The sequence below is a fragment of the Aulonocara sp. 'chitande type north' Nkhata Bay genome, linkage group LG17, assembly GCF_057382095.1.
Source record: "Aulonocara sp. 'chitande type north' Nkhata Bay isolate Kocher_YH1m ecotype deep benthic linkage group LG17, A_spYH_male_GT1.1, whole genome shotgun sequence".
Classification (NCBI taxonomy): Eukaryota; Metazoa; Chordata; class Actinopteri; order Cichliformes; family Cichlidae; genus Aulonocara; species Aulonocara sp. 'chitande type north' Nkhata Bay.
In genome coordinates this window covers 34,890,513-35,001,265 of record NC_141360.1, presented here as the reverse complement: position 1 = coordinate 35,001,265, position 110,753 = coordinate 34,890,513, and the positions used below count along the sequence as shown (strand labels likewise).

The following is a 110,753-nucleotide window of genomic DNA, read 5'->3' as shown; positions in this document are numbered from 1 at the left end:
TAAGTGGCTTAGTAATAAAAACCCCCCACATAACTATTCATCTGAAAAAAGGCCTTTTAGATTCCTTTATGAAAGATTTTCAGAAAGCCTGGAGAACTATTTGTCAAAATCAATTAAAAAAAAAATAGAATAACGTCTGGCTCCTTGGAACTAAATATAAAGAAATGAGTGTTGACTCAAGGCTTTTGCACAGTATTGTATAACAGAAACTATATAATATATATAATATACCTAAGGATTTAAAATTGTAAGCCAGCAATTAAGTTAAATATATAAATAGCTAAACACAATCGATAATAGTAGCTGGCTAAAACTGGATAAAAAGTTAATAAACCTGAACTGATAAATATAATTAGAAGTTGAAATAGTGGGCTAGAAGGGTTAACAGTTTCAATGTCTGGATAAAAAAAAAATAAGGGTAAAAAATGTAAACTGTGCACTTAAAATATTGGATAAACAGCTGAAAATGCTAACTAAAGAAGCAAATGACTGATAAACAAATAGGCTGTTTATAAGAAGAAGGGTTGTCAGAACAGCTTGCGAACCATAAGCAATTAATGTTAAGTTCAACATAATCACTAACTGAGTCAGCCATAAGCTGAAAGTAGTCAAGATCCAAATTACTTGGAGTTCAGATAACCACGCTGGAACATGAGAGCTGGTGTTGATGAAGAGGTTCTTGAGTCCATGTGACAGTTCTTCAGGGGGACGTCAGAGTTATAAATGAATGCTGATATGAGACATTGCTTTTAATGTCACCTTTCATCTTTCCAAGATCTTCCCCAACCTTCCTCTATGCCTAATACCACCCTTCAGCCATGAGTCAGGCCACAGCCCTGATCTCTGGGACCACCAAAATACCCAGCAGCGCCTTGAACACGTTCAGCTGGGCACTGGGACTAACTGAGGTGAAAGCTCAGAGAAAATCCCTCAGAGATAGTATGTCATGGATTGTTTCATTTCTCTCCAGCTAATAATGTTAATATTTGCCAGGCAATACTAGAATTTCCAGAGTGCAGGGTCTCTATTTACTCTGTCTGTTAAGCCAGCTACGTTAAATAAAACTGTCTGATATCAGCATGTCTAACTCTCGCCTTCCTCTTCTCATCTATTATTTCCCCCCCTTCTGTTTGAATTTCATCAAACTGATCCTCTCTCTATACATCTCAGCCCTTTCAAACTCCTCAACATCATCAGACAGCATTCTTTTATCAGTTTATTATTCAAGTTTACTGCAACTCCGACATTATCTGACATGAGAGGCGCAATAATGCAACTCAACCTCATCAGAAACAAGGCAGGCAGCATGCCACGCACTTCAGGAATGTGTGAGACAGAAAGGTACAAATCAGCATGTAAAGAATGGTCACAATGGCTTTTGGAGTTCAGTGCAGAAATGCATAGCAATGACAGTTTCTTCATGCTTTGGCGCCTTATGAAGCACTGCTTCACAGCATGGCTAACACAAATGGCTAGAAAACTTGAATGGGTTTGTATAGAGCAAATGACTTCTTCAATTTCCATTGATCTGTGTAAACAAACAGGATGAGGACAGGGCCATTGTGTGGCGATAATATGCTGTCTCACAGCCAATGCATATTCCTTTGTTCAGTGCAGAGATAGCTGCACATTTGAATACTTCAATAATAATCAGGAAAGAATCCCACAACAAGAGTGGCAGCTTGGCATCGTGGTTAGACCTCTCTACATTATAACCAACGGTGTCACCAAGTTCAGCCTCGCAATGGCTTTTTTGCCGTCCATCCTGCCAGGTAAAAGGCTTTAGAAAGAGAGCTCCATCAGTTCACAGAGTTTATGTAAAAGGAAGGCGAGGATCCACATCAGAGCCTGTATATAAAAGATGGACTTTGCTTCTTTATCTAGATGGTGACGACAAAAGGGAAGAGCACATCATGACTCTTCTGTTTTTGGTTTTTTTTTAATGGTATCTCATAAAAATCTATGAGAAAATAGCCCTTCCTTGTTCCATGACCTCAGTAAACACTTTCTTGCTGAGCTCCCATTTCTTGGTCTAAATCACCAGAAACTCAACAGAAGTGTAGGCTTCACATCCAGATGTCAGTAACCACTATGTGTTTATGTCCATCTTTTATAAGCAGTCTACAGCCTATTTAGTGTAGATAACATAAAAAAATAAGACTCAATATTATAAATGATTCGAAATTTATCTTTAAGGCACTTTATCATACATAAAATGGCCCACCGTAACAAAAGAAAAATGTGAAAACCCTTCCAAACCATATTCAAAGTTTTTGTATGCAATTAATAACAGAGACAATAAAATAAGATAACAATTAAAATAAGCATAAAGTAAGAAAAGTGCCAAGTAAGATGAGAGTTTTCTGTTCTTAGACCTCGTCCTAATTAATTAAACCACAATCATACCTCAGTACTCTTTATTTCAATTTAATTTACTGGGATTGTTAAGTTTAATATTCTTTTGGGCTCAGAAATCCAATATTGACTTTTTGTGATGTACTTGGCACAATATCTTGAATCACTGCAAATAAACATTTTTCAAAAATAAATGTAAGGAATCTGGTGCTGACTGAAGGCCAACCTTTATATCATTTATAGTATTTTAGACTAAAATAAAATATGATTGTATAGATATTATAACTGGTATGCAGCACAAGTTTTTTTTTTATTTTTATACAAACATCTTATACCCAGCTGCTACATCCTGATTCAAAATTGAACTGGTTAATTCATGAAAGGCCCAACTCGACAATTCCAAATTTCAAGTCCAAAACTAGAAACTAAATTTGCATCATACTTTGGGATTTGTAAAGCAAGAACTGGCAAAAAGAATATAAATGCTCCCCTGTAACAAGACAAAAAAGTTTCTTGGAGTTGGACTCTTTATGAATTTACTGATTCAGCTATCTGACAACTTCCCCTTTTATCTATGAGTGCACCAGTTTAATGCCTTGCCCAGTGTCCAAAACAGCTGGTGGGAACCAGGCTAGTTTACACCTCCTGAAGCAGCGCAGACATGTGCTACATAACCAAAACAGGTGAAGGCCACAGCACCAGTTGGACAGGTGCACCATGGGGTATGTAGCCTTAGGAAAGTGGGTCTTCCAGTGCTTGGCTACATCACTTCCAGTGGGAAGATGGAGTGTGTAGTCGCTCCAGCGTTTGGACACACTGTAAACAGCTCTCACGGTCCGCCCTTTTTCAGACCACTGGGTGTCGCTGGCTGGGTTGCAGTTGAACTCCACCCACTCAGAAGTGAATTCCCCGAGCAAGGGGATATCTCCAGCCTCGGGGTCCACCATGGTGGCTGACAGCTCAGCCCCCTGCACGGCTACATAAATGCCCTCCACCCTGCGCACTTCCTTGACCCAAGGGAGGGAGTATTCGGTGTCCAGGACCACAATGAGACGGGAACAGTGGCCGGCGTTCTTCTCCTTCCACAGCTCCAGCAACTGGGCCAGATGGAAACTCTCACCTCCTACAGTTACAGGAGATTAGATAGTAAGAAGGAGAAAGAAAGAACAGCGCGTACTGGGAATCTATCCTATGACTAGTTTGATTTACCAAACTCTCTGAGAGAGAAACAGTGAAGGTCAGCGAGCTGCTATTCACTTAGTTCCATGTTCAAGGACAATTCATTGGGACATATGGCCATAGATGGACATGGCAGCTTGGCAGGGATCGAATCTGTCAACTATTACTCAAGGGACTGTCTTTAAAATCCCCTGTCATCCCGGCAACAGACACAACGACAAAAACAACCTTAATAGACTGTATATTTATATTTAGTATATTTTGGCAGAGAACAAACATTGAAGGTCTGTTGCCAAATTATTTCTGTTATTCCTAACATCAGTGCTAGGTAAGTAAATAAATAAATAAATAAATAAATGAGGCTGAGAAAAATAAAATGAAATCCATTTATGGATACAAAGCAGCTTTGCCACATACTGCTTTATATTTAGAAGGGAAAATGGGCTTTTATTCACATATCTAAAACATCAAGCATGAGCCAATTTGGAGAATCTGCTGCACAGCTAAATTTGTATATATGCATCCAGTGTCATCAACAGAGAACTTCCAGACTATTTTGAGGAATCCCAGTGTGGACAACACTGCATCAGTGGGTCGTAATAACCAGAGGGATCCTTTATTTGATTTGAATTTCAGTCGAAGCAACCCCACTTTTTCAAAAATGTCTCCAGTTATCCCCTGAGCATGCCACTGAAAACGACCCTTCAGGATTGTGACTAAGGGGAAGTGATTATGCTTTCGGTGGGGATTTTTTTTTCTTTTTTTACTATTTGCAGCAGCACGCAGAGATAATACGTCAAGTAATCTCTGAAGAGCTGGAGCTGACACTGTGTTGACCTGCTGTGATTCTCATTTCTGCTGAGGGAACGCTCATGTCACAGTAGACTCTCTGTAACTTTCACAGAATCGTCTCTACTGGAGCCAAACTTCTGTGCCGAGTCCTTCATAGCAATTTCAACTCTTTACGCTTGCTTGTCTGATTCCTTGCAAATCAGTCTGATTGACTGAGAGAATGGGAAAATGAAAGGAATGGAAATTAGACTGTAATGCAAATGAGACTGCAGTCAGAATACAATATCTACCTAATGCTATCTGAAACAACAGCTCTGTAGTCACTTCTACTTCTGTGTTGATTTTTTTTCCTGTATTTTAACTGATTTACATCTTCGTCAATTATGTGTGCTTAGATGTTAAAACTGCCCGACAGCTTTGAAGAGAGAAAGCTGATATGCAACTTATGATGCACCTAAAATTTGATTTGTGAGGACTGAATGTGTCAAGTTTAATCTTCTTTCAGTTTCCAAAAAAGGAAATAAGCAGCAGAGATGTCTGAGAAGGCCAAAACAAGCGATTCTTTTGTTCTACAAAAAGCTTCAAGTTAATGTACAAACCATTTGATCTCATCTAATTTAATGAATTAATAGAGTCTGAACATGTAATGTTTAATAATAAATCAGAATATCTACAAAGAAAGGATCGTTCTCTCTTGAAATGTTGACCTAGGAATTCTCCTATATAACATGGTGGATCCCAATGTTTTTCTTAATTCACATTAGTCTCTTCTGGATCACACTTATGCCATGCTTGCTTGGTAACTAATCAGTAAATCTTCTGTAACAACTCCCAAAGGCTCATCTTCTCATGCTCCTATATCTTGTGGGGTTCCCCATGGGTCTGTTTTGGGTCCCCTTTATATATCATTAGCACAGTAGTCCTTGAGGAAAAACACTGAGCTAGTTTTCACTGCTACCTGCCACTTGAGGTCTTGTCTGACTGAAGCTAGGAACTGGATGTCCAAAAACTTTCTAAATGATTTACTGAACGACTATAAAACTGAAATAATTATAACTTCCCCCACCTCCCCCACCTAGCACTAGCAACACCATTGGACTTTCATTTAGTCTGAGACATCAGAAAAAGATGTCTTCAGAGAAGCTTGCAACCTAGGGGTAAACGCAGACTCCATGTTCTTTTGATAGATATCAAGCTGCCTAACTCTCTCCAGTTTCTTTATCAGTTTTTAAATGTTCATTTATCAGTAATTATGAATTCCGATACCAATATATCTGAAAATAGCCAAATATATCAGTGCTCCGATGCATTGGGACTCTGGATATATTGGTTAGGCTCTATTAATTATGTATTCTCTTTGCTGAATGGTGTTTAAATATCCCCTGGATTTATATACTGAAATATCTGTAGTTGTAGCTGGTGAAGTTGAAGCTGTATACTTACGTGGATGCATTCTTTTTATTTGCCTCACTAGTACATTTAGGAATTAAATGAATGTGAATGGACTATGAAGTATGACCACTTTCCAAGACTTAAAAACATTGAAAAATAAAGCAATAACAACATGGATCTGTGGCCTTCACCTGACAGAGCCCAGGAGCCGGAGCCTTTGTGCGTGTGCCCACTGTAGAATATCAAATAGGTGTCATGTCGTGGTCCGTCTGCCGTACGAAGCTCCAGAAAGTTGCGCAACTTTGTAAGTACAGCCTCCAGGGTGACACCGCTAGTAGAGTAGTCACAGCCGAATGTCTGAATCATGTGGTGGGAGAAGAGGCGCTGGATGTTGTTCAGCATGCCTGTGGAGCGCAGATTCAATAGCTCCACCTGCTCAGGTGGTAAGAGAGTGGGCTGGCCACCAGCGCTGGGTGAAAGAGAAAGATGAAAGGCTGTGAGAAAAGACTTGTTGATGTTTATCTTTTTTTATCTACTCAGAGGGAGGCTCAAGTTAGGTGGCTTGTCAGCAGAAGGGGAGGGTGGTGGGGGGTGGTGTGTACTTATTTATTTATCTACTTTCTGAGTGAGAAGTTGATAGATTGACATACCAGGGTGGAGTAGCTGTCTCCCTTGTTGGGGAGAGAGGAGACAGAGAAGAGAGGATAAGAGGAGATGGGGGAATAGGAGATGCAAAAAGTACCAGCGAGGGATCGCTACTGGAGGAAATGACATTAGCCTCAAGGATGAGAAGGAAATAAAGAATGAAAGCAAATAAAAAAGTAGCAAAAAATGAGATGGTACAAAGGAGAACAGAGTAGGATGACAAAAACAGGTTAAATATATACTCATACTCAATTTATAAAAGCACCATTCTTACTCTTAAGGGCGATTTTCCAAACACAATTTCATAACACGTTATTAACTAGGGATTAAATCAATATCAAATAAGTCATATCACTCCCTCTGCCATGTGATTACTAATTCGCTCCTGCCAAGCATGTTTTCACTGAATCATGAAAGAGCTCTGAACAGGTTCCCCCACGAATATGACTTACCAGAGTAATTATAAATAAAGTGACCAAAGTTGCTTCCCTAAATGAAGGAGTTTGTTCACACGTAGGGGGAGATTGAAGGGGCAGATTGGCACAGATGCAGTGCCGTTCTGTTGTTGTGAAGTGAGAGCGAAACTAACAATTTACTGGAGTATCTACTTTCCTACCCTCACTTACAACCATAAGGTCTGGGTAGTGAAACAAAGAGATTGTGGATGTAAGAGGTGGAAATGAGCTTCCTCCATACCTCAAGGGGGCCACAGGGAAGAAGCAGGATACATGGATCATTTCTTGGCTTGCTTGGGAATACGTCTGTGTTGTCTCAGAAGACGTATAGGATGTGGCTGCAGGTGGGGTCTCTGCCCCAGATAATTGGCAGAAAATGGGTGGATAGATGGACCAGAATACCATACTGGTAGACGGATATCTTGCAGTGTAATTTCATAGGATCTCTCTATTGTATATCAATATTGTGGGCAGCTTATTGCACTACTTTTGTTACTAGCACTGTTAAATGCAGTACAACATACATTATTTTTACTTCCATTGGAGAAAATAATTTTTTCATAACAAATTTATTTGGAAAATCATTGTGTCTTTTTGGAGGATTCCATGTGTATACCTACGGACGAGGTGATTTTATAAAAGTGAGAGTGGATACAGGTTACAGAAAGTAAGCTGTGAAACACAGAGAAAGAATCCATATACCTATGAAACAGCTTTCTACAGTGTCTGCGGGCTCGAAGTTATTCAAAAAGTCATAAGTCATTCTTGCAAACACCTGCATACATCAGCCATCATATTATGCCGCGTGCCCACGCTTTCCCCTTTAACCTGCCAAGGGGAAGTTTATCGAATAAACGCCTGAAGAGTGATGCTTTTGTTTTTACAGCTATGAGACAAATAAATGGATGTTATCGGTTGACAGCGAGGCAGTACTCCTGTCCTCAAAGGAAGTTCGATGAACAATTACCTTAATGATGATAACAATTGAGGCTAGCTATAAAAACACACTACACCTGATCAGAAAATGCAGAAAATGCAACCTGAGCATGACTTTGTGAGCTCATCATTTCCCCCAAACCCATCTAATCTTTTTAGATCTCATGACGCCCAGGAGAGTAAGGGCCTGTGGTTTGAGATTCCAACCACATCTTCCCCTGTGACACTCTCTCTTTCATCCTTAAAAAAAATCCAATCCTTTCCTCCGTAGCCCTTTCACAGCTTCACCTCTCCCTCCCCTTTCTTTGCTATCTCTGTCCATTTTTTTCCCTTTTAACCACCACCTTCTATCAAAGTTAACAACATCACCCCTCCTCTTTTGTTTATCTTCCTGTTGTTTCACCATTGCTGTTGTTGCATGTGTGCCTCGGCTTTTCACCCATATCTCGGTAATCTCCCAGAGGGAATCTTGTCATTGTGAAAACATGATCTGCAGCCATCAAACAGTCGATTATACTCTGCTGCATTCTCATCATGCTCCAAGTCCTCCCTATGGATCCTGCACATGCGGCCTTGCATACAGAGCATCTAAGACTCCAATACGACATGGGCCAGCATTCAAAATCTCCTAGACCGTTAGACTCTACTAAGATTGATATCCCATTTAACCGAAAAAGCTAACTTTTAACTAAAAGGTTCAATAATTCAATAATTACATAAGAAAAAAAAAAACCCAAACAGGATGGCTGAAGAGCTCTTGAATGTGGAAATATTTATAACTGATGGCTAGCTTTTGGTGTTTAAGATGATGAGGCATGGCGGCATCTTCAAAAATAAAGTGATTAAGAAAAAAATGCATGGTCAACAGAGTGGGCTGTGGTGGAAACATCAGATGCGGCTAACAGCAAACGGGTGCATCTGAATAACTTGGTATGCTGAGGAGGGATCGGTGGAATGATCCCTCAAGGGCCCAAGCATTAGCGCTATGTTTATGCAGTTATTGGCCTATTTATCCCATTGGTTTTTTGTTAAGTGAGGAGAACGTTCGGAAGAATGATCATGTTTACCACTCCTGGTGAGAGTGGTAAAGGCTTTGACATCGGCTGAGTGCGTCTGAATGTGGGAATGCTCCATCGCTGCATTTTGCTCGGGTTTACTATACATGCAGTACGTGGAGATTAGTCGAGTATGCTGAGCATAGCTTTGCTTACCTGGCAGTTAAGGAGAAGCTGTATGTTCTCAGTGTGTGATGTCATTTGAAACCCAAAGTTCACACAAGTCTTTATGCTGTCATGTAGAAAACAGCTTGTAAAACACCATTTAGCAGTAATAACTTGAACTAATGTTTTTCTGTACGATTTTACCACTCTCTCATATCGTTGTGGAGGACGTTTAGTGCTGTGCTTGGTATCACTGTCCTGTTGCGTGATCCAATATATGCCAAGCTTTAATTGTTGGACACATTTGCTCACATTTGTCTCCAGCATGCTCTGATAATACACAGGACTTCAAAGTGACTGTACAGCAATTATTATTTGATCAGCAACAATCATATTTTTTTATAGGAAAAACAAGCAGATCAGTCCAAGTTTCTAGTTGACGATTCTCATTTGTAACAGTTTGATTGTATTTTTTAAACTTTCAGCTGAAATTGAAAAAATAAATAAATGAATGAATATATATATATATATATATATATATATATATATATAGGTGTTATTGCCAGCTTTTTGTTCCCATATGTAAAACCAATGTGAATGTCCTGAAACACTGATTTTCACGTGTTGATGGGAATAAAAGGGACATTTACAGATTCCTTTCTGGGCTTTAAAAACGTGATTTGGGCATTCTGTTTACATTTTGTTGTTTTTCTCAAGTAACAAATAAATTTTTTAGCCCCCAAACCAAACCATCCACAACAGAGGATATTCCCAATCAAAACAGTTTAACTGAAGGGTGTACCTGCAGTAAGTGGTAGGTACAACCAGGGCGTAGCCAGCACAAGTTCCTCCCAGGCAGCCGCCCAGCTCGTGGAACAAACCATGCGCCAGAGACTCGAGAGGCAGCACCACCAGCAAAGCACTGAGAAAGAGACCGTTGGAGGGCTGCAAAAAGCCAAAGAATCAGAGTCACTTTCATTCAACATTTACAGCTTGTACCGGCGGTAATCAGACTCACTTAATTGGTGTTGACACTCGGCAAGACAGTTACACAACATGGTACTGACACTGTGCTATTATCGCAGGACAAAACATGAAAGGACCTAACTAAATGGATACACAGTGTTGTGAAAGACACTAGAATAAACATACTTCACAAATGTCAATCCAAAGCAGAATAATTACTGCAGCATTTGAGCTTGTATTTTAGGGTAGCCTCTTCCAGAGCCTAAAATAGCAGCATTAAAACCACAGAAATCACAATACAGTACGAAAGCCGTCTTTGCTATCATCATTCTCGGCTGATGATCAATTTGCCCAAAGCTGTGGAAGTGGTGGGTTTCTTATGAGAGCTTGGCACTAAGTTATGCATTCAAAAGCTGCCTTCTGAATAGGGAAATCACTCTTATACAGTTTCACAAAAGCAATATTCTGCTTTTCATTCATTCCACACTTTGAAATGCATTACCACACTGACTTTGATAAAAGGAAATTATAATACATGCAATGTACACACACACACACACACACACACACACACACACACACACACACACACACACACACACACACACACAAGTAGGCAAAATCTTTTTTTGGGTGGATCTCACATGTAAGCTCTTCAGAAAGTACTGAATCCAACGTAATGCTCACCAACTATAGCTGTAAACATAAATATTCGATTGGCTTTCTTAATATTCGTTGTTTCACAAAGGCTTGCTGATTCTACAACAGACTGCATTAATCTTCCAGTTATGTTTTCTGTGTGCAATACAAAATTTCACAGCCGTAAAACATCAAAACACACAAAAGCTAAACACTAGCTTTCTTCCACCTTCTCAGGCAAATTTGAAACTGACATCAACAATGTGCACATCCCAAATTAGAACTTGGGCCCATGAGAATCTTACAAGGTAAATGTCTAATAGGGCTAAATAAGTTATTGCTGCTCTTTATGCAAGCAGATAAGGATATTAAAGTATAATTAAATTGGTTTCGCATGAGAGCAGAAGTCCCTGAGTTTGGGGAGCAACTATTAACTACACACTGCCACTAGAATGCTTCCACACAGTATCCAACATGGGTATTATATGTTTATAGAGGCCTTTTCACGACTACCAAAGTGCAAATGATTAAAAAGAGTGCCTAAGACTAACATAACCTTGGACCTCAGCAATATAACAAGAGTAGGATAATGCTTTCTATGCTATGGCAGTTTTCATAGAAAATCAAACAGAACAATCCAACCCTGCTTTGCAGATTTAAACATTTTTGTCTTATCTACTTTTCATTCATTGGTCTTACCTGCCAGGACACAGCCCCGAGTATCACTGTTGACAACAAACTAAAGAACACCAGTCGCTCTGAGATGAGGCAGAAATGTCGGATGCCTCGGGAGGCCATGACCTGGTCCAGACTCCGGCTACTCAACCGCTGGGCGCGCCAAGCCTTCTGACAGTCACTCAGCTTAGTGTGAAAGCCCCATATTGTGATCAGCAAAATGATGTGGCAGATGGACCAGAAAAGACCAAACAGACAGAAACCTGGGATGACCAGATACCACAGGTCCAAGTAACCAAGCTATGAAAGACAAAACAAAAGTTTAAATAAAAAAATAATGAAAATAAACCCTCAATATTTGTAATATAGCTATAAGTGTACCTTTAAAGCAGCAAGGACAAAGAAGGCTATCTCAGTCAGACTCAGAGGAAACAAGGACAGCTTCCTCCACACCTTCCCCATGGAGAGCACAGGCATCCAGCGCTCCGTGGGGCCTAACCCACTGAAGTACACATCCAACACAGGCTCACAGAGCAGCCTGCCCAGGTAGCAGCCTAAAGCATAAGGGTTGGCATTAATGCCTAAGGCCTGGAAAAACACAAGAGAAGTAACCAAGGCAAAACTGATCAAATTGGCCAAAGCTAGGAGGGATTTCATCCTCAAGTCCACAATGAGAGCACCGAGGGCCACTACCAAGCCTATTATGGCCACTGACTTGTGAAGAAGCATGGTAGTGCTTGCAATACCAAATCCTAGAAGCTCCAGTAACTCTACTGATGTTAGCAAGGTGGATTTGTAGCAGATGGAGCAGCATATTCGCTCAGTTAGGGCCCATACTGCTTTCATAACTACACTGGCTAGGAGGAGATAGTTTGCGACCAGTTCTTTGACATTTGAATCCAAGGCGGGGCTGTTGAGGAAACACAGAAGTCCAAGGAGAAAGCCGAACCACAAATGGAATAAGCTCTGGCTGGCGTTTTCCATAGCAAAGTAGTAATGGAGGATACTGGCAATTCCCAGGACAAAGAGGCCCAGAATGAAGATAACCAGAATCATGGGTTCCCATGTCACCTCCCAGCGTACGTACATGCCAACACAGACTGCCACAAGGAGATTGAAGCTGGACAGGTAACCCAGACAATGCACTGATTTAAACACGTCCACCTCCTTTGGTGCACTGACTGTCAGCTCCTCTTCCTCCCGAGCCATGGCTGACGTGGATGTTCTTATTTAAAAGCAGTTTAACTATCAAATAATTAATTTCCTCCAGCCACCTTCTTTATACTTCCACAGAGGTTTGCCACATGGAGGATGGTGCCTCTTGATGACTTTCAGCAAAAATCAACCCCTGCGTGGAAATAAAAAAAGAAACAGTGTGAGTGCATTATACGGTACATTCGTCACATAGTCCAAACTTATGTACAAAAGGCAGGCACTTTAGTGTTTCCCCATGCAGAGACTATCTGGGCGGCGCGCCCTGGCATATTAGTTGCGCAAGAAATATTTTAGCGACTAATTTTTGCAAATTTTTAATTACTTTTTTTTTTTTTTTTTACATCAGTGACTTTAACGCCATTCACAATTCCCAGTTGACAATCACTGCTAACCAGCTAACCCAGGCCCCTACATTCCCCAACGGCTTGCTTGTCCCACACTCTGGTGAAATCAGTCCTTCCTCTGCTTTTCCCCTGTGATCCGGAGAGCCGCTCTAACCAGAACCTGCAGCAATGTGGAAGACTTGTAAGGGATGCAAAGTAGGACTAGAACTAATGTCACCAGCTACAGTACATGACAGCGGTCCCTTCACCTGCCCCAAACAGAGTCTGTGGGAAACACTGCACTTTAAATGTATACAAATCTTAATCATTAATCAGGACTATCAGGGAGACAGGCAGGCAGCAAGAATTATCAAACCATTACTGATCTGTGGTCTGATCCATAGCTGTCCAGAATTAAATCTAGAAGACCTATGCAACTTAACTTCAACTTCAATGGTCACAATGACTGCAGAAACATTCTGTATACAATCATTGATAAAATCCCATTAATACTGTTTACTCGTATTATATTTCGATCACTACCTTCGATCTTTGCTGTTGTGAAATTCTCTCACAGATTCTAGATTCTTTGACTTCCATGTGTCTCTCTTATAAATCCTTTGGAGTCATACATAAACGTCTTCAGTAACATCAAGGAACAACAGCGTTAATATCAAATAAACGGAGTCTGTATTGGTTTTGTACAGAAGAATGAGGAAATACTCTTTAGTCACAGCTAATTTGAGTGTAGTTCTCCTTCCATCGGGATCACAATTTTCTATGCTAACACTCTTTAAAATGACAACATTTTGACAGCGGTTGATTACACAGTCGAGGTAAACTAATCAATTCGTATCCGTTTTCTACCCAAACAAACCCTTTAACTAACTAACTGACTAACAAACCAACTATAGCCTTGCTGTCAGTGAGTGACGATGTGGCACTATAGCAGACGGGAAGTTTTAACTTAGCCCTGCCTGCTCCCTCTTTGTAAACAGTAAACTAGTTTGCTAGTGCACGATTTAGTGCAGTGGCTAAAACTGCCAACACAACCACGAGCCTTCAAATATAAAACTGTATGTAATGTCTTTATCGTCAAATATTGCTTACATGTTGATTGTTTGGGTGAAATCATCCGTACTTCCGGGTTCTGTACTACGGCACCTCGCAAGTGTCGAAATGAACGTACCTTCGCTTTTCCCACAGAATTAATTGTGGCGAGGCATTTTTTAAGGTCGCTCTGAGCTTATGCATTAAATTAGTAAACAGACAAAACTAAACGGAACTAAAATTAAACAAATAAAATCTTCGTTAGCCTACTTTTCAAATATGTACGAAAGAACAAGGTCACATAAGGTCACTGATAGTTGTGGCAGCGTCCTTAAGTTGAAAACAAATACAAACACATGTTCTAAGTGTTGTGTAACATGTGCATGTCAATACTAATTACACATACGCATATACTATATGCCCATTTAGCGGGGCTTTATTGTACTGTACAGTAGTTGGCACCATGTTCGTTATATCATGTTTGTTATATTTTTTCTCGGTCTGTTTTCTGATGCAAATATTATACAGGTACATTTGCGACAAGATGGCAGTGATGATGTATGGTTGATGCATGTGAGAGAAAGTGCTGCTTTGATCAGATGTTTACAGAAGGCACAACTGGGAACACACAGTGATTTAGCCCACTTGACTTATGCACACAGCCCTAGTATGATATAATGTATATGGCTGATAACAACCTTTAAATAATGATTTAATGTTCGTTATTTTCTTTAATTTGAAATTTCTTTGACCTGAAAACTAGTGAACTCAAAATTATCATCATCCTAAAATGAAGAATCTGTAATCATTGTTAAATTGACAATCCTATGTCAGCTCTGAGGTTTTACATATCAGCACATGATCAAATCAACCTGATCCTGAGCAAATTCTAAAATTAGGTAAATATAGTCTCAGATGATCTACAAAACATGACATAAAACATGTAATTATTTACTTCACATATACTAAGTCAAATCCAGAAGCAGTGTGTGGAAAAATTAAAAACACTCCATGATCCTTGCTTGTAGAACAACCTTTAGCAGCAATAACTTCCAGTAATCGTTTTCTGTATTCCTTCATCACATTCACATATCACTGTGAAGGAATTTAGGCCAGCTCTCCTTTACAGTGCAGCTCTCCCTTGCTTCACGTTATTGAGGTTCGAATTCACCGATATATGGAGAAGTTCACGGATAAATCAATGACAGCAAGGTGCTCAGGTCCTATAGCTGCAAAACAATCCTAAATCATCAGCCCTCTACCACCGTGCTTATGAGTTATTGTGCAAATATGCCGTGTTTGGTTTTCTTTGAATGTGTTGCTGTGCATTAGGGTCAAAAACCTCCAATTTGGTCTCATCTGTCCAAAGGAGATTGTTCCAGAAGTCTTGTGGTTTGTTTAGATGTAACTTTGATTACCTAAGTCATGCAGTCATGTTCTTTACAGTTAACTAAAACTAAACTAAAAACAAAAACTAGATATGAAACAAAAAAAAAAAGTTTGCTAAAATAAAAATAGAAAATTGAATGTCAAAAAATTAAGAAGAACTAACTGACCACCAAACTAAAATAAAATTTAAAAAAAAATGGAGAGGAAATATTAGTTTTAGTATTAGCTACTTTGGCAAAATTTGGTTTTTCAGCTTACCTGATGAGGCTTTGATGAACATGTTTATTGGGACTTTGAATATCTACAAGACTGTGAGTCAACTGCTTTCAAAGGGTTTTATTCTAACATTTGAACTGATTTCCCTAAATCTTGCCTCAGATCTTGCCCATCCCTACTATAATAATTAAACTAAAACTAAACATTTTCACGCAAACTGAAATGAGCAAATCCACTCCGGAAACCAATGAAAACTAAACTGAATTAAAAACAACTATAGTAACCCAGTTTTAAAGAGAGGTTTTTCTCCCGGCAATCTTTACAAATGATCTATGCTTGGTTGGTTTGTTTCTAATTGTACTTTTATAAACTTTGACATGTAACATGCTAAATGAGGTCTGCAGAATCTCAGATGTCACTCTTGGATTTTTTTTGTACTTTTTCCGAGCATTGCGCAGTTTGACCTTTGGGATGTCCACTCCATGGAAGATTGACAGCTGTCTCTAATGTTTTCCACTTATGTATAAATTCTCTTACTGTGGATGGAGTTCAAATTACATTATTCACAGCAGAGTGTCTTTGTTCTAGTTATGAACCTCCTGGACAACATTACAAAGGGTTGACAGAGGCTTTTCTGTTTACTTGCATTGCTGTGAAAGGGAACAAAAGAAGCTGACTGATGCCAGTGCTTTTTACAACAATGTGGTGCCCTGGCTTTTGATAACCTGGAAATGTAGTATCTCTCTGGCACAAAGGTTGTAACAACCTGCTAGTCTGGTAAAAGCACATCAAAGATTGGAACTTGCACTATTAGTTGTAAAAACTAAAGTTATGTACACGTTCTCTGAGTTGTTCTTCATTCCTCGCAAAGATAAGCCAGCTACCCAAAGAAGTCTTCTGTTGATGACGACCAAGAGGTCATTAGTTCCCCTGCTAATTCAACCAGAAGCCATTTATTTCCGTGTGAAGAACAAGATGGGTAATAAAATGAAGGAATCGCCATATTTATTTAATTCAGAGCCTTGCATTCATTCATATTTAAATAATCTGATGATCAAATCATTTCCCCAAACTGTCATGGGTGTGCCGGCCGGGTATAATGATCCCCTTCTAAAAGGAAAGGCGGATCTGAAAAGCACTTGCTCATGAATAGTGCACCTATGTTATCACCTCTCTGGGGTTAAAGCGCTGCAAAATATTAAAAGAAAAACAAAAAACAGATACACATGCAGACAGTCGGGGCGGTAGAGAAGGTTATATTTAAAATGGGGAGGGTTAAATGTAGGTGGAGACGTGGAACTGAGAGAAAGGCAGAGGAGAGAGGGTAGAAAGGGATATAGGACACTAAAGGAGACAGGTTCTTCTGAATTATGCAAAGGCTACCTTCATTCTTATGTCAGACACACTTCCACCTGCACCAGCCACAGTCATGCAGCGACCCACACATAGACACCAAAGCCAGCCTGAGCCATATAAACATTAATTTACAATGGTAATGACAAGTCAGGATCCAGAAGCTCTTTGCTCCTCCTGCCATATGCCAAGCAACTTGAAAAAATAAAATAAAGAACATTACCACTTGTTCTGAGATGGGATGTGAATTCTCAACTCTGGCATGAAGATTTCAACCTTGGCACACTGCTTTCTGCTGAACACTGGCATTGAAAAAGAAACAGCATGCTGCAGAATCATCATCCAAGTACAAAGACTGCTGGATAAAAACAGTAGCTGTGATGTGAAAAGCATTAAAAGACTTGAGAAGGAAATAAAATAAAAAACTATTTCTACCTTTCCCATCACGCTCTGTAAGCACTGCTGTGCAAATGCCCGAGATGTGAGCATTTAATTACAGATTGCCTCTTTGTGTCCTTTATCTTGACAGTTCAGAATAAATGTTAGAGGAAGTGAGGTAGAACTGATTTTTACATAAATAAGTTAAAATAGGCACTGGCATCACTTCAGTGGGCAGTTATGTGATCGAAGGGTCCTGCTTCATATGCGGTAACGGTGCAAGACGCACGCACGGCCCCCTCCGGCTGCCAGGAGAAGTCTTTTCAATCAGAGTTTCATCTTCACAGAAATCAATGTGATGGAGCGTTGCACCCAAAGTGGATGTTAGGAGAGGCAGACTGCATCAGAAGCCTAAATCAAAAGCCGTTGGTGCTTAGTACATCTATCAAGGCTGAAATGAATTTCGGAAAAAAAAAGGCCAGTGAGTTCAGTGAGGGGGGGAAAGGAATGGTTAGAGAGGTTGATGAGGGAGAGACGGGGAGAATAGAGAAATATGCATCAGCAGGTAAGGTCAGAGGCTTGTTCAGGTTCGTTTCTTCCGGAGATGGAAAAGTCATTTTAAGCTGACCAAAAAAATAAAGACATACTATATAATGAAGTATTATGAAGAGAAAGTAACAAAAAGGGGACCATGCTGGTAAAATCTTAGGTTATTACAGTAATTGTCCTTTCCCTTTAGCAATAATGTGGCTTTTTTTTTTTTTTTTTAACTGAGGTAAGACAGAAGGTGCCCACAGGACTAGACGAACAAAGGATGTAAAAAATAAATCCCCTTCAGCTGATTAATGCTGGAAGGAAGTGAAATTCTCCATTCGCAGTCGCTTCCTGCTCAAAAAGGCAAACCATCTTCACGGGACAAGGACAATACCTTATCTGTCAAGACTTGTCATTTGGCTGGGATCAATTCAAACAGCTATTACGCTGCTTTATCCCCTGTCAGCATTGCAGACACGAGGCCAGCGCTGAAGATGAGGCACACAGAGAAGACGTCCTTCATTCCACAGTTATAGTTGCAGTAGATGAGGAAACTGTTCAGGCGGAACACACTTTCAAATGTGAAAATGTTTCTATAATAAGAGATTTCACAAGAGAATGTTTGTTATGAAAGAAAAAGAGAATAAAGAAGAAGCAGCAGCTCTCTATTGACGTTTCTCTGTGTGATATTAGCCTTTATCTGGAAATACAGAGACTGCTTCTTCATGAACATAAACTGTGACTATAACTACCAGTTGAGGGCAATCATACATTACCAATCTAATTTAGCCCTTTGCCTGAGATCACCAAGTGAAGCGGCAATGACTTTTTAATAACCCGACCTGTTCGGTCCCACTGAGCTGTGACGATGAAAAGTCTGATTCATTAATTGTGCCAAGAGGGGGGGGGGGAATTACGATTCAAATAATGAATCTGTTTGGGCCGTTGTGAGAAACGCTGTACGCTCTCTTAAAGCCGACTGTGCACCTTCACAGAATGGATTTCCATTCTGCGATCGGCTGCTCTGATGGTAATGGCGATGTTCATTAAACACACATGGTTTCACAAATGAGGGATTTGACTTCTATCTCTGTTGCCGAGCTTTAATGTGCCTGTCTTGTAATTGGCCTGGATTAGTCAGCGCTTTTCCAGGTGCAAACACAGTCCAGTTGTGCTCACCATCCCCCGCGACAGATGCATCAGAGACAACAAAATTTGGTCACTTTGTTTCCCTCCACTCTGTTACAGCGTGAAGTGGGTTTGTGGAGGGAAATGTGTCAGGGAATGGGGCAGCGTTCAGGAGTCTTGCTGTGCTTTCTCAGGTTTAACAAATCAGCATCTGTTGGCCACTCTGCCAGCCAAACACCCACTGACTCCAACCTAGAAAACAGAGAGGGAAAGAGGGGGCTGAGAGTCAGGAAACGGAGAGGCATCATCATGATGCCAAAATGTAGGTTGCAGAGAGTAAAACAGGCTTAGGCCTCTATATCACTCATTGTATTATGACCAGAAGAAATCTAAGGAATGATTTACTGACAGCAAAAAATATTTGTTTAACATTATTGTTATGACACGAGAATAATACCACAAATTAATGCTACTGGAAATTTTCTGGCCTTGCACTGTAAAAGTCCAAGTAAACAAAACGTAAGATTTAAGTGTGGTAGTTAATTTAAAAGTAGCTATGTAACACTTACCTTTGCTTTAACAATGAACAATTTCTTGGTCTTTACCTCTAACATGGCGACATTATTTACCCATGCAGATGTAAAATACATGTTAGCTGTCTGCACTTTGAAAGTGCCCATTTCTTTATTTTTCCTCAATGGAAAGATGATCCACATTGTCTTGGCTTGAGAGAGGTGCTTTGTCCTGAAGTACTGCTGACAGTCCACTATTTGTGGTCACAGTGGAGCACTGTTTTGCCGGGCAGGGGACGTGACTGAAAACTGTGGATTGTTTGTTGATTTGTGAGTTATGATGGTATCTCGCCAGTACTAGCGTTAGCGTTACCTTATTGTCCAAATATGTTGATATTAGGGAAAACGAGGCAGGATGGACTCAAGCGCAGACTGAAAAGCACAATTCAGTTTTATTAAAACACTGGGTGCAGGTGAGAGAGGGGAATCCGGAGGGGTGCACAGGGGAGATCCAGAAACAGGGGCTCTTCACACACAGGTGATTCTTCACACAGCTCCACTCATAGAAAACAAACGCTACATACAAGTCACTCTGCTCGACCAGGGCTCCAAACCTATGTACAGGAATGAGAGGTTAATCCAATGAAACACAAAGAGAAAACTAGAAACATGCGACCGAGGGATCTACTCAATAGTCGAGCGGTGAGATGTTCCCAGCCACTGCCTTAAGTAGTGGACGCTGGCGAGGTAATGAACCACAGGTGCGTGGTGAATTACAGGTGCGCGGGCTAGGGGCGGGAGCCCGCAATGAGCTCCGCCCAGGCAACGTGTAGTGAGCGAGAGGGAGAGAGAAATGAAAACAAAAACACACATTAGCCAAACTGGGCCAGCTGGGGAGACATGACAATATTAACCAAGAAACCTGTGGATAGACACACACTGGATAGACACATTGACTACGTTAAGACAGATTTGCAGGTAAAACATATGATACTGAGATTGAAAATCAAAAAGACAGGAAAAGCAAATGGAAGAAGATTTAGTTTGCAGTTTTACTGTTAGCTCATGAAAATGCGCATGGTGCCATTGTAGCTAAATCAAAGTTTTAAGCAACTTAAAAATAAAACAAGAGGCAACTGAAAATAAAGACACAGAAAAAAGGAAAAAACAAAGGAAAATTGAATATAATGACTTATTAAATATATTTCATGTCATTTTCAGTTTCAGCATTTTTTGTTCATTTATGACTAATTGTTTAAACTCACTAGCATTAAGAACATTTAAAAACAGCAAAAAGTCAAACTAAAATATAAGAATTTGACAGCGGCATTTAGCTCAATGATGTGCGTGTCTCTCCCAAACTCTTGCTCAGGTATTACTGAAAAGAAATATGTTATAATGGAGGGTCAACCATTGCAGTAGTTTAGCTCTATCGAGTCCTTGCAGTTTCACCCTCCAGTGTTACACAAACCATCACAGAAAATGCTGTTCATTCTCATCATCTGAAGTGTGAATAACCGAGTAATGAGTCCAGAGACAGAAAACACATGATGATTTATCATGGTGTGAAGAGGGTGGTTTCACGACTGTTGATCAACATCATTGCTGTAGCCTCTGCAGACCACTGAAACACATAATATGTCAACATATTACAAAAAAAGGATATTTAACGCCCAAGACCGAGATACACATTGCTGATCTTTAACATGTTGCAGTAAAATTGTCACCCATATAGTGAGATCATTAGAGCTAGAGCACCTTCTGTGCACTTGCTGATGATTCACTTCTCACAGTGCAGCTTTACAGAAGATACTTGCCATACACAAGTGTCCCTCTGCGTTTTTATATCATTCTCTCACCTTCATCGTACCACTTGTGCTGTTTCTGTGTCCTCTTACTTTCATCATGCGTTTCAAATAATTTGCTCGCTCTCTTTCTCTCTCTCTTTGTCTTTAATGCTGCTCACTAATACGTGCAATGTCAGGGTGAGGGAGTTAATCACTTCTATGCATCATTAGAGCAGCTACAACAGCACACACACAAAGAAATAGATGGCTGATTGGTGTGAAAATGACTCCAAAAAAAACCTCATATGTGTAAATAATTCATGTGTAAGCAAGTAATCCACTTTGAGATGATGAGAAATAGCATATATGTGAGTGGAGGTGTCTGTTTGGACATGTGCAAAAACTAAACATGTCTTTTAACTAGAGCCCCAGCGACGTTTATTCTGTACATGTCAAAATAGAAGTCAAGCGCAATCGAAGCGAAGGATAACATGCGCCGATTTATGTTTGAAGTTATTTTAAACACTGGAAGCACTATTTTAAAGCTCTATGATGTAAATAGAAGAAAGTATATGAGACCAGCGGCACCGTGCCAGTTTGTGTCATCTATCTGAAATGCTCTTTTTGTTGTTGTCACACGGCTACACTGCTTAGTGTGTAAGGTTAGGTTTTTTACACCTTTATTCCTTAATGCAGTTTACATGTAAATATATATGTGTATACAACATATACAGTCAGATGATCAAGATATGGTGGACATGCAGCCTTTCAGGTTTCATTTAAGGGGTTAAACAGTAAGTAACAGTAATCAAATAATTGGATAAGCGAGCAATTTTGAATATAAAGATTGCTTTTAATACTTCAATTGAATCTTTTGCCGTCAGTGAGTGCGTGAAGTCCAGAACATATGGACACCAAATGCTGTGTTTCCTCACTTCAGATGCTCTGCCAGGTATTTACAGCCTTCACCATCCATTTTTTTGGAGTCTACATTCAGTTTTGTATTCAATAACTGAACAGCATGCGTGATTGGATTAAGTTCAGGTGACTCATTTGGCATTTCTTTGCCTTGAGAAATTCTTGGGTTGATTTTGCAATATGATTTGGATTACTATCCATTTGCTCTGTGAAGCGCTGTCTGATCAGTTCTGCAGCATTTGACTGAATCTGAACAGAGGGTATAGGCTTGTACAAGTCACAATTCATCCTGTCACTTCTATCTGCAGTCATCAATAAACACTAGTGACCATGTCCCACTTGGAGGTATTCATGCACATGACGTAACATTACTTCCACAGTATTTGACAGATATTAAGGTGTGCTTTTGGTTTCCATCTCCATACTTTTCTCTTGTCACCATTTTGGTAAGAGTTGATCAGGGTTTCATCTGTCCAAAGTCATTTCAAGTCGAGTGTTCTCAACTTAGTTAGATGTCATCTAGTTGGTTTTCTTAACCATGGAAATAATTCTGTCATCATCCGCTGTGGGTTTTCATGCCTTTTGATGAGGTGTACTGCATTCTTTCTTTTTAAGAACAAAAGATTGTTCATTCGGCCCCTCCTAGTGGTTTTCTTTTTTGGTTTTGTGATCTCTTTTGCATTTTAGGTTTAGTTTGATTTTTAGGGCCACGTCACCTTCACTTGCCTCAACATCTCTATGGACCTCACATTGAGGAACAGCTACTGAAAGCAGTGAACAGGTGACGTGAACAGGTGTCATCTGAAGATGGTATAAAAATGTATAATTACTAAATTACTAAACCTCTGAGTCCAATCACTTCTGGATTTTGGGATTTAAAAAATACATGAATAAATAAAAAGGATGACAAGATAATAGTTAAAAAATATGGCAAATCATCGGTTCTCACTCAACAGCTGCTATGTCCCATCAGCTTTTCCATCAGAATTCCTCTGATGTTGAAGTATTGCAGATAATTAGCTTTTAAAGGACTCAGAATTTCATATGCTTTGCTTCAACCTTGCAGCTGACATGCCAGAAAGCACTTACTTTTAAAAACAAGATTAATGTGAGTTGACTTATATCAAGGGAGTTTAGTCCTCTTTGCTGATTCTAAATATCCCAGCACATGCATATACTGCATAATTTTCCCCTTTTTATGGAAACTCATTTGAAACATCAACACTGAAATGCTTACTGCTCTATGTAGGCTGCTCTTACATCATAATAATTCAGAGGGTATGCTAAATAAGGTAATTAGGCTTGGCAAAGGGCTATACAGAGTGTAATCATTTTATGACAGGATGTTTTAAAATAGCCAAATTAAAACATGATGAGTCTCATATGCCGTCATTTGGAGAAAGACATCACTAGTGTGCAAACAAACACTTTTTCACTGCCTCACATCGCCCCAGTGCTCTGTGTATTAAAATTGCACTCTTGCTTTAATTAAGCTGCCAGTGTCACTGCCATCATCAGTTTTCATTTAGGTCGTATCTATGAGCTCTGTACATTCTTGCAGACACTAATTGCACATTTGAAAGACGGCGGGCCTACATTTCGACCTTTGCACAACTTCCCTCTCCGAAACTTCCCTGAGTCACCAGTGCATCATAAAACGCTTAGATGTGCTGTCAGGGCCATTTAAAGTGACACACAAAATAGTCCTGAGTCATTCTCTTTTTGATGCGTTGAGTGGCATTAGAAAAGGGATGCCAATCACCAAGGAGAAAGAGAGACACCAGAGAGAAAGACAGGCATGCCGAGCTGTCGCCACAGCAACCTTCTCTCGAGAAAACCTTACTGGAACAGCTGTTGTGATCTTGTGTGATTAAGCATGTGTTTTAGTCATGCTGATCTCTCAGCCTAATAACAAGAGGTGGAGGGAATAAAAAAAAAAGGAGGAGGAGGAGGCGGATGATGATCAAGGGAGGACAAAGACTGGAGACTGAGAGAAGAAGAAACATTTTGTGCGTGTGCGTGTCAACTTAGAGATCACATCTCTCAGACTAGATTACAGAGAACAGTGGAAAGAAAACCCAGATTTTGCCAGAGGGCGATAGAGTGAGAGAGAGAGAGTGAGAGAGACGGGGGCGTCTAAAATAAAACATAAAGCAAAGAAATGAAAGAAAAATATATGACAAGCCCTGCAGCCATATGAGGATTTATTACAGAGTCCAACCTTGGTGAGCAAATAAGAAACTGCAGTTAAAATAGAATCCTTGTTGTATTACCTCATATACTCAAAGTACTTTGAATATTACATTCTACTGTATTGCTGAGTCAGAGCATTCAGGAAAAGGCACAAAGCAAATATGTGTCTGCATAAAAACTGCTGTGGAGGCTTTAAGAGAGTGTGTGTGAGCGAGAGAGAGATGGTGTTAACAGCCCATTATGAAAAGTCTTTTCTACAAAGGTTAGATGGTGAAACTGTTAAATCAAGTCTCACCATTACCCAGCATCGTCTCTCTCTGCTTTTATTTCCTTCTTTATCTTTGACTTGCTGTTTCAGCAGAGGTGTTACTGAAATGATTCACCTGCTGCCGGGTTCTCAGATTTTATGGAGAGGTACCATTCAGTGTAATGAACCAGCCATAAGAAGCACAAGAATAAGAATACAAAAGCTTGCAGCCTCCCACCGGCCTGCCACAACTACTAGAAATGGAAGACATGCTTGTTGGCCACTTCATTAGCAGCACCTGTTCAATCACTTGTTGATGCAAATTTCTCATCAGCCAATCGCGTGACAGCAACTTGGTGCATTTAGGCATGTTGACACAGTTAAGACGATCTGCTCAAGGCCAAACTGAACTTCAGAATGGGGAAGAAAGGTGATTTAAGTGACAACAAGGCAGATCTATTGGGATTTTGCCATGTAACCATCTCTAGGGTTTACAGACAATGGTTCAAAAAAGAAAAAAAAAAATCTAGTGAGTGGCAGTCCTCTGGGGGAAAATGCCTTGTTGATGTCAGAGGTCAGAGGAGAATGCCTATACTGATTTGAGCTGGAGGCAACAGTAACTCGAATAACCATGCAGAAGAGCATCTGTAAATGCACAACACATACAGTCTTCAAGCAGGTGGCCTACAGCAGTACACGATCACACCAGATGCCTCTTTTGTAAGCTAGGAATAGGAATCTGAGGCTATAATTTGCACAGGCTCACTAAATTTGGATAATAAAAGATTGGAGAAGCATTGCCTGGTTTGATGGGTCTCAATTTCTGCTGTGACATTTGAATGTCAGAGTCTAGACCTGCACAATTAATCTAAATCAGACTTTGACTTCACACAATTAAATGAACATGTTCAAGTGATAAATGAATGCTCTGACAACAGAGCACAAAGCAAAAGCAAATCAAGCGCTCCCTAAATCGCTGTCTGACTGAATGCCTGCGTGTGCCAATCACAGATGTTCCCTGCATTACACAGCTTGAAGTTTCCTGGACTATCGCTGTATTAAAACCATCATCATCAAGAACAAATCCTACGCAGTGACTGCTGTAGAGCTCTGTCTGCACCACAAAGGACCACAACTGACTTCTTCATTCATCTGAAAACACACCACTAACTGCAGCATAATTAATGCATGAAGGCCAAGAAAAACAATGTAATGTTTGCTAACCTGAATTGTCCACCATCAACTCAGATGTCCGTGAAAGTGAACATGTGCAGCGTGTCTGTTTATCCATCCACCTCACAAAGATGCAATGAAATTAATGAAATGACAAATGTCACTGTCTTTGTCACTAAATTCAATGTATAATCATGACAAATGATCACGATCACAATGTTGTTAAAAAATAATTGTTTGGCCATAATTGTGTAGTTGGGTCAGAAATTGGTAAAAACAACATGAAAGTACAGATCCTTCATCCCTTGTATCAACAGCTCAACCTACTGTTCATGTAATGGCTTGGAGAATATTATGTGGCATATTTTGGGCTCCTCTGTATCAAGCGAGCATCAATTAAATGCCACAGCCTATCTGAGTATTGCCCTTGACCATGTTTATTCCCTTATGACCACAGTATTCCCATCTTCACCATGTCAGAATGATCAAATCATCTCATACTGGTGTCTTAAATATGACAATGAGTTCAATGTACTTTTTTTAATGACTTTTTGTCTGTAACATTTTTTCCTTATTCAGATATCCTAAAAACTAGTTACATTTTTGCAACATTTTGCAACTAGCTAGGTTACCTGTCAACAGGTCAGTAACATGATGAAGCATTTGGTTCAAAAAAATTAAAACATCTGCAAATTGTGAAACAAGTTCAGAATAATATTCATTAGTGTGAAGTTGTAAAAATTTTTGAATATCTCATCAAAAAAATTCTGAGAGTTTGGAGAAATCTCTTTTCTCTTTGGAGAATTCAATCAGTACCGGATGCCCCTGCCTGGGCCTCAGGCAGCACTGCTTAGAAACAGTCATGAGTCTGTCATGGAAATTCCTGCACAAGCTCAGGAACACTTCCAGAAATCACTGTCTGTGAACTCAGTTCGGTGTGTCATCCACAAATGCAGGTTAAAGTAAATGTTAAAAGTTAAAGTGAAATTTGAAATTCTTTTTGAAAAACATGGATGCTGTCTCCTCCAGACTGAAGAGGAGCGGGGCCATCTGCTCAGCTTATCAGTGCTCAGGTTTAAAGTCTGCATCTCTGATGGTAAGGGGACGGTTTGCAAATCATTGCATTTGGTTGTTAGTAACATTTTAGACAGTTGTCCCAGCAAATTTGAAAAAAACAGAAAATAGAAGTCGAGATGATCATGAGATAAATCATATCTCTCCTTTATATATTGCTGCTGAATTAAAACATTGTTTATGGAACTCAAATTCAGTGACTTCCTTTGCTGACCCAACATTTTATCAATCAAGACCAGGTTTAACTGTGTTTTGGGCTGAAAATTTACTGAATTATGGAACTATTTCCCAAATTACGACTAATGCAGTTATCAGAATTATCAGAAGGATAGACTGATCCATCTTATTGTTCAACCATTTAAGAAATTTCTCAATGTAAATGTTAGAATTAATACAGTATGTTGCAAAACTCTTGACTGTACCCGATTTCTTCAGAATTTTGTAGGAAATTGGAAAATAGCTGCAGCTATTTATTGAAACAAATATACATGGAAATAGAGTGTATAAGAGAAAAAAAAATCATCCGTAATCTGTTAAACAAGCTTTCATGTGACTTCTTTAAGTAGCCTTCGGGAATAGTTCTCCAGGCTCCTTGAAGGACATTTAAAGCTCTTTTTTGGATGTTGGCTGCCTTTTGTTCTTTTGTCAAGGTGATCTCACACTGCTTCAATAATGTTGAGGTTGACCTATGGCCAATCCATGACCAATAGTGTTCCTTTATATGTTCTTCTATCCAGATACATTTTTCCTGCGTTGGTAATGGGTTTGGGATCATTGTCATGCTGAAAAGTGAAACCACTGTCATATGCTTTACAGATGGTACTGCATGGTAGATAAAATTCTGATCGCACCCTGATCTGCAATGATAATTCCATTGATTTTGTAAAGGCCGCCAATACTACTTCCTGAAACCCAAATCCATGACAAAACCTTCACCGTGTTTTAGATATGGCTGCAGACAATCTCTGATGACTTTCTCTATAGATATTGAGAATTGTTTGAGCGAAAAAGTTCATATTAGACCACTTATTTTCAGTCTAGTTCTTGTTTAGGTTGATGTACAGTACCTCTAACCTTTCCCTTTTCTCCTTACATAAGAGTGTTTTTTTTTTCTAACTTCTTAAGGACATGATTTTTAGAACCTACTCATCTGCACTAGATAGTGTTTCAGGACTACCACTTCCACTTTTGTTCTCCACTTGTCCAGTGCAGTTTTTTCAAAGCAACACATTGCAGAGCATGCTGAGAACATGCCAAGTTTTCTTTGGGAATCACCTTGTTGGTGAAAATGGTCAAAAAAAGCAGCCAATGTCCTGAGATGACTCTTTCAAAGACCTCAAAACAACCTAAAAAAAAATCACAAAACATACAGCTCCTTGGAGTCAAGAAGTGTAAGTGTTAAACTGGCCTGTAGTCTAGAGCTGTAACTCGGTCACAACAAATGGCAAGTTATGAAAGAAAAAATAGGACAAAAAGTATTTTAAAATTGTATTTATTCAACTACAGTAGTTGATCTCCTGCCTTCCTAAATGTTCATAGAGTGTTGTTAAAAAAGGTAGCAATGAAACAGATGCGGAAACTATCCTTAGTGCATCTTTTTTGAAATGTGTTTGTGGCATCACAATAAGTAAGCATATATTTTTCACAAAACGAACTTATTGTTACTGTTTTACTTACACTTTGCACATCATCCAGAAGTCTTTGGAAATAGTATTAGCACGATCTATTTTTATTTCCCTTTTGTGTTGTTTCTTTCCCTCTGTCCTGATCTGCTCTATCATCCTTCATTGTTTGTACTTCCCCTCCCAGGAAAACCCATCTGTCCATACTCTTCTTTTTCACAGTCAGAAGTCCGGTGTTTGCTAATAACATATCAATCCGTCATACACTCCGGTCATGACTCACCCACAGACAGCTCGGAAAAATACACTTTTTCTCCCCCGCGGTGCTCCAGTTACCCGTAAGAAACTATCCAAGGCTGTCAAACTGTGTGCTTTCTTGTGCCGTGATAGCAAGATTCTAACTCTGTGGAGCCTGGTGCCTAGTTCCTGGCAACTATCGCTCATCATTTCAAATTTGGAGCTTCTGATAGGATTAAATGTTGTGCAAAGAAATCATGCTGCTCTGAATTGGCATTAATTATAACAGAAAGCCTTCCATATGTTGTGGGAATATGATCATTTATGTCTTTTTTCCTTTGTATGGTCTCTGTGTTTGACTTTCTAAATTGCAATAACCATTCAATATTGATATTTTACTATTAGCATGGGTCTATTTTTAAGAACATGGATACACATTTAACTTTACCAGTGAACATTATTAATGTACCCGATAGCAAGACGAAGATGAGGACAGGAAGCCACATGACATGTCTTCTGCATATGCCGAGCAGACAAATGCTAATGGTCGTCTGCTCTCCGCCACTTGTGGTGTAGCTGCTGCATAGATTCACACCAGACTCTTATGGTACTAATAGTATTATAATTACCTCGAAATGCCTCACAATGTTTACTTGCCTGTGGTTGGGCTCACACTACGGGAGTTTAGCAAAATATAGCAAAAAATTTATGCTATCCCCTGGACCCCCCCAAGCCATCAAGCTATCACAGTGCCAGGCTGCTGCTGTTGCCACCGCATTCAAGATTTATATATAGCATGTTTTTCTTTAATAAGTATGCAGACTTAGCTTATATAGTCTCGTTTGTTATGATTAACCACGTCCTATATGTTCTGTGTGTATGCAAACTGTGATAAATAGTTACCCCGAAGCAGAGAGACCAGCTGGCGGTAACAAACAACCCACAGCGCTATACTGCTGTATGTAAGATAGTAAAGTCCCAGCATGTGTAAATTAAATGACCACCTTACACTTGTTTTAGAAATCAGTAATGCCAAATTAACCTATAGTACTGTGCAAAAGTCTTGAGTCACCACTCATTTCTATATATTTTTCTTCCAAGGATCCAGACTTCCTTGTAATTATCTTAAAGTGGCCTCAATCAATAGTTCATTCTGAAGGTTTTTCTATTTTTATGCTTCTTTACCCATTTTCTGTCCAGTCCTTGTACTTGACCATTTTCAGAGGATTTCTTTTATGAAGCTTCTTTACACTGACCTATGACCATATAACGTTCAAGAATAGGAACTATAGGCACTTTGTTACCAGCAGGTTGTCACAAAGAACACATAGAAACAGGGGCGGATCTAGAGAAATTTTCTTGGGGTGGCATGAGGGTGGCAAAGAAATCAAATGCTGTGGCAAAATCAAAGCCTTTTTTTTCCCAAACACATATGCAGGTGGTTACATATGGTTATAATGATTCAAATGCAGTAAGTATACACGTTTTTCATATAAATATAGTCGATAACTTAATTATTGTCTGTAGCCCACATAATTAAACACTTTAGTTACATAAAACACGTGAGTTTTGATTTTATGTACTGTATAGCCTGTATAATAAATAAATATGTAGCCCAACAAGTATAGAATCCAGAAAATTACACAACAACGGGCGGTTCATTTACAAACACAAGTCAAACTTAAGTTTCACACTGTTTTTTGTTAGAAAACAATCACATTGTTACATGCTTAAATTACACAAAATGTCAGAAATCTGCACTGTCATGAACAAAAATTTAAACCTAATTTTTCATGATTTGTTGGATTTACCCTCTGAGGTCCAAAATACAACTGGCCATTTTTCACTCCTTTTGAGTTTACGTTTGTATTTCACCCTCAAATTGTTTCATTTTATTTTTTTCCCCTTTCCTTGTTTGGTATCATTCTTTTCAGCACAACTGAATTTAGTTGTTTTTTTTTTTTGCTGACATACTACATTAGTATTACTGATCTGAAATCACAAAAAGAACTTAAAATCCTAGTAATATTTTTTTTATTGTAAAAAAGCCACAGACATGTTGAGTAAATTTTTATAACTTGAAATGCAAATATAAATTGCACATTTTGTAAACATATACAACTAGTTATCTAAAAATGCAGCCAGTACACCTGCCGTTTTTTTTTTTCATTTTATACAATCATTAAAAAATATTACTAAGACTAAAATGAGAGAACAATCAGGTGTTGCAATAAGATGCCCCACAAATTATGTGTGCCAGTTTAAGTTTTAAGTTTTTCCACCAAAAGACAGAGGAGAACAGCACAGGGATAAACCTGCAGGCCTGACAACAGGAGGTGTATCTCTCCGCTGGTTTTCTACTTAGTGACAGTGTTTACATTACAAATGTGCCTTTGTGACATTCATTAGTGCTCTCACTGACACACAAAACAAAACAACGACTACACAACAGAACAACTACACAAGACAATACAACACACTAACTATACACGCCACACTAAACGTCACAAATCTCCTATATCTATTTTTTTTTTCTTTTTTTTTTTGCCTGTCCCATTTAGCCATCAGAATTGTTGTCTGAAGACCAACAAGGATACCCAATGGATTTACTTTGCCAAATGGATCTTCGTGGCATTGCCGTATTGGTCCATTTGGTCGATCTTTGTTTTTATTATTTATTATATTTTATTTTCAGATGTTACAGACGGGACAGACATGAGTGAGGGATAGGAAAGGGAGAAAGAAAGAGGAAGGAAAGGAAAAACAGAAGGGGAGAGGGACAGTGAGAAAGGGGGGGAGAAAAAAAATAAAAATCTCCTGGATCACCTGTTGAGAGAAGAATAGAAAACAAGCAGAAAAAAAAAAACAAAGCAACATACTAAACACAACACCATCGCATTAATCTAGCTAAGTGTAAACAGCAGTAAATACTAAATATTCAATGTTGTTGTGCAGCACGCAGGACAGATGTGCTTCGAAGTAGCAGCCAAGAAAGGTGTAATTTGGGTCTACGAGCAGTGAACACCCGTGTGCATACCTGTGTGGATCCGCGCGCTTGCATTCCAAAGGTTTCTCCATGTAATGATCTGCTAGGGAGTGTGTGGGGGGGCCACAGCCCCGTCCTCCGGGGTGTGAAGCGGGTATGGAGGAGATCAAAACTCCAGACATCCAGAGGCCCCCAGAACACAAGAGACCATGGAAGACCAACAGAGGGGCAGCCGCGCCACTGTTCCAGTAAGAGCTGAGGAGAGTCCCAGATGAGGGCTCACTCAGCAGCCGCGGAGCAGAAGCCAGGGGGAGTTGCAGTGACGCGCCCATGAGCTCCGCCGGCCCCCAGCTGTGCCTGAGTGACCGAGCCCCAGGCCAAGAGGCTGGGGGCACCCCACCTCCGAAGGGGCCCAAGCGAGCCCTAGGCTCCAGGCCCCGATAAGCGGCCGCCAAGGAGTGAGCCGGTGTGTACCTGGACGCCCACCCCCAGACACAAAGAACCACCAACGCACCGACACCTGAGGGAGTCCGCCACTGGCAGGGGAAGTGGTGGTGGGCGGAGATAGGCCTCCAAACCTTGGAGGGCCCGAGGTGTCCCCAGAGAGGTGGCGTCTGATACCCAACCTGACATATAGACACAGACATACAGGCACACACAGACACAAACATCCATCCCCCCCCCCCCCATGCTCTCATATGCACTCACTCCACACTCAACCAACGTGGAGACAGACATAAAGAGACGCTGTACACACGATCACACTCCCCAAGCGTACTCTACAAACCGGGTCTAGGTACCCTTGCCCCTGGAGGGGGGAACTGCACCCAGACCCAGGTGGTGTTACCCTTTTCCCTGCGGTGGGGAGAGGCAGACCACCCCGACTCCGTAGCAGCAGGGAGGCCCCACACCCCAGACCGCAGTCGGACGGCCAACTCCTCCTAGCCCTCCCGCTCCAGCAGGCCGCAGAGAACGGGGGTGGGAGAAGACTCCAAACCTCACTCCACCCGCTCATTGTAGTGTTGATGCATGTGTGTTCTAAGGTGCATTTAAAACCCAGGAGGGCTTGGAGCTACCTGCCAAGGAGCAGCAGGTAAGCGCATAGTCCCTCCTGCTAGCCCTCAATGTCTAAGTGTATTTAAAATTGAGAGGTGGGCAACGACGCCAGGGGTGAGGTGTACACCCTGATGGTAATTTGGACTCCGTGATTGTGCCCACCCCCAAGATCCTATATGTATGTGTAATGAGAGTGTGAATAATGTGAATGTCTAAGTTGTGGGATAAAATTGAGGCAGAGGCAGCTAGAAGGGGACAGAGGGGGGGGGGGGGGGGGGTAGCCTCCTCTGCACCCTGGTGACATACCCCTACTCCAAGGCCCTGCATGTGTGGGTGGTTGTGGTGGAGCGGGAAGAGGGAGGCAGCTGGAGATGGGGAGGGAAGGAAGGGAGGGGCAGGTAACCCCTCCCTGGGGCCAGCTCCCCCGCTGACCCCAGTAGGCACTCCCATACTCCGCGACCCGCCAGGGAAAGGGGGCCCAGGCCCATCCAGACCGGGGCCCAGTGCAGCAGCGCCCCCCGGCCCCACAGAGCCCGGGACAGTCCACCCAACCCCACCACAGAGAAAACTGCACCCACCCCACCATCCACTCATCTTCCAGACTACATAAGACAGTAAACGCCCAGGCTGAGATCTTCCTCCACCTCTCCTGTATCTCCCCCTCCTGCAGAGAGAGTTCCTGAAGAGAGGAAAGCTCCTGCAAGATGTGACCATCTCCCCCACCAGTTGAAGAGCCCCCCAGGCGGCTCGACGCACCGGCGGCACCCTGCTCCAGGGCTGGGCCCCCATGCACCCACCCGCCCACAACCCCGGCAACACACCAACCAAGACCCAAGCCCCCAAGGCCCGGCCAGGGCCCCAGCCCAGAGACGGAGCACCCCCAGAACCCCACGCCCATCCCGGACCCACCCAGGGCCAGACAGGCTACCAGGTCAGTAACCCACGTCCGTCAGCACAGACCCTCCCCTAGCCCCGCTGCACGCAGCCGCGAGGAAACAGTCACCTGAGAGCCAACAGAGCCCCCAACCGGACATGACCGCTACCCCAGGTTGAGCCCCCCAAGGAAGATGCCTCCGGTGAACCCCCCGACGCCCTAAGCCTGTCCCTACCCCCACACCAATCACAACAGTGAAGGCGGGACCAAACTATGACCCCCCACCCCCACTAGGTGATGGAGCTGATCAAAGGAGCCCAGAGCAATTGATCTGATGTGGTGGCAGAGGCTGTGTCAAGACTAATGTAATCTAATAGATAATTTCTATATTGGTTAGAATTAAGATTATTTTTATTTTTCCAGTTCATGAGGACTGTTTTCTTGGCTATGCATAGGGCAGTGAAAATCATATGGGCTATATTCTTTTCTGAAGTGACATTATCTAAGCTGCCCAGTAAACACACTAAGGGGGAAGTTGGAGTGTTACATTTCAGACACTTTGATAAGTCTTCACATATCTCGCGCCAAAACTTTTGCACTGGTGGACAGAACCAAAGAGCGTGGATGTAATTGTCTGGTGTATTGCCTTGACAGGCTGAGCAGTTGTTGGAAGATGTAAAGCCCATCTTAAACATCCGATGACCTGTATAGTGCACTCTATGTAGTATTTTGTATTGTATTAATTGCAGACTGGGTTTTTTAATTAATTTAAAGGTTTTTAAGCAAATCTGAGACCAGAAGTTTTGGTCTAAGCTGACTGATAAATCTGCTTCCCACTTTGCAATAGGAAGGGATATTGATTCATCTAATTTAGAAAGTGTTCTGTATATTTTAGATAATAATTTGGGGGATTTAAGAGTAAGAAAATGTGCCGCGCTTGGTGGTGTTTGTAATTCAACTTGACTGAGGTTAAATTTTTTTTTTTACTATGGATTTAATTTGTTGATATTCTAAAAATCTTGTCTTGTTGATCCCATATTGTGCAACTAGTCTGTCAAATGGAATAAATTCTGTTCCCTCTAATATATGTTCTAAGTATTTAATTCCTTTACAACTCCATTCTGGGAAATTAATCATATTATTGTTTTGTAATATGTCAGGGTTATTCCAGATAGGTGTACGTTTGCATGGGATTAATGAAGACTCCGTTATTTTTAGAAACTCCCACCATGCTGTCAGAGAAAAGCTGATGTTGATACTTTTAAAGCATTCATGTCTTTTGATGTTTGAGCTAATAAATGGTAGGTCTGAAATCTCTAGATCCTTGCATAGTGCCTGTTCAACATCTAGCCAGGGCTCAACTAAGAAGGTATGTTTTAACCATTCTGAGATGAACTGAAGCCTGTTGGCTAAGAAGTATTGGTGAAAATTAGGCAGATCTAATCCTCCTCTATCCTTGGTTCTTTGTAGCGTTTTTAAGCTAATACGCGGGGGTTTATCTTTCCAAAGGAATTTGGAAATATATGAATCCAGAGATCTGAACCAATCTTGTGATGGTTTGTTAGGGATCATCAAAAATAAGTAATTTATTTTTGGCAAGATCATCATTTTTATAGTGGCGACCCTTCCCATGAGTGATATGGGTAAAGATTTCCATCTAGTCAGATCGCCTTCTACTTTCTTTAGAAGTGGGATGTGGTTTAATTTAGTTAAGTCTGAAAGCTTAGGAGAGACATTAATACCTAAATATTTAATATTTCCGGATTGCAGTGGGGCAGAGGAAGAATTATGGAAGGAGCAGTTAATGGGGAGAACTGTAGATTTTGGCCAGTTAATTGAATAATCTGAAACTCTTGAAAACCAGTTTATTAAAGTAGTTACCTCAGAGAGGTTGGTTTGTGTGTTTTGCAGAAAAAGCAACACATCATCCGCATAGAGACTGATTTTATGTTCTATGTTCTTACATTTTATGCCCTTAATTGTTGTAGCCTGTCTAAATGCTGCTGCTAGAGGTTCGATAAAAATTGCAAAAAGTGAAGGGGAGAGTGGGCATCCCTGTCTGGTGCCCCTCAGGAGATAGAAGCTGGAGGATGTCTGGTCATTTGTTCTGATACGAGCTGTTGGGGAATTGTATAATATTCTTATCCAGTTTATGAAAGAGTTTCCAAAACCAAATTTGTGTAAAGTTGCGAATAAAAATTTCCAGTTAACTCTGTCAAATGCTTTTTCTGCATCTAGAGATAATATTATGGTTTCGATGTTTTTATCGTATGAGTAGTCTATTAAATTAAGTAATCTACGAGTGTTTGTTGAGGAGTGCCGACCTTTTATGAAACCAGTTTGGTCAGGATGAATTAAGACGGGGGTCATTTTCTCTAATCTCTTTGAAAGAGCTTTGCAGATTATTTTAAGGTCTACATTTAAAAGAGAAATTGGACGATAGCTTGAGGGAAATAAAGGGTCTTTGCCTGGTTTTAGCAGGAGACTAATGTTGGCAGAATTCATATTTGGTGGTAGTCTGCCATTTTCCTCGATTTCCTGCAACATGCCGTGGAATACTGGTGCCAAAATTGTCCAGAATTCTTTGTAGAATTCTGCAGGGAAGCCGTCTGGACCTGGAGCCTTATTATTGGGCATACTTATCAGGGCTTCCTGGAGTTCACTTGGCGTCAGTGGCGAATCCAGTTCCATTGCTTGACTGTCTAGTAATTTTGGAAGAGTTACGTTGTCAAGAAACAGATCAATTTCATTTTTAGATGGGTTTATTTGTGGTGAGTATAAAGTTTCATAGAAATCCCTAAAAATGTTGTTTATTCTTCCAGGATCATATGTTGTGTTCCCCGATAAATCTTTAGCAGCACATATAGTTGTTTTTTCTTTATTTATTTTTAGCTGGTTAGCTAGAAATCGACCTGATTTGTTACTGTGTTCAAAATTCTGCAAGCGTAGTCTTTGTATAAGGAATTGTGTTTTTTTATTAATAATTTCATTTAATTCTAGTTTTGTTTTGCATATTTTGTTCAATGTTTCCTGATCTTGGTTGCACGCGTAGGCTTCTTCTAGTGATTTGATGTTTTTTTCTAATTCCTGAATATTTTTGTTTTCTTCTTTCTTTTTGTGTGATGAGAAAGAAATTATTTTACCTCTCATCACAGCTTTCCCTGCTTCCCATAGAACAGAAGCAGATATTCCGGGAGTGTCATTAAAGTCTAAATATGAAGTCCATTCCTTTTTAAAATATTTAATAAAGTCTTCATCTTTAAGTAGTGATATATTAAATCTCCAGTTTTTTCTTGGCGTAGTGTTATTCTTGTGCATTAGTGTTAAAGATACAGGAGCATGATCGCTGACAGCTATAGGATGAATCTCAGTGTCTGAAATGTCACACAGCAGTGAGCTGCTGACCAAAAAATAATCCAGACGAGTAGTAGGAGTGATGAACATGCGAGAAAAAAGTATATTCCTTACTGGTGGGGTGAAGAGAGCGCCATGCATCGCAAAGACCAAAGTCGCTCATATACTGTTTGATTATATTTGTGGATTGCCAATTGCGCTGAGTTCCTGTTGTGTTGAGCCTATCCATGTCTTCATTTAGTCCAAGGTTGAGGTCACCGCCAAGAATGAGTGTGCAATCAAGGTGTTCAGAGAGTGCACTAAAAAATCCGTGGAAGAATGAGGGTTCATCAACATTTGGACCGTATATACTTACAATACATAGTTTTTTGTTCAATATTGATAGTTTAATAATTAGAAATCTACCCTCTGGATCTATAACTGTATCGAGTACTGTAAAATTAACATTTTTATGTATTAAAATTGCTACTCCCCGTTGTCTAGAATTATAACAGGCTGCAAACACGTTATGAAACTCAGGTGTTTTAAGTTCGTTTAAACCTGTGACAGGTTTATGAGTTTCTTGTAATAAAACAACATCTGCCTGTAGTTTTTTAAGCTGGTTAAATATCTTTAACCTCTTTCTTCTGGTGCCAGCTCCATTTACATTCCATGTGACAAACCTCAGCATGCCCATAATTGTGTGTGTATCTCTAATGATGTACGCTGGGTGTTTCGTTTAGACAGGTGGAGAGAATGTGGAAACATCCCTTGTTTGTAAATAGAAAGAGAAAAAGAAGTGTGGTGAGAGGCTCCATAAGTCTGACTATGTGTGTGAATATTCACTAATATGAACAAGCGTGGCTTGCTTATGTGTCCTGCAAGTCTGTGCGTGCTGTTAGGCTGTTGTAAATGTGCTGCCCTTGAGCTGATGTGTTTGCGTGATCGTGGTGTGAAAATATGGAGAAATAGAGGGTGTTGTTTGTAGGTGAGTGGGGAAGTAGGTGACCACAGCAGTGAAAGACAAGAGAAAGAAAGAAACCACCTGAACTGTGAGCAACAACAACAAAAAAGAAACGAAACGGAAACATTCCAATTAAAGCAATGACGGAGGGTGACGGTGTTATATCTGCTATGACATCGTATTGATATTACTAGGTTAAACCCATGTTAAAGGGGAAAGTGTGAATGAATAAGAAAAGAGTGTAGCGGGTTCTTATCTGGAGTGCAGTTAATATAACCACGGTGTGGTGCCGAGGTCGCGGTAAAGCTGTCCGTCCACGTAGAGCCGGTCCACGGCGATGACAGCACGGGAGCCTTTCTGGATGAAGCTACGTCGAACTGGGAACAGGACCTTGCGTCGTTCCAGGATCTCTTTAGGGAACTGGTCGTTCACGCTGAAGTCCGTTCCTTTCAGCTCTCTGCCGCGACTCTTCACCTGTTCCTTCTGTTTGAATTGACCGAATTTGGCCACAATAGGCCGTGGTCTCCCGGTCCGCGACCCCGCGCCCCCCAAGCGATGTACTCTATCGAAGTTGATGTTCTTTACGGTGTCCTCCGGCAGCTTCAGGTGGATTTTGATGAAGCTTTTCACCGTTGCCTCTGCGTCCTCTCCGGCAGTTTCTGGAATACCAGAAAACACAAGATTATCTCTCATGCTACGGGCTTGTAGATCGATAACGGACTCTTTTATTTTTTTATTTTCAATGTTTAGCTGGGTCACGTTATCGGTGAGAGATTTGACCGACTCCCGTAGCGTGGCATTTTCAGCGGCAAGCGATTCCACCTGCTGCTGGCTGAATTCCAGGGATTCTCTCAGAGATTTAAATTCCCGGTGTAAAATCTCCACCAGGGACAGCCTCGCATCGAAACTGGACAATCGCTTGTCGATTGACTCCAGGATGTCTGCGATGTCTTTGCCGGCAGGCGATGTTGTACCGGGGGAGTCTGCTGGGCGACATCTCTTCGATGACGGCGTCTCAATTTTGGCCGGGGAAGATGCACTCTGGGCCTTCTTCATTACTAAATCTTGAAAACAGCGGTCGATGTAATCTTGGAGAGCGTCTAAACTCTCCCCGTTGTCCTCCAGGGTGTTAGAGATGATAAAACAGATGTTGTTAGTTATGACAATTGATTAGTATATTTGGTAATACTGAAGCTTGAAAAACCTTTGTTAAACTCTATGCTACCATTTGCTTTTTTTCCGCCAAAATCTCCGGCGTCTGACGTCACCTACAACATGGGTCGCTTACCTTGTCCGTCACTTCCGTCACTTACCTTTCCAAAGGAGGATCCTGGAGAGACAAATCTCCTATATCTAAAAACTCTCTCTGCCTCTTTCACACTCGCTCGCTCTGTCTAGCTGGCATTACCATCACTCTCAAAACTTTCCCCTCTTCCCAAAAAACCAAATCCCACATGTTGACTTTTTTTTAAATTGGTCGACATGGTACATTTTTCCATCGATAGGAAAGCGGTGACTTTTTTTTCTTTCTTTACTGTTTTCACGCTTTCCTTAGAAAATGCTTAAAAAAAACACACACACACACACACACACACACACACACACACACACACAAAACATGACACAGTATTTAGAAAAAAAGCATGGCTTATATATATTATCATAACTCTGGATCTACTGGCCTGTAATTCAAATTTAAAAACTTTGCAATATTTTCAGTTTTAGCATTTATATTCACTGTTGACTGTAACTACGCTCAAAGTGTTAATGCTATCTTATTTTAATAAACAACACTGTCATATGCAAAACTAGGGTGGCAAGGGATCATTTTAGGGTGGCACTTGCCACCCCATGCCACCCTTCTAGATCCGCCCCTGCATAGAAATTAATCTATTTTGACAATAACACAGTTTGACAGACCTAAAACTCTGTCATTGTTTGGGGCTGCATTTCAGCCTGTAGGGTTGGGGATCTTGTCAAAATTGACAGAATTATGAACTCATCAGCATCTTATTTTGAGCCACAACACAATGCAATGTCATCTGGGAAATCTGATTGACAACAGCTTCATTTTTCAGCATGGCAGTGATCCCAAGCACACTGCCAATGCAGAAAGCACATACCTGGATAGAGAAACAGAATGAAACACTTTCAGTCATAGATTGGCCTCCCCAAAACCAGGACCTCAACGTTATTGAAGCCGTGTGGGATCATCTTTGACAGAATGGAATAAAAGGCAGCCAAAATCCAAAGAAGAATTTTTAATGTTTTTTAAGAAGCCTGGACAACTATTCAGAAATGAGAAGGAAGCTTGTCTAAGAGGGTTCTGGCTGTGTTGAAAAAAAAAAAAGGTGGTCCTACCAAATATTGATCTTCAAGCTCTTTTTTTTTTGTCTTATATACAGTATTTCCAAGTATGTTCGCACATTTTTCAAAAAAATCCCTGCACTTACTGTCCAAAACACAAATAACAGTGGCTTGAGATTTTTACACAGTACTGTAAATTATTGATTACTCGGAAGAGGAGCACTTTGGTTTACTAAAGTCTCGATGTAAGGCACAAAAAAGTCAGATTGTCACGGTTTGGCATGGCAGACCGTGGGGATGTGGGGAAGGAGGACCCAGGCGCGGTGCTCTGTGTATAAACAGTGCGTTTATTTACATTGAATAAAACAATAACAGTAAATCCCCGTGCTCTCCCGTGTCGTGTCTTCCCAAAAAGTCCGTGCTCCGTGTTCTCCACTCTCGTGTGTCCACACACACCCAGTGCCTGCAGCCCTCCGATGTTCCATGCTTCTCCTGAGGGGAAAATAACAGAGGCAGCCGTCAAGACACTTAATTCCAGTAGGCATACACTCACAGACTTAACTAAGCAGAAGACTAACATGGAGTCTCATGGAATGATCCAGCGTTGGTGGGAGCTCCAAGACTCTCCTAAGTAGCTCCCCCAACGAGCCCTGATCAGCGGCAGGTGTGTAGCTTCGGGTGTGGCCAGTCCCCTAGCAGGGCCACACCCGCCAGGCCTGAATGCACCTGTAAACCAGTGTACATATACACCTGCACCCATACACACACACACTCACATCTACAAGCATGGAAAAGAGCAGCAGCAACACCAAAAATACATATAATATCACCAGTCCATGACTGCCCAGGCCTGACACAGATAGTGTTTTATACATTTCCTGCTTAAAGAGCAGTTTTCCTTATACTGAATCACTAGAAGCACCAAAGTGGCTCAGCTGATTAGTATGTCACAGGAAAAACAGAGAAGAGGGTTTTCAACATGTGTTCATTCACATAGGTTATGAACAGTTTGACTTCTTCATTTGCATAGCTCACCAGCCTTTGTTAATAATGACAGTAGATGGAGAGCTTTAAGTTTGACTGTAGGCTCCCGCTGCTCTGCATTACTGTTTCTTTATGTATACTCAGCAAAAGTTGGAAAAATCCTTGTCACATTTTACATCCCCTAATTCTTAGATTTACACAACTCACTTTGTGGCTGATTTACATTAAGTTGCCTTTATTACCCTAAACGCTGCATGTGTGCAATGAGCTGAAAAAGGCAAGAGGGAGGAAATGATGCCTGTGAGGTTCTGCTACGTGCCACACACTGCAGAAGGCTGCATTAAGTTGAGCTTGGGGCAAGTACTTTGCTAAACCAGACTGTAGTAGGCAAGCTAACAAATTCTCTCTGAATGTGCAAACCACAACTTAACTCTGAAAGCCCAAAATACTACCATCATACATAGGGTGTTTAGCTCTGGGAGCAACACGGGTATCGCTGGAAGTTTTCCCAGGCTACAGTATCATGCCGACATTCTGAGCATTTGTAGTGAGCAGAGCTCCAGTATTCCTGGCCTTTCTTGTCACATTGTTGAAGCTCATATATTTTCTAGCAAACAGAAAAGTTCACAGAGGGCACAGGCTGACAGCACTAATTGGTGGATACCAGTTTGTTTGTTCTGGAAACGTCCCTGACAATAGCAGTGTGCTCAAAAGTAGAGGGGGGGGAATGGAAAGAGAGAGAGTAGTAGGAGTGGTGGACGTGGGCTGAGACAAAAGCATGTGTCACAGTCTTTTCTGTCTGTTGAATGCGATAAGCATGTTTAGGTGGAAGACCTCAGAGGCAGTGGAATTGAGCCTTGATATAAAGAACACAGCTGTTTTCCTTCGCCGTTACATGTTGTGTTGTTTTACATTTGAATAAAAGATGCTGAAGATTAGTCTAGACATGTGATGGACTGATGCTTATATAGCTTTTTTACTCAAGCTGAGCACGTAAAGTGCTTTTGACAATAAGTCTCATTCACCCAATCACACACACATTTATACAATTCTTTTATCTGTGTCTAAGTGCTTTCTAACATTCACACACTCACACTCCAATGGATACATTGGGGCAACTCAGGGTTCAGTATCTTGCCCAAAGATCCTTTGGCAAGCACACTTGAGAACTCAGGGATCGAGCCAGTGACCTTCTGATTGGTACATGATACTGCTCCACCACCTAAACCACAGCCACCTCTTTTTTTGAAATGCAATGAAGCTTGTGCGTCATTCTGCCTTTCAGACTCTCATTCGTGCACCCTGCCTCCTCCCCATCTCTGTCTCACTCTGGTCACTCGAAGCATCATCCAAGCCTTCATCTTCTTCGCCAAACAGCTTAAATTAATTCTGTGTCTCAATAAATCATATTCAGTTCTTCAAATTGATCTCTCCTTATTGAAGTGCATATATGTGCTTAATCATTGGGAGGTATTTAACATTCTTCATTTAGCAAATTGAATAGTTTTGTTTCTGACTTCATGGTAATCTTGGCTAACCTGCTGCCTTCTCTAGGCTTATATAATATATTTAAGAGTAATGGCAGGGTTTTCATTTTTAGCAAGAAAACTGATCTCACCAAGTGTTGAAGTTCTCCTTTGAATCTGTGTGTGTAGTATTCTTTGTCCGTGCCTGCAGTGCTATGCCATCTCACTCACTTCTGGTTTTAGATTTTCTATTTGCTTTAGTGCCGGCCGCTGCCCTGGGGTTGAGGGAGAGGAAATAACTCAGTGCACTCAGGCAGAGTTCAGCAGAACAAAAACCATTTGGGTTAAAGTGACACGGTGAAATTCTGTTGGCTCTGCAGCATTACACCACCACCTAACTACAAAGCTTGCAGCTCGCAGGTTGAAGCCAGCCCCTTTTTTTCTGAAAAGAAACCAAATGAGGAAGAGAGGAAAGAGAGGGAGGGAAGAATTTCCTTAAAAGCTTTGAATCCATTTTTTTCCCTATCCCTTGGCAATGCAGTTCATAGATGGTTCATTGCTAGAAGATCTGAATAATGGGTTTGGACAGCATCTTTTGAGAAAGCACTGGAAGCCATGAGCCCACCAAACTCAATTACCAAATGTTCTGAGGATGTTTTGTATCAGTAATAATAGCATACAGCATGTTTTTCTTTTGTTTTTTAAGCATTCTTCTCTTTCATTCTATGTCTAATATGTGGGTGTGCCCATTTCTAAAAATCTACTTTGATAATATAAACAAGCTCATTGTGCACGTGCAAAGTAAATTGCTTGATCTGATGGTAGCAATAAAATATGTTCATTTCATTTACAGTCGCCTGCCACCTGTTTGATTTGTTCCCTAAGCAGAGGCCAACTCACAAAATAATTCTTGCACCATAGAGAATTCGTCTGATGCTATTCTTTTGTATTTGTATGTGTAGACATGTGCAGGTCCTTTAATGTCATGTCATTTTTGTCTGCAAGCGATATATCTTGCTGTTGTGAACTTCATTCCCCATTGTGAATCATTCTCATTAGGGAACAGCGGTGGTAGATTGATCAGATGAGCCTGAGGACAGTCTGTTTTCTATTCATGAGTAGCATTGAATACAAATGAAGTTGTACTGCAAAAATGTACTGTGCTATGGAAAGTTTGATTAAGTGCAGCGATTAATTGAAAGACGTGCAAACATACGTACATATAAGGCACAGAGTTTGTAGAATTCTAAAATATTTGAAAGTCAATATTTGATTGAACTCTCTTAGGTAAGCTTTTTGAAAGACATTCAAAGCTCTCCTTTAGATGCTGGTAGAGCAGGCCGATATGACCAAAAATATTTATCACGATATACATTTGAAAATTTGCGATAACGATATAACTGACGATATAAATGACAAAATACTTTACAACTCTGCAACTTTATTAGTGCAAAAAAAAAACATCAATGTATTTTCACTTAAACAAGCAGCTTTTTTTATGTGCATCAAAGTTATATAAAAATGTAACAGTGCAAATGCAAATCCTTGCTGACAGTTTAACCATAAGGCATTTCCAGTGGAAATTGGCCGACATATTCTCAGTATAACCAAGTATAACATCCACAAAACTTAAAAAGAGGTTATACACACACAATACGGTAATATTATGTTGTAGCACAGTACGTATCACTCCGCAAGGCTCCTGCCTACGATAGCCGTAATGCTCCGACAATCCATCAAGCTGTGCGGGTTCGTGGCTTAACAAAGTCGTACTAAAACATTTGACAGATTTTCGAGCGCCATGTACCACATAAAACTGTTTCGAGGTCAGTAAACACAACCAGAATTCATACATAAGGCACACGGGATTATAGGCACACTGTCGATTTTCAGAAAAATCAAAGGATTGATTTTAAGTGTGCAATGTTTTCCAAAAAACACGGTAATAATGACAGACCGCTAACATGCTCTACCAAAAATAGCGCTTTGTTGTGTATCTGACGGACGAGAGCTAAACCAGTTCCACATCACTGAAGTTGCAGCATTTTTACAAACCAATTCTGGTTTATCTGTTTCATTCGACGATCTGCTTTCGCCGCCATGCTTTTTCCGCCATGTGCGTATGAAAACAAAGGCACTGCGTATGCGCATTTTACCCATATTCTATCGCGATATTTCATTTTTCTATCGTTGCCAAACATTATACCGGTATTACCGTGAACGGTATGATATGGCCCAGCCCTAGATGCTGGCTTCCTTTTGTTCTGTTCTCTGTCAAGGTGATCCCACACTGCTTCAGTAATGTTGAGGTTGAGCTATGTGGAATCCAGTCCATGACTGATAGTACTCCAATGTATGTTTTTTCTAAAAAGGTATAATTTTACTTCATTATCCGTTTTTAGGATGTTTTTTGGTAATTTGTTTTTTTTTTTAGTTTTCTTTAGTTTTTTTGTTTATTCTATATTCATCAGTTTTTACATGATCCCAAACACCATTTGCTGTAATGCAGCACCAAACCATGACCACTGTGTTTTACCAGTGGTTGTAGACACTCACTGTTGTACCTCTTTCCTGTTCATTACTGTGCACACTGACATTTGAACTAAAAATATGGATTAATCACTTGATATGAACTGTTGCTATTTAGTCCAATTCTTATGTAATTTCACACACCTCAGCCTTTTCTCCTCGTTGTCCTTCCTTAGGAATGCCGTCTTAACAGCCACCCTTCCAATGAGGCCATTTCAAGAATTAACTAAAGAGCCCGATGTATCTCTACTGTGTCAGGTCTTTTTACTTTTTCCATGACTTTTAAATACTTTTCATCTGCTGTAGACTTGCACTTTTTTTAAGAGGACACACCGCACACCATGCTGCGATATGCCAAAGTTTAGGTTAATTGGTCTCACTTTGTTGGTGCGAAAATATGTAAAGTTACAAGGAAAGTATTGAAAATTAGTAAAAAGAAAAAGAAAATAAAAAACTTTAAAAAGACATTAAGAAAACCTGGAGAACTATTGCTCAGGACTTTTAGATAGTATTATGGAGGTTTTGTGAATCTGAATTAAACAGTGTATATCTACAAGTTCCATCAATTTGAAATTTAGGCTTTGGTTTTGTCAGCGCTTTAACATTGGATCCATTGCCTGCATAAGTCTGTTTTTTGGCATTCATAGTCCTGGTGATGATATTAGCAAAGAAGACTGTCAATAGGGATGTCACTGTTGCACAAATCTAGCTGGCAAGCTATGTAAATATATTACAAAAAGAAACAATAAATGGCAACAAGTCTGACACAGTGGTCAGCAGCACAGGAGCACCACAGGGAACTGTGCTGTCCCCTCTTCTCTTCACCCTGTACACCTCTGACTTCTGCTACAACTCTGAATTATGCCATATTCAGAAGTTTGCAGATGACACGGCCATCATGGGGTGTATCTGGGATGATCAGGAAGAGGAGTACAGAAGTCTGGTGAGGAACTTTGTCGCATGGAGTCACACAAACCACCTGCAACTCAACACCTCAAAGACTAAGGAACTGGTTGTGGACTTCGGGAGGTCCAGAGAAGGTCCACTGCCGGTTCAGATAGAGGGGGAGGAGGTGGAGGTGGTCAACAAGTACAAGTACCTCGGGCTGTGGGTGGACAATAAACTGGACTGGTCATGCAACACAGAGCACCTGTATAAAAAAGCCCAAAGCCGACTGTACTTCCTCAGGAGGCTGAGGTCTTTTAACATCTGCAGGAAGCTCCTGAGGATGTTTTACCAGTCAGTGGTTGCTGGAGTACTTTTCTATGCTGTGGTGTGCTGGGGGAGCAGCACAGCAAAGAGGGACTCATCCAGGCTGGAGAAACTGATCAGGAGGGCTAGCTCTGTGGTCGGCATGAAGCTGGACACTCTGGTGACAGTGGCAGAGAAAAGGACATTAAAGAAACTGATGGACATTATGGACAATGCTGGGCATCCTCTGCACACGGCCATTAACAACCAGAAGAGTCTGTTCAGTGACAGGTTGCTTCTCCCCAAGACAAGAACTAACAGACTTAAAAACTCCTTTGTCCCACACGCCATCAGACTGTTTAACTCCTCTCTGGAGGGGAGAGGGAGGGGAAACAGGAGGACAAAGGAGGGGGGAACAACTAAGCTGTAGTGCCTCTGCACCTCACTGTACAATACCTTGTGCAATACTTTTTGTAAATAGTCAATGGTGCAATAGACTCAATACTTGAAATGTGCAATTCACTTGTATTTTTATTTTTTATTCCTATTTATTCTATTTATCCCCTTCGTATATTTTATTTATATTTGTCTCTGTATTTATATATGTGTGTGTGTGTGTGTGTGTGTGTGTGTGTGTGTGTGTGTGTGTGTGTGTGTGTGTGTGTGTGTGTATATATATATATAACAGTTCTGTAACTGTAACTTTGGTCGTTGCTGTGCTTTTTTTGGAAGTCGAATTTCCCAGAGGAACCCACCCGAGGGATTAATAAAGTTCTATCTTATCTTATCTTATCTTATCTTATCTTATCTTAAGTGTGGGCAACATTGGCACAGTTGTTAAGAACATTGCTATAGCCATATAGTCTGGTGTTCCAGAGCTACTAATGCAGCTTATGTGTCAAATGAAAATGGATGTGGCAGGACAAATGCATCACTCACTGCTGAATGCTTTGGGCAAAACATATTAGCCCCCTTCCAAACAGTAAATTAGCTAGCATGAACATAATATAAGGGTGAATGAATTAAGTAAAATGAACACAAATCATCACAATTTGTTTCCACGGAGACATTAAAAATCGATCTTATGGACACATTGTTTTGTATTTTATCCATTTTATGTTACAAACTGAAACTGATGATCAAGTCTTGGATGCATCCCCTAAAATGTTCAAAGGTGCTTAAAATGAATTATATTAAGGCCCCCAGGACCTAGACTTGCATTTGAACCCCTCAGTTGGAGTTCAAATGGCACAGCCGGTTCAGTTATTCTCATAGTTCGCACTTCAGTACTTCTTCGTGTTTGCCTCTGCTGGTTTGTAGGATCCTACTTCAAGAAAGAGTGATATTTTTTTGGGGAAAACAAACCACTGCCTTAAGGTCTTGTAAAGAATCTTTGAGGTTATGCAGCTGAAAATTTAAAGTTACTCCTGACCTACTTTGAAGTTTTCTTACCTGTTTGCAGTGTGCTTTTTAACTGGATCTTATGGTGAATCACAGCAGTTATGGTAAATGGGACTGACAATGTTCGGAAGCATTGTTCTGGATATAATTATGTTGATGATTTATGTGTCAGACACACGAGACTCACAAAGACTCACGCAGTGGCACAAACAAACACATATATACGATACCTGAGGGAGATGTGGGCGGGGACAAAGAATTACTTTGTGACAATTTATCCGTGAATAACATTACAATCTGGCTCCACCTGTCACAGCGCAGGAACAGCGAAGCATTACCTCCCACCGGGCTCTGGGGAGAAGGACCTACAGCAGATGGATGGGCTGATACAGGAGAGATCTGGTTCATAGGATGGGTTTCTATATGCGGGCTGTGAATATAGGTCAGTAACAAATTTACAGTCTTTGATAATGTTGAGCTTTTTAACCAAGTGCTCCAAATTATGACTCCCACTCTCCCATCATGATCACTTTGTTGCCAAGGTGATGAATCTGAAAAAAAGATTGATTTTTTTTTAAAGGAGGGGGGAAAACCACTAGTGAATCATTTTCATCTCAATAGATAAAAAAGGAAAGAAATGACTTTTGATCGCATTTGTGGTGGAAAGTGCAAGAAAGACATAATGTTGTAAAATGAAATCAAATAAACAACCTTCTAGTTTCACCTTTCTTCTTCTCCATCTCTAAGTGCTTTGGGGAATGAGATATGACATGAATTGTAGTTTTTGGCAACATTTCGAAGTAGTGACACTATAAATCTCAGCCCTCAACCCTGCTGCGTGCTGCAGGAGGAGGTTGTTTTGCAGGCTACTCTGGCTGTGGCGCTGGACTTGTTTGTGCCGTGCTGTGCGATGTGCTCAACAACAGAAAAAGCAGACAGAGATGATGATGAGGAGTGGATGGATGAAGAGAAGGAGGCATGGAGGGACAGCAAAAGAGAGAGAGGGAGGCAGAGGGGACTGTGCTGCAGTGTTCTTCTGGCTGCTTTCCAAGGGCAGTGTTGCTTCCAGTGAACAAACAAAATACCGGCCTCAGCTAAAAAGAACGTTTCCCCTTCAGAGTGAGCGAGCCTTCAGAGAGGCCATGGGAGAGAAGGAGAATGAAAAAAAAAAGAGTACATGCTTGGGGAGTGTTCTCTCACTGTGCAATGACCCTCGACCTGCAAGAATCCACCAGAAGCCGAGTGTGGCATTAATAACACGTAGGTCAGGTTCTGCTCTCCTGTTTTTGAGCTCCTCTTGGGTTTCCATCCATCGCACCTTTGCACCTTTCATCCTTGCTTTGTCACACCGTCCCCCGTCCTGCTTGCACCCTTGTATCAGGCCAAGATGACCAGAAGCATGTTAATTTATCTTGCATGACAAACAGCACAACACCTCTTTTTCATTTTATTACTTCACATTTCATTCCTCTTCCACTCTCTCGGTCTCTTTTTATATTATTCTTATCTCAGTTTGTTTCTTTATTTTATTCCCCATCCGACACAAATACAGCGCTTCGAAAATGAACTACCGCCGTCGCTGATGGACATTAATAATTTACATGGCAGCCAATGCGGCAGGAGAATGGAAATTAAACATAGGTTTGAGCTTGGAAGCTGGCAGGAAGCCAGCTGTGCACAGCCTGACTAGTGTGGTCCAGTGGAAAAATTAGCACAATAGCAACACTCATGCATAAACACACAGCTTTGCTTTGAAAAAAAAAATCATCACTAACAGTAGAATATATTGCAATTTAAGCCCCACGGGTATGTGTGAGAGATGCTCACAGTGTCTGCTTTCTCCATTGGTGATTATCTTCAATGAGGTTGCTACAGTCTGGAGACAACTGTGCATAACATATTTCCAAGCTTGCGTGGAAAGCAAACAATGGCCAGCTGCATCTCTGTGCATGCCTTTTGCAGGCTTATATGAGCCCATCAAAGCCACGCCCACACGTGTTTCCATCTCTCCTCATTACACATTTTTCATTCCAACCTCACATGTGCGGTGTCGGAAATCCTGCGATGAAGTCAGCTGTAGTTTTGGCACCATCAGCAAAACAAAGCCAAAACCCAAATCCCTCCAGAAGGTGAAGGAGAACTTATTTGCCACCCTTGTCTAGTTTCACTTTACCATCAGCCCGGGCTGAGAGTCAAGTCAATATTTTCGCCCCACTTTCGTAATGATAAACCGCCAAAGGAAAATAAACACGCCAGTTTCAAGGTATTATCAAACACAACACGGAGGTAATTTGTCAGAATCGAATCACCAGATGGCGTTCACTGCGAACGTGTTGATCAGAGTTAAATTGAGCCCGGTAAATGTTTGTAGCAGGCTGCCACCGCAGGAAGGGCTAAATTAATCACAAGTAGGGAATTCACACCTCCCGAGTATGTCAACCACTTCCTGTCTTTAGACAAATACGCAGAAAGACAGATAGACAGCCCTGCCACCCTCCGGCTGGGTATGACACGTTATGCAAATTGACATTTCTGTGTATATAATAGACCTGATGATGAAATACTAATGGTATTTTTGAGCTGCCGTCGCTCCTTTTGACATGCTTGGAGTAGACAGTGCAGAACCTGTGACCTCCATGTGTGAAGAATGATATTTAGAAGGACAGTCTCCCCTCAGAGAATAATATGTTTATAACCTGGATAGAGAAGAATTTGCTGGAAGCTTTTCTTGAACTTGTGGCACTCCAGCACTATTAGACTTCCTTGGCATAAACTGACCAAGGGAATTCATTTTTAAGATGATATAATTCTGATCACAGATAAATTTCACCTTCACTTGGGTCGCTGGAGTAGTTCATTACTCTTGACAAGTGTCTCTCTTCTTAAAAACATTCAGCACAGGCGATTTAAGTCAGGGATATAGATCTCATACTGTTACCACAGCCACTCCTGATCTGAATATATATAACCGACGGGTATTCTCCTGACAATGCAGCTTAACAAACTCGCTAACCCTTTCCATACATCAAAGCCCGAACGTAATTACACCCTCACATCCTCTGGGATTCATGATAAGATGCTCATCATAATGTTTGGAAACCTCTTTCTATGACACACTACATTGCAATAACAACATAAAGGTGAAAAAGCACTTCAGCTTTAGTTTTTCTCTCATTTTCTTCATTTCATATTCCATACTGCAGAACATTGACTCCAGACTATGGATAGAGATGCTTTCAGTATATTTTAGAAGTAGAGGTTTTTATTTCTATAGTAAGCATTCAAAGGGTGTTGTGTTTAAATGTACAACTTTTATTTTCTTTTTGTCAAACAACACTGTACTGTAATAATAATTAGATATAGTATACAAATGAGCAAAACTGCCCTTTGTCATGTTTCCTGAGTTTGGTTAACTTATTGGCCTTTTTTGGTCACTTTCTCCCCCTTTTTTTGAGCAAATGGTATTTCTTGGACCGCACACAGTACATGCAAAAAATAATGCTCTGAATTTATGCTAAATGTTCAAGTTTACTTACTTATATTGAGTTGTCTGTACTTTTTTATAAGCATTCTGATTGTGATTCGATCGTGCATGCTCGGTTTTTTTCAAGTGCAAAGTGCTTCTACAGTGCCAGAACCGAAGGCTGCTGAGACTGTTAATGTGGACATGACATGATATGACATGACAGCTGTGTTTAGATTTTGAGTTTTGGAGAAACATTATTCACATATAGACCTTAAGAAAGAGAAACGTGACAAAGTAGAGCTCTTTTACTTTATATTACTAAAAACTTATCAAATAATACAATGCACATTAAATTGTAATATAGCTTTTGTTTCAACTAGATGACCTTATGATTACATATATTTTATTACACAACTTTATATTCCAGCCAATTGATTTTTTTTACTGACTAAATAAAAGACTAAAAAGGTTATCTTTTTCTTAAAATGACTTCAAAAGTAAACTTTCGTATATACTATATTCATTAAGCATAAAGTGAAAAAGCTTTGGTTAAATTTGGATGATTGTGGCTTATAGCTCATGAAAATCAGGAATCCGGTGACTTAATAGACTTTTCATGAAATAAATGTCCAACTTCTGAAATCTATGTACATTTGTACACTCGATACTTGATTTGGGCTTCTTTACAACAAAATTACTGCATCATTGCTGTGTGGCATCGGTTTGTGGCACTATTGAGGTATTTTTGAAGCCCAAGTTTCTTTGATAGCCGCCTTCAGCCTGTCTGGATTTTTTGGATGGTTGTTTCTCAGCTTCCTCTTGGCAATACCCCACTGATTCTTTGTGGGGTTTAGGTCAGGCGAGTTGGCTGGAAAATTAATCACTGTAATAAATATACTGCATACAGCAAATGCTTTGGTAGTGGTTTTGGCACTGTGGGATGGTGCCAAGTTCTGCTGGAAAAGGAACCTGGCATCTCCACCAAGGCTGTCAGTGGATACAAGTATGAAATTATCTGAAGGATAGATAGCTGCATTCATTTTTGATGATAAAAAAATACTAGAAACGGCACACCATATCATCCATAAACAAGTTTTTACTCAAATTTTACCACCATCAAGCCTTGGTTTATAGATTATGCAGAGTCCTGACACTGGACAACAAATTTAAATAGCATTTTCAGAGCTACTTTGTAGCTAACATCCTGGAGTCTGAGACAATGTTTGGGTGGCATGTGTGACATGAGTGGGCACAGGCTAGTGCAAAGGTGCAGTCGACGTCTCCCCACACAAATGTGTGTGTAAAAGCCAAATGGTCTTTCTCTCGCACTCTCTTTCTTCCCTGCTTGTTTTAAGAGCGGTGATACATTTTTACATAAGGAGCTGCAACCTGACAAGTTGAAATGGCCTCAGGCTACATGTTAAAGAAGGCAGTAATTCATATATTAGATCTGAACAGGGGCATAAATAGAAAAGGGTGCAGGTGTGAATAAATAAAGCCAAATAAATGTATTTGCCTCTCATGTAAAAGTGAGAAAATAGCGGCAGGCAGTCAGTTGAAGATTATTTACAGACATTCATGTTTTTAGAATGAATTTGCTTTTTTAAACAAAAGAAACATCACAAACGACGCTCGTTAATTTGTTTTGCTTGCAGTACGTGTATTCATGTTGAAGGTTGCTAAAGCAGCTAAAGTAGTGCAACGCCTATATGACTCATTCTATATGGAAAATATAGCGCCACCTGCAAGTGTTGTGTTGAGTGCGCATAAAGAGTGAATATTTCATAAGATTTAAATGGCTCTCTCGCCTCCGTTTTAATTGAGTTGCATCAGACTCGAAGCAAAGCATGCAATAGGAAAATCTATTAGAATTCAATTCCACGTTATGAGAGAGTCTATTAAAGTTAACAAGGACTCATAACCTTCATGCTTTCTTAGGCTGGATGGCTTATTGTTTAGCGCTCTCAGTGATGCCAGCCCCATTCTGTCTCTCCTCAGGTCTTTGGCCTCCGTTGTCAGTTGTGTAGAAAATAACACGAGCTTGGCTTCAATTCATAATTCATTTTGGGCAAAACAGGTGTCTGGCCTCATGTGCACCCCCCTCCTCGCACAATGTGGCGGCCGCTGCCTGCAGGCAGAGTCACAGCACTTCCATCATCTCTCTCACACGAGCACAAACACATGTTCCAGCACATGCATTTGCACCCAAATTGAGATGACTGCCAGCGTGCACGCTCACGGTGCGCACATATGCAGTGCACGCATGCATGACATATCTACAAAACAATATATTTATCCATTTGGCACTGGGCCAGATTTTTCTGGCAACAAAGGTCATTCCAACAGATAAACACATTTTAATTACCTGAGCTCCTGTTGCATGGGAAATAAGTGTACGCAGTTATAGTCAAAGAAAGTTATATATTCAGCTAGAATTATGCTAAGATTTGACTGGGAATAATCCCCCAGAGCATGCAGTCTGAATTTATGTCTCTTTTGGCTTCAGACTAATATATAAAAGTGTGTCATAGCATACAATACCACATGTCATGTAGCAAGTTCAACCAGAATATTTTTATGAGACTGTAAATAAGAGACAGGCCGAGTACATCTCCATCTCCATCCATTATTCATTACCAGATGTTGTTTTATATTAGTTTCCAGGTATCTGCAAGGATTCTGTGGAGACCGCAACATCCTTGTGTTTTTTTGCTTTTTGAGCCATTTACTCTGTTTCTCAGTGATGGCGCACAACTGGCTTGGAGCATATTATATATAAGCTGCCAGACTCACCATCAAGAACTGACTTGTTTGAGCAATTTATGATTTTCAGCATCAGTAGCGTGACATCGGGGGCGTTTCTACAATCCTCTTGATCTGTTTGTCCTTTTGTGGAAAACAGAGATCAAAGTGAAATGTGGAGCTGTGCGCTTTTGCCACATTGCCGGGATTATGGAGTTCTGAGGAGAAGCATCCTGACAATATGAAAATGGCATGCTACCGTAATGTTTTACACATTTTCTTACACTTTGAATTTAATTCAATTCAATTTTTTGCATAGTGACAATTCAAAAAATAAGTCATCTAAGGGCACTTAAAATTATATGTCAGAAATTTTTCAGTAGTTTGAGTAATGAGGACGGCTGGTGGTATGTGTATATTTGTGTGTGTGTGTGTGTGTGTGTGTGTGTGTGTGTGTGTGTGTGTGTGTGCGTGCGTGATGGGGGGCGTATGATGCCAATTGTGAACACAGAAGACCTAGAAAAACAAATCTGCTAGTGACAAAGAGTGTTAGTCCAGGCAAGCTCCTCCAAATCCATTTGAACGCCCACTCAGACACCTACGGACTGGCTCATCCATAGCCAGATCAGGTCCCAGCTCAATCCATTACCTGCTGCGTGGAATGGATGGTGGCAGATTCCCTTGCTGAGGCCGCCATTATCAAAGAGAAATGGAAGAGAGGAAGAGGGAGAGATGGAGGGATAAACAAAAGCGCGGCTTGGGTATAAGTGATAACAGCAGGAGAAACCGTGGGATGGAGGGCAGAAAGCTTTATCCTCTCAGAAAATAAAAAAATATCTTATTGTTCCTTTCATGGTAAAGCTGAAGATACCATCATACCGTTAAAGTGTTGGTGACACAAAAGCTTTCTATAGCATTTATAAACCTACCGGGCACAGGGAGTACTAAGGTTGCTGAAGGCTATCCAGGCTGTCATCTGCACCAGCACAGGCCAGTTATAGTTTGCTATTAATAAGCCAGACTGTAATTTTTTATAAGGAGCCTTGGGCAATATTTCTCCAGGCTTTCTTGAGGTCTTTCAAAGTTTTTCTTTGGACATTTGCTGCTTTTTCACTCAATGTTAGTTCAGTTCTTGTACCTGACCATTTTCAGAGAATAAAAATGTTGTTTGTTACACTACTTATCGCTGACCTATGAATTTTTCCAGGATGAAAAGGGGACCCAACTCAAAGCTAAAGCAGTGTGGGATCATCTTGTCAGAGTATAGAACAGAATGCAGCAAATATCCAAAGAAGAGCTTTGAATGTCCCTCAAGAAGTCTGGAGAACTCTTCCTGAGGACTACTTAAAGAAATTATAAGAAGAGAATCCAATTTAAAGAGAGTTCAGACTGTGTTGAAGAGTAAAGGTGGTCAAATCCCAAATACTGGCTTTCAGCCCTGTTAAAATTGTACAAACTCTGTCTTTGCCTTTATACTGTATTTCCATGTATTTCTGCATGTTTTAGCATATCATTGCATCGTTTATCGTGGGAGTTACGTTCTAAAAATAGCCAGCGATAGGTGAAATCTTCAAAGTAGCCAGCTTTATTTTTTTTTACAATTATTATAGGTGTTTTAAGGCTGTAAAACCCCTCACTACACACTTTATACACTTTTGTCAGACAGGCATGAACGTTTTCACACTTTTCTCTCTTGTTTGAACAATCTCAAAGTTCAAACCCTCATAGAGATTATCCCAAAGGGGTGCATTTTGGTAGACTGTTCCTGTAAGAGATGGAAATTGACTTTTTATTGTTCTTGGAGGTGCTATGAATAATGCAAGGAGGACAATCTATGGAATGAGAGTGATGTAATCATAAATTAATAGATGCTGGAAATAAGGGGAAAATTGGAATTATAGTGGAGAATGGAAAAGAAATACAACAAGCTCAAAATCCCTTTTTGTTTAAGATAAGACGTTATGTTTTTCTTTCTTTTTGTCAAAAGTGTACACATTTATATTTTTACTGACAAGAAATACAAAGAATCATGAATTATAAATAACACACTGAACAGTTTAACCACATTGTCACTGTACATCTTGTGCACCATATTACAGTACTGAAAATCATTAGAAACAATTCTTTGTATGCTTATCCTGACCACAAGCTGCTGTGGTTTCATCATTGCTCTTTGCTCATTGAACACAGTGAACCACTTTCCCAGACATGATAAAGCAAACTCCCACACAGCTGCACTGACAGGGAGAAGCTCTCGTATTATCTGTTCCCTTGCGATGCTCCATTTTACTCTGTGTTTGGCCAACTGTCTCTAAAACTTCTGCTGAGCAAAGTGGATCAAGCAAAGGGAATAAGTTACCTGGATTTTGAAAAGTAGCTACCAGACCTAGGAGCGTCATATCCCCACTTGACTTGGTCGCACAGGGTCACCTGCCCATTTTTTCAGGGACTTTTTAAAGTATGATATAAATGGGCACGCTGGCTTGAATCCAACACTTTCTTTCTGCACGGCAGGAGCAGGGGAAGTCTTCTCTCTCCCTTTCTCTCTCTCTCTGCCTCTCTTATAGTCGTTCATCCTCTGTCTTTTTCTCCGAGCCCTCCAATCCCTTCCTCTTGACTGCTCACGTCGCATGGGATTATGGACACATTCACCACTGGATGTTTTTGGCGCAGAAAGACACTTGGAGTGGCTGAAGAAAAATACTCGTACTTTAACAGATTTGAATGTTTCGTCTGCATTTTTTTTTTTTGTCATAGAGCTTGATTATGGATTACCCATGAACAATTACATTGCGAGACATGATTATAACAGCAAGAAATAGAGCACAAAATCCATGTGTTGTGGGTTCAACAGACTCTAGTACTGCAATAAATAATGCAAAGGAGTGCTTGAGTAAGTAAAACAGCTAAATACTGTAACTGCTAGAATTAATGTACCGCTGGTGTTCTTCCATAGAAAGAATTAGCTTTAGACCTAGACATAGAAAGATAAAGTTGCAATGACTGTAAACGTTTTTTGTTGTTGTCTTTAAAAAAAAAAAAAGCTTAAATACTGCACTGTATGAAAAATTATCTTATTTTCGATTTGAAATAACACTACAACCACATCAAGCTACCTTAATTGGCAGGTTGGCACTTTGTAGAATCTGTGGAAGGTTGGAGAAAGTTGGTAAAAAGAATAAAAAGAATAGTTTTGAGTCTGAGCTGAGGCCCCTTGCTCTCTGTTTTTTTCTCAAAGAAATGTGTTTTATAGAAAAAATCTGTCTTCAAACACTTCTTCCCAAAACTCCCAAGATAAATTTCTTTAACGGGGCTCCTCATAATACAGCGAAGGCGTTGTCAGTTTTAAATCTATTTGACAGTGTAATAAAGACATAATCTAGCATTCCCATGCAAATATACTACAACACAAAACAACACTAGTAGCATTTGATTTTGGGACAAGCTTGTGGTTTTCAAGCTTGTGCTGGTAATGTATATCTGTAATTATGTAAATGTAAGTACTTCAGTGGAGTAACCACAGTAATGGATTAAAAAAAAGAAGAAGAAGATAAATGGCATTTTTGGCCTGCCAGCAAAAGAAACTGAAATTAATAGAATAATGAGGCTGGAAGGGGGTAGCAGACAGGGGTATATTAATAGTGTCCTAATTAGCCTTATGCGTTGAATGTTTCATATTAGTGTATAACTATATGAACCGAGAATACCCAAAACTCTTCATCAGCAGTCCTTAAAAAAATTCTTGATGTGCACTTTTTTTTTTATAGGAGAGAGAGAGTTTCCTTCCCTTTCTTACCCTTTTTTTTACTCCATCTAAAAAGCTCTCCCCATAATGACGCTCGGCTTTGTCATTGATTGGCTTGGAGCACATAATTAGCTTACATCTCATCATTGCCACAATGACTTATTTACCCTGAAATAACAAGACGAAACAGAAATGTCTTATTAAGTTCAACAGCCCGGAGAGATTGAGGGCTTTTATTTATGTCTTTAATAATTTAACACAATAGTGGTACATATATGAATAAAGGGCTTACACTAGATTACATGAAGTACTAAAGATGTCTCTAGTAACTGTCTCTGGTAATTGTTTGTGTGCAGACCAACGTGGATGTGATGCAGTTCCACATGTAAGGATATTAAATACTGCAAACTCCAGACACATAAAAAATACTTCTAAATTGGTTTTTGGCTGGCGAATAAAGTTATCAGACCTGAATATGTGCTGTCAAAGGCGAAAAAGCCAAGGCCAAGCCCTGAGCTTGTACAGGCCAATTCAATTACTCCAGGCCATTGTCTAATGGAGAATGAACTAACCAGGCGAGGGGTTACTTTGGGGTGACTCTGCTGACTACTGCCTCTTGTCTACATGATCTAATTTACTAAGACACACCGGTATTGATTGGCTTCTGCATGCCAAGAGAGAAAAACCTTCTTAGATGCACTTTTGCAGTTTGCCATCAGGCAGAGGGTGCATAACATTGCTAAAGGAGGCCGTGCGTAAACCTTCATAGACATGCACACGTATGACTAGAAGCTGTTGGAGTCCAAGGTAATTTTCTTATCGCTGTAAGCCATGACAACCAAATTGGCTGGGGTTGCAGCTGCATGGGTCAACAGGCACAATCAATGGGCTCAGCAATGAGAAAAGTGAGGGGCGTGGGGATATGTGTGCATCTCTATAACTATGACTTCTCTTACCTGTGGCTGAATAAGAGGGCCAAAGGGCTATCACTAGGCACAATCGGTATTAACACCTTGCTTTCACCATATCTGTATTTTCCTTACGGTCTCTCTCTCTTGCTCCTCCTCGCCACCAGCTCAAAGCTGTGGATACAACAGTCTTATCTAGTGCTGCCTTGCTGTCAGTGAGTGCGGTCTATTTCGGGTTTTATCTCGAGCAGGGGCTGGGCCTGAGCCGTAGGTCTGAAGCCGAGCCAGTGCTCCTGGAGATAACGCAGACAGGGACGCTGTAACCTGTGTGTCTGCGGTCAGGGTGGGAATGGATGGAGCCAGCTCCACAGTCTAACAGCTTCCTCTTTGCACTCAATGGATTGGATTAGGATCACACAGCTCTGAAGGCAAACTTACAAGTCTCTCTTAAAGGCAGAGCTGGTTTGGAAAGGCCACAAGAAGGGTTTTGTGGTGGTATAGTCTACCACAACACACTCTCGCCAGGGTTTTAATGGCATCACAGATACGGATACCAGTTTAACTGTAAGCAGAATGAAGTAAGTTGTTAATACTTAAATAACTGTGTATGCTTATGTAAAAATACTCAATGTTTCAAAGTATATATAAAAAGAAGAGTGGTGGGTTTAAAAAAATTAAACCAACCAAATGACAAACAAATAAAGAACTGCTTAGATATTTCCACTTACACGTGACTACTAAACCATAAAGTAAAACACAACAAGCTAAAATTGCACAAATCACCCAGGAGAGAAACAGGCTTAAATTGTTCCTCATTTCAGAAACAAGTACTGACTGATTTGTGTTTGGGCAATGGGTGCTACTTCCAATATTCATGTCATGTTATTATCTAATAAAACACATGTTGTTAAACCCATAACAGACTTTTAATAATGACACAACTGCCAGTGCCAATTTTGAGTATGTGTGATTATATTTTGTGCTCTCCAGTGCATCTGAAAGTGCAGAACATGACTCGTATTGCTAAGAGGTTTGCTAAGTTTAATGTGAAAAGATTGATCTTTTAGTTGTTTTGAGTAGATTCAGGGAAAGTCATTCTAAAAGCATGTCTTTACACTTGTCAGCCAACTTGGCAATGCTTTAGAGCACTTATTTGTGGAGTTATTTTGAAGCTCTTATTTAAAAGAAAAAGTAGAGCCTCATTAATATTAACAACCAATCTGATGTTTTTAAAAAGAAAAAGAAAGAAAAGCTAAAGGCCTGGGAACTTTGTGTAAGTCTTATTAATATCGAGTCCCTGAGAGGTCAAACATGCTGCAAAAAATACAAATTGAAAACTTGTGCAAAAGCACACAAAACACAATGCAAGTTCAATAAAACACATCAGAAATAGAAAAAAAATGCAGCAAAAGCTCATAATTTTTTATCAAATTAAAAACCTCACAAAACACGCTGGAAGTGATTCTGGGGAGAAATTAAAGTGACAGAACAGCTGCCGAAGTGAGAGGCTAACAATAAACAGCTAATGGCCAACATGTATCTAGAGTATTACATGAATCATCCATTGTTTTGTGTGCCTTTTTTTGCTGTTGTTTTCATAAGTTTCAGTGCATTTGAAATCTCAAGTTGTGCCTTTACTGTGCATCTAATTACCCAGTAGTGACCCGCCAGCTTTATTGACTGCTCAATCCAAAATCTTACCATGATCACCAGAGGAGAAAGAAACAGCCATAACCTGTAAGCTTTGATGATCAGCATCAGTTTTCATCAGTAAAATTCTAACAATAGCCTTCCCATCCCAAATCACCCATCGTCTTTCTGTGTAGGGCTCCGAGCCTATGGCGCTAGAGCACCAAACAAGAATTAAGAAAGATCGAGTCAAAAGAAAAAAGTCAGGCTGCTCAGCCTGCCACAGCTTATAGATTGCACAGTACAATGCGGTGAGACTACAGATGTGAATATGTCTGTCTTAGGAGTGGTGGGCTTGAGCAGGGTGACAGAGAAAAAGACAGATGATGAGAGAAACCAGATGAGACTACTCAGAAATGCTTCCAGTGATCAGCACACTACCTCAGCCTGACAGAATCATTTTCAAAACCAATGTGTCCCAATATGGCAATGTGCACTATCAGCCGCTGCCTGTTTGAGGATCAACCCTGCCCTTCTAATAAAGCCCTCCCAGAGACTTTTAGGAATCACACATTCACTTTAAACACCGCTCTCCTTTTCTTTGATTACTCTGTCCCGTGACCAAACTGCCACAAACATAATTTAGTTCTGCTCCACACCGTGTTCGGGAAGCCAGTGTTATCACTTCTTGAGCCAACATGACATCTCCCTTTGTTCATGCTCCGTGATTGCATTATTCACAGTACCTTGGAGAATGTTTTGGAGAATTGGTAGTGTTATTTTGGTCCGGATGACTCAATTATGCATGAGGCTTTATTTTCAGTGTTTGCTCCATGGGTTCGAGTAAGGACAGGCTGTTAGAATCAGAAAGCATGTGAACTACTGACAGAACTGATGCCTCATTAAACCACTCCAGTGTTTCCAGACAGATATCAATCGGAAGCAAATAAGCTCACTTTCATACTCTTAATCACTAGATAAGTCTTACAAACACCACTGGAAACCAGCTTTACTATGCATCACAGCCAATATGGATCCAGCAGAAACCAAATCTGCACATGATGATGGAAAGAAAATGGACAGTTAAAAGTTACTCCCCCACAAATCTATTAATGGCTCACTACTCGACAGCACTCATTTAATGTTATTTTTTGTTATTTTTCCCAGAAAAGGTTTCACTTCAGTGACAATAGCAAAGTAAAGTAATTTAGCTGTGAACAGCCTGTCAATGTTGTTGTGTCTTTTACCTCTGAGTAAGACAAGCAGGGTGTTCTTTTTTTTTTTTTTTTTTAACTTGTGGACTCCTTTTTAGCCAATAGATTCAAAGTTACCAAAGCAGGGATTCAAAGTAGAGATTTAGGTCATAGTCAATCTGTGCATTCATATCTCATTTTCTGGAATAATGGACAAGATTTGCCAAATTAAGCCTGTTAGATCAACAAGGGTTACACAAGGACCATTGAGGGCGATCTGCTTAATTTCAGCAGTGCCATAGGGCCATGCTAATGCATACTCATATCTGGAAGCTTCCCAGTTGAGCTGTAGTCATTTCCTATTAGGCACCCTGCAACACTGCTGCGACAATAAGGTTGCACATAAATGAGGACGCCGTTGTTACCACACTGACCCCTTTATTTGATGTTTGTGATGGAAGGGACATGCTGTTGTGTGTTCCCAACAGTGCGTGCTGCCTTTGAAGATAAAAAAATATTTCAAATTTTGGCAAAGAATGCAATCAATACAATCAAATGGAATTTCAATTGTTGCCTAGCAACAACAAAAGCCAAGACCAGCACTTCCTCTTTCTGGAACTGTTATCTTAAAAACAGGGCCCCTGGTGGACAGCAAGTCATTATGTGGTAACTCAGGAAACGTTTAGCTGTCAAGGGATTAAATAAACCTCTTTCATGTCAAGCCAGGGAATTGCAATTTGGGATTTAAACTAGCAACAGTTTCGTTATAAACTGTTTTATTAACATCATCTTTTGAGGACAGTGTCTACTTGGCCAATATTTCAAAGCTTTTTGGTCATTTAAAAATGATCTCAGATGCAACATCTTTCCACTGCAGCCAACAAAGCTTTATCAGCAGGACACTGCAACATTATGCATGTATTATCCTCCATGTCAGAGAACAATGAGATCAGAGCTCTGTATGAGTATGTAATCAGATCAGTGACACGCCTTAGCCCTCAGCTGCCGAGCAAGCTGCTGATGGAGCTGATTATATTATCACTACAGTATTTTAGAGTTTCAGTGTCTTCTGTCTTTGTCAAATTTTAACTTGCCATCCCAAATTGTTTCCTCCGCTTGCTGTCGTTAACACAGATGGAAAGAGTCAAGTAGCTGTACTTCCTCAATAACAAACACAACTTGGTATGTGTCGGGTACAGCTGTTGTAGTGTAGACTGCATTTAGAAGATGAACTTTGGCTCTGAGACAAAAAAGTGAAGCCGATGCTGCTCATCTGGTATCAAAAAGACATCTGGGAAAATGGCCTTTGGTTCCCTTGCTGTACACACTTCAGTAAATGCTTTCCTGATGGGCTTACGTCCTTAATCACTCATTTCATATCTAATTAAATACAATATAAAGTTAATTTTGCAAACTATGGTCCCCAATAGAGTGGAAAAATGGCGATAAAAAACCTAAACATAACCTGCTGACTGTAGCATTTGACCATGATTGTCATGTCATACTAGCAGCCACATTTTGAAAATGTCTCTATCTAATCGAACCTCTCATCTTTCTTGTACAATTAAGATAGCAATTTGACACACATAAATGCCAAAGTAGGGTACACCTAGTAATTGTCTGTTGTCACCTTCTTCTGCTATAACACGAGTGGGCAATCCATTTTCCTGAGGAGTCAGAAGAGAAACTGGGACTGTTGTGGAGGGCCACATCAATAAACCTAACTCAGTTCTGCTTAATACTAGTTTTATCTCTATATAAACCTTTTAATGGGGCCCTCAACAACAGTCCCACTTTATCACGTGGCCCCTTGGAAACCACCTATACAATGCAACTCAGCCCACGTGCATCCAGTAGAAACCAAATCTGCAATGGAAACAAAATGAAAAGTTAAAGGTTTGAGCCCCACAAATCTATTAATCTAGCACTTCAGAAAAACACTTTCCTGATGGTTCCCTGATAGATTTATGATCTCAATCATTGGTCTTTGGTTTGAAATCTAATTGAATAAAATATAAAGTTCATTTTGCAAATTATGGTCCCCATTAAAAACAGGGAAAACTGGTGAAAACTTCTACATTTAAGACAGCAACTTGATGCACAGAAATACCAAGCTATAGTATATCTAATAACTGTTTGTCTGCAGTCACTTATTAGTGGGACCCTCCCTAACAGTGCCATTTAATCATGTGCTCTCTTTGGAAACCAGTTTTACTATGGGAAAATGAATTGCACACCCAAGGGGTGACAAGCATCCAGAGATCCACACGCACATTTTTGGCTGTTTTGTTTAGCATTTGGGAACTCAGTAAAAGCTGCATGCAACGACAAATGTCAGTTTGAAAGCATGTATGCACACAACACAGAACAGAAAAGCAGCTTTCAATAAAAAATAACAGTCCATACCCTCACTAGAGCCTCCTAAAAGCCCCTATGTTCACTACAACCTGTGACTAAATTTAGACGATAAAAGAAAAGAAGAGAACCATTTAAAAACTCATCTGTATAACAATATTTTAGCACTTTGTCATGCAATCATGCTTACATTTGTGTGTATAAATAATCCACCAATGCCGCAACAGCCAAAATCCTGACCAATTCCACCTTTCAAGCTGAGTGTTCCTAGTTCCTCAAATGAATGTCACATAGTCTTTTTGCTCATTGCGAGCACTGGTGTGACCCAGTGTTAATTAAAATAAATTGGACTGAGCGATCAGAATTTCTGATCTAATTTAGCCAGGGAGAGCTCTTGACCCAGGAGATGCAGTGAGGCTGCGATGCTGCTTTACAGCCACCGAGATGGCTCAGTTAACTGCCAAGAGGGAAAGCCAATAAAGGAGAGGAAATGAAACTGAGCTTGATTTCTACATAGCTGTGGCGTTGTGACAGTTCAAAGATGACAAAGGAAGATTTTGTTTCATTTACTTTCCGGGTTTTCAAAAAAACTGAAATTTTCAGTGCACAAAAAATGGAAAGCAAAGAAAAAGCAGACCTGAAAGAAACATGATGAGGATCATTTATACACATTTGAGTAATTTCCCCAGACACTGTAGTCATGGGCCTGCTTTGATCCCATCAGAAAGCTCCTGCTGTCTGAGAGTGGCAACATTTTCTTATGATCCATAACGCAATTTAAAAAAGAAATTGTAATCACGTTGTTAATGCATAATTTGAGAGGTTGACAGTTTTCATATTCGAGACTTCAACCTCAGCTAGCAGCCTGGATGAAATGAAATTAAGCCCACTCACAGTCAAAGTTGCTATAGACAACAGGTAAGGTACTGTACATATTGCATAGAGAATATATTTATGTGCATCTCCGGCTGTCACTGCTATTGAGTGTTCAAAATGTATATAAAAGGTCATATTAAGGAACTTGTACAGTACTTGGCATTAATCTATATTAATCCCAAACCCTCTGTAACAAGTAAAAAACTGAGCAATAGTGAGCGGAGTCTCTCATCCTGAATGCCAACTCCACCATCTTGGACTGCAGCTGGTGAAGGCTGACCTTGCTCTACTCCCCAGCCTTGCAGGCTCTGCTTAGAGCGGTCCTTCTTTTCGCAGGGGATCTCCAAAGCAGAAGGACTACCATCAGACTGCTGCCGTCCAAGATGATGGAATTGGAATCCCTTCGGCAGTGGTACGAGCTCCACTGTGGGAGGAAGATAAATGATATCAAGGTCCACCATAATAGCAACTTGCGCTAGCTGGTCACAGTGATCTTCAAAATAAAAGTTAAAGAATTGTGCACTAATACATCAATGATGTGTGGAAACAGTGAAATGTTACATTGTATTAGAATAAACATAAGTAAAAGACAACAAAAATTATAATTTCCAGCTGATTTTTTTTTTCAGAAATCCTGAATGGCCCCATGCCAGATAAATTGCTTTTGCATGTCCTCTTAGGGAATAAAATACTTGATAAAACAAGGCCTTACATATTCAAAGCCAATGTAATGTGTCACTGAATGAAAAACAAAATCAGACAGTACAGGAGTTGAGAAATCTGATGTGACCTGGTCTTTCAGAAACAAGTGCATGTATTGTGTTTGTTTCTCCTGGTGGTAAAAGATAAAGAAGAAAAATGTCTGTCGGGCTATATTCGCCCATCTGCTTTCTATTCAAATGTGTTATTTGATGTCACAGGGATGCAGTCTGTCACAGTAAGCTGTGTCACGTACCACAGTACTGTGCCACGCGTGCATAGATCTGCAACATGGTTTAAAGTGTGCATAATTACAGAGCAGCAATCTGATTGTTTAAAGATGCATTTCGTCTGTGCTAAGTGGTTGCTAAGCTAACTGATGTGCAGGAAACTGTGAGGGGTAAGCTGTTCATGTTGCAGGAGGATGGGGTCATGGCAAGGAAACCCTTTTAGGAGTTATTGCTAAAACATCACGGAAAGACTGTGGAGAAAGAGCCAGCTTAGTGGCTGCAGAGGATTTAGCTAGAGTCGAACATTTGCTGTTTGCGCTTCTCTAATGAGCTTGGGGCAAAATTGTAAAATCTTCTCACAACTAATTTTAGACTCAAGAAGCAATGAGGGAGAAATAAAGGGGTCCTTTCTTCAGGTGGTGTCCCAGGAGGTTCATAGTTCATAGCTCAGTGCCTTCAAACAAACAAACCAAAAAAACGATTTCTAATGGGAAAAAAATAAAAGCATATAAAGTTTTTCGTCCTACATCAAGAGACAAGCAAATGACCTCCTTTTGTGTTTTTTTAGTGAAAGCTCAAGATTGAGAGAGAAAGCAATTTAACTTCAAGTGGATGATTGTTTTGCTATTAAAAAAAAAGAAACACAGGGGAGGCAAATTGCAGTTTTCTGTGCTTAAACCTTCAGAGTCGTGTTGCTAACTGGATGTTAATCTTACATCTGAGACTTTCAACATAGAGCTTAGGGCCTGTACTTATTATAATTCTGGCTGTTTTGTAAACTTTGTTTCGAATTTCCCTTTTGTGTGTGTGTGTGTGTGTGCGTGCATGCGTGCGTGTGTGTGTGTGTGTGTGTGTGTGTTTTCTAACACTCTGATGTTAATAATGTCAGTGAAAGTGGATATTCCTAATATGGTCATCTCAGGCAGGGGGAGGCCCCGTCTACCTGACATTGAAGCCTTTTGTTTAAAAGCAGCAGCCAATCAGAGGAATGCTGGCTTAAAGGGATTGGAAGAATAAAAATGTAGAGTTGTGGTAAATGGTAAATGGCCTGTATTTTTATAGCGCTTTTACTAGTCCCTAAGGACCCCAAAGCGCTTTACACAACTAGTCATCCACCCATTCACACACACATTCACACACTGGTGATGGCAAGCTACATTGTAGCCACAGCCACCCTGGGGCGCACTGACAGAGGCAAGTTGATAGTTAATAATAGGTCAACTTTAGTGTTTTTATGTGTAAAATGTACGACTAAAGATTTAAGTGACTAGAAAAATAGCAAAAACAACCCCCAAGCAGATTTCATATGGATGCATGTCATATACAAAGAACAGTGTATTTAGTTCCATGCATGCATAAGCTATACATGAACAATACTACCATGAATTTCTATCCACACACGGTAGGTAAAACTACCATGATTTATTTGGGTTGCAGGTGAGTCTGTTGACTTATATGTAGTGTCTGAGACCATTTTGTCTCACAGATTGTCTGGAGGAATGGCTGCAGTGATTCAGAAAAAAAAATTCACAGCACTGACTTTTGAGGGACCATGTGCTGTGGTTGATGAGCGATAGCGCTTTACTATTTTACTCAAGGCTTACTTTTTGTTCTTTTTATTCTCCAGTCTATCTCACTGCTCTCCCAACACCACGCACAAATGCAAAATGCATCAAAAACCATTTGGTGTAAGGTGGGTAAGTAAACTCCGTCACAATTAGGCAGCGTATGACATCAACGGTAAATAATAACATACGCTGCAAAACACTGACTTATACAAATGCGAAGCGGAGTATAGTGGCCATAAAAATTGATTGCACAAAAGAACAACAGTGTAATCAGACCGTGAGAGGAAAGCTATTATATCTATGTAGCAAATATAATTCCTCAAGAGGAAAATTGAATTCTTTGAACACAGAAGACAGAAGAAAATTAGTTTTCACCACAGTGGCCATGTTGTACAGTAGAAATAAACATTTCCCAGCAAAGCTATAGGGACAATTTGTTCCAACACAATACGTTAGAGGTTTTTGAGTACAATGAGGAACAAAACATACAAACACAACTTTTTAATTATGTTTCACCCTAAAAAATGCAGAACAGATCCTAAGACCACTGAAAAATGATGCCTGCAGATATACATAAAAGAAAGTGTACATAAATAGACTGGAGGAGCACCCAACCTACCTCTCTTGATCAAAATGTTACCAAAACACAAAATAATGAGCACATGAAAATAATGTTAACAGTCATCTGGAGCCTACAGCCAAATTAAATCCTCAGCCAGCACAACAGACGCTCTTCCTTAATGTTATGGACGTGCAGTGTGGACAATGTTTGATTTTGTTGCAGCAGGTTATCACTATAATTAGCTCTAAGAGATGAATCATTTTTTTCCCCACACGCACTAACAGGTAACAAAAACACGCACTGAGTCAGAAAGAACTCGCCTGCAAATGATATTAAATATAAAACAAGCAAAAATGTCCATCTCAACGAGCCGTTTAATCTTGTATTCAGATCTGAGGCTGTGCCAGCAGGATGATGTAACTATTTGTTGTATAAGTCCGTGTTTCCAAGGCAACTTTAATTTAGCAGATTTTCCCTAGAAGTGATCTGCCTTATTTGCAAGAACGCTTCTCAAAAAGAAGTGACACTGCATTGCAAACATGCTAATTAGCTCTCGTCCTTTTACGGTTCCACTGCAGTGAAAAAGAAGAAGGGAAGGAAGCAGATAAAACTGTGCGGCAGAAGTGCAGGTGACACATCAATCAAACCCTGCCATCAACGCTCTTTGACAAATTAAGATGGACTCGAAAAACGCAGCCGCGTCATCATCGTCACCATCACCGCGCTGATTTCGTTCCACAAATGGAGCATAAATGCAGCGACTCTTAAAATTTGCAATCTCAGGTAAGAAATTGCTGCCTGTCACCTGTCAAGGTCTTCTCTCAGCCAATTATTACACCACTGGGTGCAGGCCCATCCATCCATTAGATGTCAACTATGTCAACACAGTGCATTAACAATTCAGTGGACAGTTCTGCTTCCCCCTGCACGACTCTCTTATGTTTTAATATCATAAACAGCAGAGAGAAGTAGGAGGCGAGAGCTTGATAGACCGAGTCTTCGTGAGCATGCTGGGCCTGACTCACGAGAATGAGATGTTTCCAAAAATAAAGAAGGGAGGGAGAGAAAGAGGGAGAGGCAGAATGTGCTGAACAGGCTGGAACAGAAGAAAACGAGTGGATTAACTCCCTCCCCCACCCTCACTGCCACCTCCTCTCCTTCCCCCCCTCCTTCTTTCCGAAAGCCCTTGGATTCATCACAAAACATGCCGAATTAGTGGGAACAAATCGCCTGTATAAACACCCCTAAACACTTTCCCCAACTGCCACGATGCAAAAAATAAAATAAGATAAAGTAATAGTAATGCTGTCACTATTTTATTAAAACCAAAAGAAGAGTTAAAAAAAAAGACCTAAATGATTGAAATTAATTAATTTGCTCCGCTCCTCTGGGGACAGATGTGCCCAAAGTGAGCAGATGTCAGCAGTTGGTTGCGTGTTGTAACTAGGCACCGTGATGTACATGTTGGCTGTTTATTGTGACAGATTGCTCGATGCAAATCTAGTGCGATGTGAATATGGTAGTCTCAGCCTCCTTGCTGCAACTCATAATACTCTGAAGCCCCTATAAGCCAGATAGCAGATTTGGAATATTTTTGTCTGTTAGGAAAATGTTTGCCATGCCTGCTAGTTTTGTCAGTTTTTATCCTTAAGCTTGGTATATCTTGAGTACAATAAAAGCAGGGGGCGGGGGGGGGGGGGGGGGGGGGGGGGGGGCGCACTGGTGCAGAAATCAAATAACAAAACTACTCAATTTTTCTGTGACCCAAATGTTTCTTTTCCTCTCTGTGAACTGCTGTGGGTAGATCATCCACATGATTTCAGACTCTGAGTGCATGTGCATAGCGCCTGATGAATAAGATGATTATCTCACTTGCAGAGAGACACAGACAGTGAGAGAGAGATCACATGACTCGTGACTGGTCAGCCTCACCAGATCTGGAGTATTGAAGAATGCCCGCGCACATGAACACCCAAATCACACTCACTATTAAGCAGACAAAAATAACAAAAGATGGCAAAGATGATACTGATAATTTCTCATGCAGCGAACAGATTCCCCGTCAGGACTCAGACGCCACAGCAGGGTATCATGGGACCTGGGTAATCCTTGTTGGGGGATTACTCCCGACCAGTACTCTCTCTTTGCATATTCCAACTTTGGTGTACAAGTGCTTAAGCACTAACCCACCAATCACGATCTATCCATGGCTCCATCACTCATCCTAAGACTTAGCAGAGAAGGGGACATGTTTACACTTGACTCCCACTGCAACCAAGAGGATTTAACAGTGAAGAAACAGAACCTATGTGTAAGCCTACATAATGACCTGAACACTCTAAACAGACTGCGACAGCAGTTTTCCACAGCAAAAACAATCAGTTCACAGCATCATAACATTATGCTAAGATGTTTACATTCCAATGCACAGCTCAGTCCCATTTTGTTTATTCTGTGCAATTTACAGAAAGTATGTGCAGTTATCAAAGTGTAAAATAATATTTTTGTTCTCAGTGCGGATTAGATAACCGCACTTACAGGAAAAACATAAACATAAAATATCTTGAATGTGTTTTGCATTAGCACAGGAGCATTTGAAGTAGAATAGCAAAACAGTAACAGTGTGGTGATTGTATAAGAAGCAGAAATCCTTACAGAAGCTCTGTGCTTGCTGTAAAAGTATGTCCGTGCATTTTTTGGATGAGAAGTAAAGTAGGAAGATTTATACCACTCTCACATCTGTAGGCTAAATATGCAATTTGAGCAAACCTAGCTTAGCATAAAAGGTAACTTGCTAGTGGTAGTATAGGACAGCGGTCCCCAACCTTTTTTGCGCCACAGACCGGTTTATGCCTGACAATATTTTCACGGACCGGCGGATAAATACAACAAAATAAAACTAGTACTGGTACCGAAAAAAATAAGATTTATTCATAACACACGTGAAAAGACCCAGGAAAACCAAGTTAACGATAAAAACGATAACAAAATAACGTTGAAAACCGATAAAAACCCTGAAAACCATACATTTCACACCTGAGCCTCAACTCTCGCGGCCCGGTACCAAACGACTTATGGACCGGTACCGGTCCGAGGCCCGGGGGTTGGGGACCACTGGTATAGGACATTGCTAGCCATGACATAAACATAACCACTTATAAAACAGTTGCTTCAAACACAGACATTATTTTATCTTGCATGGATTGATCAAATAAAATGTAACATATTAATAAAGAGCTTCTGAATATGTATTTTAAGTACATTAGCTAGTTTTAGAGGAGTAGTAAAGCTAGGTGATTTTTTTTATGTACTAATCTTTTTCTTTTTTCTTTAAAAAAAAAAAAAGATTAACTATTGCTTCAAACCAAGCATTCTCATAAAAGTACATACAAAAACACAAATCCCACATCATAAAACATGTACACAACAGCTATAGTGCATTAATGTCACTTAATTCTATCATCTGCTTCCATTAATCCTTAGGGACTAGTAAAGCACTATACAAATACAGGCCATTTACCATTTACCATTAATCTATCGAGTGAAAAGATAATATCAATTGCTAGCTATGACACTACATTGAGAGAAAGTAACAATAAAAAAAATCAAACTACAGTCCAGTAGTGCTTTTAAATACAGGTGTGATGCTAAGACGGAATGGAGTTCATCTGCTAAAAATTTGCCCCTAGCAAATTTCCAGAGAAATGATTCAGCCACTAAGTCTCACATTACTGGCGAAGAAAAAGAAATACTGTTTAAATATGCAGGACAGAACCTTTGAAGCTCCATCCCCAATTTAATCAGTTAATATTTAAAGCAGGAATATTCTTTATATAAGGCATTTGCATGATGGGCTGCAGAGAGGGTGGCTGCTGGAAATGAAGACATGAAGACTGAGATATAACAAGGTGAAATCTTAATCCTTTTTTTAATCATTGGTATTCAGAGGCCTGCACTGCCTGTAATAGCTTGTCAGACATTAAATGCAGCAACATTTGCAACATTTACAGAACCTCACTATCATCCCCCAGGAATCGAATGCATCATTATGTTCGGTTGTAGTAAACATTCTCTCATTTTTCAACTAACATCTTAGTCTTCATTAGCTTCATAACATCAAACAATATCATACATAAAGGGGTTTACAATATTAACCTTGAGCTTGATGTATGTTAGTTCACATTCTGTAATTGCATTTGTCCAAATTAATATACGTATTACTTACATTGCCCCCCGAATTTTGCATAGTATTCTGTCATTACGTCTAACAGCGGAAAATGAAATTCATTTGAGAAAGAATAGATTCTGAAAGGATGGAGAGCATAACCAGGTTAAATTCTGACAGCCAAAAGAAAAGAATAAAACAAAAAACAGACAACAATAGTTACATTTTAGCTAACACCTACAGATGGAGACACAGTTGTGATCCTCATGTCATCATTCATTTGACCATTACCAATCGGCCATGGCGCATTAGCCATGAAGCTGCAAGGCCAACTAAAACTACTGAAGCCCTCCACTATGAAGAATGTGAACCACATAGTATTCAGCAAAAAAACACATCCATTTGGCTTCACAGGCAGTTCAAACATACTGATAGTGGATTGAACCAAGAGTGAGGGCAAATGCAAATGCCTGAAAATCTGTAGCCACAAACCTAGCACAGTGTCACAAGGTCATTTAACCACACACATTCACAAACAGGCACATGTACACTGAGCAACAGTGGCGGTTTTTGATACGGGCGACACGGGCAGTTCCCCAGGGCGGCATCGTGGTGGGGGGTGGCATCACGGGCATCGGCAAAACAAAAAAAAATTGCTCATACTCATGTTGCCCCGACATCAGCGCATATTGGGAATGGTACAGGCACCAATCGGTTTTCTATCGCCCATTTCCTGGGAGTAAGGGCACCCTCCGTATGTGAGGTGCGCTTGCTGCTTGAGGTACAGGGAGGAGAGGGCGGGACGGCGGGGGATTCACTGGTGGCTGGAGCAGCATCTAATAACCAACTCGCAAAATAAAACAAAACAACAAACACGAAAACACCAGACATTATGATAGAGAGGGATCAATAACAATTTAAAATTTGTATTTTATATTTTGATGATTTAATGTCTCACACACAACCCGTGGAAAGGGGTTCATAATGTTGTAAATCCACGCCCATTATGTATTCATGATTTGAATCCTGGGTTGTGTGAAATCCCAGAAATACACCTTAGACAAAGTGAATCTGTGAACTATAAGGTGTAGGTCTATTAGGTTATATTGTGGCGATCCTCGAGTTGGGGGATTTGTGTTCATACTGGAGTCCAAAATTAAAACCAATGGAAAATGGACAAGAAAAGTTCAAAGCCATCAGGTGCTCAGTTTAGAAAAAATAGAAGAGAAGAGGAGGAGAAACGAGCAAAAGATACAGGTAAGCAGATGTGTCATTGGATTATGGGAGGTCATGTATCCTGAAACAATCAGAATCAGAATACTTTATTAATCCCTAAGGAAATAATGTGGATTACAGTTGCTCCAAGAAGAAATGGTAAATTGTTCATTTGACCTGCTCTCATTGTATGACGAATTATGATGGCTGTTTGGTAGCCGTTTGCATACAATGCATACTATCCCTCTCTTCATGTGTGTGTACGTGTTTCTCTGGTGAATTTCGACAACAGTTTTATGTTAATGTACAATCTTTAATATGTTTTATGTGTGTGCGTGTGTGTGTGTGTGTGTGTGTGGGGGGGGGGGGGTGCCAGAGGGAGTGTTCACCCAGGGTGCCAAACAGGCTAGGACCGCCACTGCTGAGCAAAATAATAATAATTTGACCAAACATCCCACGCAATACTCTGTAAATGGCATTTCATAAAACAAAATGAATTCCCTTGAGAAATTATGCAAAGCGTATTGAACCACTGTATCCTGTAGCTCCGTTCTCAAGCGGTCACACAATCAAACAAATAAGAAGAAGAAGGGTGATGCCAAGACAGAAAGCAATTCTTCCTTTTTTCCTGAGTAGCCTGTCAGATGATTGAGTCATCCACTCCATTCCATTCGAGGCAGCTTTCCATATTTGAGTGCTTCTCGGCATGGACACTTGCTGCACTTTAATTAAGGTTTGCTATGCATTATACAAACAGAAAATGCTTAAGAGTGCAGAAAGGCTCACATTAGTTGAGCTTTTTTCCCCCTCATTCAAAAAAAGTCTTTGCCAGTCAACAGATGGTATTTATTAAAATCATAGACAGCAAAAGAGGTCTATTGTGAGATTTATTTATTTTTTCTTTTAGTGCCCATTGGCAGTCCATTAAACAACTGAAACTGTGTGCGAAAATCCACTGAGATACAAGGAGAGAGGCATGGAATTAGGAATGTTTGTATTATTCATTGGCAGCCAAAATCCAATGCAGACGTCTTCTGATCATTAAATGAAAAGTATCTCCAGCAAAGTACTGTAATTGCCTCACAAAAATTATCTGCCTCCCCATCCCCCTCTTTCATGATCTAAACACAAGTGCACAGAACCAATTCCAGTCACATGGTAACGGCTTTGATTATGAACAATATGTTTCTTGATGTTTCTCGGGAGAGATGGTAGCTCAGAGGGAAAAGAGTTCAATGTGTGAGCTTGTCTGCCAGAATGAACCGCTTTCAAGCCAGCCACCTCTGCCTGTCATCTTCCCTCAGACACAGAGAGAAGCTGTCTGTCATCTTCCCTCAGACATAGGGAGAAGCAGAATTACTGGGGCACTCAAATGCACATGCCAGAAATTGGGCCAGTGCTCAGTAGTGACACTATTTGTGATTTGCATATGAATATGCTGAATGAAAAAAAAAAATGGAAAAAAAACTAGACCAGTATTCCCTTTAATTTCACAATATCTGACTTGGCCCCTCTGGGGCCTAAGTGAAATGATCAATGTCCAAAATTAAACAGTAATTGCCAGCCCCATAATGAAAATGGACCCCTAATAGATATTTTTCATCAGCGGAACCTGCAGTGCAGGATGCAATTACCTGGAGTGTTTACAAGCCATTTCAGCACCATTTTTTGCATTTCCAGGCATCAAGGCTAAGGTCATTATTTAACGGAATGAGTTTTAGGTGGAAAAATATCCACATTGATGTCTGAATCACACAAAATTGTATTATTCAGTTCATCAGTGTAGATGGAGACATTGCCAGCACATTGAAATTATAACCTTTGCAAGAGAAATACCACTCAATTTGAGAATAAATATATCTTTGCCTTGTTGTCTTTATTAGGTTTGGTTTGAAACTGTAATGTTAATTAGCTTTTTTTTTTTAATAGTTTCCATTTGACTCTAGGAAAATATGATGATTATGAATACTTATTTAGAAGTGGCAAATTTCTTGCACATGCATATAAATTCAAAAGAAAATGTTAATTTGCTCCATGTTCAGTGCTGCTGCAAATCAATGTGACCTTAAAACTGAGAGAAAGGGTCAAACTGCTATGTCATTTGTGACTGGAAGGCTCAGTATAAGGGCATTCATTATCCCAGAGTGGTTTGCCATTACTCCATATGGGAGTTGCATATATTACATATGAAATTCAGTGGTATTCCTCTTTAACACAGAGTGAGGAAAAAACTGCAAGGGTATGCGCCCAGAGTTACATCCATGGAGATTATCCCCATTAAATGTCAAAGACACTTCATATTCAGTGACAAGTTTTAGCATACAGCATATTCTCTTTTGGCAAGCTGTTCCAAGGATTCAAATGACAGAAAAGATTGGGTTTGAAGAGGCAAACTTTAAAAAATTTTTCATGTGTTTTGCTTAGAAAAAGCATGACTATATACACATATAAAAACCTTTGTAGAAATAACCACAAATAATGTCTTAAATACAAATATGCACATGAGCAGTGGCTTTAAAATGCTAACCAGTCAGACGCCTGATGGTATAAGATGAGAAATTACATTTTAGAGAAAGAAATGTACATTTTCTTTATTTTTCTTTATTTTATTTTTTTTACTTCAGAATCTCTAAATCTGACCAGTCAACATTTCGCAACCCAATGACAGGGATAAATGCAAATTTTGCAAAATGGAAACTTTTTATTTTCAAAAAGCAACAGATTACACAGTTAACTTTCAGCAAATGCAATCCTAACTGAAACTGTACTCACATTCGGGACTTCAAAATGAAAAGACTCACATACTTACACACAATCTATCTATAATATACAAAAAGAATACATAATAAATATTAAAATGGCCACAAGAGAAAAAAGTAAGTCACTGAAAACAATCAGTAGAGAGCAAATGTAGGGAAAGTAGAAACAAGACGGTGTGCCTTAAATGTCTCTCTTTTTTTTTTTTCTTTTACATTTTTTACAAATTGTGCAAGATTTCATACTAAGGCTCTGGTCTTGAAGTGACTGTTGTCTGATCCACACACACACACACACACACACAGAAACACACACAGAATCACACACTCTCCCTGTGCTCTGAGCACTCTGTGGGGTGTAGCAAACCATTGCAGAATAAAAATGGGCTGCTCAGTGTATGGCCTGTGATGCACATGGGAGTGGACCAGTTTTTAAAAATGAACATGCACTTCACGCTAATGTGAAAAATAGGAAGAAGAAAAGAAAAAACTCCCCTTGCACCTAAAGGGGGAAAAAAAGAAAAAAAGAAGAAGAAGAAGAAAACTTTTCAGGAGTGATTGAAAAATAAACCCCAGAAACATGACAATATCATAACCATTAAGGCAAGAACACCCGGAGTGGCATCAGCAATACTGTAACAATGTGATAGTGTTTAGGTACATGAATATGATGAAACATTTAACTACTTCTTCAATGTCTTTTTTAAGCACAAGGTTGTTTTCAAAAGCAACTTTTTTTTTAAATTCCAAACATCACTTCATCTTTTTTTTCCTCTGTTTTTTTTTTTTGGTTTTTTTTTTTGTTTTTTTTTGTAAAATGTGTTAGGAAAATAACAATGCCAGACACTAGGGACATATGGATAAAACTACAAGAAATCCTTTCTAGATTTTAAGTTGCAACTTCAAAACCACACATTGTAAATCCCCCATCATTAAGCCCCCTGCCCGGTAAATGAAAGAGATATCACTTACATTAAAACCATTTTATCCTCTTGTGATGGTGTAATCCAACAGTTTTTGCTCTACTTACAGCGGTTGTGTAGTCTGTTGCAAATTAAAGCATTCATTGTTTAGTTTGGAGGGAGAGGGGGGGAGAAGGAAAAAACAACAAAAAAGTTGTCCTTGCAATGCAACTGTCGACCCCCCCCAAAAAAAGCATCTTTACATCTTCTTTTTAGTGCAACTCTTAAAATGTAAAACATTTCCAGTGATTCCTTGAGAGGTATCATTTCTTTGTTTTGTGTTATTATTTTTTTTCTTTTTCTTTTCATACTTACGTATTTCACACCTCACAGAATAACGTGTCTTCAAAATATCCCAAGCAAGACGTCTTGTTTTCACTGTTTTGTCAAATCGCTCTCTCTTTTTTTTTCTTTCAACTTTTTGCATCTCTGCATTGGCATGGCCTTCCACAATGTCTGTTTACTAGAACATAAACACAGGAGGTGATCCATTCCCCCTGCGTTATTCCCATTCCCTTCAGCCTCCGTGTGTGATACGATTTAGATTCAATCGCCCCAGCACAGCCACGTGATTGGCAGTCCACCTTCAACCTCTGTAAAGAAGGGCCAGGAGAAGGAGGAACAGGAGGAAACTGGAGGATGAAGAGAAGGGAGATAGAAAGAGAGAGTACGCTGTACAATGGGAGCAAACCCAGATCAAGATCAATCAGGGCAATAGAGACATAGATGAGAAAAAAACCCTCATATAACACAGTAGGGTTCCCTTGGTAACCTGGATTTTCTGCAGTAGAGGAGTGTGGTGCTGAAGCAACGCCGAAGCTCTCTGTTAGAGAAGATGCAGATGAAAGGATTGACCCCAGCCTGGGCAAAGCTCATCCACACGGCTGCTGTCAGGTAGCCTCCAGGGACAACGGGGCCCCTTGCAAACACCCGCCAGTAGCAGGCAACCAGGTAGGGCCCCCACAGTGCCAGGAAGAAAAACGTCATGATGTAGAACATCCTACTAATCCTCTTCTCGGTTTTGAATTCATCCAATACCAGTAGACGCCTGCGGCCCGCTGCATTGCTGTTCTGCCGGATGCCCAGCAAAGTAGGTGGGGTGGGGCCTCTTCCAAATCCAGCCAGCCAATTAGCTGCCGCTTGCCCGCTGGCACCTGGGCCGTGGAAGGTCCAGTTCTGGCTGACGGCAGGCACGAACTGGACGGGCTTCATCTTTCGACGGTCGTGGACGAAAAAGATGAGCTTGAGGTAAACCAGTTGTGTGGCCAGGAGGATGAGCGCCAGCAGAAGCATGAAGCCCAGCGAATCATTTGCCCTGAAGGAACGGTGCTGGAATGTGCACTGGTCCTCCTCCCGGATAAAAGAGTACGTCCCTACATCTAGCACCGGAGGGAACGCCATAGCCACAGACAACGTCCACACCATGCAGATGACAGCCAAACACGTCCAGAAAGTCAGCCTCTTGGTGTAGAAACGGTGGTGCGCGATGGCCAGGTAACGGGTGACACTGACACAGAACAGCATGAAAGCCGTGTGGAAACAGGAGAGCACACCCAGGAAGGCGATCACTTTGCAGGTCAACGTGCCGTAGGTCCAGGCAGACCCATTCTTGACTGAGGTGAAGACAAAAGGGAAGCAGATGGCGGAGCGCAGGATGTCAGAGGCGCACAGGTCCAACAGGAAATAGTAGGGCGCTCGGTGCAGGCTCTTGTCTTTGACCAGCAGGATGGAGATCAGGAGGTTTCCGACCACACCGACTCCAATGATAAAACCCAGAGAGGTCAGTTTGAGGAACGTGGTGAGAGGAGAGACATTCTGCAAGATGTTGTGGTCCCCTGCATGGCTATAGTTCGCCATAGATGGAGGAGGGATCATAAAGATAGCGGAATAGCTTCAGCCAAGTATCATGATCTAGAGGTGGCAGGGGGAGGCGTTAGATCCATTTGGCGGTGTGCTTTGAAGAGGTTTCCAGGCGTATAGGCAACCTCTCCTCTAAGGCATCCTTTGTTCCTTTGTCTCATCACACCTAAAAAAAAAAAATCCCTGAAAAATACGTTCATCCCATCAACATTCAGTCCCATACAAGAGTTAAATTACACCTGTACCATTTATACTCCCATGAACATAATTTTCCTTTGCCCTGACGATTATTTAATGATTTACTTTTTAGCATTTTGAGTGGCTCAGTGCAGAACTCTGCCTCAGCCTGAATACTTTGTCTACTGAGAATCACACAGACAGTAAGCGAGCTCGATCCGACTAAAGCATCAATGCGTTAGACTAACAGAATATTCTTTCACGTCGCTTCCTGAACAAAAGCAGCACAAAGCCAAGAAAGCACAGTTGAGGCTTCATTAACAAACGACTGAGTTTTCTTCTTTTTTTCTGTCGTCTGTCGGAAATAAACGAGTGGCAAACACACACACACACGCAAACAGATCTAGGCTTTGATTTTTTTTTTTCTTTTTTTACATTTTCAGCGCACTGTGAAACATTAAGACAAATGCAGTCCAAAAATAAGCTCTTCTTGATCACACCCTACAGAAGAGAGGAAGGCTCCCTGGATCGGTGGATGCCTCGAATAAACTCACCCCAACCCTTTATGCGTTGTGGTAAATCGACTGGTAAAGGGTGCATACAGTACGCGATAAAGCGCCCCCCCCCCTTTTTTTTTTTCTTTCTTGTCTGACTAAAGGTTAACTGGATTAACGGGTCTAACGTTAATAAGCGGTGTTCTCATTAGGGCTTCTATGGAGCCAGCCTCCATTTTTTCCCCCAGATCATCCTTTATGTTACTAATTACAAAGAGTTAAGCGAACATAACGCGTAACACCCGCTCTGTGAGCCACATCGGCGTAATTCTTTTTGCAATGCGCGGATGCGATAATCAGTAGGGCTGGGTTGAAAAAAGGATGGGTAAAATGGCACTAACAAAGCCCGTTGGTAAAAAAAAAAAAATATTATGGCGAGCTCAATTCCATATGTATATATATATTTGGTGGGGGAAAAATTGCATAACATATGCTCCATTTCGTTAATAAGTACGCTTGTGTCTACTTACGCATTTAAATGTGTCCTCCGTGAGTCGAGTGGTCTCTCTCTTTTTAAATGCGCGTTTGAATCCGATAGAATTTAGTTAAACACGGAGCAGAATTAAATAATCGCCTTTGCGTCCCAGTCGGCCGGATGAAGCACAACGGTGTAGCGGATCCGCATGTCCATTATACTAGAATAATTTCCAAGTCTCCGCTATGGTTTGGCTGGAATCGCATCCACCACACAAGACAAGGCCAAAAGAGAAAAAAAAGATGAGAGAACGAGAGAGACAGTCGACCATAAGATCAACCAAAACCCTACCTGTTGACAATCCAATTTCGTGTCCCTCCTGATCGCTATTTACATTGCACAAATCGTGCTTTTCGCCGTTTTAAAAAGCCTGCTTTGTTGCCTGCCCCCTTTTTTTCTGCCTCCACCGTGAATATCCTACAGTAAACGGAACCCACTGCGCATGCGCCCTGCATCCCCTATTTGTGATCCAAGACGCGTCTTGTCTCTTGTTGCAGCAGCGGCGGCGGCGGTTAACAGCGTCTCTCTCTCACGGTAACATCTGCTCAGCGGTGCCTGCTGCTGCTGCTGGCCGGTAACGCGTTACAGCCACAGCTACCCCCCTCCTCTCCTCTCCCCTCCCCCGCCAGGCGGGTTCCCCTGGTAACGCGCAGAGTAACGGATCGTCAAGTGTCTACTAAACTAGATTCTTTTTTTAAGGATTAATTCACATCAGCTTCTTTAGAATAAAACGTGTTTTTTACGTAAAAAAATAATAAAATGCACCAGGGTTTTTTTTTCTTTTTTGTTTTTAATTCTTATTATTTTAATTTCAACCCAATTTGACCCTTTTCTGGATTCAGACCACAGCATTGCTTGATCCTGTTTGCAGACACAGTGCAGCTTTGCAGTGGTCGTCATCCTCACTGAGGGAGCATGATAAATTCATAGGATATTTGATTTCTCAACCATGTATGGGGACATGTGATGCCATGAGAAGTCTTACAACTGAATATTGTGCACAGCTGGAGACTTACATACTTGCATGCTTCAAACATACAAAAATCCTTGGTGTTGGAATCATGAATGAATAATTACCATAACATAAAGGAAGCATGTTGCTATTGGTAACTGATACAAACTCTGTACAATAGGGATATCTGTGGAGTGGGGGGAGTTTTTAACCCTTTATGGAGCAGTCACATTTCCTTTAAACCACACATCACACGTGTGGTAACTTATCCACCATTACTACATGGACATATTTACATTAAGCTACAGGCAAAGTTTACTTCTTGCCTTTAAAAGAAATTAATGACATTTGCTAAAGGGCATTCATTTTTATAAGGTCCCATTTCACTGCATAATAAACTAATTTAATAACCTAATAATTTAAACTGTTGGCTGTATACGGTGGTAAAGCTAGTTTACATCACTAGTTTATTCCAAAATGAATTTAATATATATACACACATAATGCTATATATTATTATAAGAGGTGTCATGGTGGTTAGCATTGTCACAACAAGAAGGTCCTGGGTAGAAAATGGACTGATGGTGTGACATACTACATAAACAATCAGCCTCATTTTATTTATAGTGTACATATCTTCATATATGAAAATTAAGGGGCAGTTTTCAACAGCATGCCACAGTTTTTCTTCATGATAAAGAAATCTGTCAGCATGACTCTTTGGACTTCCATTGTTACTGTTGACCCACTAAAATTTCTATAGTACATTTAATTACTTGGTGTCACATGGAAGGTCATTTGGGAGTTTTCTACAAGTAGGAAAAGCTGTAAAACTTCTAAAAATACAAATATAAGTCCAAAATCTATGAAGATTGAAGCCTTTGCTGGGCCAACTCTGCTCCCCTGGGCCTTGTATTTAACATCCCTGCACTAAACTTTCAACACACTTCAAATATATGTTACAGCATGGAGTGACAGGCACGCCAGAGCAGTAATACAGGCTGCAGACGACAGATTGCAATGTTTACTCTCCGATCTGCTAACCGGTTCATTTAGTGGAGGATCTGTTCAACCTGAATGCAATGAAGCACCGTCTCCACACACGAACATAAGTTGTTAAGTGTCGCGTTTATTCTACATGTTTAATTAGCAACAGTGACAAAACTGCAAAACACACTCCAATCATGTGACACTGCGCTTCCAACAGTGACAGTCACTATAAGCGCAACGCGTCAGGAAATCGCCTCGACAGATGGAAAATATGCGCGAAAATGTACATAGTGTGGGCATCTTAGGGAGCCTGCTACAGCTGCAGAAGTCTGTTCATAGGGAAGGCAACAGTGTTTTTGCTCATTAATAATAATCATGTCAGCAGTGCAACGAGCAACAGTTCCTGTTTGCTTCCTGGATGTTACGCTCCACCTTCTTCAACTCCGCGTGGTCCTCGTTGAACTTTCCGCATTAATCCCAGTAAGGCACGTTTCTTATCAGTCTTTAAGACACAAAGCCTGTGCCACAAAAGTCCACGAGTGATCACGCAAAATTGGTATTATAATGTGGTGGTTGGTAGCAGGTAGCAGCTGGAGAATCCCGTCTCGTCAGCGTCACAGCTGTCCGTTCCGCCTCCGCGCGTACCAGCCGAGGCAGGCACAGAAACCCACCACCGTGAGGATGGTGCACAGCAGCAGGGCCAGACCGTCCCCGGCATCGTAAGCCTCTGCCGGGGGGATCAGGGAGAAAAACAACAGCCCGACCATCAACGCGGCGCTTGGAAGTTCAAGTTTGGGAGCCATGTTTCGCTTTTTCCGCGGTTGCAGTTTACTTTCCGGAAGCGGGAGTGCCTGCGTCAAAGTCAGATGACAGATTCGGAGCGGCCGGACTTCCTGGTGCGCTCAGCCAATTGCAGAACTGCTTAAACTTAGGCTGATGTTCCCTCCCCACTCCCTCATACCCGCGGAGATTCATGCATTTGCACAAAAACATGATTCCAAAACTCGTTTTTTCTTTCTTCCTCTCTCTGTCAGAGAGGCAAACAGATCCCGAATTCTAAAACTCTCATAGTTATGCTGTAATTAGTGAATTTGCGACATTGTTCTCCTTATTAGTGATGATTAGGCTAACAGGTTGTCAGAAACAAAGTACCTTAGATCAATCTGAGGCTTGTTATTCTTCTTGAAGACAAGACACAAGCACATTGGATATCCATGCATGCTGATCATGGGAAAAACAAAACAATCCCACTGGAATCACATACAGAGAATTTAAACTTTCCTCATCCGTTTTCACTTTTTCACTCTGGGCTTCAAAAAATATTCCACACTTATCTCCAAGTCCAGCCTGGCTGCTTGATTTGCCTCACTACTCCCCCGATCTCCCTGAACATGTGAAATTGCTTCATATCGGCCGTGTTGCGGTGACTAAACAAGCCAGCATCTCAGCTCATGCTACAAATTGTTTGGCTTGTAAGAACCATTGGAGGGGGGTGGGGGGTTACAGGGTCCATAACCGTCTGTGTGTGCTCTCCCGAGGCACTCTGCCTGTAATTTAATTAGCGCACAGGAGCCAAAGTAAAATATTGACCTTGTAAGGCTGCCATACCGCTGTACCTGCTGGTATCTGAGTGAAGAGATGAATGGGCACAAGTTCCCCTCGGTGCACTCTTCTTGCTTTCACATTGCACGCTCTCTCACCTGCTCCTGCTGTCTGTTTGGCAGTCTGTTTCGCACACACGCATACAAACTTTGTGAGTCCTGTCTGATCTCTGCCGCTGCCTTCAGCAGACCACACGGCAATTAAAAGTTACAGATTCACATCTGAATCTGCTGTTCGTTTGCTCAATCCTCTAACACATATGATCTATGTTGAGTAGACGCAGTTCTTTCCCCTGGATTCAACTGATAATTGATCGATAGGAGGGTTACAAAATATCCAGAAATGAGTGTTCAACTAACGAGCTACAACAAAATCTCCCTTGTATGGTTTGCATTGCAACGCACTGGTCAGAAACAGGAGGCCCTTAAAGTCTTTTTTTGTTTTCTTTTGTACAGCACTTTGTGATCAATATCTTGAAAGGTGCTATACAAATGAAGTTTCACTTACTTAAATATTGTAATAGTTAAAAAGCATGGATAAGATAGATGTCTCGATCTAGTTCAGTGCACACAGTCACAATCATTTATAATCTGTTGACTTGACAGTTGTCCAGATCACGATAGCCAAACCTTTCAGCAATCATACCCTGTGTAAGCCACAGGATGTGATTGCTGAAAAGTTTGGCCTTGTGCAGAGTGCTGTACCTAAGCATATTAATCAAAATGTGACTGGAAGGGAAAAGTGTGGCAGGAAAAGGTGCACACGCATCAGGGATTTGGCGCAGCCTTGAGAAAAGTTGATTCAAAAACTTGGGGGAGCTTCACAAAGTAGGGAAGACATGCATCTATGGGAAAGGGGTTACAGCTGTCGCATTCCTAATCAAACCACCCCGAACCAGCGACGACATCAGAAAGTAAATGACATAAAAGTAAACACTGCAATTTGAAAATCTGGAGGAAGAGAGGAGAGACACAGAATCCAAGGGTTTTGAGGTCCAGCGTGAAGTTCCTGCAGTCTATGCTGATTTGGGTCACCTTGTCATCTGCTGGTGTTGGTGGCGGTTTGTCCACTGTGGTTTATCAAGTCCAGACTTCAGCTTTCTACCAGGAGATTGCAGAGCACTTCGTACTGCTATTGGCTCACGCGCTTTATGGAGATGTTAATTTCCGTTTCCAGCTGGGCTTCCTTCCCACATTACCAACACTACCACCTCATCATCTTATCTTATTGATTGGCCAGCCAACTTGTCTGATGTTAATCCCACTGGAAATCTATAAGCTGCTGTAAAGAGGAAGAAACACTCAACCCAAAAATGTGGACGGGCTAAAAGCTGCTGTGCTACAAGCTAATCACCTCCATACCACACTCCACTGATGATGAACATGATTTCCAGAAGTTAGACATCTCTCTGTTGTAAATCCTTCTTCACTGATCTCGGAACTTTGCATGTAATAACTATAGAATGTATGAATTTTGAATACAGTCAGAAAAAACTTTTATAACAATGCTGTTGATTTTGTGTCTTGTATCAACATCGGCTGGGCAATGCAGTGCTGGTCAGCTTTCGTGGTGCTGATTGCAACACATTTTAATCCTGCAACTTTAGTTATTGAACTTCTAGTTATTCTTGGTCTTACTATTGTTATTATTGGTCTTAGACTACGTCCACATGTACACGGATATTTTTGAAAACGCAGCTTTTTCTATGTGTTTGGGCCTTTCGTCCACACAGAACACGGCTTTTTGGATCACTAATAAACTGAGATTTTCAAAAACTCAGTTTTTGCGTTTACGTGTGGACGAGGTAAAGGAGATTTAGTCACGCAATGTCAAAGGTGTGTGCCTGTTTTGAGGTCATGCTGTGCTGATGTTACTGTTTGCATGAGGGGAATTTCTACAATGGCGGACATAGACAAAATACTTGTGCTGTTAATCTTACTATCTGCAGTTTTTACATGCTCACGTATACACACACAGTTACTGTCCCTCCATTTAGAAAGAAAGAGGCGTCCGACTGAACTTTGAATGTGACTTCTACATTCAGCGCAGACACTAACAACCCAAATCCCGATGCAAATGTCGTCATCGGTTTTGAATAAATGTAATTTTTTCAAATTAAATTTATGCATGCAGTATGCATTTTGTCCATTCCTAGGTTGTGAGTCTACACCAGCCATATCTCACAGCGCTATGACTTATGATTATGAATCACTCACACTAATGTAAAATTTAAATTTTTTTTAATTGAATAAACTCTGGCCAAAGGAGCCAGTGAGACAAAATCCAAAATACTGTCTTTAGTTATTAACACTTGAAATGATGAAGGCGCTTGAAAAGTAACACAAAATTAGCTGCCTTTCCCAAAAAACACAAAAAACTTTTGAGAAGTACTTCAGGTTTTGTGAGTGTACAAAACCCTGTTTATGCTTTCAAAATCCAAAATACGGTCTTTTTGAAACATTTTTTCAACATTTGAAACTGATGAAGTAAACAGGCTTCTAGACTTCTGATTGGCTAACATTTCTACACGGTTAGGACGTGGCATGTTCTTGACAGCATTTGACTTTGTCTTTTGCATTTACATGTGGACAGAGATATTTTTTCAAAACTTGACATGTGGACAGGATTTTTTTTTTTTTAACAAAAACTGGAAAACTCAGTTTTCAAAAATTCCCGTGTACGTCTGGATGTAGCCTTAAAGTGATGATTGTCACAACAGCTTATGCTGCTTAAAAAGCTGAAGAGAATTGATTTTTATCAATTCATTAATTGATTGATTACTTTTTATTTTCTAATACACTTTGATATTTTATATTTACAACATTTAGGCTACTTATTTATAACCCCTTTGTCTGTTTTGTTTATGGCGAGACATTCTAGCTCTGTGGACACGTCTGCTATAACACAAGAAATCAGGCTCACTGTAGTTTATAGTGTTCAGGCTTTATTGTATTATTTTCATTGAAACTTGTAAACTATCTGAAAGTTCACGGATTTAGAAACGACAACCCTCAAAAATATGATGGATTTGAACAACTCAGAGGTTTTTAAAGGAGATGAACTTGCAGCTATTGTTCACTTGTTTAAAATGTGGTCGCGCCTCTATTTCACATAATAAAAACTCCTGATGCAAGAAAAAAAAAGGCAGGAAAGTGTCAGAAATCAACTGATGGCAAAACTGAAGGTTTGTAGGACAGCAGGACACGGGACTCTAGATGCATTAGTGGAAACTGGATCAAGTGTTCTCTTTTAGGAAAGAAAACAAGGCCATGGTTTTAGGTGAGCCCAGCACAGCAGCAGTTCAATTATCTCTGACAAAAGAGCAATATTTAATGTTGTGGGAATAATCACGATAATAATCACAACAAGCAGTTTATGCCTGCTTGACCACGAGTTTATTCTTAGGAGAGAAAAGCTAGTTAACACAGGTTACAAATATTAGAAATTAGTCCCTCTAGAATTTTGTTTGAATTTTTCAAAAATTGATATATAAGCAGCTCTCGCTCAGTGCTGCTTTTACAAGCTAAGCTTGTGTGTATCTTTACAGACGTTGTTATTAGCAACCTTTCACAAAAGCACAGTTTATTCCAATTTCTTTAGTCAAATCTACTAAAAATGCCAAAGCTAGCACAGTTCAAAAGACATAAAATTATATTTTTGCACCTACAAGGTGATTTCCAAGAAGCTATTAGCTAAAAAAAAACCTCATGCATATTCTTAGAGTATTTAAAAGTAGAATGGGAGGGAGAGCCTTCAGTTTTCAGGCCCCTCTTCTGTGGAACCAGCTTCCAGTTTGGATCCGGGAGACAGACACTTTCTCTACTTTCAAGATTAGGCTTAAAGCTTTCCTTTTTGCTAAAGCATATAATTAGGGATGGACCAGGTGACCCTGAATCCTCCCTTAGTTGTGCTGCAATAGACGTAGGCTGCCGGGGGATTCCCATGATGCATTGAGTTTTTCCTTTCCAGTCACCTTTCTCACTCACTATGTGTTAATAGTCTTTGAATCATACCTGTTATTAATCTCTGTCTCTCTTCCACAGCATGTTTTTCATCCTGTTTTCCTTCTCTCACCCCAACCGGTCGCAGCAGATGGCCCAGCCCCTCCCTGAGCCTGGTTCTGCCGGAGGTTTCTTCCTGTTAAAAGGGAGTTTTTCCTTCCCACTGTCGCCAAAGTGCTTGCTCATAGGGGGTCATATGATTGTTGGGTTTTTCTCTGTATGTATTATTGTACGATCTACTGTGCAATATAAAGCACCTTGAGGTGACTGTTGTTGTGATTTGGCACCAGTGTTGGTCAAGTTACTTGAAAAAAGTAATCAGTAACTAATTACTGATTACTTCCCAAAAAAGTAATCCCGTTACTTTACTGATTACTTATTTTCAAAAGTAATTAATTACTTAGTTACTTAGTTACTTTTTAAAAACACGATTTACAACCTGAAGAGGTGATAAAGCGATAGATCTTTCAGCCCAATTCTACTTTTTCTACATAATCCATCATACAAAATGTAATCAAATGGAAAAGTCTCTTTTTTTAACTTGTTTTAACAGTTTTAATCTTTTAACTTTATGCATCAAGCAAAAATTTAATTATATGCAACATTCTCTGACTTGAATAAATTAGTTTAACATTTAAACCTATTTTCTGCACATTCCAGCACATAAAATAAAATATTTTTTGTGTTTACACTCACTCTTTCAAATAGATGCAAGTAAAACACAGCAGAAAATAAATAAAGTCAAAGACTCAGCGGTGCTGTTGCTCTATTTTCACCTGTAAAGCAGGACTGCGGTAGGCGGAGGTTTACCCTGGTGCAGGTGTGCCCCGGTCAGTTAAAGAATCCGCGACTTTCTCTGTGAGTTTCCCATTACGTCATGGCGCACTCGGTGCTTTCTTGGAAGTTTAGGGGTTTTTTTCGCTGTAAAAAGAAGTTTTCTTCCCACGCACAATGGACACTAATGTTTTTGTCACTTTTTATGGAATCAAACTCAAAGTAAGGTCAGTACTCCCACGCTTTAAATGCTGCACGCTCATACTCTCTCCCACAATCGATATGTGATCCATTGTTGATCTGCACACAGCTGTTGTCACTAACGGCGCACTCGCGAGACATTCTCGCAAAAAAAATCACGGTTTTAGTAACGCAGTAACGCAGCATTCCTACGGGAAAGTAATGGTAATCTAATTACCGTTTTTGCAATAGTAATCCCTTACTTTACTCGTTACTTGAAAAAAGTAATCAGATTACAGTGCCCATCTTTGTTTGGCACTATATAAATAAAATTGAATTGAACTGAATTGATATTCCAGCATGGTGTGCAGTGTGCCCTTTAAAAAAGAAGTAGAAATTCGATAATATGTATGAGAAGGTAATGAATAATAGATATTATAATCCTTATATACCAGCATCATTTCCTAAATGTTGCCAATACAAGCGAAGGCAGTTGAATTCTAATCATAGTTAAAGATGATAAAAGACACTTTATGAAAGTTTGACCTTATTTGAAAAAGAGGTCAAAAGTAATGTGATATTTAAAATCCAAATATTCATTGTATCATTCCATATGATTATATGTTGCCAATGGCAGTAAGAAACATAGTTTTAAATTCTTTATATCTTAAAATCAATCTATTAATCTCGAAGGAGAGGTCAAATGGTCACATATGACATATTTTAAATCTTTATACGGCCTTTCATTAACATCTGTAATAAATCTGTAATGTTGCATATTTATGTTTTCTTTCAACATTATTTAATCAATAATTTTCGCTCTGCCAGTATTTCTTCTTTGTCATGTTCCAGTTTAACTGATCACCTCAGTTATGTCTTGTGTTTTTACTTTGACCGCTGTGCTGAAAAGGACAGCTTTTAGAGTCCTTGGGTTTAGCAAAGCGTCATCCATTCTCAATTACTTTCCACAACAATGAAGACGGAGTTCCACCTTTACCAAACAGCACAAAAACATCTCACCCTGATGATTAATTATGTTCTGAAATGGGTTTTCTCAGAAAACACTGAAAAGCTGACCCTTTAAAGCTTCTGAAGTGGTTCAGTGCATCATCCATAATGAATTGTACTGTGAGGGACATGACAAATGGATTTTCCTGTGTCTTTTGTGGTAGTGTTCGACATGTTGAAATGTGTAAGAGGGCTTGAATCAACACCCAAAAAAGAAAGAAAGGGCAGCTTGGTTCTGCATAACATAGTGTTGAACCAAAATGACTCATGCACTGCTAGGGACGTGGGATGAGCTGAAACACATCGCAGACCTGCAAAAAGAAGAATGACGCAGTGTAATTATCTATTCATATTGGAGGCTGAGAGGGAGTCTGAGGGTGGATGTTTGGCAATCACGCATCTCAGTGTTACGCTGACAGTTGTATAATGCTTGAAAGGATAATCAATTCATCCTAGCATTGTTGCTTTGTTTTAGCAGTTACTCCAAACTAGCTGGAGATAATTCATCTCAGTGAATATTAAGACATCTTTAGAGTAATGCTATCACGTAATACGCAGTTATTTTCCTTCTCGAGTGATATTGGAGAACTGCCAAAAGCACATTAAAAACTCAAAAAGAAAAATGTTGTAAGAAATTCTGTTGTATTTGGATCATATTTAACTTGAATCTGTCACTGTTAAGCGAATGAAAGTAAAGTATTAGGTGCCAAACGAGCTCTGAATGAAGAAGGGAACAAAGCAATGCCCTCAACCAGGGAAAAGTAACTTAAAATGCTTTTAAAAGCAATCTGCCTCTTCTCATACAGTGGGGCAAAAAAGTATTTAGTCAGCCACCGATTGTGCAAGTTCCCCCACCTAAAATGATGACAGAGGTCAGTAATTTGCACCAGAGGTGCACTTCAACTGTGAGAGACAGAATGTGAAAAAAAAAAATCCATGAATCCACATGGTAGGATTTGTAAAGAATTTATTCGTAAATCAGGGTGGAAAATAAGTATTTGGTCAATAACAAAAATACAACTCAATACTTTGTAACTAGGGCTGCTCGATTATGGCAAAAATGATAATCACGATTATTTTCACTGAAATTGAGATCGCGATTATTTGACGATATTTATTTAACCCTTTAAGACCTACTATAGAACCAAGTCCGCCAGAGCTTATATTATTTTTTTTTACATGTTGTAGTGCCGTTTGTGGGAGCATTTCAATTTGCTATGCAACTGTTATAGCCCATATTTTAATAATATGTATGCATTAAGTCCATAGTAACTACATTAATTGCAAAAAAGTGCAATAAACTACAAAAAAATTGAAAATCGTTTTTGTTTTTTACATGTATTTCTACTTGGAGAAATTTAAGAGGTTTATCCCTCAAAACTTTAAATACAAAAAAGTTGCAAAAAAAAGTTTACAACAACAGGAAATTTATTTTGAGTGTCTTCATAGTTTTATTTTGGAGATACACCAATTTTTATATACTGCAGGAAAAACGAAAAAACAATCCTATGATGCAAATTTGCAAAGAAAACAGCATGTGCATCAAAATAAACTATTTCCAGCAGTGCAATTTGAGTTCTAAGCATCCCAGCAACTATTCAGAAAGGTCAAACATGACCAGTATAGGCTTTTAAGGCCTACAAGTAAAAAACTACAATTTCCGCGAAAATGACGTCACTTCCGGTTTCGGCCAGGAAATGGCGGACATGCGACAGTTCCTGCTGACGTCTGTTTCACTGTGGGAAGTGTTACGAACAGCTGATAGGAACGGCAAAGCGTGTTTCTGGAATATTGTGTTTTTGTTCCTGCAAGAGCTTTTTATGCAGTTTTTGCAAAGCTTTATGTGGAAGGAAACTGTGACCGAGGACAAGCTGATGGCATCAGATGTAAGTACAACTCCTCCGGTTTCATATGCAAAACAAATTATTGCGCTAGCTTACACAGTTCCGGTTCTACAGGGATTTAAAAATAGTTACACAACACGGAGCTTGCTGCTCTGACCGGCTTTAAAGGGTTAACAATGACTTTAAAAAATAATATAAAATAGTGTGCAACACCACTGAAGTTTTTTTTACCTCTCTTTTCAACCAGCGGCAGTCACTCTCCTCTCCAAATAACTTCTGTTTAGCTTTCCGGGCTTCCCTCGGGTCCTCTTAATCAGCGGTCTCCAACCTTTTTTGCGCCCGACAATATTTTCACGGACCGGCCTTTAAGGTGTCGCGGATAAATGAGGGAGGGGCTAATAATCGGCTCAGTCATTTTTAATGATCGTTGAAAGCCCAGATCGTAATCGTGATTAAAATTCGATTAATTGAGCAGCCCTATTTGTAACATAACCTTTGTTGGCAATAACAGAGGTCAAACGTTTACTATAGGTCTTTACCAGGTTTGCACACACAGTAGCTGGTATTTTGGCCCATTCCTCCATGCAGATCTTCTCGAGAGCAGTGATGTTTTGGGGCTGTCGCCGAGCAACACGGACTTTCAACTCCCGCCACAGATTTTCTATGGGGTTGAGGTCTGGAGACTGGCTAGGCCACTCCAGGACTTTCAAATGCTTCTTACGGAGCCACTCCTTTGTTGCCCGGGTGGTGTGTTTTGGATCATTGTCATGTTGGAAGACCCAGCCTCGTTTCATCTTCAAAGTTCTCACTGATGGAAGGAGGTTTTGGCTCAAAATCTCACGATACATGGCCCCATTCATTCTGTCCTTAACACGGATCAGTCGTCCTGTCCCCTTGGCAGAAAAACAGCCCCATAGCATGATGTTTCCACCCCCATGCTTCACAGTAGGTATGGTGTTCTTGGGATGCAACTCAGTATTCTTCTTCCTCCAAACACGACGAGTTGAGTTTATACCAAAAAGTTCTACTTTGGTTTCATCTGACCACATGACATTCTCCCAATCCTCTGCTGTATCATCCATGTGCTCTCTGGCAAACTTCAGACGGGCCTGGACATGCACTGGCTTCAGCAGCGGAACACGTCTGGCACTGAGGGATTTGATTCCCTGCCGTTGTAGTGTGTTACTGATGGTGACCTTTGTTACTTTGGTCCCAGCTCTCTGCAGGTCATTCACCAGGTCCCCCCGTGTGGTTCTGGGATCTTTGCTCACCGTTCTCATGATCATTTTGACCCCACGGGATGAGATCTTGCGTGGAGCCCCAGATCGAGGGAGATTATCAGTGGTCTTGTATGTCTTCCATTTTCTGATGATTGCTCCCACAGTTGATTTTTTCACACCAAGCTGCTTGCCTATTGTAGATTCACTCTTCCCAGTCTGGTGCAGGTCTACAATACTTTTCCTGGTGTCCCTCGAAAGCTCTTTGGTCTTGGCCATGGCGGAGTTTGGAGTCTGACTGTTTGAGGCTGTGGACAGGTGTCTTTTATACAGATGATGAGTTCAAACAGGTGCCATTCATACAGGTAACGAGTGGGGGACAGAAAAGCTTCTTACAGAAGACATTACAGGTCTGTGAGAGCCAGAGATTTTCCTTGTTTGAGGTGACCAAATACTTATTTTCCACCCTGATTTACGAATAAATTCTTTACAAATCCTACCATGTGGATTCATGGATTTTTTTTTCACATTCTGTCTCTCACAGTTGAAGTGTACCTCTGGTGCAAATTACTGACCTCTGTCATCATTTTAAGTGGGGGAACTTGCACAATCGGTGGCTGACTAAATACTTTTTTGCTCCACTGTATATGTAAATGTGTCACAGTTGGACCAATATTAAACAAAGATATCCCAAATAACTGCAAAGTGCAGTTTTTAAATTTGCCTGGCTCTGTGTGAAAAAGTAATTGCCTCCATTTTTTTTGTCAGATCATTTCATAAAAGGAAGATCATACCACGAATCAAACATAGTGGTGGCAGTGTGATGGTCTGGGGCTGCTGTTTTGCATTTTTTTTATTGAGTCAGGTTATCTTTTTCTACTAATATACCGGTATTTGTTTGATGATCTGAAACATGTATGACAAATCTGAAAAAAAAAAAAAAAAAGAAAGAAATGAGGAAGGGAGCAAATATTTTTCACAGCACCACAGGTATATAGGAAAGAAATGGTGAGTGACTGCTGTGGCTGATTCATCAATAAAATTTGAACTCTCTTCTTTAAGTTTTAATGTAATTTATAATTTCTAAATAAACTTAAGAGTAGGTCTCCAGGTTTCTAGAAAAACATTTCAAAGCTCTTTCAAAGTTACTGCATTTTGTCGTTTGTGAAGGTGATGCCAGACTGCTTCAATAACACTTAGCTCTAGGTCTGTCACGGCCAGCGGGGGAGACCGTGTGGAGAGTGTGCGTGGTGGACCCAGGCGCAAACACAGGCGAGGAGACGGGAGTGAACTTAAACTGAAAGCGAGCCTTTATTTGGGCTGATGCAGAAGGGAGTAGACAAAACATAACAGGGACAGAGACTGCAACTAACCAAAAACCTAAACTGGAAAAACACTAACCTTACTGAAAGGAATAACTATGATCACTGTGAACAGAATGCTGTGCAGATGCATGGAAACTGAACCAAGTGGCGTGACGAAACAGACATGAACATGACCAGCGCAACCTTTGTAACTCAGTTTTAAAACTAATCACATCTATGAGTGCTATCTGGGGATTGCACATACATCTGGCCCTAAATTGCTGTCTAAATACAAACGCCCAGTCCTCTCTCTACCCAGACAGCTCCTCCAGCTCTTCCAGGGGATGCTGAAGTGTCCCCAAGCCAGTTGAAAGACATCTCTTCAGCATGTCACAGGTCAGTATCATGGTCCTGGTACTATCTGCCCTGCTACACTTTTCTTTCTTCCTTTTTCCTAACCCTTTTTCTGACTCTGGCTCTCTTTTATTTTTCTCAGCCAGATGAATCCCTGGAGGTTGTTCCCCTGATCAGCCTTGGGCTGGGCCTTCAGCTGCACACCTGTTTCCTTGCTTCTTGTCAAGTGCTGTGTGAATTTATGGACTGATTATTCCACTCATTCACTGCCAGATGATAGAGCTACGTTTGGACCTGCCCACCTGGACAGGACGTGCTTTGAATTTTGGATTCTGTTTTTGGATTTCCTTCTAAAGGACAGAGACTGATTCCCACAGATACTTACCTGCCTGCTCACTCTCCACTGCACACCCACACACTCTCACATACATTCTGAGTAGTATCACCAAGAAAAGTTTCTTTTTTTTAATCTCAACTTGTTTGCAATAAACATCCTTAACCTTTGCTCACCTCTCGGTCCGGTTTGAGTCCATTAAACTCAGTAAATCATGACAGTCTGCCCCAAGGTCTCCTCCCAGTAGATTTCTTTTATTCTGACTTCAAAATGTACCATCTCTTTATACCACAGTTGAAATTTCACTTAGTTCCTGGTCTAGTGTTTAGATTATTTTAGCATGGCATGTTTTTAAAATACAATCAAAGTAAGCACAAGTAAGCAATTACATATTACCGTAGATCATCAAAAGACTTGGCCTATTCAATGGTTTTCATAACAGTGGTTGTTTCTCAGTATTTTTCCCACAGTTTCTTAAGGAAATGAGCAGAATCGGAACTGGTCTCAGAAGGCTATAGCAGAGGGCAGGGATGTATGTCTTAAGCCTAATAGTAAGAGATGTTACAGCTGAAAAATACAATATACACAGAAAATATTGCTGGCTAGTAATCATTGTTATTTATTACTCAACATCTGAAAATAAGAAACCTCACTGTAATTTACAAAATGATAAAACTAGCAGACAGTGCTGTTTGCATTTTTCACGTATCTGGCGATCAATCTTATGTAATGTGCTTTCTTATTTTTTGTATTAGATTTAAAGGCTAGTGGTTCTGAGAACTATTCATTTTATTAGTATCTGTGTTACTGATGACCATCTCTGGAACAAAGTAGATGCGTGTGGAATAGATGAAGAACAGTGCCGCGCTGATTTATTCAAGGTGAACCAGTTTTCCTTGGGATGCACACCAATGTGTTGCCTGTGTCAAATATGGCTGACAGCTGGGTACATCACAGTTATTCATAGCACGTGTGAGCGTGTGTGTATATGTATGCAAGATTGATAACTCATCACATTTCCTGTCATAGTCTAAATGTCACCTCTGCAGCTTGCAGTGATGAATGCAATCCTGTGGCTGGTTCATCATTTGCTGTGTTCATTTCCATGTAAATGTTTGTCATAGTATTCACACACATACACAGAAGGAACAGTTTAAAGATCGAGAGGTTGAGAATCATCATACAACACTGGTCACTGACATGGCTGTTCAGAACAACAACATTTTGGATACATGCACAGTGATGTCAAAATGAAAGGTTTTTAGAGGACTTTATGCGGTCCCGGGAAAAAGTAATTACACCACACGACTCGGTAGCTTGTAGAATCACCTTTAACAGAAATAACTAAAAGTAATCATTTTCTGGATGACTTTGTCAGTCTTTCAAATATAATATGGCATGCTCTCCTTTACGGTGGGGCTACAGTTCATTGAGGTTTGCTGGTTTTCCCGCCACAGCATTTCAGCAGGGTTGAGGTCTGGACTTTGGGCCATTGCAATTCCTTAAATCTTTTTCTTTTTTGTGCTTTAGATATGCTTAGGGTTATTGTCTTCTTGTAGTTTGAATCGAGCTTTAGCTGAGGTTTTCTGTTTTGTTTAGATTATGCTAAGTAAACCTAACCCATGCTGTCATGTTCTTTTTCAAAATGAACAGATTTGTGGCGACTAGACATAGTAAAGAGACCTCTGGTAAATGCTTAATGTCTTTACTGTAGCCTGTCTCGTATAGCTGATAACTACTTTTCTCTTCTGATCCAAATTGGCAGAGTAAAGTGATGCACATTCCTTTATCGAGGAGGCAAACACAGTGTAGCTACTTCTATCGGTGTGCTCTCACAGAGGACATAGAATACATACTGCTAACTACTGCTAGCACACACGCAGAGCAGAGGGGGCAGTTCCAGCATTGGGCATGCATCACACATATACATTATCCATCAAGCTACCTTCCTAAAGAATAAGACTGCCTTTAACTATAGGCGTTTTCCTGGCAACCCTTCCACACAAGTCACACTTATTCAGTCTTTTTCTAACTGTGTGTGTAATTTAACTGAGACCTGTATTGTCTGAGGTGTATCACATTTTATCTATTTATTTTACATGACTAAGTTACTAAATCAATAGTTCAGTATTTTGTACAGTACAATCATTTGCTTTCTTGCCAAGGTCTGAATGAAAAGACCAAAATCATGCTCAATATGTACAAATATGGAACTTGAACTGGCAAACAGCTCAGCTCACACTGCAACCAGATAACTCCCTGGAGTATCTATCTTTTGGCTGGCGAACGTGTGATACCCTGAAGAAGTAACTGCAGCTGGCCAAAAATATTTTCACTGCACAACATCATCAACTACATTAGGACCAAAATAGTCATAAAAAGATGGTTATCTATAGTTCTTTGCCTTCTTCTTAACAGTACATACACCACCAAATAGTGGGAAGTGCAGCAGCAAGAAACCAGAGCAGGCATCAATTACAACACAAGTGACATGGATAAGTCAATAAATGCATAAAAGAAATACCAGCATCATCCCAAGGCTTGTATATGCACAGTGGACAGATCCACTTTGTTAGCAGCTTGTTCGGGTGAGGGTTGTAGGTGTCTGGAACCTATCCAGCTGTAATAGGGCAGAAGGCGGGTTACACCCTGGACAGCTCACCGGTCATTCTCATTTACTAATTAGTTGTGTAGAAGTACTTTAACTATGCTGACCGCTACTGTGGGCAGAGTTAGCTGATGTTCCATGCAGTTAAGCTTGACTTTGTTATCTTTGTGAACTGGTGCTATGTTATATTTTGAAAGACCTTTAGAATTGCTAGCAGATGATTTTTGCATTAATATCTCAATAACTTCTCAATAACGTCAGGCTTGCTGTTTGCCCACCTTTATCTTCAGACCTTTATCTTCAGACTTCTTGTAGTCTGAAGATTAGACTACAAGATTGTATTTCTGCTCTAGGAATAGCTTTGCTGATTTGCTGACTTTAAATTACCAACTGCATCTGTTTGAACCCTTTGACTTCTTACCCTTGTCTAACATTGGACTCTCTTTCTTTTTGCTTGGTGCACTTTGCAACATTGCCTCGATTCCATTTAAGCTGCCTGGGGAAAGCTACTGATGCCTGCTGGGGGGAAAAATGCTATCTTCTTCCTTTTGTGTTTCAAGCCTTCATTCTTTTGTAGCCTGTAGCAGTCAGAATTGTGCTGTGAAAGTGAGGCTTTAAGGAAACCCATCAAAAAGCAGCAATGGTGTCGTTATTTTCCAGCCATTTAATTGTGCAAACATTTACTCCATAATGACTCCTTAAAGCAAAAAACTTGGTCTACTTTAATAAACACGACTTGTTACAGAAAAAAAGAGGCAACTCACAGGCAAGAAGACAAAGACAGAAAAAGTATATCATCATTATTAGTACGATTTTTCACACAATGCAGAGTAAGCGAGTGGTATTTCCTTGCTAATTAGCAAGTTTACACTCATTTCTTGTGACTGACTGTTGATTGCCTCCAAAAAAGTCCATGAAAATTGTTGGAGATAGAAGGTGTGATCGTGCATACGAAAAAAAAAGTTACGTTTCTTCAATGAGATATGAAAGTGAAAGGAAGTCACATTGATTGGAGTGCCTTACTTTACTTGATTCAGCAAGCAGCTCTAACAAACATTTAGCATTAAAAATAAATGAATGACTCTGTCATTGTTAAGGCATTCAGTAATATTGTTGATCCAATTTGGCTGAGGAGTTTATGAAATGATTAATTTACTTAAATAACACAAAAGAATTTTGACCAACATTTTACAGTACTGTGCAAAACTGTGCATGTATTTATATCTTGCTAGGGAAATGGGACATAGGTGAAGTGATTGAAATGTTCACCCATCAATCCATCCATCCATCCATCAATTTTCCACTATTTGTCTGGGGCCAGGTCACAGCCCAGACCTCAGGCCAAGAGACCTAATCTCCCCAGGGTGTACTGGGTCTACCCCAGAGCCTCGTCCTGGTAGGATATGCCACAAACATGTCATCCATGAGGTTCCTAGAAGATGCGTGAACCACCTCTGCTGGCTCTTTTTGATGTGGAGGACTAGCAGTTCTACTCGGTTCTTCCCAAATCACTGAACTGAATCCATCTCTAATGCTCAAATAATAATCTAAGGTCTAATCAAAGGTCTTAAACCTGAAAACAAAACAAATGGCACAAGGTCCACATAAAGAACAAAAACAGAATAGGAATCTAGATAACAAGCCATATGGAACAAGAAAATACATCTTGAAATAGGACAAAGGGAAAGATAGAATGTCACACAAATATATTACACAAGGACAACCCGAGAAATAGAAAATGCACTTTTAAATGATGGATTTATTTATTAATGAAAAAAGCTTAACAAACTTGTCTGGCCTAATTCTGAAAAGTAATTGACCCCTACACCTAATAACTGGTTGTGCCTTGCTTGGCAACTAGAACTGAGAGCAATTGTATACGATAACTGCTTATGAGTCTTTCACATCACGCTGGAGGAATTCTGGCCCACCCATCTTTGCAGGATTGTTTTCATTCAGACACATTGGAGGGTTTTTGAGCATGAACAAGCATGAAAGGTATGAGATCAGAAGATCAGATTTGGATCTGGACCTTGACCAGGCCACTCCAAAACCTTTATTTTGTGTTTCTCAAGCCATGCAGAGGTGGACTTGCTGGTGTGTTTCGAATCATTGTTCTGTTGCATGACTCAACTGTGAAAGAGCTTTAAGGCACCCGACAATCATGTTTCCATCAATTTCTGCAAGCTATCCAGGTCCTGAAGCGGCAAAGCAGTCGGGATCTTTATACTACTACCATTATGTTGACTGTTGATATATTTTATGTTTATTAAAAACAAGAGGCTTAGTGGGAATCATATTCATATAACATGCAAACTCCACACAGAAAGACCCCAGCCTGATGGTGGAATTGAACTCAGGACCGTCTTGCTGTGAGGTGCTAACCACCATGCCACCATGCTGCCCTGTTTACCTTCTGTATGAATTTTATACCTCATAAGACATTACACATGTGACCCTCTTTTTTTCTCATTTAGAAATATATTTACTTTACATAATCCTGTAAACATGATTAGCTCAGCAGGTATAAGCATTATGATTCATACAATATATCTAAAACAAATTATTATCTACATTTTTTTCTGTTCCTCTTCCATATGGATTTCATCTTGGTGGGACACAAATAGCTGCTTGCAAGAAATCAGAAGGGCAGTCTGGAATAATGTTAGAATGGAGATGGGGAAAATAAACGATTAGGCTGGACCGCACAGCAGGAATATGATTAAATTATAATCGGGGGAATAGAGAAATAATTTAATAGATACTGCACTAAAATTCCAACATGTCTAAGGATGAATTAATGTTGGAAATAGGCCGGCATACATGTTTGCAGATTAAATATTCTATTTTTTGAATGTTTATTGTTACTGTCTGTTTTAGTGATTGCGCCAGTGTCACTCTGTAGGATAAACTAGACCCTCTTCTTGCCTGTTCTCTCGTGGATCATGTCAAATTGCAGCCATAAACAACCCATTAAGTGACATATTTATCTGGGCCAATTCTTCTGGCTCCCTCACCCCAATTACTTTGCTGGTGGAATGTCTATTTTGGACCGCTTCACATTCTTTTACGCTCAAATCAATACTTCTGCAGAACCAGAAAGCTATTCCATGTGTTAGCACTCTCTCTCTCTCTCTCTGCAGTACTTCACATGGTTTCCTAAATATGTTACATAAGATGAGTCCTTAGCAAGGGTGCATGTAGCAGCACATCTGCTATTTTAAAAGGAGACGAAGAGGAATTCAGTTTCCCTTTTTAATCCTTTGTTTTTAATGAAGAGGTTTGCTGCCAGATGTAACAGAACCTTGCCTATAACAGTATGTCTTCAATGTCATATGTCATTATCATAATCATAAAATGCACTTTTCTGAGTGCAGCCTTGAAGCTTGAAGAGTCCTGCAGCACGTCAGTTCCATTTTCTTATGAAGTTGTACCAGTGCATTTTCTGCAATTGAGCCGTCAGCGTCTGTCAGTCAGGAGAAATTAACGAGTCTGCTGATTGCACTGCTGGTAATTACAGAGTGCAGCTGGCGCAGTGCTGTGTCAAGCCTGGGAGGTATTTTGAGCTTACGTCTGTCCTTTCTCCCAACAGCCAGGTCAAGTAATGCTCTACAGAGGATCAGAGAGGGACTCTAAAATGACCACTGAAAATTCTGAAAGTGTTCAGAGACAATAACCACAAAGTCAAAGGTTCATTTGTTTATCTGTGTCCTCTAGTAGGACACCGAACCTTTACTTGATGGCCTGTACTTTTAAGATCAATTTTTATAATGATGCATGGCTAATACTGGTGTGCAGTTTATCGATCCCTTAAGGTGCTGCTCTTTTTTCTTATCTCTTCTGCTCAGAATGTATAACAGATGAGTCAGTTGTCCCTAGTCCTGAATGTCATGCTCAGCATGAGAATACTAGCATGTGACCAACAGAATTAAAGCAAAAAAACAAAAAAGAATAGACGATCTATTGAATTTTGCCAGCTTTACAAAGTATTTTCTTAATAATGTATGATGGTTTACATTATTCACAAAAGACATTTGTGCACAGATTATACATCATATTACATATTTTTGTTATTACTGAAGGTAATGTAGTAATCAAAAGGTAGTAATCATTCTTTTAATAAATTCTAGGATTTCTAAAATGACTAGCTGATGTGATTAACTGAAAAAGGTTTAAATGTTTGCACAGAAGTGAGTAAAGCTGTGTGTGGCGAATGACATTGCCACTGTGGCTTTGAACAAGGCTTTCTGCCACAGAAACCACCGAAGGGGACACTGTCCTCAGCAGGTCCATTTATTAGTCAACCCACATGGATTTTCCACATCCCAGATACACACTGGCCAAAAGCCTGTGAAGCTGTAATTGCTGTCGCAGGGGTTTTTACAAAGTACTGACTGTATCATGTGCCCATGGTGTTTGTTTGCAGGCAGCTAGAATTGCATTTACAAGTCAAAAAAAAACTTCAAATTTGTATCAGTTTCTGTCGTTGGGGTAAGAAGCATTTTTGTCCTGACATGTAAAAGAATGAAGTGGATGATCAGACATGAGCATAAAAGGAAGTGAACAAGAAAAAACAACAAAAAAAAAAACAAAGTACTGACTGTTGCTACTGAGAAATTTCCCTTTCAGTTTCTGATTTTTAGTAAACCAAGGTGGGAATTTTAAGTATGTACTTTTACATTGTTAATACCGGCTATTAGATGTAGGCTTAGAGTGAAAAAAACAACAACATTTTATTCATTTAATATGAAATCTGCAAGTTTAAAATGTAAATGAATCTATTTTCCATAGCATCTGCATCTCACATGCATGAAGTATACACCTCGTTATCCTGATTACTTACCTACTGGTTACCCTATTTTGTAAGGGAAGAGTTTTACATTTCAGGAAATATGTGCTTTCTTGTTACCTGTGACATGAAGTAGCCTAGACTGTTCTTAACTACTACTACTTAACTACTGCTTGAGTTACCTCAAGCTTACCTCTCCCACTCATTCTTGGGTCAGCCTTATATGCAACGTCAGATGTGAGTCTTTTAGTGATTATTGCCAAGTAAATGGTAAATGGCCTGTATTTGTATATCCTAAGGACCCCAAAGCGCTTCACACATTCACACACTGGTGATGGCAGTGCACCCCAGGGTGGCTGTGGCTACAATGAAGCTTGCCATCACCAGTGTGTGAATGTGTGTGAATGGGTGGGTGACTGGATGTGTAAAGCACTTTGGCACTAGTAAAGCGCTATACAAATACAGGCCATTTACCATGGCAAGCTACATTGTAGCCACAGCCACCCTGGGGCGCACTGACAGAGGCGAGGCTGCCGGACACTGGCACCACCGGGCCCTCTGACAGGTCCAGGGGGAAAATGAATGAACAGTCTCTAATTTTTGTGGTAGTTTCATTTCAATGGAGAGAGACATAATAAACTAAAAATCCAGATAAAAATGCATTAGATAAAAGTTATGAAGTGATTTGCATGTCATTGAAATAAGTGAAGTGAAATAAGTATTTGATCCCAAAAAACATGACTTGGTACTTTGTGGCAAGTAGAGCAGTAAGACAGTTGGTCACCAGGTTTGCACACATCTCAGGAGGGATTTTGGCCAACTTCTTTTCACATGAATGCTCTAAATCCTTCAGGTTTCTTGACTTCTGCTTGGCAACTTGAAGCTTCAGCTTTCTTCTCTAGATTTTCTTAGGACTAAGATCTGGAAACTGCCTCTTTTTGTGCTTCTTCTTTAGCCACTCATTTGTTGCGTTGATAGTCTGAGTTTTGTCTTGATGCATGCTCAATCATCCAGGTAAGTAAATCTCCAAAAGTTGATTCTGTTCATCTGGACGTAGTGGCGGAAGGCACTCACATCACTTAGTAATGACAACAATATTATCATCCTTCCGGCAGACAAGGATAGGTGCACAGTATTGCTAAACCAGAAAGACTATCATGAGAAAATTATGTCACTACTCAGTGATGAAAATACTTATGAGCCCCTGAAACAAGACACAGGAAGAGGGTGATAGACTGTCTGAACAAGACAAGGCTATTGACCAGACCTCATACCACAGGCTATACCCAGGGGAGTCTACACCAAGTCTGTATGGTTTACCGAAGATACATAAACAGGGTGCACCTTTAAGACCGATTGTCTGTATGATCAACTTGGTCACCTATAACAGCTCCAAGTTTCTGGCTTCGATCCTCAACCTGCTGGTAGGCAGCTCTGAACACCACATGAAGAACACCCTGGATTTTGTTGAGAAGGTGAGAGATGTCATTATGGAGGCAGATGAAACCACGGTCTCGTACGACGTTACATCTCTCTTCACTTGCATCCCAGTCACGGAAGCGTTGGAGGTAGTCCGTAAGAGATTACAGGATGACCCCAACCTCAGCAACAGGACCACTCTCAGCATTGGCCAAGTGTGTTTGCTTTTGGAACTGTGTCTTCATTCCACCTACTTCACATACAAGGGTCAGTTCTACAGGCAGAAACATGGGTGTGTAATGGTCTCCCCAGTTTCACCCATCCTGTATGTGTCAGGACTATCGGAGCAGTTGAGACGCATTTTTTCTATACACTGGGTCTCTGTGGCTTTTAAACCCCAAAACACACTGCACCAAAAATTGGTCCATCCCAAGGATCGGGTCCCCCGACACAAACAGAGTAACATAGTGTACGTTGTCAAGTGCCAGGAGGATTGCCAGGACTTATACATCGAGGAAACCAAACAACCTTTGGTGAAGTGGATGGCACAACACAGAAGAACTACCTCGTCAGGCCAGGACTCTGCAGTCTATTTACACCTACAGGCCAGTGGACACTCTTTCAAGGATGAGGATGTACACATCTTGGACAGGGAGGAACGCTGGTTTGAGTGCGGAGTCAAGGAGGCCATTTACGTGAAAAGGGAAAGGCTATCTCTGAATCAAGGAGGGGGCCAAAGGGTACATCTTTCGCCATCTTACAATGCTGTGATTGCAGCCATTCCCCAACTCTCTGTGAATGGTACTCATGGCTATTGATCAGTGGTCTTTGGTCAGTGGGTTTTGGTCAGTGGTTGTTGATCAATGGTAATGAGAATTTGCATAATTAAGATTAAGGAACTGACCTCCTAGCCCATTGTTCCTTCAGTGGGCAGAATCAACTTTTGGAGATAGTCTAGGAGACCCATCCAGGACAAATCTGCAGTGTTCTGACTGAGGAAAGGAGGTTCTCGTCCAAGATTTTACAGTCCTGTCCATTGGCCTGGCAGAAAAACAGCCCCAAAGCATAATGTTTCCACCTCTGTGCTTAACTGTGAAGATACTGTTCTTTGGGTCATGCTCAGCATTTTTCTTCCTCCAAATACTGCAGGTTGAGCTTATGCCATAGAGATTTAATTTGCGTTTGATCTGACTTTCTCCCAAGTGTTCTCTGATTCATTTAGATGTTCACTAGAAAACTTAAAATGGGCCTATATACATGCCTTATTAAGGAGAGGGACCTTGCAGATGCTGCAAGATTTCAATCTATTTTGGAGTAGCGTGTTATCACGGGTGTTCTTGGTGACTATGGTCCCAACTTCCTCAGATGATGGTTGAGTTTTCTCCGGTTACTCCAACAGTCCAAAGACATTCATAGGATTATATTAATTGGTGATTCTAAATTGATCATTGAGGTTAATGACTGTCTGTCTCTGTATGTTAGACTTGCATCTGACTGATAAACTGCTGGGTGTGCTGCTCACCCTATGATTGACTTTTTGCACCCCTGAATTAGATAAGAAGTTTGATAGTAAAAAACATTGGGTCACTTGAGGAAGAGTATTGTTGATGAACAAAACCAAAATTGTCCATGATTTTAACAAAAACTTCAAAAAAAAAAATTACCAAACTGAAGTTCTTCCACATTCAAGATGACTTTCAGATGTAGTTCCAGGGACTGTGGTCTTGGAGTTCTGCTATTTAATACACCTAGCATCCAAGTAGTACATACTCTACTGCGACTTGAAAGGGTAGCACTTCATTAAATCAGTTAATTGACTTAGTAATGTTTGAGTGTATTTCTTTAGGAGACACAGTTCCACAGTATCCCTCTAGAAATGTTCACACACTATAATAAAAATCTGGAGCAACATAAAGTCAGTGAGACTGACTCATAAAAGGTAAGCCAGCTAGTTTGCAAAAAAGGAACCAAGTCTCCTTTCACCAGGAAACACACAAACACATTCATCTCTGTGCTTGGAGCGTTGTCTCACAGGCAGTCATGCTCTTGAGTTTGTCCAGTAGGAGTGTAGTTTTACAGAGGAATGAATCATCCCATTCCATCTTGCAGTCAGAACATCATCTGAGTGTATTTCATCTTTTTCAGAAAGTGTTTTCTTTTGTCTCCTGTCCTCAACGAAAAAGGGGAAAAAATGTAACAATTATTATCAAGATTGGATCTTTCCTTTAAACTTGCAGTTAATTTAATCAGCTCTTAGTAGACAACATTTAAAGAAACAACACTTTGTGGAGCTGCTTGTCTTTTATTGGCAAATGAAAGTCTTTTTTTTTTCTTTTCCAGATTACATTAATTAACACTGGGATTTGGGGATTTTGGCTCATAAAAACATTTATATTTCCTTGATGTAGTGCTAGTGAACAGTGGGAGGTGTAGATGTTGCATGTCGTTGTGTGTGTGCATGCTTTTTGTTTGCTTACAGGTATGCGGTTTAGCAAGCGAGTGCTAAAATCTGTCTAGCATAATTTTCCAAGCTGAAATTCTCACAATAGAAATTGAATGAATGGCGTACAGTTGTTTTGTTGTTTTTTTACTTGAGGTTTTTTATATATCATACCACGTATTACTGTGCCATAACAACGTACTACCTGTGCCCTCATAGCTAATGAGCACTCTGGGAAAAGCAAACTTTAGAAACAGACCAGCAATAAATCAATGATAACTTGTAATTCTACTCAGAGGGAAATGCAGTTTTCAGGTTATATTAGACCACATTAGAAGCCGATTAAAATGTGAGAATGATAATAATTTAACCATGTTGCTGCCAATCAAGATTCGTAACAGCATAATGTTCAGTCACATGTTGTGAGGTATCTTTTCCATCTACAGTAATGTGCAAAAGTATTGATTCAGACCACATCTTTTCATATTTTGTTTCCAAGGAGCCAGGTTCCAGGTTTTCTGAAGGTCTTTCAAAGTTTTTCTTTGGACATTGACTGATTTGTTTTTCAGACCAAAATAACTGGATGTGCATCAGTAAATAGTGAGTGTGATCCCTGCCTGTAACAGCTTACCCGAGCTACCCCTGGAAAAACCCAGAACATGTTCTAATTCTAGTCTAATCAACCAAATCATGTATTTATTACTATATAGTGGTGTGAAAACATGTTTGCAACCTTTCCAATTTCCTAGTGTTTTGCATATTTGTCACACTTAAATGTTTCAGATCATTAAACACATTTTAATATTAGACAAAGATAACCCGAGAAAATACATTACAGTTTTTAAATGATGATTTCATTGATTAAGAGTGAAAAGTTATCCAAACCTATCCGGTCATGTGAAAAAAAAAGTTAAATCATGAATTAACAAGAGGGGGATTAACCACATTTTTTGGAAAAGTGAATTCAGTTCCACTAAACACTCAGGTCTGATTACTGGCACACCCGTTGAATCACTTAAAGCGACTCTGTCTGATAAAGTGAGCCAGGCTAAAAGATTTCAAAAACCAACACATCGTGGCACGAGCTAAAGAAACAGCTGAGAAACAAAGTCACTGACATCTATCAGTCTGGATAGGGTTACAAAGCCATTTCCAAGGCTTTGTGACTCCAATGAACCATGGTCAATGACATTATATATAAATGGAGAAAAGATGTAACAGTGGTGAACCTTCCCAGAAGTAACTGCCCCACAAAAATTACTCCAAGAGGACATTGACGACTCATTCATGACCCCAGAACAACATTAAAGAATTTCAGGCTTTGTATGTCACAGTTAAGGTCAGAGTTCATGATTCAACAATAAGAAAGAGACTGGGCAAAAATGGCATCCATGGGAGAGTTCTTGGAGAAAACCACTGGTGACCAAAAATAACCCAAAGGCTTGTCTCCCTTTTGCCAAGAAAAATCTTGATGATCCCCGAGACTTATTAAAACCCTGGTTCAGCTCTAATTTCCTTAAGCTTAATGAGGATAAAACTGAAATCCTCAAACCTACTGAAGGGAAATCATTTCTCACTTACTATCCGGTTGTTCAGTCTGACGTCACTAGCAGTGTCTGGGTCTAAACTCCGCTGCAGGTCCATATATCAAACGATCACTATGGCATTACTGAGAGTTGAAAAACTGTCTAAAGTCTTTCATCTTTAATAAAATGATCAGCATTCTGCTCTACCAGGTGTAACAACTGAGTTTAACATCCAGGCATCCATGAAAACGGAATTTATGACATTTAACGGAGTTAGAAGTTAGCAGGGAGTTAGCTCGCTAGCTTCTATCTAAATACAATATAGCATGTCCTGACTGCGGGGTTTTGGAAACAAATTAAAACGTACAGCTCTGTTATCACTTCCAGCATAAATGAAGACAGAAAACTAAACAGCAGTGACGTTTGTAGGGTTACTGAAGTTGGGCTAGCTGCTATATAATGATGTGCTACGTGACCGCTAGCGACACAGCTATGTTAGCATAATATAAACAAGCTAACTTTTTTCCACTCGATAAAAGTTAACGTGAGTGTTCTCGGTGGTCAGGAACAAATGTAATCGCATGGCAGGATGCTGTAAAAGGACCAAACTTCAACCAGGAGAACAACTGAGATAATCCATCCACAATACGAGGTTAGTCATTCATATACTGCTGCATGGGCTGGGCTGTAGTTACATCCTAAGGTTTTAAAAACTGAGCTTAAATAAATGATTAGCGGTAATAAAAGCCGAGGGAGGTCAACAGTGATCACTGACTGTTTTAGGAGCTTTTTGAGATCAAATAGAAGAAAATACAAAACATTAAACATGTTAACAACACAAAAGCCATATTAAACGCAGACTACTTTAGACCCGGAAGTAGGATTCGTCGCGTCATCACTGAACAACCGGATTGATAACGTCACAGTTTTCCCTGCACCTCAGGTTAAAAGCCTTGGTATCATTCTCGATAGTTCACTGTCCTTTAAATCTGACATCAATAATCTCACCCGTTCTGCCTATTTCCATCTACGCAACATTAACAGCTTACGTCCTTCTCTTTCCACCCAGTCTATGTCCATTCTTGTCCATAGTCTTGTTACCTACCGTATTGAAATTGTAATTTTCTCTTGCATGGTCTCCCCCAAAAATCCCTCCATAAGCTTCAACTGGTTCAAAACTCTGTTGCCCGCATTATTACCAGAACCCCCTCTTACCAGCACATCAGCCCTGTTCTCCAGGACCTTCACTGGCTCCCCTGTGAAATTCCAGGTTGTGTACAAGACTCAAGACTTTTGCACCGTGCTGTATCTGTGTAAAAGGAAAGACATCTGTCTGGAAAACTGGACGATATACTATCCATCCATCCATCCATTCGCTTCTGCTTATCTTTTTTCAGGGTCACGGGGGGCGCTGGAGTCTATCCCAGCTGTCATAGGGCGAGAGGCGGGGTACACCCTGGACAGGTCACCAGTCTGTCACAGGGCCAACACACAGGGACAGACAACCATTCGCACTCACATTCATTCACACCTAGTGACAATTTGGATTTTCCAATTAACCTGTCCCCACAAGCTGCATGTCTTTGGACAGTGGGAGGAAGCCGGAGTACCCGGAGGGAACCCACGCAAACACGGGGAGAACATGCAAACTCCACACAGAAAGACCCCGGCCTGATGTTGGAATTGAACTCTTCTTGCTTCTTGACCTTCTTGCTGTGCGGCAACGGTGCTAACCACCGTGCCACCGTGCTGCCTTGTAATGTATTCTTTGAACATACTGTAAACTCCACACAAAGAACTTATTTTCTAGATCCCAAACAAAAGAAGCTGCTGCCCCAGTAAATAAACATGATCCCCCACAAACTTCACATTTTTCAACCCTGGCTTTTCACTCGATCCCTGCCATGAACAGGAAATGTCCAGCTGTAGCATAGCAACTGTAAGGATACTGCTTTGAATCTCATGTGGAAGACGTCAGCATGGAGCTCTAATAGAAGTGACACGGTCTCCACACAAAAGCCATTCGCTTTTTGAACCATCAGATGCAGTGCCAATGGCTAAGTGCTAAATGCTAACGTACACACTGGAGGTACTGAGTAGTGGATGTATTATGCTTTTCCTTATTTTCTGTCTCATCAGCTGACCGGTATTTATATATAAAAACTAAAAGAATTTATCTAGTCTAAGTGATTATTTTTAGACCATAGATGAACTGAGGGGATTACGTTAAACTGTGAAGCATGCAAAGCTAATTTACTAAAGTCTAAAAATGAAAATATAACTGGAAAGTTATATAATAGGTTCAATTTGAGCTTCAAGAGCGTTACCTGTGTTTTAAAAGTACTCATGGCTTAATACCCACATCTGTAGTGACATTGAGTAAAAGAGACTAGTACAATAGTAAAATCACTTAGGTCACATTTATAAATCACAACCAGTTAGCCAGTGTGTCGATGTCACCCTGCTTTCTGCATGCGTTTGCACCCTACGCTCGCTACTCTGCTTTTTTGTTTATGTGTCCAGCAAGGCTACTTAAGCTTCCCAAAGGTGGTACCAGGAACACAAGGAGGGATTTAATTATATAACCCCAACAACATCACCAAAACAGCAGGGCACATTTTCTAAACATAAAAATGAATCCAAACAACCCCCCCATTCTTCAGTTAATTAATTTTTGTCTGCCTCTGCCAGGCTTTTATTTGTATGGTGTTTCCATGTCTGCCTGAAAGAAATATTTACAATGCAAAGAAATAACAGCTCTTACTTTGTTTTATCTATTTTACTTGTAAGCGCTTTTGCGCAGGTCTATAAAAACATGATTTTGCACAGAAGGCTTCCATAGATTCATTTTTCTGCAGAGTCCTGGAATTGATTGGAGATGCAATTTGCAAACCTCTGAAATCCCTCAGTACAATTTCCATACACGTCTTGCTCACATAACAAACAATGCAAACAAGGAGGGGAATAATATATTTTAACAATGCAGAGCACAATAGAGCAGCTTGTGGACACAAAGTCTATTGCGGTGCCCTCCTCTTAAATTAAGGGCTGTGGCAAAGCTGCTGTGGTGCCGCTTTTACAGTTTTATGTCTTATGCCCCTGAGAAGGGTGCTGTTGTTTGTCTACTGTGACTTTTCAGTCACACAGTACAGAGTCGCTACGATTTACAATCGGAATACTATGATTAGAATTGACAGTACACCTTATTTAACACTATCAGGCTTTGGTAAATTATTCAGGCAACACAGGCTTATCACATCATCTAAGCCATTACACAGCCTGAATGCCTACAGGCGTTTGATGGCAAGTGTTTGTGTTATTTAAAAAAAATCACAACGCATTCACAGAGTGGCATTTCCCTTCCAAGACCCATCCATTTTTGTTAGAACAATAAGGCTGTCATGCATTTTATGTCTGAGCCGTGCTTGCATGGCCAGGCATTTTGAACAGCGAACGCCCACAGCCATCAGTTGCTGACCCTCCATCTGAACTGGGAGACTTGTGGGAACGTCTGGCACTTGGTCGAGTCAGCACAGCCTCACGCACTCATATAGACATTCGCTGTTTGCACTTTTTTTTTTTCTCTGCGTGGAGAGAGATATCAGCCTGACTGAACCTTATTGAGACCCAGAGGACTACA

The 110,753-nt window shown here is 40.4% G+C and overlaps 3 protein-coding genes and 1 long non-coding RNA gene across 12 annotated transcripts; 1 reads left to right on the top strand and 3 right to left on the bottom strand.

Annotated features, from left to right (window-relative positions):
* Nucleotides 1-2,174: 2,174 nt before the first annotated feature.
* tmem168a (transmembrane protein 168a) lies at nt 2,175-18,409 on the bottom strand. 3 transcript variants are annotated; one of them, XM_086268865.1, is made up of 6 exons: nt 16,964-18,409; nt 11,576-12,542; nt 11,219-11,494; nt 9,717-9,859; nt 5,910-6,187; nt 2,175-3,478 (listed from the first exon to the last, which is right to left on the bottom strand). In XM_086268865.1, exons 2-6 carry the CDS (start codon nt 12,401-12,403, stop codon nt 2,928-2,930), a joined length of 2,076 nt encoding a protein of 691 aa, XP_086124991.1. In that variant the 5' UTR covers nt 12,404-12,542; nt 16,964-18,409; the 3' UTR covers nt 2,175-2,927. The 3 variants fall into 3 exon arrangements, with proteins under 3 accessions (XP_086124991.1, XP_086124989.1, XP_086124990.1); XM_086268863.1 differs by lacking the exon at nt 16,964-18,409 and adding an exon at nt 13,843-13,912; XM_086268864.1 differs by lacking the exon at nt 16,964-18,409 and adding an exon at nt 13,276-13,820.
* Nucleotides 18,410-40,540: 22,131 nt separating this feature from the next.
* gpr85 (G protein-coupled receptor 85) lies at nt 40,541-80,332 on the bottom strand. Of its 7 annotated transcripts, none has more exons than XR_015125647.1 (3): nt 80,063-80,332; nt 76,716-78,748; nt 40,541-40,555 (listed from the first exon to the last, which is right to left on the bottom strand). XR_015125647.1 is itself a non-coding variant. In XM_086268791.1 (3 exons), exon 3 carries the CDS (start codon nt 78,578-78,580, stop codon nt 77,447-77,449), a length of 1,134 nt encoding a protein of 377 aa, XP_086124917.1. In that variant the 5' UTR covers nt 78,581-78,748; nt 79,767-79,965; nt 80,063-80,332; the 3' UTR covers nt 74,456-77,446. The 7 variants fall into 7 exon arrangements, 5 of the variants coding, with proteins under 5 accessions (XP_086124917.1, XP_086124914.1, XP_086124915.1 ...); XR_015125646.1 differs by lacking the exon at nt 40,541-40,555 and adding an exon at nt 74,456-76,245; XM_086268791.1 differs by lacking the exon at nt 40,541-40,555 and adding an exon at nt 79,767-79,965 and having other exon boundaries at nt 74,456-78,748.
* Nucleotides 80,333-80,603: 271 nt separating this feature from the next.
* On the bottom strand, nt 80,604-82,607 carry LOC147310464 (small integral membrane protein 30). The gene has a single exon (XM_086269079.1). It carries the CDS (start codon nt 82,514-82,516, stop codon nt 82,328-82,330), a length of 189 nt encoding a protein of 62 aa, XP_086125205.1. The 5' UTR covers nt 82,517-82,607; the 3' UTR covers nt 80,604-82,327.
* A 10,333-nt stretch (nt 82,608-92,940) lies between these two features.
* On the top strand, nt 92,941-94,501 carry LOC147310463 (uncharacterized). The gene is made up of 2 exons (XR_015125876.1): nt 92,941-94,039; nt 94,140-94,501. It is a non-coding gene; the product is annotated as an uncharacterized LOC147310463 (long non-coding RNA).
* Nucleotides 94,502-110,753: the final 16,252 nt, after the last annotated feature.

Bases quoted from the DNA above. Each gene is read 5' to 3' on its own strand.
- gpr85 (XM_086268788.1), bottom strand. From the start codon at position 78,580: ATGATCCCTCCTCCATCTATGGCGAACTATAGCCATGCAGGGGACCAC.
- tmem168a (XM_086268865.1), bottom strand. From the start codon at position 12,403: ATGGCTCGGGAGGAAGAGGAGCTGACAGTCAGTGCACCAAAGGAGGTG. The intron at 9,860-11,218 runs GTAAGACCAATG...GGCTTTTTGCAG, and splicing joins TCGGGGCTGTGTCCTGGCAG to CCCTCCAACGGTCTCTTTCT. The intron at 6,188-9,716 runs GTACACCCTTCA...TCTTTCACCCAG, and splicing joins GTACCTACCACTTACTGCAG to CGCTGGTGGCCAGCCCACTC.
- LOC147310464 (XM_086269079.1), bottom strand. From the start codon at position 82,516: ATGGCTCCCAAACTTGAACTTCCAAGCGCCGCGTTGATGGTCGGGCTG.